Genomic DNA, 104,183 nt, shown 5'->3' with positions numbered 1-104,183 from the left:
CTTGGATTATTTAGTTAAGAGGCTTCTTAATATTTTGCTTATCAATTTGGGCGTGGAGCAGTGTGGTGGAACTTTATAAACGGCCCACTGTTTAGTTTACAGTAGTCAGATAGCCAGCTAGTTAAAAGTTCCCAGATTAGTCCTCCAGTCAGATTAGCCCCCCAAATTAGGCTACTCGTTTTAAAATATTTCTACACAAGGCTCCCACAAACTGCAGCTTTCTTGGGTTGGGGCCTTTACTTACTGTGTTTGGGGGCTGAGGGGTTCTTCTCTGGAAGGTGCTTTTTCTGGACCTGAGGAAAGAACAGCCCCATGGGAATGACCCTCCTGAGCAGGGTAACTGGGCTTTCTGAGCCTGAAGGGACAATCACAGCAAAGCCCAGACATCCCTTTTGAAAGCCCTCAAGCTTCATGTCTTCTCCCAGGGCTCTGGGCTTCTTGGCCCTCTCTGAGGCCTTTGGCATGAATAAGAATCTCCTCCTTCTCCTCAACCTCAGCTCCTTCACATTCTTTCTCCCATTCATGCTGCCTCAGGCCCAGTGTTTTCCCAAAGGCCTTTCCCCCTCCCCTGGGTTCTCTTTCTATAACCCACTAAGAGGCTGACAGCTCCTCCCCATGTCTCTTTGAATCTATTGCCCACCCCCTCTCCCTGTCCTGCCTGCTGCCTCTCCATTCTTTCCATCTCTGCCTGGACGTCATCTCTGTTGTTTGGGGGCTGGGAAAAGTCTAGGTCTTGTCTCTTTCCTCAAAAAATGAGGAAGTGAAGATTGTTTCCCATCCTCTTGTCTCCAGACCCAGCCTTCTATCAACCTAGCTGGGAAGTTGGGGGAGGGGTAGTAGAGTAAGGTGCCCTCTATCTGCTCCCACTGTCATCTGCACCATCCCACTTCACTTACTAATGGCTTCTTCCCCATAGAATATTAGCTCCATAATCGCAAAACTTTCTCATTCCTCCCTGTTACTCTAAAGGAATAAATGATTCCTATTCAAGTCATACTCAGTGCTTACTAAGTGAAGAATTTACTAATACATGGAAAAGTGCTCATTGTCCACAATGAGATTATGTTTAAATTGAGGGAGAGCCCACATATGGAGAAATGGTAGGCAGGCAGGGATATTTTGCTTTGGGAAATTACAGGGATGGCAAATGGAATCAGAAGTCAGGACAGAGTTGATTTGATGGTAGGTCCAGCAGTGGAAAGCAGGAGAGAAGGGGTGGGCGGGGGAGAATGCCCAGGCTGGGTGTTCCAGGAGTGAAAGGGTCATATCCTGGTGGGCTTGTTTTGTGGATCAGTCATGGCAGCTGGTGAGGAGTTATCAGGGAAGGAAGTGCCTCATGCCTAGAGCCCTGGGCTTGAGTGGTGGGCAGCTGCTGAAACAACAACTACTCAGAACAGAGAGGTTCTTATAGCAGGAGTTCCAGGCAGGAAAACAATAAGTCTTTCCAGGATTTTTGATCAAATGTCTGGCACATAGTAGGTGCTAAGTAAGTGCTTGGTGAATGAATGCAGGTGGAACAGGCTACCTGGAACATGGTGTTCTCCACACTGGGAGTCTCAAAAAAAGGTTGGAAGATCTCTTGTCACATGATTTGTAGAGGACATTGATGTTAGGGTATAAGTCATACTAGATGACCTTTTAAGTCTCTTCTAAAGCAGGGGATCTATGACTGTGAGGTAAGAGCCCCTTCTGATTGTCTCATGTTATGAGGTTCCTTCTTTATCAAGCATTCTCTGTCCTAAAGTCCTTTCCACCTCTGTCTTTTGGAGGTTCTTACTGGGTGTTGTTTCCCCTTCCACAGGGCCTGGGCTCCTCCCTTGCTTTTCATGAAGTCCCATCTAAGGGTCCCTATCACATATGTGCACAAGGGGAGGCCAGGCCTCCCTCAGGGATGAAGGCAAGAGTAAAAATACAGGTTGAGGATGTAAAAATATTTTGACTGACTTGGCTAATCCAGGGGCCCTAATCTGACTGGAGGACTAATCTGGGGACTTTTGGCTAACTGGCTATCTGACTGCTTTTAACTTAATATGGGCCTTTTAAAAAGTTCTCCACTCTGCTCCCAAAATTGATAAGCAAAAGATTAAGAAGCCTCTTAACTAAATAATCAAAGCAGAGTTTGTTTATGAGATACTATTTAAAATTAAGAATACAGGGAAATAAAATGTACAACCTGACTGCAATCCTCCACCTGCTGGTCTGGAACTTTTTTAATACAATAAGGGCTGTTGCAGCCTCTTGCCTCAGGGTATGTTCCACTTTCACTACTCAGGTCCTTTATTCTAACTCTGAGCCTCTTTCACTTTGTCTATCCCCCTGCTTCTAACTTTCCTCTCCTTACTGCCACTGACCTCTTCCTTCAGTTCTCCTAGTGCTCCAGTGTCCTTCCCTCTTCCGTTCCTCTTGTCAGCCCTGCTGCTGTCTCTAGTCTCCAGGGTCCTCCTTAATCTTGTCCTTCAGCCTCTGTCCTTTCTTGCTTTTAGCTTTTTCTCCTTCCCTGTCTCTTAGTGCTCCAGCCTTTCTGCTCTCTTAATCTCATCAGCTCCCTAATCTTTTCCACTGGCCTCCCTCCCTCTGTTTTAACTCCTAGGTCTATCTATATATCTTTATTCTCTTCACCCAAATCTTGGGGCTTTTTGCACCCCCACAGACCAAGCTAATCTGCCATCCAGGGCTGCAACTGGCGAGGGGGGCGCACTCGAGTCTCCCGTGCATACCACACCCAGGGCTCCAGGGGCCCCGGTCCCTGCTGTGCGCCTGGGACGTCGGCACGGGCTACTCCAGAGCCTAGCCTGGATGAGCCCAGGATCTCTCAGATAGATCCACTCAGGTCAGAGGGAGCCGGGGGGTTTTCCTCTCCAGCTGTCTGACCTGGTGTCTCAGCCCATGGGGCTTTTTGGCTCAGCTGAAGCTGAGGGGGAGGGGCACCAGCCTCTCACACAGAAAAGCCTTGAGGGCCTAAGGCTTTTTAATCTTAGCCCAAAGGTAGGGTCCCCAAATCAAAATAAATTTCCACAAGGATGAACTTTTTGTTGTTTATGGGAGAAAGAACAGGAACATTAAAACTATGACAACAGGGCAACCAAACTGTGCATATCTTTTTATCCAACAATACCCCTACTAGGTCTGTATCCCAAACAGATCATTTTTACAAAGGATTGGAAGGGGTTTCTGAATTGTCATTGATTTTTCTAATGTTGTCATAATGCTTTCTATGATAGAAAATGTGGAGTTCTCTAGCATCAGCTTTGTTTGTGCAACTGATTTTCAATAGGGGCTGATTCAACTGATGAACTATAACATTCAGCTGATACCGTCTAGCAAATGCTACAATCATATCATTTCCTCCCCACTTTCCAAGTTTCTTTAATTCGTCAACATATTCTTCAAAAGAAGAGTCATTTAGTCTAAAAGACTATGGTTAAGCATATAAGAAGCTGATTCTTGTCTGTGTCTGAGATGATTCCTACAGTGACCTTGTAGCTGATCACCTAAAGCCCTAAAAAGGCAACTTCCATCTCCCAATCATTTACAGAGACTGAGTCCCAAGGCATGTAACTGGTCAGTGGGACTATCAAATGGGAACTCTCTGTTGCCCCTGGGCTCTCCTTGCTCTTTAACAGTTGCTATTGTTAGGGATTTTTGCTCTTTAGTGTCTACTTGAGTTTTATCTGAAATCTCTTTACCTATGAATGTTGCAGGCTTTACATGAGAGCAATGAATCCAAGAGTCTTTTTCACCAATTTTAATGGCAGTAGGAGTTGTCAATAATACCTGCTGGGTTCCACTGATTCTCTGCAAATTCTTTACATATATTTTATCTCCTGGATTTAAATTATGCAATGAAAAGTCTAAAGGTCCCGCCTGGACCACAGCTCCTGCCTCATGGAGTTCACATAGCCTAGTCTGTAATTCCTGTATATAGGAGGCAACAGAAGTATCACCTCCCACCAGTGATGTATAAACTGGGGAAAAAGTTTTAGCTTGGAAAGGAGGATGACCAAAAAGCATTTCATAAGGAGATATGTGAAGTTCTCCTCTCGGTCTACTGCGTAGATAGAATAATGCCAATGGTAGAACATCAGGCCATTTCAAAGGGGTTTCAGTACATAATTTGCCAATCATGCTCTTAAGCTCTTTATTCTTACGTTCAACCTGGCATGGATTTTGTGGGTGATAGGGTGTGTGGAATTTTGGAGTTACTCCAAAGAAAGAGTAGATTTGGGATAAAATCGAATCAGTGAAATGTGTGCCTTTGTCAGAATCAATTCGGGCTGGTGGGCCAAAACGAGGGACTATCTGTTTAAGAGAAATTTTGGCAACAAAGGCAGCTGTGGCTTGGGGGCTGGGAAATGCCTCCACCCACCAAGTGAGCTGATCAACTATAACAAGGCAAAATTTATAATGTCCTGCTTTTGGCATTGTAATATCGTCAATTTGCAAGTGCTCAAAGGGTGTATATGCTAGAGGACATCCTCCATAAGCTTTGGCCTTGAAAGCATGCTGACTATAAGATTGACATGTGGAGCAGCCCGAGCAGATTCAAGATGCTGTATTAGTCAAACCTGTTGCTATCCAGGTTCTCTTAATAGAGTCTACAATGCCTTGTGTACCAAAATGGCCTTTTCTGTGAACAGAGAGGCATACCTGGTGGTAGAATTTCCGGGGAAGAAGTGGCTTACCTTCCGGAGACACCCAGATGCCATTGATCTGTTTTGCCCTAAATTTCTTTTTCCATTTTTCCACTTCTGACTCATGATAAGTTAGTTTAAGAGGATTGTCCTCAGAAGGTGAGAGGTTAAATATATGTTCAGGAGCTTCTAATGCAGCAAGCTTGGCTGCAGAATCAACTCGTGCATTCCCCTTTGAAACAGGATCATTATTCCCTGTGTGGACAGGGCAATGTACAACAGCTAGGGAAGAGGGCACTTTCAGGGCATCTAGGAGGTCCTTGATAAGGTCCCCATTTGCAATAACCTTGCCCAAGGATGTTAAAAAGCCTCGTTGTAACCAAATCATGCCAGTCAAGTGGCATATACCAAAGCCGTATTTCGAGTCACTAAAAATGGTGGCACTCTTCCCTTTGGCTATATTACAGGGTAGGAGCCACAAGTTCAGCAGCCTGCGCACTAAAATGGGAAGGCACAGAAGCTGCCCAGACAGTGTCATAATCAGAAACTACAGCAGCTCCAGTGAAACGGGCCCCCTCTCTCATAAATGAAGAACCGGCTGTATAGAGGACAAGATCAGGGTTTTCTAAAGGTGTATCAAAAAGATCATCATGGGGTTTCTCAGCCATATCAACTAAAGAAGCACAGTCATGCAATGGCTCCCCCAAAAGTGGTAAGTTAGGGAGTAGTGTTCCTGGGTTAAGGACTGTGCAGCATTTTAGAGTAATATTCTCATTGCCTAACAGGGTTACTTCATACTTAGCCAGCCTTTGATCTGAAAAGGCTTGTGTCCTGTGACGTAGTAAGAGAGCCTCTACTTCATGAGGGCATTGCACAATTAGAGTTTTACCTAGGACCAAATCAGAGGCTTTTTCTACCAAAAGGGCTGTGACTGCGACTGCCCTAAGGCAAGGTGGCACTCCAGCTGCTACAGGGTCCAGCTGGGTTGAATAGTAGGCTATGGGGCATTGGTTAGGCCCCAGTAATTGAGTCAGAGTTCCAGAAGCCACCCCACTTTGTTTATGCACAAAGAGAGTGAAGGGCTTACTGTAATGTGGGAGTCCTATGGCAGGTGCTGATAACAAGGCCCATTTTAATTCTGTTATGGCTGAGAGATGCTGGGGATCCAACTGTAAAGTGTCTGGGACAGATTTTTTTGTTAGAGCTATGAGAGGTTTAGTAATTTCACCAAAAGAGGGTATCCATTGTCTGCAGTACCCGGCTGCTCCTAGAATGGCTCTCAACTGCCTCTTAGTAGTGGGGGCAGAGAGTTGTTGAATGGCCTGAGCTCACTTAGAAGAGACAGAGGGAATTCCAGCAACCAGAATAAATCCAAAGAATTCTACCTGGGGCAAACACCATTGTACTTTTGACTTGGAAACCTTGTGGCCTCTCTTGTGCAGCTCTAGTAGTAAGTGACGGCTATCTTCCTGACAAATTTCAGCATTAGGAGAGGCCAAAAGTAAGTCATCAACATATTGTACTAGTGTGGAGCCTTTAAAGGTAATAGAGGCCAGATCCTGCTGTAAAATTTGGGAAAATAATGTGGGACTGTCTACAAATCCCTGTGGGAGTCTAGTCCAGGTCCACTGTGTACTTTTCCAGGTGAAAGCAAATAAATATTGGAAGTCCTCATGTACTGGTATGGAGAAAAAGGCAGAGCAGAGGTCTACCACTGTGAAGCATGTAGCCTCACAGGGAATGGATGACACTATTGTAGAGGGGTGCCTATACTACTATACTATACTATAGGGTGCCTAGGGATAACATGATTGTTAATCACTCTAAGATCTTGCACAAAATCATAAACAGGTTTACCATCTGGCCCAGGCTTGGGTTTTTTAACTGGCAAAATGAGAATATTGCATGGAAAGTGATGACATGGAATAATAATACCCTGGCTTTTCAAAGCCTCAATTATAGGGGTGACCCCTTCTGTTGCTTCCCTAGACAATGGATACTGTTGAATGGAGGGGGGGGTGGTCCCCCTTTAACCTTAAAGGTAACAGGCATGGCAGACTTAAGGAGCCCCACCTCAGTAGGGGATAAGGCCCATAATGACTTAGGAATGTCAGAGGGGATTTCGGATGTATCCCCTACTGTTCCTTGAGCTTCTGTAATCAAAAGTGACAATAAATGTACACTATCCCCTGGCAATTGTAGGGAGACAGCCCCATCTGGAGCACAAGATACGGTTGCTCTAAGCTTTCAAAGAAGGTCACGACCTAATAAATTTACAGGGGCATCAGGCATAAGTAAGAATGAATGTTCCATTGTTAAGGGCCCCATAAATACCATTCGAGGGCCTAATTTTGCCACTCTTTGGGCTTTTCCCGAGACTCCTACCACATTCAAAGATCCTACAGCTTTACATCCAGGGTCTGGTTTGCTTACTAATACTGATCTAGAAGCTCCTGTGTCTAGCAGACAATAATAATAAGTGTCTCCCACTTTTAGGGTCACATGACGTTCATTCCTCTGGGGAGGTGAATGGACAGGCACAAGGGCATTAAAAAAATCTGGATCTGGGAATCTGTAACTTTCAGTATCTATTTTCCATCCCTCCCCTTCATCTCATCCATCCTGTGCCCCCTTTTGAGGGTGTCCATGGTTACCCTGATTCTGGTTCTGTCCTTCTGTACCTCCCTGATAGGGTTATTCTGATTCTGTCTTTCTGTATCCCCCTGAAAAGATTTATATCCATTTTGATTCTGCCTGTAATAAGGCCCATAATTACCTCAGGTGTTTCCTTTCTGATGAAAGTTTCCAAAATTATTTCAATTTCCCCCAAAGAATTCCTCAAGGCTCTTGGTCACTGCCCTCTTACGTTCTTGTTTTCTAGTCCTACATTCCCTCAAGAAGTGTCCTTGTTTTCTGCAGTACTCGCAGAGTTTAGGGGGTTGATAGTGATTTTCAATTGTCCACTTTCGCTGCCCTGTTGTTTCCTGTACTGGAGCTAAAATGTCCTGTCTGTTCCTTTCTTCTCTCTCATTTCCTTTGCAAATATATGTTTCTATTTCTTTAAGTCTGTCAGGACTCAAATTATTCCAGCCAGGACATTGCTTTTTAAAATATTTCCGAATTTCTGGTAAGGACTGGTTTACAAAATGAGAGCAGATAATAGGGGCGTCTCTACCATCTAATGGATCTACTCCAGCATATTGCCAGGCATGCTTACACAGCCTGTCATAGAATCTATTAGGTCTCTTATCAGGTCCCTGAACTGTATCTATAAATTTTTGCTAGTTATCAGTCTTTCTAATACAGGATTCCATTGCCTTAAGCAATGTTTCTCTTGCATCTTTCAACCCTGGGGAAATATCCCTCTGCCACAATTTCCTCATCAATATATAGAAAGAGCTAGAGTAGTTGCCTCAGTAGTCCCTCCCACTTCCTTATATCTGCTTCTAAATCATTGCACAAATGCAAGATGACTTTTAAGCACAGGATCAAAGATATTCTGTATTGTTTTATTTTCACCATGGCTCGTTCTGGCCAAGAGGTCATTACTGAGGATGAGCCTCTCTATAATTAGTAATAGAAGCCTTTCCAGAACAGAGGAGCCTTGTAGGGCTACCAGAGCAGTGCAACAGCCTTTGAGGACTCTGGGTCACATCCTTGCCTTGATGAGTCACCAGAGCTAGGCATTGTGATGATGAGGACACATTCCTTGTCCTCCCTGAGCTCAGATTCTCCTGGAGCTTTTCTATTCATCAAGGCAGATGCAGAGATGAGTGGAAGTGATAAGATGGGACCATCTACAGCCAGACTCTAGAAGGCTGACTCTTGCAACTGTAAAAATATTTTAACTTACTAGGTCCTAATCTGTGGACTTTTGACTGGCTGGCTATCTGACTGCTATTAATTTCCTAAGCCAGTCTGTTAGGGCCATTTAAAAATTTCTCCATACTACTCCTCTCAAATTGATAAGAAAACAGCCTCTTTTATTTTTAGTAATCAAAGCAGGGTTTATTTATAAAAATAAATGTAAGAGATAAGGGTAAAGAAATGCAAAGTTATATGACCTTCTGGCACTGTCTCTCTCCTGCCTCCGCTTCCATTTACTCTTTTCCACGCCTGCAACTTTCTTAGCATCATTGGCTCTCTGTCCTGTCTCTCTAGCTTCTCACTAGCTCTTTCTCCATCCCCTCACTGCAGAAAGCCCCCTGCTTCACTCTTTAACTTCTCTCTCACCACCATAGCCTCAGTCTCCTTTGCAAACCCCCTTTCTGTATTGTCACAACAACCCACCAAGTGCTTCTTCTCTCACTGACCAACCCCTCTGCATCTCTACCTCCCAGGCTATATCTCCCTTCTCTCAGGTGAAACTTGGGCTGGCTGCCCCCAGGCCAGCCGAGACCCGTGTTGTACCTGCTGGGACCTGGGACTGGGTGAAACAAACCTCAGTATCCCTGAGGGTTTTCATGGGCCTTTCTGCTGTGTGCATGGGCCACACTGTGCCACACCTGTGGCTCAGGAATTTTTGTCTGCTCAGCTTAGCTGGGCTCAGAGACCCCCCACAGCTGAAATGGAGGGGGAGGGGCAGCTCTGCTTAGGGAGCCTGAGGCTAATTTTAATGCCTACAGTCCCCCCTTTGCTTCAACAAGAAACACAGTGTGTTTCCTTGATGAAGCAGCAAAACAAAATACCATAACCAATGCTAACAATATGATGATAACAACATAGGAAAAGAAAATTTTGTCCAGAGCGGCAAGCCATTCAAGTAGTTCAGGAAAACAGTGATAGAAGCCTGAAACAGAGTGATGTCTGTGGGAGTTGAGAAGAGATGATGAATACAGGAAATACTGTAGTGATTGAATGATGTTTGGCAATGAATTAGTCCTCGGGTTGGGGATGAGGGAGAGGGAAGTCTCAAGGCGGCCTCTGCAGAGACTAACTTGGGTGAATGGAAGGATGCTGTTTTCCTCAACAGAAATAGAGGAGTTTATACCATGGGTAGGTTTAGGGAGAAGAAGATGGCTTTGATTTTGAATGTGTTGAGTCTATAGAGTAGATAGATTGAGTTCAAATGGTAGTAGAATTTTCCATTGGTGGGGACATCAGAGATGATGGTGGATAAGTCAGACTTTGGATCATTCAGAATCAAAGATCCCTGACTCCATGGATTGTAAGTATCATAGGACCATGGAATCCAGGAATCTGAAAATCTTTGTTGGTGTTCATTTGTTTCAATCAAGTCTTACCCTTCATGGCCCCGTTTGGGGTTTTCTTGACAAAGATACTGAAGCAGTTTGCCATATTCTTCTCCAGCTCATTTTACAGATGCAGAGCTGAGGCAAACAGGGTTAACTGACTTGCCCAGGATAGCAGAACTAGTAAGTGTCTGAGGCCAGATTTGAACTCAAGAGGATGGGTCTTCCTGATTCCAAGTCCAGTCCTCTATACACTATGCCGCCTTGCTGCCCCTCTGATAATGTTAAAAATAGACTTTTCCCTCGGGAAGGAACCTTGGATAATATCTAAATAGTTTTTCTGAAGGAATGTGGGCAAAAGTTTTCAAAAAGAATTTTTGTTTGGAAATTTGGTGAGGGGAAGCCATTCACTATTGGTGAAACCATTTGGGGGAGCAATCTGAAATTATGCCCAAAAATTTATTAAACTCTCTATATCCCTTTTTATCCAACATTGCTACCCCTTATTCTATTTCAAAGATGAGAAGGGGGAAACGAAAATAATCTAAGTGTTCTAAAAGGTTTATAGCAGCTCTATTTGTGGTGACCAAGAACTAAAAATTGTAGGGATATCCATCAATTGGGAAATGGTGGAACAAGTTAGGATATAGGACTGTGATAGAGTACTACTGTGATATAAGAAATTAGGAGCTTGGGGCAGCTAGATGGCACAGTGGATAAAAGCACCAGCCCTGGATTCAGGAGGACCTGAGTTCAAATCTGGCCTCAGACACTTGATACTTACTAGCTGTGTGACCCTGGGCAAGTCACTTAACCCTCGTTGCCCTGAAAAAAATAAAAGAAAGAAATTAAGAACTCAATGATCTTGGAGAAACATGATAACACTTGCAAGAATAATGAAGAAGGAAACAAGCCAAGACAAGAGAACATTATGTTCCAATATTCTTTGTTTCTTTGTTTCTTTGTTTTTTAGCAGGGCAATGAGTTAAGTGACTTGTCCTGGGTCACACAGCTAGTAAATGGAAAATTTCTGAGACCAGATTTGAACTCAGGTCCTCCTCAATCCAGGGCCAGTGCTTTATCCACTGCGCCACCCAGCTGCCCCATCCAATATTATTTTAAAAAGCATTTTGAGCAAATGAGTTATTTGGTCCATTATAAATACTCAAATTAACTATAAAGGGCCTATGAAGAAAGATGCTTGCTGCAACCAGAGAAAGAACTGGAAATAGAGGTATGTATTCAATAATTTTATGTTTTGTTTGTGTGTGTCTGTGCGTCTGTGTGTCTGTTCACAATGGTAGCTATTGCTAAAATAGGGTGAGGAGGGAAAAGGTGGGGGAAGGAACTTAGATTGTGGAGTCATTGGATAACTGAAAGTAATAGCAAGATGTGCATAGTAGATTTAATCTTTCACATACACTCATCTTTTTTATTGTACTCTGTTAGGAAAATGGCCATTTTATTCCATACATTAAAAAAGAGAGGGAGAGTGTAATGAAGATAAGGATATATAAAGATATTGAAGCCCTTGGGTTCACAGAGCCTGGATCACAAATCCAGCCATAGGGTGGCCTGGATGCCAGCCAGCTCAGGCACACAGCACTGCTGCCTGTCCTTCCTCTCACTCCTGCCAAGCCTGACTCCTCTGGCTCCTGGCTGGTTTCTCCCTTTGATTTTAGCTTCTTCCCAAGAGAGGTGCCTATGAATATCAGCTTAAAGAAGGGAAGCAGCCAGGCTGGGACATCATCTCCAAGGTCTCCTTCCTTCATGAAATTCATTCCTTTTATAGGAAAAAACTTTCTCATAAACATCCATGAACAGTCTAGCATCTATGGATGAAGGAAGGAGATGTCACAGACATCCCAGAAGGGAAAGGAACCCCATGAGGGTCTCCTCTCCTCACCGCTTTTATCTCCTTCTCTCCTTCCTGGCTCAGTGTCTTGGCTTCATCAATGAAAAAAGTCCATCCCCAGCCTGCATTTCTTTCTTTCTTTCTTTCTTTCTTTCTTTCTTTCTTTCTTTCTTTCTTTCTTTCTTTCTTTCTTTCTTTCTCTTTCTTTCTTTCTTTCTTTCTCTCTCTCTCTCTCTCTTTCCTTCCTTCTTTCCTTCCTTCTTTCTTTCCTTCTTTCCTTCTTTCCTTCTTTCCTTCCTTCCTTCCTTCCTTCCTTCCTTCCTTCCTTCTTTCCTTCCTTCCTTCCTTCCTTCCTTCCTTTCTTTCTTTCTTTCGTGGGGCAATGAGGGTTAAGTGGTTTGCCCAGGGTCACACAGCTAATAAGTGTCAAGTGTCAAGTGTCTGAGGCTGGATTTGAACTCAGGTCCTCTCCTGACTCCAGGGCCAGTGCTCTATCCACTGTGCCACCTAGCTGCCCCCACCAAGCCTGCATTTCTGCATTTCCCTTAATCCCTTTCTGAGGGCTGGGCATCACAGGACCATGGATTTGAAGGTGGAAGGGACTTCTGAGGCAAGCTAATCTGGTAACCCCTCTTTACAGAAGAGGAAACTGAGGCATGAGGATGTATTCCCAAGGTCATGAAGGTATTCAGCACAGAGCAAGAATGGGGGCAGAATAGTGCAATAGGGAGTGGAGAGTGTTGAGAGTCACCTTCTCTAGGCCAGACACAAATAGTCACTTATTCTGGATCCTCTAGATGTGAGGGTCTGTGACAGTACCTATGAGTGTACAGACCCAGAAATACTGTTGAAACTGAGGGAAGTGGAAGACTACTGGAAGCACAGAATTGTATCAGTCTTGCTCATCTTCCTAATAAAGAAAATGTAAGGGCGTTGGTCCTCATTGGAAAAATAGCTCATCCCTTCTCCTTAAAGAGATTTAAAAAAAGGAATCTGTGGTTGGAGCCATATAATCGAAGGCCCCCACAAGCTGCATCTCTCTTGCGTTGGGAGCTTTACTTACTGTGCTTAGGCGAGGAATGGTCCTTCTCCTGAAGGTGGCTTTTTCTGGACCTTAAGAAAGAACAAACACATAGGAATGTCTCTCCCCAGTAGAGTAACAGAGCTGTCTGAGACTGAAGAGATAATTGCAGCAGAGCCAAGACTTCTTGTAATCCCTCAATCTTCTTGGCTTCTCCCAGTGCCCTAGGCTTCTTGGCCCTCTCTGAGGCCTTTGGTGTGAAGAAGAATCATCTCTATGTCCCCATCCTTGGATCCTTCACCTCTAGGTTCTTTCTTCCATTCATGCTATGCCTGAACCATTACCTTGTCCCAAAGACCTCTTTCCCCCTCACCTGGGTACCCTTTCTATAACCCACTAAGAGGCTGACAACTCTTTCTCCATCTCTCTTTGAAATCATTGCCAACCCCCTCTCCCTGTCCTCCTTGCTGCATCTCCATTCTTTCCATCTCTTCCCAGGTGTTGCCTCTTTTGTTTGGGGGTTGTAGGGCCTGTGAAATGTCTAGGTCTAGTCCCTCTCCCCCCAAAAAGGGGAAGTGAAGACTGTTGCCCATCTTCTTGTCTCCAAAATGAGATTTTTATCAACTGAGTCAGTTAGCTGGGACATTTTGTGTGGAGTCATACAGTATGATGCCCTCTATCTGCTACCTCATAGGGGAGTCAGCTCTAGTAGGCTTAATTCCCAATTTCCTCTTCCTGGTTGACCTTCCTAGAAGACACATTAACACCCTTGAGGGCACTCTCCCCTGGCCTGATAGGAAAGATATGCTAAGTAGGCTGCATCCTAGAAGCCCAGAATAGGTGTCAATGCCCATTGCCTCTGCCCACCATTCTCTGTGCTCAGTCTAGGGTCTAAACAGTCTCTATTCTGGGAGGCAAATAAGGAAGGTCAGGTTGAAATAGAAATCAATAGTAGGTAATGTGGAGTCACCCATGTTCCTCTTGGGGACAAAACTAACTTGTCCAGGGACAGTGGGAGGGATCTGTGCAGGGGAGGGGCACCCTGAGAGAGCCAGGAAACCACAGCAGCAGTTGCAAGGAGAAGAAAGAGAAGGAAAAGGGGAGGGAGGAGAAAGTCAGAGGAGGCAGAACAGACACAGCTCTAGGCTGCAGGCAGGGACAGCCTTGGTCTGGAGCCCAGCAGGGACACTTCCAAGGGCTGCTCTTGGGCTCTAGACAAGGAAGAAACATCTCAGGAGGGGAAGGCAGAGATTCCTGGCAAGGACAGAGGTGGTCACACACAGTGGGCAGCACAGACTGATGGACAGCCCCTGGAAGAGGCTCCTGATCACAGGTGAGACACCAGCTCTGCTGGAGCCCAGGGCAGGAGAGGGAGCCTGGGGGATTCTGGCCCAGAGACAAGTGAATCAAGACAAGGCCCAGGAGGAAGGAAAGCAGTCCCAGGGGGTCTGTCCTAGACACAGTCTCTGCTGCCCTGGCCAGGGCTGTTTGTGCTGAGTCAGGGGCAGAGGAGAAGTAGCAGCTCAAGGCTATTAGTCCACATCCCTGAGAGTCAGGGCAACATCCAGGCCTGGAGTTGTGCAACCTCTGAATAAGATGCAGCATCTTTACAGTCAGAGGAGACCTGGGTGTGGATCCCAGCTCTGATAGTTACTAGCTTGGGACCTTGGACTGGTCACTTCCCCCTCTTAGCTTATGTTTACCTGGAATACCACTTTCCCCAAGGACTGTTTTGAAGCCAAACTTTCAGCTTTAAAATGTATCCAGTGCTTAGTGAGACATCTTGATCTGGATTCAAATGCTGCTTTTGCCATTTCTTATTTAACATCCGGTACATGTGTTACCTTAATTGGGCCTCAGTTTCCTTAATTTTAAATTGGGGCATTTGGTTCAGGGATCTCGAAGTTTCTGCAGGACTAGGATCTGATTTCTATCCTCAACCACATTTTATTGATTCATTTCTCCCTTCAGTGTCTTGCCTTCCACATTGGCATCAAGACCATGAAGGAATAATCAAATGTGGCATGGACCAAACTCTCAGATGCTCTGCAGACACTGATGCACAAGCACATGAATCCCCTTCAAACATCCCCCTCTGAGCCCCCAGCAGACCCTGGGGCAGGCTTAGCAGCCCCCACACTTACCTTGGGCCTGTCAGGGGGTCAGGGGGATCCTGCTGACCTCTGCCTCCTTCCTCCCCTCTCAGCCTCCATCCTCAGCTGCTGGATCCAGGCATCGTCTGATCAAGGTGATCCTGTCACTGTTGTGGCAAGTCCTCCCTATGGGACAGTGGGTGGCAGAGTTATCTTGGACATCTGGAGGTTCTCAGGGGAGGCTCTCAGCTATAATTGGTACAGAAAGGCAACAAAGACCTCCAACTGGATTGCTCTCTACCGTATCTCTTCTGGAGAGCAGAGACCAGCAGATATCAGGGAGAAGGTGTTCTCCAATGGCTCCCTGCTCATCCCTGACCTCACCCTCAATGACACTGGCTTCTACATTGTAGCTATTGTTTCCAACAGTGGCACGGTATTAGCAGGAGGAGAACAATTCACAGTGTATGGTAAGTGCTGCCCTTCCCTTGGGCCATGCCTCACCCCACTACTCTCCCTCTGTCTAGGCTGAGAGCTCTGCCCTAAGCTCCTTACCCAGGGACCAGGTGAGTACAGAACAGGACCCACCCCCACAAAAAGTAGGCCAAGGAGGTGAGAACTCCCAAACCCAGAGCAGCCTGGTCTTGGGTCCCAGAGAACACAGGAGAACTCAGAGGCCCTGGGCATTGAGTCTGTGGGAGGTAACTTCCTTCTTCCTCTCAGCTTTCTCAGGCCACACTGTGAAAGTAGGAGGCCCCCCGGGAGCTCAGAATGGCAGCTGCCCCCTCAGTTGGGCCTGAAGAAGGCAGCCTGTTCCTGAAGTTCACTTGCCAAATGACATTGAAAATCCATGTGACAGGAGGTGCCTTGTTGGGAGAGGGCACAGTCACTGACCCTCCCTTGCCAGCTGGGCCCAGCAGAGCTCACACCCAAACTACACACTCCCCAAGAGTCAGAAGACTGGCTGCCCAGGTTTCCCAGGACCATGTGAATGCCTGTTCAGCCTGAGGTTTCCAGGGCTGGGAGAGGGACCCCAGAGGGAGAACACCTGTATTACCTCCATTTTTTAGAGAAAAGGCCAAGTCAGAGGGGCCCAGGCTTCCCTGAAGGACAGATTGGGACAGAGGGACCCAGCTCCTGCTGAGGTCTCAGCTGGATGAGGAGAAGACTAACACCATGTGGGGAGCAAAGGGGTCACTTGGGGCACTAGATAGGGACAACTTTCCCAACCGGGAGAGCTTTCCAACTGGGGAATGGGTTAACAAGACCTACAATTTATAGAGGGCCTGATGCTGGCCAAAGTGCTGTGTGGGGCATATTTCACATGATTCTTTCAAAGGCCCTGTGATGTAGGCACTATGTATTTGTAAAGGGAGAAAATAAAACTGAGAGAGAACACTTGGCTAGAGTCACCCAGCTGGTGAGTAGATGAGGCAGGATTCGAATTCAGGCCTTGCTGACCTCCATGTCCACCATTCCATGCTGCGGACACCCTATATGCCTCCTATCATGAAGTTCACCTCAGGAGACAGTGACCTCCTGACTTCTGGGAGTCTTCAAGCAGAGACTAGATGACCATTTGCCAGGAGTGTTTCAGTGCAGATCCCTCATCAGGCCTGGGTTGGACAAGGTGACCTCTGGGCCCCAGAAGCAAAGAATCCCAGAGGCCTCTGGAGATTTCAGGGTCTGAGGTTGGGATAGCTATGGGGGTGGGTGACAGCCTAGGACACCTGGCCTTTTTCCCATGGGTGTCATTCTGGAAATCATCCTGGGCATCTTTCTGTGGCCAGATGCTTTCAGTGGCTACAGGGTGAGAGGCAGGAGCCAGGGTTTAGGGAGGGCCCTGCCAGTCGTCCCCAGGGGTCTTTCTGTCCCTCAGCTCCTGGGCAGAGGATATTGTGGGAGGAAACACCAAGAATCATCCTTCTGTTATTCACAAGCATTTATTAGGCACCTACTATGTACAAAGTCACTGGGCTGGGTATGGGATGTAAAAAGCCAAAAATAGAAATCTCTGCTCTCAGGAAGTACACATTCTACTGAGGAAACATGTAAACATTTATGTGGAGTAAACATGAGGACAAAAGGGATCAGTTCAAGACTGGAGGTTTCCTGGGTAGAGGGAATCCCTGGGGGACCCAGGCACTGCACCAGTGCAGGTTGCCAACTTGTCTGCAAATCCTGGTCTTGCAGAACCAAGGTCAAGCTGCTTTCCCCTCTTAGGAAGCCGCCCCGGGCTCACACCTTCAGTGACCAGCCCCTTGGTACAGAAGGAGGCAGTGGCAGAGAATGGCCTTGATCTCACATCCCTCTGATCAAAGACAAGTCACAATGTGGGGCCTCAGTTTCCTCATCTAACAAGGAGGGCATTGCCCTGGATCAGGGGTTCTCAGAGCTTAAGGGGCCCAGAAACCTGGATGGGAACAATTACAATTGTATTTTCACTTTATTTTTCACTTTCCTTTGTAATCCTTTTTGTATTTCCTTTTGTGAGTTTAAAACCAGGACTCTGAGAAGCGTACAAACGCTTCCTCAGACTATCTGTCCAAGGGCCTCATAGACAAGGGAAGTGATGAGGCAGCAGGCCAAAGCATCTCTGAGGTCCTTGCCAGCTCTGAATCTGTTATAACCCTATGAACAGTCATCCAGGGTTTGAAGGGGCAGGGCATGGACCGGGTGGCAGAGTACATAAAAGGGGTGGAAAGGAGTGGGATGAGATAAGGCTGCAGAGGAAGGATAGCTAAGGGGGTAAAGGGAACTTTATATCAGTTAAAGGACTTTGGCTCTGAGGAAGGAGGTAATAGTGAGCCCCTGAAGATCCTCGAGGAGAGTAGAGACATTACCAAATATACCCCAATTCCCATTATTTTCACATTGGTTTGAGGGGGTATTGGAGGGGCACAAAGAAAGGTAGAGAAACCCAGTCATGCAGGGATGATGGAATCCTCCACTTAACCCTGGAATAGGACCTCAGATACGCTTTAGTGCAGTCCTCTCAGTTCACAGAGGAGACTGAGGCAGGGATTACTCAGGGTCACAGAGCTTTACTAGGGGCAAGGCTGACCTGCCAACTACAGAGAATGCAGGGATAAGGAAAAGCTGGTATCTGGGACCTCCACAGGCCATGGAGGCTCAGGGAAAGTCAGTCCTGCTTAGCTTTGCTTCATTGTGTAACAAGACATCTTGTGTTGTAGGAGAGGAAACCCCTAGCGAAAGGAGACAGCACAGACCAGGGAATTAAAAAACATTACGTAAATGGGTATGATCTACCCCATTGGCAAGACACAGGCCTAGGCACAGGAGATGCTCTTGTGGGTTAGTAACCCCTGGACTTCAACCAGGACTTCTGCACGCAGCTGCTAAGTGACCTATTCCCAATCTCTTGCTTTGCATGTTTTCCTTTGGACCTAAGGTAATGTTTCACTCTCTGAGCACCAGGTCCCCATGGCTTTTCCCTAGCCATTCCTCTCAAGCCTTCACCAATATCCCCATCAAGGTGTGGAGGTGACCCTGGCTGAGATCAAATGAAAATTATTTGAGATCAATGTCAGATCCTGCCATTGGGTACAAAAAGTCCAAGGCATAAATAAGCATGTGTACAAAAGGGGAAATTGCTAGTCACCAAGAAATAGGAAAACCATTAAAGAAAGTAGGGGTGGTTGGCTAAAAGAAGGGGAGATTGGGGTCAGGCAGGACACCTGACTTTTGGATGCAATGGTAAATTACCTAGAGACCTAGCTCCCATGAAAGATGAGATCATCATAAAAATCCAGAATCCACTGGTGAGAAAGCTGTTCATCTGACAAGACCTGGGGGGTCTGAATGGACTGCAAACTTAATACATGGGTCAAAGGGAGAAAAAGGCAGCCAACAAACCTAATGCAATTGAACCATGTTCACTTCCAAAGGTAAGGGGATAACAGTCCTTCAGGACTGTCCAATGGCACCCAGAGAATTGGATTGGTTTATAGAAGACAAAGTTTACAACAGACATGAGTATACTGGAGAGTGTCCAGAGTAAGGCAACCAGGTTGGTGAAGGGTCTGCTGTCCATATGATCTGTGGGTAAGCTGAGGGAACTGAGAACTTTACCCTGGAGAAGAGAAGGCTTGGGGGAGATATATGATAGCAATTTGCTGGACTGTTCCATGTGACCTCAGAGGGCAGAACCAAGAGCACAGAGGCAAACAGATATGGAGAATAGTGAATGGCCTATAATGTCCCATACAACTGTACATTCTGTGCTTCCATGGAAAACTCCCTAATAGCTAGAGCTGTCCTGCTTCAGTTTGCTAAACTGGAAAAATGAAAGAATTATACCCTCAACTTCCCAGGGTTGTTGAGAAGATAACATTGGATAACATATTATTTAAGATACTTCATGCCAATAACAACGATCATAACAATGAGGATAATAATAACATTTCTCTAGTACCAACCATGTGCCAGGCATGTAGTAAGCACTTCATAAATGCTTATTCCCTACTCCCATACCCACCTGACTCACTACACTGTGCATATCCCAGGAAATCTATAGAGGATGGGATAATCCAGGACCCCACTCCATCCCCTACATTTCCTGCTCACCTTACTTACCATCACAACCATAGAACCAGGGGACACATCCCTCCCCATGGTGACAGGGTCATTACTTTATGTCAGTAATGGAAGTATTTGCACTAGGATTTTGGTGTTTTTGCAGTGCAGGCATGACCTGGCAAAGTAACAATCCAGTCACTCTCACATATCTCTCTTCTTTTTCTCTCCTCAAAAACACCAGCCAAACCTAACATCACTGCCAGCAGTACCAACATCATAGAGAATGGCACTGTGGTGTTCACATGTAGCCCAGAAAATGAGGGGATGAACATTCTGTGTTCTTCAATAACCAGCGCCTGTCACTCAGTGAGAGGAGACATTTGTCTAAGAATAACCAGACCCTCACCATCAAGAGTGTGAAGAGGGAGGATGCTGGGTCCTATCAATGTGAAATCTGGAAGCTAATCTGTGCCCATACGAGTGACTCCCTCACCCTGACTGTGAACTGTGAGTGACTCTGAGTCTTCTCCCACTCTTACCCTTTTCCCAACAGTGACTCACAACTCATTTCCCTTCCTTCTTTACACAGATGGACCAGACCACATTGTGATTCTTCCAAGCCCTGAGAGTAGGGAGATTGAGATCAGATTCAAATATCCACTGATCTTAGCATATCATGTTGAGTCTTACCCACCTGCCCTGTATGAATGGCAAGGCAATAGCACCATGAACTCTGACTTCCTTGGTAACACCTATGTCATTAAAAGTGTATCTTGGGAAGATTCTGGAAAGTATGCCTGATTGGCAAAGAACGATGTGACCAACTTAACAATTTCTAAGGATGTCACAATCAGGGTGGTCGGTAAGTGGTCTCTCCCTCCTCCCTTCCCTCAGAGAAGTTGCTTGGTTTGGACAAGGATATGAAGCCAGGAGGAGGAAATCAGGTCCATGAAGGAGGGCAGTTTTTCATGGTGAATTGGGAGAGGACATGGAAAGAAATAACCTGATTCTAAGGACTGTAGTAAAATTTATAGTGAATGTCAGTCCATTTACTGCAATTTTCTAGTTGGTAAAAATGGAAAACAACCTTTCTGTCTCCTATAGTCATCTTAGAACCTGTCATGTACAGTAAAATTCATTGATCATTCAACAAACATGTAGGGGCAGACCCTGTGCAGAGCACTATACCAATCACTGAAGGAGAAACAAGGTTTAGCTAAGACTCCATTCTTAATTTCAAGGCCCTTACAATCTAGTAAAAGGATCAGAGCCCAACACAGGTAATTGGTACACAACATTACATGATATGCATACTTAAACTCTGGCTACAAAATAAAGTGCAATAGGAAACCTGGGGAGAAAGTCCATTCTCCTTGGTGCGGAGAGAGGGTGGGCAGAAATTAAGACTGATGTCATAGAAGAGCTAGCACTTGAGCTGTTTCTTAAAGGAATGGGAGGGGGAAACTATAACAGTCCTAGGGAGACAAGGGAGAATATTCTATTTCTTTGGAGAAATAACCTGAACCAAGATTCAGAGCTGGGAAAGTGCAATGCAAGACTCTAGAATATAGACCAGTGCAGCCTGAGCAGACAAGGCTGTCCAAGAGAAAGATTAGAAGCAGTAAGGCTGCCTCATTGTTCTTAAGGGTATTGAGTGAGTGCCTCAGAACACCAAAGATAATTAAGTAGATAAAAGGAGTCATTTGAAGCCTAATTAGCAGTAAGAAGAGGAAATGATCAGAATCATATCTGCTTGGTGTAAAATTCACCAATACTGGGCAGACCAGTAGGATTGAAACTGACTCTCAAGGCTCAGAGTTTTGTTTGATGTGGCCATTGTCACATCTCTCCTCCATTTGTGACTTGGTTCAAATAACATGGATGTGTAAAAATCTGGGAAACCTAAAGTTCATCAATGACAATACATAGAGCACATGACATACAAAGATCAAGGACATGGATTGGAATAAAGTTTAGAGGCAGAAAAAACAGAAAGGAGGCTGTCGAAAAAATCAGATGGATACAGATGAGGGCATAAGTCTGGCCAGTTTAGTGGGGATGGACATAAAGGTAAGATCACAGGATTTAAATCTGGGATGAGTTTGATCATCTAGCCTACAATGCATCATTTTATAGATTGGGAAATTGACATCCAGGGAAGAGAAGGAACTTGTCCAACATCCCAAAAGTAGCAAGAGACAGGGTCAGGATTCTAATCCAGGTCTCCAGGTTTCAAACTCAGAACTCTATCTGTTTCAGTGCACTGCATTTCAGGGATGATTTGAAGGTTTTCAAAGATAAAGTGACATAATTAGGATGGTATATGAGGAGAAGTAGAAGGGGACAGTGGTATGAAGGATGAATCAGAGAGGTAAGAGAACAGAAACAAGAATAATGGTTGGAAAACTACTGCCAAAATTTGGAAGAGTTAAGGGAGGGGGGTTGGAAGAGAAGCTGAGAGGACAGGTAGATGAGAGATATGCTCTCCCAATAGAATCAATGCAAATAACCATAACATTATGGATATTGATTTGTCAAATGTGAGGTTTGAAGGAGAAAAAAGGTCAAAGATATTTTCAGATTTGAACCTAGATGACTGAGAGGTGGATTCTGCCATCTGCTGAAATAGAGAATGGTAAGAAGAAAATCATGAATTAAGAGATTCGTATGTAGACTTTGATGCGTTTGCTCAATATTCAGGTGTCCCCAATTATTTGTCAGATATGCTACAATGTGACCTTGCCAAAGGGATGCCCAGGCCCTCAGGAACAAGGGCTAAGTCCACTTCATTGATTAGCAAGCATTTCTAGAATACACAAGGAATGCCAGGTTCTGTGCACCAGTGCCAGGCACTTCATGTTGGAGACCCCCAAAAAACACTCACGGTTCTTGTTCTCTTCTTGTCCACAACAGACACATCTCCAGGAAAAGGTTATGGCTCCTCACTCTCTGGAGGGGCCATTGCTGTCATTGTGATTGGAGTCCTGGCTGGACAGGCTCTCATCCAGACCCTCCTCTATTTCCTGCTCTTCAGGAAGACTGGAAGGTAAAATGTGGTTCCTGTGGTTGTCCTTCCTCCTAGTCCATCTCGCTAAATAGGGGAGAGGTTCCAGCAAGGTCTTCTGCACCCCCTACCCTCTTCTAAACTTAGTCTACCTCTGTTTCCCAAAGTCTTACCTTTCAGCAATAATTGCCTTGCATGGCCTCCTTCTCTGGGCTTTCACTCTCCCCCATCCCTCACCTTTGATTGCCTCTTAGTAACAGCTGTTCATTTACCCACTGCTTAAGTAACGAGAATTAACCATTTCTCTCAAACCCAAACCAAGGAAATGCAGGTCCAAGAAGGTACGGAAGGAATGGAGGGTAGGAGACACATGGTGAAAAAAGAGAGTTTGCTACTCACAACCTAGTGAGAAATCAAGTGGAGGAAGAGGCCACGGAGGCAGATCCAGACTCCACGGACAAGGGGAGTAGAAGACTAATGGTACCTAATGGTGAAGAAAGTAAAATGAGGAGGTTGTACTTAGGGTTAAGACATGAATCCTGAGGGTATTCAAAGACAAGCTTTAATTCTACTCCAATCATCCCTTCCAGCTTGGGGAACTCTATTACTTTGATTGGGAAACAGTTCCACATGTCTCTTCTTTCTTAAGGGCCAGCAAACACCACCTTTCAGAGAAGAACCATTCAGCACACAAACATGGTGAGTAAAAGCACCAAACAATGAAACTAGAACCTAATGGTGGTCTTCAGAGATTGGGTTCCAACCACCATCTTCCTTCTTTATTTTAAGGAGAACCTGGGTGCTGTCTTTCTAAGGATGGCAAATTCCATTGATTTTCTTTGCTAGGAAAACCATGAAGCCTCATACAATGTGACACTGAAAATCCTCCTCCATTCAATTCATTTTAAACAGTATTTATTAAAACATGTACTCACCAGGCACTGTCACAGCCCCAAAGACTTAGAGGACTAAGAGCTAAGTTACTATTTGTGCAGGGCCTGGGGATGGAGACTCTCAACATTCTCCACCCCCTTTTCTGCTCCTCTGCTCACATTCTGACTCTGTACTTAGCATGAGTGTCCCTGGGACAATACACTTATGTCACAATTCCCTCCTTAGTGTAGGGCTGGAGCAGCTGCCTCAATGGGCCCTTCCACCTCTATAGCTAGGCTCCAAGGCAAGATGGCTTTCAACACAACATCAGAAACATTGTGCATTTTTTCCCATCCCCCACGGGCTGCCAATCCCACAGGAGTCCTCCCCAAATGGCCTACCTGCTGAGGATGAGCCTCCCCATACTCAGGGACAGAAGCCCTTCCAGAATGGAGGAACCTCACAGAGTGGCCCTGCCCATGGCACAGCTTTCAGCACCTCTGGGTCACCTCCTGGCCTTGATCAGTCACCAGAGCCAGGGGTTGTGATTAAAAGGATACCTTCCTCTCCCTCACTGAGCCTCTGTTCTCTCCAGCAAGGCAGCTTCAGAGATGAGTGGGGATGACAACAAAGGGCCCAGGCAGAGCCAGACTCTAGAAGGTCAGGTCTTAGAACCAAAGACCTTGAAGTCTGATCAGATGTGACAATGCACATCCCATCATGACATCTTAAAGCCACAGAACCCCATAACCCTACATGACAAAGACCCAGGGGATTCTTCACTGGGCATTTTCTCTGCCTATTCCCAGTGCCTGGAACATTATCCATCCTCTTCACGTCCAGATTTCCTGGCTTCCTTTGAGTTCTAGCTAGTGTTTCCCCCTCAAGAAACCTTTCCTGATTCCACTTAACTCTGGTGCCTTCCCTCTATTGATTACCTCTTTGGTGTATCCTGTCTAGATCTTTTTTGTACACAGTGTGCAAGTGATCTCATCCTTTAGACTATAATCTCCTTGAGGGCAGGGATTGTCTTCTGCTTTTCTTTGTATGCCTTCTTGACTGAATCTGTGGGGAGGTGGGAGGAAGAAATTCTCCTGTGTCCTCTTCATCTGTTTGCTGAGTGAGTAGGGGTGGGAAGGAGGAGGAGTCAGTCCGACCTGGAATTCAGGCTTAAGATACACCAAGGAATTTCCTGTCTGAGTTTCTGTCTCTCCAGGTGAGGATGCCACCATGTATGAAAATAGTGTTTGTCCCAAAGGCTCAGCTCTGCCTGCACAGGTAAGGACAGAAGGTTTCCTTCTATCACTTCCAGGACTTTGTGGTGTCTGTCAGGGAAGGGGGACCCTTTGTGGAGATCTGGAATCCTGACCCTCCGGCCTAGTTCAGCTCAAGGGCCAGCCCCAACAGGAGCCTGCCCTGATCCTTCCTGTTGCCAGTGTCCCACCCATGCCCATCCTTCTGCAAATGTTTGGAATCTGATTGTCTATTTAGGAATGGCTTCCTCTGCCTAGAGTACAACCTCTATGAATTCAAGACCTTCTCATTCTTCTCTATTCATCCCATCAATTAAAGGAATGAAGGAGGAAAAGTCATTTGTGAAGTGAAAGATGCATATCCAAATCATATTCAATGCTTAATATGTGACAAGCACTTGATTATATTTAAATTCAGGGAAATTCCCCTTGTGTCATTTGAAATATTGGGGGGAAGCCTGTCCCTGTTCTAAGTTATTGGGGAACTTAATTGGGGTTTCCAATATATTGGTACTTATAAATTAAAGGCTATTGCACCAGTTTCAGCAGAAAACACTTAATAAATCATATTAAATGTTAATAAAGAGTTCACTGCATTTAACATTAGCTGAAAATCCCCAGCATCATAAAGACAGATAGAGAGAGAGAGAGAGAGAGAGAGAGAGCACATGGCTCCAAAGTAGAATTCAGAGGTCCTACATTACCTAGAAAGAGAGAGGGAAGAGAACCCATGGCTGGTTCACCCAGGGTTCCCATATGCAAAGGAGGGAAATTTCTTGGGGAGAAGATGTGGCTCTTTCACACGGCTCAAAGCAAAGTGCTTAGCATCATTCAATTCCATTGGTTGACTAGACCTGAGAGTGGTTCATATCAAAACGAGTGGTACCATGCTGATCCCAGGTTACAGTGAAAGATTGACCGTCTGAACTTTTCTGTTCAGAAAAAAGGCTTCCTGACAGGTGTGGTTTCTGTTGTTTCTACAGAGTTAGTCTGATCTTTAATGCACCTTTGGGGCTGGCTCTGAGAAACCAGCCAGAGTTACTGTGTGGGGGTAGGGTCACTCAGTGACCCCACAATCCCATTGGTAATAATTATTTTCTTTAGGAAACTACAAGGCTGGCAAAGGGAATCAGAAGTCAGGGCAGAGTTGATGATGGTTCTAGAACTAGAAAGCAGGAAGGAAGGGAATGTTAGGGTGAGCAACTCCAAGTTGGAAGTTCCAGGAGTAAAAGGGTCAAGTCCTGGTGGATTTGTTTTGTGGATCAATCCTGGCAACTGGCGACAAGCAGTCTGGGAAGGAAGTGACTCATGGTTACAGATCAAGGCTTGGGTAGTGGGTACCTGAAGAAGTAATCACCACTCAGGACAGAGAGACTCTTATAGCAGGAGTTCCAGGCAAGAATAGAGTAAGTCTTTCCAGAATTTATGGCACAATGTCTGGCACATAGTAGGTGCTAAGTTCTTGGTGAATGGATGCAATGTGGAATAGGCTACCTATGACATGGTGTCATGCTCCACACTGGGAGTCTGGATGACCACTTGTCATATTAGTCGTAGATGACATTTGTGTTAGAGTTTATCACACTAGATGTTCTTTTAAGTCCCTTCTAACTAGGAGGATATACAACTATGAGATCTCTAAGACCTTTGCTGATTGTCACATGTCATAGGCTTCCTTCTAGAACAAGCATTCTCTGTCATAAATTCCTTTCCAACTCTGTCTTTTGGAGGCTCTTACTAACTCTTGTTTCCCCTTCCACAGGGCCTGGGCTCCTCCCCTGCTTTTCCTGAACTCCCATCTGAGAGCCCTTATCAGGTATGTGCACAAGGGGAGACCAGGCCTCACTCAGGGACCAAGCCAAATGTAAAAACACTGGTTGAGGATGAACTTCTTATTTCTCATGAGGGAGGACACAGGAACCTGGCCAGGATGGAGGGACATGGGGATAGGGTTTGAAAAGGGAAGAGACCTCCTACTGCCAGCCACTATTCTAGATGCCAGTGAGGTCTCTTCTTTCTATCCCCAGGCACTGAATATCATCACAGCAGATGTTTATGACAAGATTGAGCCCTTGAAGAACCCTCAAGCCTAAGGAAGAGAAGAAAGTCCCTGGGGATGTTGGGACAGCCTTTCTATTCCCCTTTGTAAAGGAGGTTTCAGAGGCATCTCTCAGGGGAGAAAGTTGAGACATCTGGATCAATGTAAAAATACAGCTGGGGGAGAAATAAAAAGGCTGGATTTGGGAAGAGGGAATACTTCCAGGGCCCCAGGGACACCCAGATCTCTTAGAGAAAGTTAAGAGGAATGAAAGTAGCTAGAGCTCAGTGTGCCTGAGCTGCTTAGAAGCCAAGGCACCCTGTGGAATGTTTAGGTACATAATCTGTTTCTCCCCAAGTGCTTCAATATGTTGAATCTTCCATATTTTTCTGTCTTTCTTATCCAAGTTTAAGGGCCAAAGTTTGATATATAGAACATTCATTGGGTGACTCGCCTAAATATTGGGGTCCTGGAAATATGAGGCAACTTTAAGTTCACCCTCCCCTAGATATTTCTCCCAGGCCAATAAGAAAGGAGCCTTACAGCTATAATTCACAGAAGGATCAGATTTTATTACTTGGGAATTAATTAAACAACAAAGATGAAACTAATAAAAACCAAAGTCAAGGAAATAGGAAAAAGAAATACAGATAAATACTCTTAACTCTAAACTTAGCCCATACAATCCCCAGATCTTTTCCAATTAAGCTAATTCAAAGGAATTTAGGGTTCTCTGTGTTCACTCACCAAAACCTGGAAAGTGTGCAGTTGCTAGCACCACTGGAAGGGGAGAAGCCAGAGAGACAGAGTTTGCATTCTGGAAGAGCCTCTGCTTCCCTTCAGGGAGTGTTCAATCTTTCCTCCCCCAAAAGGGGAGGTCCTTTAAAAATTACCCATGGAGAGTTCTCCTTCTTACCTCAGTAGCATATGTAACTTCAGGGTGGGCCAGGTGTGGCCCCTCCCAAATGAGTCAGCTAAAACTCCAATAATAATTTTTACCACAAATAATTTTTTACCACATCCCCCCTTGATTTCTTTGGAAAACTTATGGTTTTCTTGATGAAACAGCCAAAAATAACAGAATGTAATACCCTTTGCTAGGAAACAATATGTTAAAAACAACATAGAAAATGGAAAGACCAACGTTTTGTTCAGAGGGATGGTCCCTCATGAACCGGAACTTTGACACTGGCCTGCAGAGGGGGGGGGCCTCTGCAGAGAGTACAATTTACAGATGGTGAACATAACAACAGAAGGTAAAAAAAAACCAACAAAACAAAACTCTTCATTTAAAGTCTCTGAGATCTTGTCTTCTTATAGTGGTCATCAGAAAAAACTAGACTCTGATCTGGACTCTGGTTGTCTCTGGACTCATTTCTTTAGCTGTTGAACTTCTGGATTTTTACTAACCCTTAGCATAACATTGTCAATGATCAAATCAAATACTGAGAGTTCTTCAAAATATAACTCATACTCAAACTATATATATCTATATCTATATCTATCTATCTATATATCACATTATATTACATTCCCCTCCTTTATATAATACGGGGTTGAGGTAGTTATGAAATCTATAACACTTCTTACCACAATGTGTCTGGATCAAGGCCAAATTTATTAATGTGGCCATGACACCTGAAAATGTTATGGAAAGGTTACCATACCACATTTCATGGTTCCGGGACATCTGGCAATTGTGCTAGGCCACAGGTGAATGGTTTCTGACCATGCCATCAGACTGAGTGAAAGAAAAAGAAAACAAAGTTAAACTAGGTGCATGTGTTGGAGAAACTGGACTATGTCCAGCAATTGTGGTCTATATAGTCACCATCATAAGCAAACCATGGAATTATTAAGTGTATCCATCTCTCCTCCTGTTGGACAAATATTCTCTCCAGGGCCTGCATCAAGCTCACTGTAAGAGAAGTTAGTCTCTAAAATGGTAAGTTTCCATAATTCATAAAACTCATATTAATTTCACCAAAGACAGTATGATGGTAAAAATGCATGTTATGCTGCATAACTGAGGATATACTGGTAATATATACAATAATTCCAAACCATACCCAGAGTATAATGACATATAAACGATAAATGAATATAAATAGCTGATAGTATTAGACATTATTACATAATCATCTTTGAGCAAGTAAACACATCATCTTGTACATGAATTCTCTTTCTAGTATGACAATAAGAGATACTTAAAGTGATAATCCATTTATCAAAAAGAAATAAAACTTCAATCAGCAAGACTCAACATTCAATATGTTCATTGATAAATCAAGCAATAGGTTTCAATAACCCTTTTAAAAAAAACATAATCCCATAAACAAACTCATCAAAACCATGATTCTTTAAAAAAAAATTGGGATAGCTTCTGAGGCCCAATGGCCCCACAGCATATACTTAAAATGTCTTTGAAAATTCACTTGGTTTACAAAATTGAGTTAAAAAGAAAGCAAAAGGAACAAAAGTCAAAAACAAAACAAGACCAAAAAAAACCCCATAAAACAAAAAGCAAAAACAAAAAAGCAAAAAGTTTGCTAAGCACCCTTTTGTGCTCATAAGGAAATTTAAGTATGTGGTGAAACTCCAGGCCTTTCCAATGCCTTTCAAAAACAAAACAAAAAGAGACTGTTTCAAGGAACAAAGATTAAGTAGGGGGAGGGGAAAGGGGTGGGGGAGATTGAGGTAGGCCAGAAAACAAGGCCATGTGCTTCAGTGGTTTACCTGCAGAATGAAAAACTTGTTAAAGTTAAATTACTATGCTGCAAGAGTTTGGGGTATAGCACATTGTTTTATTTGGTTCCCCAATTCTCTGCACACCAAAGTGACAGGGGTTTCTGAATTGTCATTGATTTTTCTAATGCTGTTATAATGTTCTCTATGGTAGAAAATGTGGAGTTCTTCAGCTTTGGCTTTCTTTGTACCACAGATTTGCCATAGAGGCTTATTCAACTGATGAATGATTAAATTCAGCTGGTTATATTTTGCAAAGGTTACAATCATATCATTATCACCCCATGTTAGCACTGCCATTAGCAACATATTCTTCAAAAGGAGGGTCATTCTTTCTAAAAAACTCAAAATCAGTCCTATGATTAAGCATATAAGTAGCAGTTTCTTGTCTGTGTCTGAGATAACTTCTAGAGTGGCCTTCTAACTGACCCCCCAGGGCCCTAAAAAGGCAATATCCATCTCCCAATACTTTATGAACACTGAGTCCCAGAGCATATAACTGATTCATAGGATTATCAAATGGGAACTGTCCATTATCCCTGGGCTCTGTTAGGGTCTTTGTTCTTTAACAGCTGCTATTGTTATTGTTGGGTTTTGCTCTTTAGCATCTGCTTGAGTTTTATTTGAAATTTCTTTACCTTTCAATAACATTTTCAGGTGTCATGGGCACATTACTAAATTTGGAGCTCTTCTATCTGCCAGGATGAGGTGGTCCCCACAGGGCAGGGACTTGGCCTCTGACTTTCACCTCCCTCCCCTTTCTTCCTCTTTCCTCCCCTCCCAGCTGCTGCTGTGGCTTCCTGGGTCTCCCAAGGCACTCCTCCCCATCACAGATCCCTCTCACTGTCCATAGAGAAGTAGTTTTGTCCCTAAGAGGAACATGGGTCCCTCAATATTACCTGACATTGATTTCTCCTACCTCCTGACCTTCTTCCTTATTTGCCTCCCAAAGTAGAGACTGTTTAGACCCCAGAATGAGCACAGAGAATGGTAGGCAGAGCCAATGTGTATGGATCCCTATTCCAGGCTTCTGAGGCCCAGAGTGCTCAGCATTCTCTCTGTTATCAGGCTAGGGAGGAGTGCCCTGGATTTTCTGAAGGCCTTCAGAAGGCCTCCTGGAAGGGTCCAACAGGGCTGGGAAGAAGGAATAGGGGATGATGCAGATTACAGTCTCCTCCCCTATAGTGGGAACAGATAGAGGGAGGTTTAGCAGGGATGAGAGGAAGGAGAGGCAGCAGTACTATGTGTGCTTGAGCTGGCTGGCAGCCAGGTCACCCTGTGGCTGGATTTGTGACCCAGGCTCTGTGAACCCAAGTGCTTCAGCATCTTAATATTTCCTTTTCTTCTTTGCCCTACCCTCTTTTTTAATTTATGGAATAAAATGACCAGTTTCATAAAACAGTACAATAAAAAGATGAGTATGCATGAACCTGCAAATCTACTATATATGTCTGGCTATTACTGTCACACATGCAACAAAATTAAAATGTAACTTCCTTTTCCCCCCTCCTTTTCTCTCCCCACTCCACCTTAAAAATGGCTACTGTTACACACACAGACACATACACACATATAAACATATTGAATACATATCTCTATTTATGAGTTTTTTCTTTAGATGCAGAAAGTATCTTTCTTCATATGCCCTTTATAGTTAATTTGAGTATTTATAATAGACAAAATAACTCATTAGCTCAAAGTCCTTCTTAAAATAATATTGCTGTTACTGTATACAATGTCCTCTTGGTTCTGCTCATTTCATTCTTCATTACTTCATACAAGTCTTTGCATGTTTTTCTAGGATCATCGTGTTCATCATTTCTTTTAGCATAGTAATATTCTATTACAATCATGTATTAATTACAGCTTGTTCCACCATTCCCCAATTGATGAACATCCCTATGATTTCCAGTCCTTTACCACTACAGAGAGCTGTTTAAAGTATGTTTGAAGATAGAGGTTCTTTTCCTTTTTCCCCAATCACCTTTGACACAGTGCAAGTAGTGGCACTGCTGCATCAAAGGGTACATAGATATAGGTTAGTAACTCTTTGGACCTAATTACAGATTGCTCTGCAAAGCTTTACAAAAAACAACTCAGATCACTGCAACTTTCACTAGAGTGAAAGAAGAAATGGAAGTAGGCTTTACATGAGAACAATGAATCCAAGATTCTTTTTCTCCAAGTGCTTCAATATGTTGAATCTTCCATATTTTTCTGTCTTCCTTATCCATGTAAAAGACCATTTAGAAACTTCCATGTTTATTCCTACTGAACATCCTATCAGAATGGTACTAATATGTTGAGACAAAATCTTCTCTCCTGAGGTTTCATGAAACCAGGAATCTTTGGCTCTAGACAACATGATCTCAAAGATGGAGAAGATCATCTGGATCCATCAGAGGCAGAAGAGGCTGATGGCAGTGGAAACCCCAACGATGTATGAAGAAACCATTCCCAGAAGGCCAATGGTGACTACAGGGAATAGGGCCACTCATGGCAGAAAGAAAGACCAGGAATGGGCTCTGATGAAAGGGACCCTTGGAGCCCAGTAGTTAGCCCTCCTCATGGAGTACTTCACAAAAAAAAAGAAGGTACTTCCAGGGCCAGGAGCTGGGTGGCAGCCCTTAGCTACAGAGACCCTCAACACAGGCATCTCACCACCATTTTGTTTGTACCCACTCCTTTCAGGGAAGCTTTATTTATCAGAGAATTCACCTCAAATTTTTGTTTTTAGAGGGTAGGTTTTGTCCCAATTGTTCTGACCATTTCTTTTCAGTAAGTGCCTTTGCAAACCATAATTACCTTGCTGTCTGGTTAGTAAGGGGGAGGGAGCACAGTGGTAGGAGCTCATGAGGAATAGTGCTAAAAGCTCTTCAGCTTTACTGCTGAGAGAGAATAGTCATCAGCTTCCTTCTGGGGCCCTAAAAATCAGGAGTGAGAGAAGGAGTTGGATGAGGTTCTACACTACCAGGTGGGTATACCAGAGGGGGCAAGGACATAAAAAAGGATCTGTCAGTACATGAATATTTATAACAGCAGCTGTTGCAGCAAAGAACTGGAAACAAACTGTGCATTCCTCCAAAGGGACAGGAATTAATGAACTGTGATGTATGAAAGTCATGGAATTTTATATTGTCATGAGAAATGTTAATTTGATGGATGCAGAGAAATATGGAGAGAATTATATCAACTGCATCAGAGTGAATAGAAAACAGGGAAACCAATTCAGAGTGACAACAATAATAACAGAGGTGAAGACATCCAGAAAGCCTCAGAACTTAGGCCATTGAGGGGCCAGTCATGACTTCAAAGATGATAGATGAAATGTAGCTCCCACCCTTTGGCCAGGGGGCAGTGGGCATAGCCCTTGGGAGATAGACCTCCACTTCCCTGGCAGATCAGGGGAGACACGGGCTTCTAGGCTTATCCTCACAGAGTAGAGGGAAGGGAAAGAGGGGTCAATCATAAATTTGTCTTTAATGACTCTGTAGCACATGGCCTCAAAACTTCTAGAACCAAAGGTCCTGTCCTTCCAAAGCATTCTATTGAAGCCTCTTAGGTAAATGGAGTAGGAAGCTGTGTCCTCTCTCACACACATACACTTCAAGAGTCCCATAGTTGAGCCTGGGTGGTACATGAGGCAGAAGAACATAGAACACCGGATTTTGGTGCAGAAGACCTACATTGGAATCCCAGCTTTTCTGATTCCTCCTTGTGGGCCCCTGGGCAAGTCACTACTGTCTTTGAACCCCTTTCTTCCATTGTCAGATGAGGTTGTGGGATCAGTTCATCTCTGTTTTGGCTGTTGCTCAGTTATGTCTGACTCTTCAAGATACCATGAACCATAGCACACCAGGTCTTTCTATCCTCCACTATCTCCCAGTCTTCCATGACACTATCCATCCATTTCATGCACTACTGTCCTTTTCTTCCTTTTGCCTTCAATGTTTCCAAAAATCAGGGTCTTTCCCAATGAGTACATTTTCTCCTTCTGTGACCAAAATATTCAAGCTTCAGCTTCAGCATTCAACCTCCCAGGGAATACCCTGAATTCATTTAAGGGTTGACTGATTTGATCTATTTGCTGTCTAAGGGACACTCACAATTCCTTCTCAGCCCAACAATTCAAAAGCATCACTTCTACCATGCTTAGTTTATCTTAGAATCCAACCCTCACAGCCATTTATCACTACTCAAAAAAAAAAATAAAAGGATAGATTTGAGTATATGGACGATTGTCAGCAAAGTAATGGTTCTGCATTTTAGTGTGCTGCCCAGATTTGTATGACTTTCATTTCAAGGAGCAAGTGTCTTTTAATTTAATAGCTATAGTCACCATCTTTAATAATCTTGGAGTGCAAGAATAGGAAATCTGAAACTGCTTCCATTTCTTCTTTCACTCTAGTGAAAGTTGCAGTGATCTGAGTTGTTTTTCGTAAAGCTTTGCAGAGCAATCTGTAATTAGGTCCAAAGAGTTACTAACCTATACCTATGTACCCTTTGATGCAGCAGTGCCACTACTTGCACTGTGTCAAAGGTGATTGGGGAAAAAGGAAAAGAACCTCTATCTTCAAACATACTTTAAACAGCTCTCTGTAGTGGTAAAGGACTGGAAATCATAGGGATGTTCATCAATTGGGGAATGGTGGAACAAGCTGTAATTAATACATGATTGTAATAGAATATTACTATGCTAAAAGAAATGATGAACACGATGATCCTAGGAAAACATGAAAAGACTTGTATGAAGTAATGAAAAATGAAATGAGCAGAACCAAGAGGACATTGTATACAGTAACAGCAATATTATTTTAAGGACTTTGAGCAAATAAGTTATTTTGTCTATTATAAATACTCAAATTAATTATAAAAGGCATATGAAGAAAGATACTATCTGCATCTAAAGAAAAAACTCATAAATAGAGATATGTATTCAATATGTTTATATGTGTGTATGTGTCTGTGTGTGTAACAGTAGCCATTTTTAAGGTGGAGTGGGGAGAGAAAAGGAGGGGGGAAAAGGAAGTTACATTTTAATTTTGTTGCATATGTGACAGTAATAGCCAGACATATATAATAGATTTGCAGGTTCATGCATACTCATCTTTTTATTGTACTATTTTATGAAACTGGTCATTTTATTCCATAAATTAAAAAAGAGGGTAGGGCAAAGAAGAAAAGGAAATATTAAGATGCTGAAGCACTTGGGTTCACAGAGCCTGGGTCACAAATCCAGCCACAGGGTGACCTGGCTGCCAGCCAGCTCAAGCACACATAGCACTGCTGCCTCTCCTTCCTCTCATCCCTGCCAAACCTCCTTCTATCTGTGCCCACTATAGGGGAGGAGACTGTAATCTGCATCATCCCCTATTCCTTCTTCCCAGCCCTGTTGGACCCTTCCAGGAGGCCTTCTGAAGGCCTTCAGAAAATCCAGGGCACTCCTCCCTAGCCTGATAAGAGAGAATGCTGAGCACTCTGGGCCCCAGAAGCCTGGAATAGGGATCCATACACATTGGCTCTGCCTACCATTCTCTGTGCTCATTCTGGGGTCTAAACAGTCTCTACTTTGGGAGGCAAATAAGGAAGAAGGTCAGGAGGAAGGAGAAATCAGTGACAGGTAATATTGAGGGACCCATGTTCCTCTTAGGGACAAAACTACTTCTCTATAGACAGTGAGAGGGATTTGTGATGGGGAGGAGTGCCTTGGGAGACCCAGGAAACCACAGCAGCAGCTGGGAGGGGAGGAAAGAGGAAGAAAGGGGAAGGAGGTGAAAGTCAGAGGCCAAGTCCCTGCCCTGTGGGGACCACCTCATCCTGGCAGATAAAAGAGCTCCAGCCCTGCAGACAGAGACCTCAGTGCCCTAGAGAAGGAGAAGGAGACAGAGAAAACACAGCTCTGGGCTGCAGGCAGGGGCAGACTTAGTCTGGAGTCCAGCAGGGACACCTCCAAGGGCTGTCCTTGTGTTCTGGACAGGTAGCATACAGCTCAGGAGGGGAAGGCAGAGATTCCTGGCAAGGAGAGAGGTGGTCACACACAGTGGGCAGCACAGACTGATGGAGAGAACCTTGGAACCTCCCCACAGTGTAGGCAACCCCTGGAAGGGGCTCCTGATCACAGGTGAGACACCAGCTTTGCTGGAACCCAGGGGAGGAGAGGGAGCCTGGGGGATTCTGGCCCAGACAAAGAAAAGATAATCAAGACAAGTACCAGGAGGAAGGAAACCAGTCCCAGGGGGTCTGTCCCAGAAACAGTCTCTGCTGCCCTGGCCAGGTGTGTCTATGCTGAGCCAGGGGCAGAGGGGAAGTAGCAGCACAGGGTTATCAGTCCCCATCCCTGAGACTCAGGGCAACATCCAGGCCCGGAGCTGAGCAACCTCTAAATATGATAGGGGCATCTTTACAGTCAGAGGAGACCTGGGTGTGGATCCCAGCTCTGATGGTTACTAGCTGTGGGACCTTGGACAGGTCACTTACCCCTCTTAGCTTGTGTTTTCCCGGAATACCATCTTCCCCTAGGACTGTTTTGAAGCCCAATTGTCAGCTTTAAAATGTATCCAGGGAAATGTTGTGAGAAATGTTGATCTGGATTCAAATGCTGCCTTTGCCATTTCCTATTTAACATCAGGTACATGTTTTACTTTAATTGGGCCTCAGTTTCCTTAATTTGAAATTGGGGTATTTGGTTCAGGGATCTCGAAGTTTCTGTCCAGCTGTAAGATCTGATTTCTATCCTCAAGAACAACATTTTATTTATTCATTTCTCCCTTCAGTGTCTTGCCTTCCACATTGGCATCAAGAAAATGAAGGGATATTCAAATGTGGCATGGACCAAACTCTCAGATGCTCTGCAGACACTGATGCACAGGCACATGAATCCCCTTCAAACATCCCCCTCTGAGCCCCCAGCAGACCCTGGGGCAGGCTTAGCAGCCCCCACACTTACCTTGGGGACAGCTCAGTGACCTGGGCCTGTCAGGGGGTCAGGGGACCCTGCTGACCTCTACCTCCTTCCTCCCCGCTCAGCCTCCATCCTCAGCTGCTGGATCCAGGCATCGTCTGCTCAAGGTTCTCCTGTCACTGTTGTGCCAAGTCCTCCCTATGGGACAGTGGGCAGCAGTGTTATCTTGGACATCTGGGGGGTTTCAGGTGAGGTTGTCGCCTATTCTTGGTACAGAAAGACAACAGAGAACTCCAACAGGATCACTAGATACCTTGTCTTTTCTGGAGTGCAGATAGCAGCAGACAACCGGGAGAAGGTCTTCTCCAATGGCTCCCTGCTCATCCCCAACCTCACCCTCAGTGACACTGACCTCTACATTGTAACCATTATTCATTCTGAAGACCTGATAACTACAAATGCTACAGGACTATTACTGGTGTATGGTAAGTGCTGAGCTTCCCATGGGCCATGCCTCAGCCTAGTGCTCTCCCTCTGGCTGGTCTGAGAGCTCACCCCTAAGCTCATTACCCGGGGACCAGGAGAGTCCAGAACAGGACTCATGCCCACATAAAGTAGAACAAGGAGCTGAGAACACCCCACACCCAGAGCAGCCTGGTCATGGGTCTCAGAGAGCACAGGAGAGCTCAGAGGTCCCAGCTGCTGAGGCCCTGGGCAGTCAGGATGTGGGAAGTAACTTCCTTCTTCCTCCCAGATGTCCCAGGCCACACTGTGAAATTAGGAGGGGCCCCTGAAGGCTTAGAATGGCACCTGCCCCCTCAGTTGGGCCTGAAGAAGGCAGCCTGTTCCTGAAGTTCACTTGCCAAAAGACATTAAAAATCCATGTGGCAGGGGGTGCCTTGGTGGGAGAGGGAATGGTCACTGACCTCCCTTGCCAGCTGTGCCCAGCAGAGCTCACACCCAAACTACACACTCCCCAAGAGCCTGGCTGCCCGGGTGTCCCAGGACCATGTGGTTGCCTGTTCAGCCTGAGGATCCCAGGGCTGGGAGAGGGACCCCAGAGGGAGAACACCTGTATTACCTTCATTTTCTAGAGGAAAGGCCAAGACAGAGGGGTCCAGGCTTCCCTGAAGGACAGACTGGGACAGAGGGGCCCAGCTCCTGCTGAGGTCTCAGCTGGATGAGGAGAAGAATAACACCATGTGGGGAGCAAAGGGGTCACTTGGGGCTCCAGACAGGGACAACTTTCTCAACCAGGAGAGCTTCCCAATTGGAGAATGGGTTAAAAAGACCTACAATTTATATAGGGCCTAATGCTGGCCAAAGTGCTCTATGGGGCATATTACACATGATTCTCTCAAAGGCCCTGTGATGTAGGTGCTATGTATTTGTTTAAGGCAAAAAAATGAAACTGAGAGAGATAACTTGGTCAGAGTCAAGAAGCTGGTCAATAGATGAGGTAGGATTTGAATTCAGGCCTTGCTGACCTCCATGTCCACCATTCCATGCTGTGGACACCCTATATGCCTCCTATCATGAAGGTCACCTCAGGAGACAGTGACCTCCTGACTTCTGGGAGTCTTCAAGCAGAGCCTAGATGCCCTTTTGCCAGGGGTGTTTCAGTGCAGATCCCTCATCAGTCCTGGGTTGGACAAGGTGACCTCTGAGCCCCAGAAGCAAAGAATCCCAGAGGTCTCTGGGGATTTCTGGGTCTGAGGTTGGGATATCTATGGGGGTGGGTGACAGCCTAGGACACCTGGGCTTTTTCCCATGGGTGTCTTTCTGGAAATCATCCTGGGCATCTTTCTGTGGCCAGATGCTTTCAGTGGCTACAGGGTGAGAGGCAGGAGCCAGGGTTTGGGGAGGACCCTGCCAGTCGTCCCCAGGGGCCTTTCTGTCCCTCAGCTCCTGGGAAGAGGATATTGTGGGAGGAAGGACCAAGAATCATCCTTCTGTTATCCACAAGCATTTATTAGGCACCTACTATGTACAAAGTCACTGGGCTGGGTATGGGATGCAAAAAGCAAAGATATAACTCTCTTATCTCTAGGAGTGGACATTCTACTGAGGAAACATGTAAACATTTATGTGGAGTGAACATGAGGACAATAGGGAGCAGTTCAAGACTGGAGGTTTCCTGGGTAGAGGGAATCCCTGGGGGACCCAACCCCTCCACCAGTGAAGGTTGCCAACTTGTCTGCAAATCCTGGTCTCCCGGAGTCCTCCAGGCACTGAGCGGGGCAGCAGCTTGCCCAGAATTAAGCAGCTGGTAGGGGTCTGAGGCAGACTTAGCACCCAGGTCAGGCCACTGGACTCTCTGAAGAGCCTGAGAAGAAAGAGGCCACAGAGGACCCAGTGATAGGAAGTGAGATGAATTGGGCTAGGATCAGGACTGCCTCAGTTTCCCTGCAGAGTGTTCTCAGTCCTGGAGGCACAAAGGATTGAGCCCTTCACCAGACACAAGGGGAGTCGGGCTCTCCAGAACTTCTAGCTTCTTCTAGAAGGGAGGGGACAAGTGAAGAGGAGAGTTCTGGCCTTGTCATCAGGAGGTCTAGATTCATTTCCCAGCTCCAACATTTACTGTGTGGCCTCAGGTGAGTCACCTCAGCTCTGTGACTCTCCATTGCCTCATCTGTAAAATGGGAATACTCATCCCAGCATTCCCTGCTTCTCCTGCTGTCCTGAGGAAAGACCCTCCAAGTGTGATAGAGATGGGAAGCATTACTCCTAGTAGGCTCCATTAGACCCACCAACAAATGAATCAGGCAGCTGGTGGCCCAGGGCTGGACCTGCAACAAAGGGGTCTAAGATCATTTGAGGAGGGGGCTGTCAGCTGGGCCAGGGGACATAAGGAAAGGCTTCTTGGGAGAGGTGGAAAGTGAGGGGAACCTGGCAAGAAGAGGCTTTCTGAAGGGATCCTCCAGTGTGAATGGATGAAGGGGGATGATGCAGGTCAAGAAGGAAGGAATGATACCTGGCTCTAGTAAATTCCCTATCAGCTATGGCTGGATCTGAATAATGTGGTGAGAGAAGCCAAGTGAGCTGGGACATTGAGAGGCTAAAGAGGAGTGGGGTCAGATCCAGCCAGGAGGAGGCTGTGCTAGCCTGAGCCATCCAGGTGGAGGCAGAGAGAACACCTGGGAGGAACCTGCTTCCCCCCAGTTTTCTGCACTGATGCTCAGACAAGAAGGGCTCATGTTGGGGCGTGGGCGTTGGAACAGCTGTATTGTCTATCTCAAGGACCACAAAGTTTCTAGGGTACTGTGATTCCCTCCCTGGTACTTCTGATCAGCTTCTCAGCCATGAGGAGTTGGCTCCTTGCTCTGGCCTCCTCCCTTCTGCTTGGCTGTCCCTTCTCATCCCTTCCTATAGCCTGTCCACTTTGTTGGCCCCACCCACTGCTCTGGGTCCACAGGCCAGGGAGTGTCCATGATGAGGGAGCTCCTGGGGAATCTCACACCATCACCTGCTGTTCCTCCCCTTCTCTGACATGAAGCTTCCCTTGGGCTGCTCAGAGCTGGGGCTTTGGCCAATGAGAACACCTAGAGCTAGAAAGAGCTTCTTGGACCATGTAGTTCAGCCCTGAGATAGAGGAGACTCTGCACTTTCTTCCTTGAAAGTCTTTGGGACTTTTGAAATGTGAATTTCTTTCATTCCATCATATGAAAGACAAAAAGCTGTGTTGGACAGTGACAGGACAACAGATTCAGGCACAGGGTGATGTGAGATCAAGGCCATTCTCTGCCACTGCCTCCTTCTGTACCAATGAGCTCATCACTGAAGGTCTGTGCCTGGAGCAGCTTCCTAAGAGGGGAAAGCAGGTTGACCTTGGGTTCAGAGGGCCTGGGTTCAAATCCAGCTCTGCTGCTTGCTCTCTGCTTGGTCAAAGACAAGTCACAATGAGGGGCCACAGTTTCCTCATCTAACAAGGAGGCCACTGACCTAGACCAGGGGTTCTCAGATGTCAGGGGGTCCAGAAACCTGGATGGGAAAAATTACAATTGTATTTTCATTTTATTTTTCACTTTCCTTTTAAATCCTTTTTGTATTTCCTTTTTGTGACTTTAAAACCAGGACTCTGAGAAGCGTACAAACACTTCCTCAGACCGACTGTCCAAGGGCCTCATAGACAAGGGAAGTGATGAGGCAGCAGGCCAAAGCATCTCTGAGGTTCATGCCAGCTCTGAATCTGTTACCTATAACACTATGAAATAACACTATATCCAGGGTTTGGGGGGGCAGGGCATGGACCAGGTGCCAGAGGACATAAAAGGGGTGGAAAGGAGTGGGATGAGATAAGGCTGCAGGGGAAGGATGGCTCAAGGGGCAAAAGGGAACTTTATATCAATTAAAGGACTATGGCTCTGAGGAAGGAGGTAATAGTGATCCCCTGAAGATCCTCGAGGAGAGTAGGGACATTACCAAATATGCCCCCATTCCCATTATTTTCACATTGGTTTGATGGGGGTATTGGAGGGGCACAAAGAAAGGTAGAGAAACCCAGTCATGTAGGGATGATGGAATCCTCCACTTAGCCCTGGAATAGGACATCAGATAGGCTTTAGTGCAGCCCTCTCAGTTCACAGAGGAGACTCAGGCCTTTGGAGGGGAAGAGACTTGGCCAACGTCACACACATAGGAAGGAGCAGAACCAGGATTTGAACCCAGGGCCCTCTAAATCTAAATCAAAAGCATTTCTACTATTCCCCTACTGTGTGAAGGTGGAATGTGTCCTTCTCCTCCCTCTCCATGATCCATCCTTCTTAGCTCATGTCATACATGCTCAGCGCCCCAGGAGAGAGCATGACCTCAAAGCCTGGCTATAGCCCTCTCTCCCTCTAGCCAAAGCCCAATTAGTGACCCCTGCCACCTTATAAAAACAAAACAGCTCATGTCTAAGCAACACCTTATGTTCTACAAAGAACTTTTCAGGGATGGCCTCATTTGATCCTCCCAATAACTGTGAGGTGGCCACTATTATCACCATTTTACAGGTGAAGGTCCTAAGGCACAGGCAGGTTAAATGGCTTGCTGGTAAATTATGTAACTGAGTTAGAATTTGAACTCAGATCTTTCTAAGTCCAACACTAGTCGCTCTGGCATGCCAGGCATAAGACTCTTCGGGGATGTCAAGGCATGTTTCATAAAAGTGTTACTGTGGCCTTCTTTCCCAGTAGGATGCTCACTGTCTAGCATGTCCTCACCACCCCTCAGGGATGGATAGTTGACCTCAGCCTTGTCAGTTTCTCGGCCAATCCCACTTGGCTTTACTGGATTCAAAGCTCCTTCACTATCTGTAAAAGATGAGTCACACTCTACCTCACACTAAACCTCTTATCATGAATGAAGGGAAAGACTGAGAACTCTATCAAAACAGGGAAGAAAGTGGGTCAGGAAAACTCAAATATATGTAATTTAGTCCTGTTTGGAAAGTCATCCCTAAATATCTGGGGAAGGATGACCCAAGAAAGGAGTCCTGTGAGCCTGCTGAATTACCAGGGATTACTGAGGGGCACACAGCTTTACTAGGGGCAAGGCTGACCTGCCAACTACAGAGAATGCAGGGATAAGGAAAAGCTGGTATCTGGGGCCTCCACAGGTCATGGATGCTCAGGGAAAGTCAGTCCTACTTGGCTCAGCTTCCTTGTGTAACAAGACATCTTGTGTTGTAGGAGAGGAAACCCCTAGCGAAAGGAGACAGCACAGACCAGGGAATTAAAAAACATTACGTAAATGGGTATGATCTACCCCATTGGCAAGACACAGGCCTAGGCACAGGAGATGCTCTTGTGGGTTAGTAACCCCTGGACTTCAACCAGGACTTCTGCACGCAGCTGCTAAGTGACCTATTCTCAATCTCTTGCTTTGCATGTTTTCCTTTGGACCTAAGGTAATGTTTCACTCTCTGAGCACCAGGTCCCCATGGCTTTTCCCTAGCCATTCCTCTCAGGCTTTCACCAATATCCCCATCAAGGTGTGGAGGTGACCCTGGCTGAGATCAAATGAAAATTATTTGGGATCAATGTCAGATCCTGCCATTGGGTACAAAAAGTCCAAGGCATAAATAAGCATGTGTACAAAAGGGGAAATTGCTAGTCACCAAGAAATAGGAAAACCATTAAAGAAAGTAGGGGTGGTTGGCTAAAAGAAGGGGAGATTGGGGTCAGGCAGGACACCTGACTTTTGGATGCAATGGTAAATTACCTAGAAACTAAACTCCCATGAAAGATGGGATCATTATAAAAATCCAGAATCCACTGGTGAGAAAGCTGTTCATCTGACAAGACCTGGGGGGTCTGAATGGACTGCAAGCTTAATACTTGGGTCAAAGGGAGAAAAAGGCAGCCAACAAACCTAATGCAATTGAACCATGTTCACTACCAAAGGTAAGGGGATAACAGTCCTTCAGGACTGTCCAATGGCACCCAGAGAATTGGATTGGTTTATAGAAGACAAAGTTTACAACAGACATGAGTATACTGGAGAGTGTCCAGAGTAAGGCAACCAGGTTGGTGAAGGGTCTGCTGTCCATATGATCTGTGGGTAAGCTGAGGGAACTGAGAACTTTACCCTGGAGAAGAGAAGGCTTGGGGGAGATATATGATAGCAATTTGCTGGACTGTTCCATGTGACCTCAGAGGGCAGAACCAAGAGCACAGAGGCAAACAGATATGGAGAATAGTGAATGGCCTATAATGTCCCATACAACTGTACGTTCTGTGCTTCCATGGAAAACTCCCTAATAGCTAGAGCTGTCCTGCTTCAGTTTGCTAAACTGGAAAATGGAAAGAATTATACCCTCTACTTCCCAGGGTTGTTGAGAAGATAACATTGGATCACATATTATTTAAGATACTTCATGCCAATAACAACGATCATAACAATGAGGATAATAATAGCATTTCTCTAGTACCAACCATGTGCCAGGCATGTAGTAAGCACTTCATAAATGCTTATTCCATACTCCCATACCCACCTGACGCACTACACTGTGCATATTCCAGGACCTCTATAGAGGATGGGATAATCCAGGACCCCACTCCATCCCCTGCATTTCCTGCTCACCTTACTTACCATCACAACCATAGAACCAGGGGACACATCCCTCCCCATGGTGACAGGGTCATTACTTTATGTCAGTAATGGAAGTATTTGCACTAGGATTTTGGTGTTTTTGCAGTGCAGACATGACCTGGTGAAGTAACAAGCCAGTCACTCTCACATTTCTCTCTTCTTTTTCTCTCCTCAAAAACACCAGCCAAACCTAACATCACTGCCAGCAGTACCAACACCATAGAGAATGGCACTGTGGTGTTCACATGTAGCCCAGAAAATGAGGGGATGAACATTCTGTGTTCTTCAATAACCAGCGCCTGTCACTCAGTGAGAGGAGACATTTGTCTGAGAATAACCAGACCCTCACCATCAAGAGTGTGAAGAGGGAGGATGCTGGGTCCTATCAATGTGAAATCTGGAAGCTAATCTGTGCCCATACGAGTGACTCCCTCACCCTGACTGTGAACTGTGAGTGACTCTGAGTCTTCTCCCACTCTTACCCTTTCCCCAACAGTGACTCACAACTCATTTCCCTTCCTTCTTTACACAGATGGACCAGACCACATTGTGATTCTTCCAAGCCCTGAGAGTAGGGAGATTGAGATCAGATTCAAATATCCACTGATCTTAGCATATCATGTTGAGTCTTACCCACCTGCCCTGTATGAATGGCAAGGCAATAGCACCATGAACTCTGACTTCCTTGGTAACACCTATGTCATTAAAAGTGTATCTTGGGAAGATTCTGGAAAGTATGCCTGATTGGCAAAGAACGATGTGACCAACTTAACAATTTCTAAGGATGTCACAATCAGGGTGGTCGGTAAGTGGTCTCTCCCTCCTCCCTTCCCTCAGAGAAGTTGCTTGGTTTGGACAAGGATATGAAGCCAGGAGGAGGAAATCAGGTCCATGAAGGAGGGCAGTTTTTCATGGTGAATTGGGAGAGGACATGGAAAGAAATAACCTGATTCTAAGGACTGTAGTAAAATTTATAGTGAATGTCAGTCCATTTACTGCAATTTTCTAGTTGGTAAAAATGGAAAACAACCTTTCTGTCTCCTATAATCATCTTAGAACCTGTCATGTACAGTAAAATTCATTGATCATTCAACAAACATGTAGGGGCAGACCCTGTGCAGAGCACTATACCAATCACTGAAGGAGAAACAAGGTTTAGCTAAGACTCCATTCTTAATTTCAAGGCCCTTACAATCTAGTAAAAGGATCAGAGCCCAACACAGGTAATTGGTACACAACATTACATGATATGCATACTTAAACTCTGGCTACAAAATAAAGTGCAATAGGAAACCTGGGGAGAAAGTCCATTCTCCTTGGTGCGGAGAGAGGGTGGGCAGAAATTAAGACTGATGTCATAGAAGAGCTAGCACTTGAGCTGTTTCTTAAAGGAATGGGAGGGGAAAACTATAACAGTCCTAGGGAGACAAGGAAGAATATTCTATTTCTTTGGAGAAATAACCTGAACCAAGATTCAGAGCTGGGAAAGTGCAATGCAAGACTCTAGAATATAGACCAGTGCAGCCTGAGCAGACAAGGCTGTCCAAGAGAAAGATTAGAAGCAGTAAGGCTGCCTCATTGTTCTTAAGGGTATTGAGTGAGTGCCTCAGAACACCAAAGATAATTAAGTAGATAAAAGGAGTCATTTGAAGCCTAATTAGCAGTAAGAAGAGGAAATGATCAGAATCATATCTGCTTGGTGTAAAATTCACCAATACTGGGCAGACCAGTAGGATTGAAACTGACTCTCAAGGCTCAGAGTTTTGTTTGATGTGGCCATTGTCACATCTCTACTCCATTTGTGACTTGGTTCAAATAACATGGATGTGTAAAAATCTGGGAAACCTAATGTTCATCAATGACAATAGATAGAGCACATGACATACAAAGATCAAGGACATGGACTGGAATAAAGATTAGATGCAGAAAAAACAGAAAGGAGGCTGTTGAAAAAATCAGATGGATACAGATGAGGGCATAAGTCTGGCCAGTTTAGTGGGAATGGACATAAAGGTAAGATCACAGGATTTAAATCTGGGATGAGTTTGATCATCTAGCCTACAATGCATCATTTTATAGATTGGGAAATTGACATCCAGGGAAGAGAAGGAACTTGTCCAACATCCCAAAAGTAGCAAGAGACAGGGTCACGATTCTAATCCAGGTCTCCAGGTTTCAAACTCAGAACTCTATCTGTTTCAGTGCACTGCATTTCAGGGATGGAATGATTTCAAGGTTTTCAAAGATAAAAGTGACATGATCAAGATGGTATATGAGGACAAGTCGATAGGAACAGTGGTATGAAGGATGAATCAGAGAGGTAAGAGAACAGAAGCAAGAACAATGGTTGGAAAACTACTGCCAAAATTTGGAAGAGTGTTTGGGGGTGGGGGGTTGGAAGAGAAGCCAAGAGGACAGGGTAGATAAGAGATATGCTCTCCAAAGAGAGCACCAAACAATGAAACTAGCACCTAATGGTGGTCTTCAGAGATTGGGCTCCAACCACCATCTTCTTTCTTTATTTTAAGGAGAACCTAGATGCTGTCCTCCTAAGGATGGCCAACTCCCTTTGATTTTCTGTGCTAGGATGACCATGAAGCCTCATACGATGTGACTCTGAAAATCCTCCTCCATTCAATTCATTTTAAACAGTATTTATTAAAACATGTACTCACCAGGCACTGTCACAACCCCAAAGACTTAGAGGACTAAGAGCTAAGTTACTATTTGTGCAGGGCCTGGGAATGGAGACTCTCAACACTCTCCACCCCCTTTTCTGCTCCTCTGCTCACATTCTGACTCTGTCCTTAGCATCAGTGGGTCCCTGGGGCAATACGCTTATGCCACAATTCCCTCCTTAGTGTAGGGCTGGAGCAGCTGCCTCATTGGGTCCTTCCACCTCTATAGCTAGGCTCCAAGGCAAGATGGCTTTCAACACAACATCAGAAACATTGTGCATTTTTCCCATCCCCCACGGGCTGCCGATCCCACAGGAGTCCTCCCCAAATGGATGATCTGCTGAGGATGAGCCTCCCTATACTCAGGGACAGAATCCCTTCCAGAATGGAAGAACCTCACAGAGTGGCCCTGTCAATGGCACAGCTTTCAGCACCTCTGGGTCACCTCCTGGGCTTGATGAGTCACAAGAGCCAGGGGTTGTGATTAAAAGGATACCTTCCTCTCCCTCATTGAGCCTCTGTTCTCTCCAGCAAGGCAGCTTCAGAGATGAGTGGGGATGACAACAGGGCCCAGGCAGAGCCAGACTCCAGAAGGTCAGGTCTTAGAACCAAAGACCTTGAAATCTGATCAGATGTGACAATGCACATCCCATCATGACATCTTAAAGCCACAGAACCCCAGAGAAAACTTTGGGAGGGCATGTTGTGGTAGGTGGGGACCTGATAATGATATTTGGAGCCATTCCATATGCGGGACAGAATAGATTTACCCTCCATGACCCCAAAGGGCATATTATGGAAAAAGGAATGGAATTTGTAGAGGTAAATTAAAGATTGGTTTCATGAAATCTTCCCAGTGATTAGATACCAAGTGTTCTCTGCCCATTACCCTCATCTCTCCTCTCAAACACAATACTCTAGATCAAGCCATCACAACCCAGCCCTGGACTGTTGCAACAGCTTCTTCATTGGTGTCCCAAGCTCCAGGGTCTCCCATCTCCTCCAAACAACTGGCAAACATATACCTGAGGCACATGTTTCAGCAATTTCTTTCCTGATTTAAGAAGGATCAGTGGCTCCCTATTGCCAGGAAAAGAAACTATAGCCATCCCTGGTTTGTTTGTTTGACTCCAGGTGATAATTTCATTGGTGTTCGGGAGTCCCATTCTCAAAAATGATAGGCAGAATATAGTCTTAGAGTTCTGCTGGCCACTGAAACCCTAAGGCACTTACCCAGCTTCTTAAGGCCAGTTTGTGTCAGGGGCCAGACCTGAAGTCTGCTCCTTCTGACTTCCAGGCCAAGTCTTCACCCAATAACCCCTGCTCCTTGTATGGCCCTTAGGTTAATGTCTCCAGGTTTATTATGATTTATTATACTTCCTGAAAGTCAAAGATTCAGCCTCAATAGCCCCTCTCTTATTTCAAAGAAGCCACTTTCCACCTGCCCTCTCTGGACCTCTGCACAGGTTGTCCTAAGCCTGGAAGGGGCTCCCTCCTCACCTCCATCTCATAGAATCCTGACCCTTCTGCCAGGTTCAGCTCAAGTGTCAGCCCCAACAGGAGCCTGCCCAGCTCCTTCCTGTTGCCAGTGCCCTCCCTCTGCTCATCCTTCCGTATATATTTGGAACCTGATTGTCACTTTACTAATGGCTTCCAAAGCAGAGAGTATTACTTCTGTGACTGCCAGGCTGTCTTATTCTTCTCTGTTCATCCCATGAGTAAAAGAATGAAGGAGTAAAAGTCATTTATGAAGTGAATGATTCGTATTCGAATCATATTCAGTGCCTACTGTAGGACAATCACCCTGCTAAGTGAAGAATTTACTAATACATGTAACAGTACTCATTTTCCTTGCTGACATAATGATGAAATTGAGGAAGAGTCCACAAATGGAGAAATGGTGCCCAAATATGAACATATTGCTTTGAGAAATTAGAGACCTGGCAAATGGAAACAGAAATCAGGGCAGAGTTGATGATGGTTCTAGAACTAGAAATCAGAAGAGGAAAGAGGGTTAGGGTGAGCAACTCCAGGTTGGGAGTTCCAGGAGTAAAAGGGTTAAGTCCTGGTGGGCTAATTTTGTGGATCAATCATGACAGCTGGTGACAAGCAGTCTAGGAAGGAAGTGACTCATGGTTACAGATCAAGGCTTGGGTGGTGGGTACCTGAAGAGGCAATCACCACTCAGGACAGAGAAATTCTCTTAGCAGGAGTTCCAGGTAGCAATAGAATAAGTCTTTCCAGGATTTATGGCACAATGTCTGGCACGTAGTAGGTGCTAAGTTCTTGGTGAATGAATACAATGTGGAATGGGCTACCTAGGACATGGTGTCCTGCTCCACACTGGGAGTCGCCAAGAAAGGCTGGATGGGGGGCAGCTAGGTGGTGCAGTGTATAAAGCACCGGCCCTGGATTCAGGAGGACCTGACTTCAAATCCGGCATCAAACACTTGACACTTACTAGCTGTGTGACCCTGGGCAAGTTACTTAAACCCCATTGCCCCGCCAAAAAAAAAGAACGCCTGGATGACCACTTATCACATGAGTTGTAGAGGACATTGGTATTAGGGTTTGTCACACTAGATGTTCTTTTAAGTCCCTTGTAACTCAGGGGATACATAACTACGACATCTCTAAGACATTTGCAGATTATCACTTGTCATAAGGTTCCTTCTTTATCAAGCACTCTCTGTCCTAAATTCCTTTCCAACTCTGATTTTTGGGGGGGTTTGACTAGGTGTTGTTTCCCCTCCCACAGGGCCTGGACTCCTCCCCTGCCTTTCCTGAAGTCCCATATGAGAGCACCTATCAGGTATGTGCACAAGGGGAGACCAGGCCTCATTCAGGGACCAAGGCAAATGTAAAAATAAAGGTGGAGGATGAACTTCTTATTTCTCATGAGAGAGGGAACAGGAACCAGGCCAGGATGGAGGGAAGTAGGGACAGGGTCTGAAGAGGGAAGAGTCCCCCTAGTGCCAGCCTCGACTCTGGATGCCAGTGACGTCTCTTCTCTCTATCTCCAGACACTGAATATCATCGCAGCAGATGTTTATGACAAGATTGAGCCCTTGAAGAACCCTCAAGCGTAAGGAAGAGAAGAAAGTCCCTAGGGATGTTGGGACAGCCTTTCTGTTTCCCTTCATAAAGGAGGGTTCAGAGGCATCTCTCAGGGCAGAAAGCTGAGACATCTGGATCAATGCAAAGATCCAGCTGGGGGTGGGATAAAAAGGCTGTATTGGGGAAGAGGGAATACTTGCAGGGTGCCAGGGACACCCAGATCTCTCAGACAAAATTAAGAGGAATGAAAGAAGCTAGAGCTCAGTATGCCTGGGCTGCTTAGAAGCCAAGGCACCTTGTGGAATATTTGGGTCCATAATCTGTTGCTCCCCAAGTGCTTCAATATTTTGAATCCTCCATATTTTTCTGTCTTCCTTATCCATGTAAAAGACCATTTAGAAACTTCCATGTTTATTCCTACTGAACTAAGCTGTAGATGACCCATCCTATCAGAATGGACCTAAGATATTGAGATTCTCAGAGTCAAAATCTTCTCTCCTGAGGTTTCATGAAACCAGGAATGTTTGGTTCTAGACAACATGATCTCAAATATGGAGAAGATCATCGGGGTCCACAAGAGGCAGAAGAGGCTGATGGCAGTGAAAACCCCAACAATGTATGAAGAAAACATTCCAGAAGGCCAATGCTGACTACAGGGAGCAGGGCCATTCATGGCAGAAAGAAAGGCCAGGAATGGGCCCTGATGAAAGGGATGCTTGGAGCCCAGTAGTGAGCCCTCCTCATGGAGTACTTCACTAAAGACAGAAGGGACTTCCATGGTCAGGAGCTGAGTGGCAGCCCTTAGCTACAGAGATCCTCAACACAGGAACCTCACCACCATTTTGTTTGTACCCAGTCCTTTCAGGGAAGCTTTATTTATCAGAGAATTCACCTTATATTGTTGTTTTTAGAGGGGATGATTTGTATCAATTGTTCTTATTATTTCTTATCAGTAAATGCCTTTGCTATCTTTCCGTCTGGTTACTAAGGGGGAGCACAATGGTAGGAGCTCATGAGAAAGAGTGTTAAAGACCCTTTACAGCTGTGAGAAAATAGTCATAAGCTTCCATCTGGGGCCTTAAAAGTCAGCAGTGAGAGAAGGAGTTGGGTGAGGTTCTACACTAACAGGTAGGTATACCAAGGGGAGCAAAGACAGAAAAAAGAGTTGTGAGTACATGAATGTTTATAACAACAGCTGTTATTGCAGCAAAGAACTGGAAAAATTTGCATCCCTCCAGTGGGACAAGGATTAATGAACTGTGATGTATGAAGATCATGGAATTTTGTTGTGTCATAAGAAATGTTAATTTGATGGATTCAAAGAAATATGGAGGGAATTATATCAACTGATCCAGTGAAGAGAGAACAGGGATACCAATTCCTAGACTAACAGCAAGAATAACAGAGGTGAAGGCATCCAGATAGCCTCAGAATGTAGGCCACTGAGGGGCCAATCATGACTTCAAAGATGACAGATGAAATGTGGCTCCCACCCTTTGGCCAGGGGGGCAGTGGGCATAGCCCTTGGCAGACTGAACTCAGCTTCCCTGGCAGATCAGGGGATACACAGGCTTCTAGGCTTATCCTCACAGAGCAGAGGGGGAAGGAGAATGAGGGGCCCATCATAAATTTGTCCTTATTGACCCTATAGCACATGGCCCCAAAACTTCTAGAACCAAAGGTCCTGTCCTTCCAAAGAACCTTATTGAAGCTTCTTAGGTAAATGGAGTAGGAAGCTGTGTCCTCTCTCACCCATATACATTTCAAAAGTACCATAGCTGATTCTTGGTGGTGGATGAGGCAGAAGAACATAGAACACTGGATTTGGGTCCAGAAGACCTAAATCTGAATCCCAGCTTTTCTCTTTCTCCCACTGGGCCCCAGCGCAAGTCACTATTGTCTTTGACTTCCTTTCTTCCATTGTCAAATGAGGTTGTAGGATCAGTTCATCTCTGTTGTGGCTGTTGCACAGTTATTTCTGAATCTTCATGACCCCATGGACCATAGCACAGCAGGCCTTTCTATCCTCCACTATCTCCCAAAGTCTTCCATGACACTATCCATCCATCTCATCCACTACTGTCCTTTTCTTCCTTTTGCCTTCAATGTTTCCCCAAATCAGGGGCATTCCCAATGAAACCCATCTTCTCCTTCTGTGGCCAAAGTATTCAAGCTACATCTTCAGCATTCAACCTCCAAGGGAATAGCCTGAATTCATTTCTTTAAGTGTTGACTGATTTGATTTTTTGCTGTCTAAGGGACACTCACAATTCCTTCTCAGCCCAACAATTCAAAAGTGTCACTTCTGCCATGCTCAGCTTATCTTAGAATCCCACCCTCACAGCCATATATCACTACTCAAAAAAAGGATAGATTTGAGTATATGGATGTTTGTCAGCAAAGTAACGGTTCTGCCTTGTAAGAATATTTTGACTTATTGGCCTAATTTGGGGGGCCTAATGTGACTGGAGGACTAATCTGGGGACTTTTGACTAACTGGCTATCTGACTGCTATTAATTTAATGTGGGCCATTTATAGAGTTCCACCACACTGCTCCACTCCCAAAATTGAGAAGCAAAAGAGTAAGAAGCCTCTTAACTAAATAATCAAAGCAGAGTTTATTTATGAGACGCTATTTAAAATTAAGAATACAGGGAAATAAAATGTACAACCTGACTGCAACCAGGTCTCTCTTTCCAACTGCTGGGCCTGGAACTTTTTTAATACAATAAGGGCCTTTGCTGCTTCTTGCCTTAGGGTATGTTCAACTTTCACTACTCAGGTCCTTTATTCTAATTCTGACCCCTTTTCACTTTGTCTATCCCTCTGCTTCTAACTTTCCTCTCCTTACTGCCACCGCTGAACCCCTGTGTTTCTCTCTCACCGACCTCTCCTGTTCTCCTAGTGCTCCAGTGTCCTTCCCTGTTCTGTTTGTCTCATCAGCCCCCTTGCTATCTCTAGTCTCTGGAGTCCTCCTTAATCTTGTCCTTCAGCCTCCTCTTGTCCTTTGGCCTCAGTCCCTTCTTGCTCTTAGCTTTTTCTCCTTCCCCTGTCTCTTAGTGCTCCAGCCTTTCTGCTCTCTTAATCTCATCTGCCATGTCCCCTGAGTCTAACACCCAGGTCTATATATATTTTCCTTTTCTCCACTCAAATCTTGGGGCTTCCTGTGCCCCCACACCCACCAAACTAACCCACCAGCCAGAGCTGTGGCTGGGGCTAGGGGGATGCTTGAGCATCACGTGCCTCAGCACAGGCTATGCCAGAGCCCGGTCTGGATGAGCCCAGGATCCCTCAGATAGCTCTGCTCTGGTCGGAGGGAGCTGGGGGCTTCTTTCCCCCAACTGTCTGAACTGACATCTTGTACAGCCCACAGGGCTTTTTGGCTCAGCTGAAGCAGAGGAGGAGGGGCACCAGCACCTCCCACACAGAAGAGACCCTGAGGGCCTAAGGCTTTCTAATCTCAGCCCAAAGGTAGGGTCCCCAAATCAAAAAAATTTCCACAGCCTTTTAGTGTGCTGTCCAGATTTGCATGACTTTCCTTTCAAGAAGCAAGTGTCTTTTTAATTTAAAGGCTATAGTCACCATCACTAATGATCTCTAAGGACTCCTTATTCCTTCATGAGGTTGGTTCACTTTGTAGGGGTCAATCTTATTATAAACATCCATACACAGCCGAGCATCTATGAAGGAAGGAAGGAGTTGACACAGACATCTCAGAAGGGCAGGGAACCCCATGAGGGTCTCTTGTCCTTATACCTTTTATCTCCTTCTCTCCTTCCTGGCTCAGTGTCTTGGCTCCATCAGTAACAAAAAGTCCATCCCCAGCCTGCATTTCTGCATCTTCCTTAATGCCTTTCTGAGGACTGGGTATCATAGAACCTTGGATTTGAAGGTGGAAGGGACTACCGAGGCAAGCTAATCTGGTGTCCTCTCTTCAAAGAAGAAGAAACTAAGATATAAGGCTGTTTTTCCAAGGCCATAGAGGTATTTAGCACAGAGGCAGAATGTGAACAGAATAGGAGAATATGGAGTGAACAGGGTTGAGAGTCACCATCCCCAGGCCAGGCCAGGCACAAAGAGTCACTTAATTCTGAGTCTTCTAAATATAAGGGTCTGTGACAGTGCCTATGAGTGTTCAGATCCATAAATACTGTTTAAATTGAACAGAGTGGAGGACTTCTGGAGGCACGGAATAGCATCAGTCTTGCTCATCTTCCTACTACAGAAAATAGAAGAGAGTTGGCCTTCATGGGAAAAATAGCTCCTACCTTCTCCTTTCACAGACATATGTTCCAAGGCTCCCACAAACTGCAGCTTTCTTGGGTTGGGGCCTTTACTTACTGTGTTTGGGGGCTGAGGGGTTCTTCTCTGGAAGGTGCTTTTTCTGGACCTGAGGAAAGAACAGCCCCATGGGAATGACCCTCCTGAGCAGGGTAACTGGGCTTTCTGAGCCTGAAGGGACAATCACAGCAAAGCCCAGACATCCCTTTTGAAAGCCCTCAAGCTTCATGTCTTCTCCCAGGGCTCTGGGCTTCTTGGCCCTCTCTGAGGCCTTTGGCATGAATAAGAATCTCCTCCTTCTCCTCATCCTCAGCTCCTTCACCTGCAGGTTCTTTCTCCCATTCATGCTGCCTCAGGCCCAGTGCTTTCCCAAAGCCCTTTCCCCTCCCCTGGGTTCTCTTTCTATAACCCACTAAGAGGCTGACAGCTCCTCCCCATGTCTCTTTGAATCTATTGCCCACCCCCTCTCCCTGTCCTGCCTGCTGCCTCTCCATTCTTCCCATCTCTGCCTGGATGTCATCTCTGTTGTTTGGGGGCTGGGAAAAGTCTAGGTCTTGTCTCTTTCCTCAAAAAATGAGGAAGTGAAGATTGTTTCCCATCCTCTTGTCTCCAGACCCAGCCTTCTATCAACCTAGCTGGGAAGTTGGGGGAGGGGTAGTAAAGTAAGATGCCCTCTATCTGCTCCCACTGTCATCTGCACCATCCCACTTCACTTACTAATGGCTTCTTCCCCATAGAATATTAGCTCCATAATCGCAAAACTTTCTCATTCCTCCCTGTTACTCTAAAGGAATAAATGATTCCTATTCAAGTCATACTCAGTGCTTACTAAGTGAAGAATTTACTAATACATGGAAAAGTGCTCATTGTCCACAATGAGATTATGTTTAAATTGAGGGAGAGCCCACATATGGAGAAATGGTAGGCAGGCAGGGATATTTTGCTTTGGGAAATTACAGGGATGGCAAATGGAATCAGAAGTCAGGACAGAGTTGATTTGATGGTAGGTCCAGCAGTGGAAAGCAGGAGAGAAGGGGTGGGCGGGGGAGAATGCCCAGGCTGGGTGTTCCAGGAGTGAAAAGGTCATATCCTGGTGGGCTTGTTTTGTGGACCAGTCATGGCAGCTGGTGAGGAGTTATCAGGGAAGGAAGTGCCTCATGCCTAGAGCCCTGGGCTTGAGTGGTGGGCAGCTGCTGAAACAACAACTACTCAGAACAGAGAGGTTCTTATAGCAGGAGTTCCAGGCAGGAAAACAATAAGTCTTTCCAGGATTTTTGATCAAATGTCTGGCACATAGTAGGTGCTAAGTAAGTGCTTGGTGAATGAATGCAGGTGGAACAGGCTACCTGGAACATGGTGTTCTCCACACTGGGAGTCTCAAAAAAAGGTTGGAAGATCTCTTGTCACATGATTTGTAGAGGACATTGATGTTAGGGTATAAGTCATACTAGATGACCTTTTAAGTCTCTTCTAAAGCAGGGGATCTATGACTGTGAGGTAAGAGCCCCTTCTGATTGTCTCATGTTATGAGGTTCCTTCTTTATCAAGCATTCTCTGTCCTAAAGTCCTTTCCACCTCTGTCTTTTGGAGGTTCTTACTAGCTGTTGTTTCCCCTTCCACAGGGCCTGGGCTCCTCCCTTGCTTTTCATGAAGTCCCATCTAAGGGTCCCTATCACATATGTGCACAAGGGGAGGCCAGGCCTCCCTCAGGGATGAAGGCAAGAGTAAAAATACAGGTTGAGGATGTAAAAATATTTTGACTGATTTGGCTAATCCAGGGGCCCTAATCTGACTGGAGGACTAATCTGGGGATTTTTGGCTAACTGGTTATCTGACTGCTTTTAACTTAATATGGGCCGTTTAAAAAGTTCTCAGCTCTGCTCCCAAAATTGATAAGCAAAAGATTAAGAAGTCTCTTAACTAAATAATCAAAGCAGAGTTTGTTTATGAGATACTATTTAAAATTGAGAATACAGGGAAATAAAATGTACAACCTGACTGCCTTAGGGAGTCTCTTTCCACCTGCTGGTCTGGAACTTTTTTAATACAATAAGGGCTGTTGCTGCCTCTTGCCTCAGGGTATGTTCCACTTTCACTACTCAGGTCCTTTATTCTAACTCTGAGCCCCTTTCACTTTGTCTATTCCCCTGCTTCTAACTTTCCTCTCTTTACTGCCACTGCCTCTCCTTCTTTTCTCCTAGTGCTCCAGTGTCCTTTCCTGTTCTGTTCTTCTTGTCAGCCCCATTGCTGTCTCTATTCTCCAGAGTCCTCCTTAATCTTGTCCTTCAGCCTCCGTCCCTTCTTGCTCTTAGCTTTTTCTCCTTCCCCCATCTCTTAGTGCTCCAGCCTTTCTGCTCTCTTAATTTCATCAGCCCCCTAATCTTGTCCACTGGCTTCCCTCCCTCTGTTCTAACTCCCAGGTCTATATATATCTTTCTTCTCTCCACTCAAATCTTGGGGCTTTTTGCACCCCCACAGACCAAGCTAATCTGCCAGCCATGGTTGCGGCTGGTGGGGGGCATGCTCGACCCTCCAGTGCATACCACACCCAGGGCTCCAGGGGCCCCTGTCCCTGATGCACGCCTGGGACCTCAGCATGAGCTACACCAGAGCCCGGCCTAGATGAGCCCAGGATCTCTCAGATAGATCTTCTCAGGGCAGAGGGAGCTGGGGGATTTTCCTCTCCAGCTGTCTGACCTGGTGTCTCAGCCCATGGGGCTTTTTGGCTCAGCTGAAGCTGAGGGGGAGGGGCACCAGCCTCCCAGACAGAAAAGCTTTGAAGGCCTAAGGCTTTTTAATCTTAGCCCAAAGGTAGGGTCCCCAAATCAAAATAAATTTCCACAAGGATGAACTTTTTGTTGTTTATGGGAGAAAGAACAGGAACCAGACCAGGATGGAGAGAATCAGGGAGAGAGTTTGAAGAGGGAAGAGTCCTCCTAGTCCCGACCTCTATGCTAATGACATCTCTTCTCTCTATCCCCAGGCATTGGCTATCTTCACAGTGGGTGTTTATGACAGGATTGAGCCCTTGAAGAAGGCTAAAGCCTAAAGAAGATAAGAAAGTCCCTTAGACTGTTGGGACAGCCTTTCTGTTTCCCTTCATAAAGGAGGGCTCAGAGGCATCTCTCGGGAGAAAACTGTAATGCAAATTGAAACAACTCTGAGGTACCACTTCATACCTATCAGATTGACTAATATGACAAAAAAGGAAAATGATAAATGTTGGAGAGGAGGTGGGAAAGTTGAAACACTAATGCCTTGATAGTGGAGTTGTGAAATGATCAAATCATTCTGGAGAGACATTAAAACTATGACAACAGGGCAACCAAACTGTGCATACCCTTTTATCCAACAATACCCCTACTAGGTCTGTATCCCAAATAGATCATTTTTTAAAAGGAGGAAAAACCTACATGCACAGTATCTATATATCTGTATACCTATCTATCTATCTATCTATCTATCTATCTATCTATCTATCTATCTATCTATCTATATGTATGTATATATAGAAATATATATATATATATCAGTCGTTTGGGGGCAAAATATTGGAAGTTGAGGAGATGGTCATCAGTTGGGGAAAGGCTGAACAACCTGTGGTACATGAGTACAATGGAATACTGTTGTGCTTTAAGAAATAATGAACATGGGGGCAGCTAGGTGGCCCAGTCATAGAACAACAGCCTTGGATTCAGGAGGACCTGAGTTCAAATGTGGCCTCAGACACTTGACACTTACTAACTGTGTTTTTGCCATGCAAAAACAAACAAACAAAAAACACAATGAGCCCCAGAAGACCCTGAGGCAGGATTAGGAGCTCCCACCCAAATCCTTGGACAACTCAGTGACCTGGGTCACCCAGGAGGACAAGGAGACCATGCTGACCTCTGCCTCCTTCCTCTCCTCTGAGCCTCCACCCCCAGCTTCTGGATGCAGCTGACATTGGCTCAAGGTACTCCTATGAGTGTTCTCCCATGCCCACCCTTTGGGACAATAGGTAGCAATATCATGACCACCTTGGAGTTATCAGAGGAACCTAATAGCTGTTTCTGGTGCAGAAATTCATTAGGCCCTTTAAACCTGGTTATCACACCTTGTTTAGGTTGTAGAAGAGACACCAGAAAGCAGTGGGGAGAAAGACGGATCTGAATTAATATCAAGAACATCCCAACATTCAAACCAAAATCTGGACTCTGACTTTGGGGACCATCAGTCTGATACTGTCCAATTTTCCCTTATATTGTTAAAGCACAAGTTCTAAAGAGAATCCTTGAATGATGATGTGAGATCCCTGGGCTGGTCCAACCCTGGACCAGACTAGAACCCCAGAATCCTTTCAAGAGAATGATGGTTGGGTCATGTCTGTCTGTGTGTGTAGACATATACTTATGTATGTACACACACATGCACTTTATAGCAATGTATAAACACACAAATGCAGGTAGAAAGAACATAAGAAAAATATGCATAAGCACTGGATATGGATATGGATAATATGGAAAATATGGATAAGCAGTGAACCAATAATTTCATTGGTAGGGGAACATCCTGGGGAACAAAATCCCCTCCTCCAATGCAGGCTGGCACCTCGTGTGCAATGGTTAGTCTTAGAGACTTCCCTGGGGCACTGAGGGGGTAAGAAATCCAAGCTATTAAGGGTTATACTAAAAGTGGTTTAAATTACTAATAATCGGGGCAGCTAGGTGGCACAGTGGATAAAGCACTGGTCCTGGATTCAGGAGTACCTGAGTTCAAATCCGGCCTCAGATACTTGATACTTACTAGCTGTGTGACCCTGGGCAAGTCACTTAACCCCCATTGCCCCGCAAAAAAAAAAAAAAAACTACTAATAATCAGAAAAATTGGAATTGATAAATTTTGGACTTTCCCTCTCACATCTCTATCTATTATTGTCAAAAAAACAAAGACAAAAGTTGGAGAGGCTACAGAATGACAGGTATATACTGTTGGGAGAGTTATGAACAGGATCAGAGATTATGGAAACAATTTAGAATTATGCCCCACCCCCAAACTATGCAACTGTGCTTAAATCCTGTTAATTCAAAAGCCAGCACAGGGGGCAGCTAGGTGGTGCAGTAGATAAAGCACTGGCCTTGGATTCAGGGGGACCTGAGTTCAAATCCAGCCTCAAACACTTGACACTTAACTAGCTGTATGACCTTGGGCAAGTCACTTAACCCTCATTGCCCTGCAAAAATTAAAAAAAGAAAAAGCCAGCACAGGTAGGAGGTTGAGTGTTATGTATTCAGGACAATCAGTCATCTAGTGGGCCTGGAAAATGCTGCATAAAAAAGAATGACTGTGAAAGGCTTTCATATCATTTTATTTTATTTTATTATTTAATGTGAAAGGTTTTCAATATCAAACAAAGGAGTCTCTCTTTTAGCCTAAAGCCAATAGGGAGGCACCTCTTGAGCAGAGGAATGATGTGATCAGTCCTGAGCTTTAGGAATATCAATTGGGCAGTTGTGTGGAGGATGGGGTGGAGAAGAGAGAGACTAGAGTCAGGAAGACCAATTTGGAGGCCATTCAAGTAGTTCAGGAAAACAGTGATAGAAGCCTGAAACAGAGTGATGTCTGGGGGAGTTGAGAAAAGGTGATGAATACCAGAAATACTTCAGTGATAGAAGGAATGAGGTTTGGGAATGAATTAGTCTTGGGGTTGGGGATGAGGGAGAGGGAAGACTCAAGGCTGCCTCTGCAGAGACAAACTTGAGTGAATGGAAGGATGCTGTTTAACTCAACAGAAATAGAGGAGTTTGTACCATGGGTAGGGTTAGGGAGAAGAAGATGGCTTTGATTTTGAATGTGTTGAGTCTACAGAGTAGATAGATTGAGTTCAAATGATAGTAGAATTTTCCATTGGCGGGGACATCAGAGATGATGGTGGATAAGTCAGACTTTGGATCATTCAGAATCAAAGATCCCTGACTCCATGGACTCTTAGTATCATAGAACCATGGAATCCAAGAATCTGAAAATCTTAGTAGTTGTTCACTTGTTTCAATCAAGTCTAGTAATTGTCTAAGGCCAGATTTGAATTGAAGAGGATGGGTCTTCCTGATTCTAAGCCCAGTCCTCTATACACTGTGCCACCTTGCTGCCCCTCTGATAATGTTAAAAACAGACTTTTCCCTCTGGAAGAAACCTTGGATAATATCTGAATAGTTGTTCTGAAGGAATGTGGACAAAAGTCTTCAAAAAGAATTTTTGTTGGGAAATTTGGTGAGGGGAAGCCATTCACTATTGGTGAAACGCTTTGGGGGAACAATCCAGAATTATGCTCAAAGATTTATTAAAGTATCTATATAACCCTTGATCCAACAATGTTACCACTTATTCTATTTCAAAGATGATAAGGGGGAAAATAAAATAATCTAAGCATTCTAAAATGTTTATAGCAGCTCTCTTTGAGGTGATCAAGAACTAGAAATTGTAGGGATATCCATCAATTGGGAAATGGTGAAACAAGCTGCAGTATAGGACTGTAATAGAGTTCTAATGTGCTATAAGAAATTAGGAGCTGAATGATCTTGGATAAACATGGACAGACTTGCATGAATAATGAAAAAGGAAACAAACAGAGCCAAGAGTACATTATGTTCCAATATTGTTTGTTTGGTTGGTTTTTGGTTTTTTGGAAGAGCAGGGCAATGAGGGTTAAGTGACTTACCCAGGGTCACACAGCTAGTGTCAAGTGTCTGAGGCTGGATTTGAACTCAGGTCTTCCTGAATCCAGGGCCAGTGTGGTATCCACTGCGCCAGCTAGCTGCCCCCTCCAATATTGTTTTAAGAAGGATTTTGAGCAAATAAGTTATTTTGTCCATTATGAATACTCAAATTAACCATAAAGGGCCTATGAAGAAAGATGCTTTCTGCATCCAGAGAAAGAACTGATAAAACAAAGTATGTATTCAATAATTTTACGTTGTGTGTGTGTGTGTGTGCGCGCGTGCATGCATACACGAGCACACACAATGGTAGCTATTGCTAGAACAGGGTGAGGAGGGAAAAGGTGGGGGAGTTACATTATGATGTCATTGTATAACTGAAAGTAATAGCAAGATGTGCAAAGTAGATTCGATGTTTCACATATGCTCATCTTTTTTATTGTACTCTGTTATGAAAATGGTCGTCTTATTCCATAAGTTAACAAAGAGAAGGAGAGGGCAAAGAAGATAAGGGTATATGAAGATCTTGAAGCATGTGGGTTCACAGAGCCTGTGTCACAAATCCAGCCACAGGGTGACCTGGCTGCCAGCCAGCTCAGGCACACAGAGCACTGCTGCCTGTACTTCCTCTCACCCCTGCCAAACCTGACTCCTCTGTCTCCTGGCTGGTTTCTCCCTTTGATTTTAGCTTCTTCCCAAGAGAGTTGCCTATGAATATCAGCTTAATAAAGGGAAGCTGCCAGGCTGGGACATCGTCTCCAAGGACTCCTTCTTCCTTCATGAAGTTGATTCATTGCATAGGAAGCAACTTTCTCATAAACATCCATAAACAGTCTAGCATCTATGGATGAAGGAAGATGTCACTGACATCCCAGAAGTTAAGGGAACCTCATGAGAGTCTCTTGTCCTTACCCCCTTCATCTGTTTCTCTCCATCCTGACTCAGTGTCTTGGCTCCATAAGTAACAAAAAGTCCATCCTCAGCCTGCATTTCTGCATCTCCCTTAATCCCTTTGTGAGGGCTGGGCTTCATAGGACCATGCATTTGAAGGTGGAAGGGACTTCTGAGGCAAGCTAATCTGGTAACCCCTCTTTACAGAAGAGGAAACTGAGGCATGAGGATGTATTCCCAAGGTCATGAAGGTATTCAGCACAGAGCAAGAATGGGGGCAGAATAGTGCAATAGGGAGTGGAGAGTGTTGGGAGTCACCTTCTCTAGGCCAGACACAAATAGTCACTTATTCTGAATCCTCTAGATGTGAGGGTCTGTGACAGTGCCTATGAGTGTACAGACCCAGAAATACTGTTGAAACTGACTGAAGTGGAAGACTACTGGAAGCACAGAATTGTATCAGTCTTGCTCATCTTCCTAATAAAGAAAATGTAAGGGCGTTGGCCCTCACTGGAAAAATAGCTCATACCTGCTCCTTTCAGAGATAAAAAAGGAATCTGTGGTTGGAGTCATATACTCTAAGGACCCCACAAGCTACATCTTTCTTCTGTTGGGACCTTTACTTACTGTGCTTAAGTGAGGAATGGTCCTTCTCCTGAAGGTGGCTTTTTCTGGACCTTAAGAAAGAACAGACACATAGGAATGACCCTCTCCAGTAGAGTAACAGAGCTGTCTCAGACTGAAGAGATAATTGCAGCAGAGCCAAGACTCATCTCTGTAAGCCCTCAATCTTCTTGGCTTCTCCCAGTGCTCTAGGATTCTTGGCCCTCTTTGAGGTCTTTAGTGTGAAGAAGGATCATCTCTATGTCCCCATCCTCAGATCCTTCACCTCTAGGTTCTTTCTTCCATTCATGCTATGCCTGAACCATTATCTTGTCCGAAAAACCTCTTTCCCCCTCACCTGGGTGCCCTTTCTATAACCCACTAAGAGGCTGACAACTCTTCCTCCATCTCTCTTTGAAATCATTGCCAACCCCCTCTCGCTGTCCTCCTTGCTGCATCTCCATTCTTTCCATCTCTTCCTAGATGTTGCCTCTTTAGTTTGGGGGTTGTGGGGCCTGTGAAATGTCTAGGTCCAGTCCCTCTCCCTCCAGAAATAGGAAGTGAAGACTGTTGCCCATCTTCTTGTCTCCAAAATGAGATTTTTATCAACTGAGTCAGTTAGCTGGGACATTTTGTGTGGAGTCATACAGTACGATGCCCTCTATCTGCTACCCCATAGGGGAGTCAGCTCTAGTAGGCTTAATTCCCAATTTCCTCTTCCTGTTTGACCCTCCTAGAAGGCACAGTAAAACCCTTGAGGGCACTCTCCCCTGGCCTGATAGGAAAGGATATGCTAAGCAGGCTGCATCCTAGAAGCCCAGAATAGGTGTCAATGCCCATTGCCTCTGCCCACCATTCTCTGTGCTCATTCTAGGGTCTAAACAGTCTCTCATCTGGGAGGCAAATAAGGAAGGTCGGGTTGAAATAGAAATCAATAGTAGGTAATGTGGAGTCACCCAATTTCCCCTTGGCGACAAAACTCACTTGTCCAGGGACAGTGGGAGGGATCTGTGCAGGGGAGGGGCTCCCTCGGAGAGCCAGGAACCCACAGCAGCAGCTGAGAGAGGAAGAAAGAGCAGGAAAAGGGGAGCGAGGAGAAAGTCAGAGACAAAGTCCCTGCCCCATGGGGCCCACGTGATCATGGGAGATAATAGAGCTCCAGCCCTGAAGACAGGGACCTCAGTGCTCTAGGGAAGGAGGAGACAAAAGAGACACAGCTCTAGGCTGCAGGCAGGGACAGCCTTGTTCTGGAGCCCAGCAGGGACACCTCCAGAGGCTGCTCTAGGACTCTAGACAGGGAAGAAACATCTCAGGAGGGGAAGGCAGAGATTCCTGGCAAGGACAGAGGTGGTCACACACAGTGGGGAGCACAGACTGATGGACAGCCCCTGGAATAGGCTCCTGATCACAGGTGAGACACCAGCTCTGCTGGAGCCCAGGGCAGGAGAGGGAGCCTGGGGGATTCTGGCCCAGACAAAGACAAGTGAATCAAGACAAGGCCCAGGAGGAAGGAAAGCAGTCCCAGGGGGTCTGTCCCAGACACAGTCTCTGCTGCCCTGGCCAGGGCGGTTTGTGCTGAGTCAGGGGCAGGGGAGAAGTAGCAGCTCAAGGGTATTAGTCCACATCCCTGAGAGTCAGGACAACATCCAGACCTGGAGTTGTGCAACCTCTGAATAAGATGCAGCATCTTTACAGTCAGAGGAGACCTGGGGTGGATGCCAGCTCTGATGGTTACTAGCTGTGGGCCCTTGGACTGGTCACTTACCCCTCTTAGCTTGTGTTTACCTGGAATACCACCTTCCCCAAGGACTGTTTTAAAGCCAAATTGTCAGCTTTAAAATGTATTCAGGGCTTAGTGAGACATGTTGATCTGGATTCAAATGCTGCCTTTGCCATTTCTTATTTCACATCAGGTACATGTGTTACTTTAATTGGGCCTCAATTTCCATAATTTTCAATTGGGGCATTTGGTTCAGGGATCTCGAAGTTTCTGCAGGACTAGGATCTGATTTCTATCTTCAACCACAACATTTTATTGATTCATTTCTCCCTTCAGTGTCTTGCCTTCCACATTGGCATCAAGACCATGAAAGAATAATCAAATGTGGCATGGACCAAACTCTCAGATCCTCTGCAGACACTGATGCACAAGCACATGAATCCCTTTCAAACATCACCCTCTGAGCTCCCAGCAGACCCTGGGGCAGGCTTAGCAGCCCCCACACTTACCTTGGGGACAGCTCAGTGACCTGTGCCTGTCAGGGGGACCCTGCTGACCTCTGCCTCCTTCCTCCCCTCTCAGCCTCCATCCTCAGCTGCTGGATCCAGGCCTCGTCTGCTCAAGGTGATCCTGTCACTGTTGTGCCAAGTCCTCCCTATGGGACAGTGGGTGGCAGTGTCACCTTGGACATCCAGGGCTTCTCAGGGCAGGTTTTCAGCTATAGTTGGTACAGAAAGTCATTAGACAGTTCCAAACTCATCGCTATCTACACCGTCTCCTCTGGAGTGCAGACACCAGCAGACATCCGGGAGAAGATCTTCTCCAATGGCTCCCTGCTCATCCCGGACCTCACTCTCACTGACTCTGCTGTCTACATGGCAAAAATTGTTGGTTCTGGAGTCCTGGTAGCTGCAATAGCACAAGGACAATTGACAGTGTATGGTAAGTGCTGCCCTTCCCTTGGGTCATGCCTCACCCCAGGGTTCTCCCTCTGACTGGGCTGAGAGCTCTCCATTAAACTCCCTACCCAGGGACCAGGAGAATCCAGAACAGGACCCACCCCCACATAAAGTATAACATGGAGGTGAGAAACCCCCAAACCCAGACCTTCCTGGTCATGGGTCCCAGAGAGCACAGGAGAGCTCAGAGGCTCCGGGCAGTCAGTCTGTGGGAGGTAACTTCCTTCTTCCTCCCAGCTCTCCCAGGCAATACTGTGAAACCAGGAGGGGCCCCTGAGGGCTCAGAATGGCACCTTCCCACTCCAGCTGGGCCTAAGGAAGGCAGCCTGTTCCTGAAATTCACTTGCCAAAAGACATTTAAAATACATGAAGCAGGGGGTGCCTTGTTGAAAGAAGAGACAGTCACTGACCCTCCCTTGCCAGCTGGGCCCAGAAGAGCTCACACCCAAACTACCCACTCCCCAAGAGCCAGAAGACTGGCTGCCCAGGTTTCCCAGGACCATGTGGATGCCTCATCATCTTGAGGCTCCCCGGGATAGGAGAGTGACCCCAGAGGATGAACACCTGTATTACTTCCATTTCCTAGAGGAAGGTCCAAGTCAGAGGGGCCCAGGCTTCCCTGAAGGACAGACTGGGACACAGGGGCCCAGCTCCTGCTGAGGTCTCAGCTGGATGAGGAGAAGACTAACACCATGTGGGGAGCAAAGGGGTCACTTGAGGCACAAGACAGAGACAACTTTCCCAACCAGGAGAGCTTTCCAATTGGGGAATGGATTAAGAAGACCTACAATTTACATAGGGCCTGATGCTGGGCAAAGTGCTCCATAGGGCATATTTCATTTGATTCTCTCAAAGGCCCTGTGACATGTATTTGTAAAGGGAGAAAATGAAACTGAGAGACATGACTTGGTCAGAGACATGCAGCTGGTCAATAGATGAGGTAGGATTTGAGTTCTGTCCTTGCTAACCTCTATGTCCACCATTCCATGCTGTGGACACCCTATATGCCTCCTATCATGAAGGTCACCTCAGGAAACAGTTACCTTCCGACTTCTGGGAGTCTTCAATCAGAGACTAGATGCCCTTTTGCCAGGGGGGTTTAAGTGCAGATCCCTCATCAGGCCTGGGTTGGACAAGTTGACCTTTGAGCCCCTGAAGCAAAGAATCCCAGAGGCCTCTGGGGGATTTCTGGGTCTGAGGTTGGGATATCTATGGGGGGGGGGTGACAGCCTAGGACACCTGGGCTTTTTCCCATGGGTGTCATTCTGGAAATAATCCTGGGCATCTTTCTGTGGCCGGATGCTTTCAGTGGCTACAGGGTGAGAGGCAGGAGCCACCATTTGGGGAGGGCCCTGCCAGTCATCCCCAGGGGTCTTTCTGTCCCTCAGCTCCTGGGGAGAGGATATTGTGGGAGGAAGGACCAATAATCATCCTTCTGTTATCCATAAGCATTTATTAGGCACCTACTATGTACAAAGTCACTGGGCTGGGTATGGGATGCAAAAAGCAAAGATATAACTCTCTTTTCTCTAGGAGTGGACATTCTACTGAGGAAACATGTAAACATTTATGTGGAGTGAACATGAGGACAATAGGGAGCAGTTCAAGACTGGAGGTTTCCTGGGTAGAGGGAATCCCTGGGGGACCCAACCCCTCCACCAGTGAAGGTTGCCAACTTGTCTGCAAATCCTGGTCTCCCGGAGTCCTCCAGGCACTGAGCGGGGCAGCAGCTTGCCCAGAATTAAGCAGCTGGTAGGGGTCTGAGGCAGACTTAGCACCCAGGTCAGGCCCCTGGACTCTCTGAAGAGCCCAAGAAGAAAGAGACCTCAGAGGACCCAGTGATAGGAAGTGAGATAAATTGAGCTAGGACCAGGACTGCCTCAGTTTCCCTGCAGAGTGTTATCAGTCCTGGAGGCACAAAGGATTGAGCCCTTCACCAGACACAAGGGGAGTCGGGCTCTCCAGGACTTCTAGCTTCTTCTAGAAGGGAGGGGACAAGTGAAGAGGAGAGTTCTGGCCTTGTCATCAGGAGGTCTAGATTCATTTCCCAGCTCCAACATTTACTGTGTGGCCTCAGGTGAGTCACCTCAGCTCTGTGACTCTCCATTGCCTCATCTGTAAAATGGGAATACTCATCCCAGCATTCCCTGCTTCTCCTGCTGTCCTAAGGAAAGACCCTCCAAGCGTGATAGAGATGGGAAGCATTACTCCTAGTAGGCTCCATTAGACCCACCAACAAATGAATCAGGCAGCTGGTGGCCCAGGGCTGGACCTGCAACAAAGGGTTCTAAGATCCTTTGAGGAGGGGGCTGTCAGTTGGGCCAGGAGACATGGGGAAAGGCTTCTTGGGAGAGGTGGAAAGTGAGGGGAGCCCGGTAAGGAGAGGCTTTCTGCAAGGATCCTCCAGTGTGAATGGATGAAGGGGTATGATGCAAGTCAAGAAGGAAGGAACAATACCTGGCTCTAGTAAATTCCCTATCAGGTATGGCTTGATCTGAATAATGTGGTGAGAGAAGCCAAGTGAGCTGGGACATTGAGAGGCTAAAGAGGAGTGGGGTCAGATCCAGCCAGGAGGAGGCTGTGCTAGCCTGAGCCATCCAGGGTGGAGGCAGAGAGAACACCTGGGAGGAACCTGCTTCCCCCCAGTTTTCTGCACTGATGCTCAGACAAAAAGGGCTCGTGTTGGGGCATTGGCATCTGAACAGCTGTGTTGTCTATCTCAAGGACCACAAGGTTTCTAGGGTACTGTGATTCCCTCCCTGGTACTTCTGATCAGCTTCTCAGCCATGAGGAGTTGGCTCCTTGCTCTGGCCTCCTCCCTTCTGCTTGGCTGTCCCTTCTTATCCCTTCCCATAGCCTGTCCACTGTTAAGGGCTAAAATTCTAGCTAGTCTGTCTAAAATATCTAATGAGTGGTCGCCAATAAATTATAAGCTTTAGCAAGAGTTAGACTTTTAAGCATTTATTAAGGAGAATAAGAATTTGGTAAAGAGAGAGAAAGGCCTAGATTCCTATCTATTAAAGGGAGAGCACATTTCTAGCTCCGCTCTCCACCAGAGTCCAGAGGAAAAGGCGCGAGACTGAGCGCGCCAGTCTCTTCCTTCCTCCTCCCACTCGCCCGCATCACTTCCTCATGCCAAAGAAAAGACTCCTGGTCTTGCCCTCAAAGACCTTCCCTTCATGGGCGGAACTCTTCTACAGTAAGTCTCCAGCAGGTGGTGTCATTCCAATCGTTACACCACTTTGTTGGCCCCACCCACTGCTCTGGGTCCACAGGCCAGGGAGTGTCCATGATGAGGGAGCTCCTGGGGAATCTCACACCATCACCTGCTGTTCCTCCCCTTCTCTGACATGAAGCTTCCCTTGGGCTGCTCAGAGCTGGGGCTTTGGCCAATGAGAACACCTAGAGCTAGAAAGAGCTTCTTGGACCATGTAGTTCAGCCCTGAGTCACAAGGGACTCTGCACTTTCTTCCTTGAATGTCTCTGGGACTTTTGAAATGTAAATTTCTTTCATTCCATCATATGAAAGACAAAAGGCTGTGTTGGACAGTGACAGGACAACAGATTCAGGCACAGGGTGATGTGAGATCAAGGCCATTCTCTGTCACTGCCTCCTTCTGTACCAACAGGCTGGTCACTGAAGGTCTGTGCCTACGGCAGCTTCCTAAGAGGGGAAAGCAGCTTGACCTTGGGTTTAGGGGGCCTGGGTTCAAATCCAGCTCTGCTGCTTGCTCTCTGCTTGGTCAAAGACAAGTCACAATGAGGGGCCACAGTTTCCTCATCTAACAAGGAGGCCACTGACCTAGATCAGGGGTTCTCAGATCTTAAGGGGCCCAGAAACCTGGATGAGAACAATTACAATTGTATTTTCACTTTATTTTTCACTTTCCTTTGTAATCCTTTTTGTATTTCCTTTTGTGAGTTTAAAACCAGGACTCTGAGAAGCGTACAAACGCTTCCTCAGACTGACTGTCCAAGGGCCTCATAGACAAGGGAAGTGATGAGGCAGCAGGCCAAAGCATCTCTGAGGTTCATGCCAGCTCTGAATCTGTTACCTATAACCCTATGAGCAGTCATCCAGGGTTTGGGGGGGCAGGGCATGGACCAGGTGCCAGAGTACATAAAAGGGGTGGAAAGGAATGGGATGAGATAAGGCTGCAGAGGAAGGATGGCTCAAGGGGGTAAAGGGAACTTTATATCAGTTAAAGGACTTTGGCTCTGAGGAAGAAGGTAATAGTGATCCCCTGAAGATCCTTGAGTAGAGTAGTGACATTACCAAATATACCCCAATTCCCATTATTTTCACATTGGTATGATGGAGGTATTGAAGGGGCACAAAGAAAGTTAGAGAAACCCAGTCATGCAGATTTAATGGAATCTTCCATTTAGCCCTGGAAAAGGACCTCCGATATGCTTTATTACAGTCCTCTCAGCTTCCAAAGGAGACTGAGGCCTTTGGAGGGGAAGAGACTTGGCCAAGGTCACACAGGTAGGAAGGGGCAGAACCACGATTTGAACCCAGGGCCCTCTAAGTCCAAATCAAAAGCTCTTTCTACTATACCCTGTACTATGTGAAGGTGCCCTGTGTCCTTCTCCTCCCTCTCCATGATCCATCCTTCTTAGCTCTTGTCATACATGCTCAGGGCCCTAGGAGAGAGCATGACCTCAAAGCCTGGCTATAGCCCTCTCTCCCTCCAGCCAAAGCCCACTTGGTGTCCCCTGCCTCCTTATGAAAACATAACAGCTCATGTCTAAGCAACACCTTATGTTCTACAAAGAACTTTTCAGGGATGGCCTCATTTGATCCTCCCAATAACTGTGAGGTGGCCACTATTATCACCATTTTACAGGTGAGGAGTCTAAGGCACAGGCAATTAAATGACTTGCTGGTAAGTCACATAGCTGAGTTAGAATTTGAACTCAGATCTTTCTATGTCCAACATTAGTCACTCTGGAATGCCAGGCATAAGACTCTTCGGGGATGCCCAGGCACATTCTTCCATAAAAGTGCTACTGTGGCCTTCTTTCCCAGGAGGATGCTTACTGTCTAGCATGTCCTCACCACCCCTCAGGGATGGATACTTGACCTCAGCCTTATCAGTTTCTTGGCCAATCCCACTTGGCCTTACTGGATTCAAACCTCCCTCAGTATCTGTGGAAAAGATGAGTCCCACTCTACCTCACACTAAACTTCTTATCATGAATGAAGGGAAAGACTGAGAACTCTAACAAAACAGGGAAGAAAGAAGGTCAGGAAAACTCAAACATATGTAATTTAGTCCTGTTGGGAAAGTTATCCTTAGTTATCTGGGGAAGGATGACCCAAGAAAGGAGTCCTGTGAGCCTGCTGAATTACCAGGGATTACTGAGGGGCACAAAGCTTTACTAGGGGCAAGGCTGACCTGCCAACTACAGAGAATGCAGGGATAAGGAAAAGCTGGTATCTGGGGCCTCCTTGGGCCTTGGAGGCTCAGGGAAAGTCAGTCCTACTTGGCTCAGCTTCCTTGTGTAACAAGACATCTTATGTAGTAGGAGAGGGAACCCCTAGGGAAAGGAGACAGACCAAAGCAGGGAATTCAAGAATATTCTATAAATGGGTATGATCTACCCCTGTGGACAAGACACAGGCCTGGGTACAGGAGATGCTCTTGTGGGTTAGAAACCCCTGGACTTCAACCAGGTCTTCTGAATGCACCTGCTAAGTGATCTATTCCCAATCTCTTGCTTTGCAAGGGTGGACTATGGGCTCCTGCAATGAAAACAGTGGAAAATGCCACCCAGCAGGTGCAGGAGCTGAACAAGTGGGAGGCATCTTGGGCACCAGCCATCTCCTTCCCCAGCCTTGCCCTTGCTCCTCCCCCAGAGGTTGCAAGAGCTAACAGTGTGGCTGAAGGGAGAGACCTCTCAGCTGTGGGCAGGGTGGAAATCATGTTCAGAGATTTGTATATAGACTTTGTTGTGCTTGCCCAACAATTTGCCCCAATTATTTGTCAGATACGCTAAATATGACCTTGCCAAAGGGATACCTAAGCCCTGAGGAACAAAGGCTAAGTCGGCTTCATTGATTAACAAGCATTTCTAGAATACATAAGGAATGCCGGTTTCTGTGCACAAGTGCCAGACACTTCATGTTGGAGACCCCTGAAAAATACTCAAGGTTCATGTTCTCTTCTTGTCCACAACAGACACATCTCCAGGAAAAGGTAATGGCTCCTCACTCTCTGGAGGAGCCATTGCTGGCATTGTGATTGGAGTCCTGGCTGGACAGGCTCTCATCCAGACCCTTCTCTATTCCCTGCTCTTCAGGAAGACTGGAAGGTAAAATGTGGTTCCTCTTAGTCCATCTCCCTAAATAGGGGAGAGGTTCTAGCAAGGTCTTCTGTACCCTCTACCCTCTTCTAAACCTAGTCTACCTCCCTTTCCCAAAGTCCTACTCCTCAGCAATAGTTGGCTTGAGTGGCCTCCTTCTCTGGACTTTTACTCTCCCCCATCCCTCACCTTTGATTGCCTCTTAGTAACAGCTGTTCACTTACCCACTGGTTAAGTAGCTAGAACTAATCATTTCTCTCAGACACAAGCCAAGGAAATGCAGGTCCAAGAAGGTACAGAGGGAATGGAGGGTGGGAGACACATGGAGAAAAAAGAGAGGTGAGTGAGAAACCAAGAGTGAGAAACAAGCTAGTGAGAAACCAAGTGGAGGAAGAGGCCATGGAGGCAGATCCAGACTCCATGTACAAGTGGAGTAGTAGACTAATAGTACCTATTGGTGAAGAAACTAACAGTGAGGAGGTTGTATTTAGGGTTAAGACATGAATCCTGAGGGTATGCAAAGACAAGCCTTGATTCTCCCCCAATCATCCCTTCTGGCTTGGGGAAATCTATTACTTTGGGAATGTCTGTCCCACATGTATCTTCTTTCTTCAGGGCCAGCAAACACCACCTTTCAGAGAAGAACCATTCAGCACACAAACGTGGTGAGTAAAAACACCAACCAATGAAACTAGCGCCTAATGGTGGCCTTGGGGGATTGGGCTACAACCACCATCTTCTTTCTTTATTTTAAGGAGAAGCTAGGTGCTGTCTTTCTAAGGATGGGCAACTCCCTTTGATTTTCTTTGCTAGGAAGACCATGAGGCCTCATACAATGTTACTCAGAAAATCCTCCTCCATTCAATGCATTTTAAACAGTATTTATTAAAACATGTACTCACCAGGCACTGTCACAGCCCCAAAGACTTAGAGGACTAAGAGCTAAGTTACTATTTGTGCAGGGCCTGGGGATAGAGACTCTCAACACTCTCCACCCCCTTTTCTGCTCCTCTGCTCACATTCTGACTCTGTCCTTAGCATCAGTGGGTCCCGGGGGAATATGCTTATGCCACAATTCCCTCCTTAGTGTATGGCTGGAGCACCTGCCTCAATGGGCCCTTCCACCTCTATAGCTAGGCTCCAAGGCAAGATGGCTTTCAACACAACATCAGAATCATTGTGCATTTTTTCCCATCCCCCATGGGCTGCCAATCCCACAGGAGTCCTCCCCAAATGGCCGATCTGCTGAGGATGAGCCTCCCTATACTCAGGGACAGAAGCCCTTCCAGAATGGAGGAACCTCACAGAGTGGCCCTGCCAATGGCACATCTTTCAGCACCTCTGGGTCACCTCCTGGCCTTGATGAGTCACCAGAGCCAGGGGTTGTGATTAAAAGGATACCTTCCTCTGCCTCATTGAGCCTCCGTTGTTCTCTCCAGCAAGGCAGCTTCAGAGATGAGTGGGGATGACAACAAAGGGCCCAGGCAGAGCCAGACTGTAGAAGGTCAGGTCTTAGAACCAAAGACCTAGAAGTCTGATCAGATGTGACAATGCACATCCCATCATGACATCTTAAAGCCACAGAACCCCATAACCCTACATAACAAAGACCCAGGGGTTTCTTCACTGGGCATTTTCTCTGCCTATTCCCAATGCCTGGAACACTCTCCCTCCTGTCCACCTCCTGACTTCCTGGCTTCCTTTGAGTTCTAGCGAATGTTTCCCTCTCAAGAAGTCTTTCCTGATTCCACTTAACTCTGGTGCCTTCCCTCTATTGATTACCTCTCTGATGTATCCTGTCCAGATCTTTTTTGTACACAATGTGCAAGTGATCTCATCCTTTAGACTATAATCTCCTTGAGGGCAGGGATTGTCTTCTGCTTTTCCTTGTATGCCCAATGCTTAGCACAGTGTCTGCCACATAATAGGGACTAAATGCAGGCTTATTGACTGAATCTGTGGGGAGGTGGGAGGAAGCAATTCTCCTGTGTCCTCTTCATCTGTTTGCTGAGTGAGTAGGGAAGGGAAGGAGGAGGAGTCAGTCTGACCTGGAATTCAGGCTCAAGATACATCAAGGAATTCTGTCTGAGTTTCTATCTTTCCAGGTGAGGATGCCACCATGTATGAAAATAGTGTTTGCCCCAAAGGCTCAGCTCTGCCTGCCCAGGTGAGGACAGAAGGTCTCCTTCTATCACTTCCAGGACTTTGTGGTGTCTGTCAGGGAAAGGGGAACTTTTGTGGAGATCTGGAATCCTGACCCTCCTGCCTAGTTCGGCTCAAGGACCAGCCCCAACAGGAGCCTGCCCTGCTCCTTCCTGTTGCCAGTGTCCTCCCTCTGCTCATCCTTCTGTATATGTTTGGAGTCCGATTCTCAACTTACTAATAGCCTCCTCTGCATAGAGTACAACCTCTATGAATTCAAGACCTTCTCATTCTTCTCTATTCATCCCATGAATAAAGGAATGAAGGAGGAAAAGTCATTCATGAAGTGAAAGATGCATATCCAAATTATATTCAATGCTTACTATGTGACAAGCACTCTGCTAAGTGAAGAATTTACCAATACATGGAAAAGTGCTTATTATCCTCAAGGAGATTATGTTTAAATTCAGGGAAATTCCACTTGTGTCATTTAAAATATTGGGGGGAAGCCTGTCCCTGTTCTAAGTTATTGGGGAACTTAATTGGGGTTTCTAATATATTGGTACTTATAAATTAAAGGCTATTGCACCAGTTTCAGCAGCAAACACTTAATAAATCATATTAAATGTTAGTAAAGAGTTGACTGCATTTAACACTAGCTGAAAACCCCCAGCATCATAAAGACAGAGAGAGAGAGAGAGAGAGAGAGAGAGAGAGAGAGAGAGAGAGAGCACATGGCTCCAAAGTAGAGTTCAGAGGTCCTACATTACCTAGAAAGAGAGAGGGAAGAGAACCCATGGCTACTTCACCCAGGGTTCCCATATGCAAGGGAGGGTAAGCTTCTTGGGGAGAAGATGAGAAGTGCCTTTTTCACACTGCTAAAAGCAAAGTGCTTAGCATCATTCAATTCCATTGGTTGACTAGACCTGAGAGTGGTTCATATCAAAGTGAGTGGTACCATGCTGATCCCAGGGTACAGTGAAAGACTGACCGTCTGAACTTTTCTGTTCAGAAAAAAAGGCTTCCTGACAGGTGTGGTTTCTATTGTTTCTACTGAGTTAGTCTGATCTTTAATGTACCTTTGGGGCTGGCTCTGAGAAACCAGCCAGAGTTACTGTGTGGGGGTAGTGTCACTCGGTGTCCCCACAATCCCATTGGTAATAATTATTTTCTCTCACACATATGGAGAAATGGTGCCCAGATAGGGACATTTTGCTTTGGGAAACTACAGAGCTGGCAAAGGGAATCAGAAGTCAGGGCAGAGTTGATGATGGTTCTAGAACTAGAAAGCAGGAGGGAAAGGAAGGTTAGGGTGAGCAACTCCAAGATGGAAGTACCAGGAGTAAAAGGCTCAAGTCCTGGTGGATTTATTTTGTGGATCAATCCTGGCAGCTGGTGACAAGCAGTCTGGGAAGGAAGTGACTTATGGTTACAGATCAAGGCTTGGGTGGTGGGCACCTGAAGAGTCAATCACCACTCAGGACAGAGAGATTCTTATAGTAGGAGTTCCAGGCAGGAATAGAATAAGTCTTTCCAGGATTTATGGCACAATGTCTGCTACATAGTAGGTGCTAAGCTCTTGGTGAATGGATGCAAGGTGGAATAGGCTACCTGTGACATGGTGTCATGCTCCACACTGGGAGTCTCCAAGAAAGGCTGGATGACCACTTTTCATATTAGTTGTAGAGGACATTTCTGTTAGAGTTTGTCATACTAGATGTTCTTTTAAGTCCCTTCTAACTTGGAGGATATACAACTATGAGATCTCTAAGACCTTTGCTGATTGTCACATGTCATAAGCTTCCTTCTAGAACAAGCATTCTCTGTCATAAATTCCTTTCCAACTCTGTCTTGTGGAGGCTCTTACTAACTCTTGTTTCCCCTTCCACAGGGCCTGGGCTCCTCCCCTGCCTTTCCTGAAGTCCCATCTGAGAGCCCTTATCAGGTATGTGCACAAGGGGAGACCAGGCCTCATTCAGGGACCAAGGCAAATGTAAAAACACTGGTTGAGGATGAACTTCTTATTTCTCTTGAGGGAGGACACAGGAACCAGGCCAGGATGGAGGGAAGTGGGGATAGGGTTTGAAAAGGGAAGAGACCTCCTACTGCCAGCCACTATTCTAGATGCCAGTGAGGTCTCTTCTTTCTATCCCCAGGCACTGAATATCATCACAGCAGATGTTTATGACAAGATTGAGCCCTTGAAGAACCCTCAAGCCTAAGGAAGAGAAGAAAGTCCCTAGGGATGTTGGGACAGCCTTTCTATTCCCCTTTGTAAAGGAGGTTTAAGAGGCATCTCTCAGGGGAGAAAGTTGAGGCATCTGGATCAATGTAAAAATACAGCTGGGGGAGAAATAAAAAGGCTGGATTTGGGAAGAGGGAATACTTCCAGGGCCTCAGGGACACCCAGATCTCTCAGAGAAAATTAAGAGGAATGAAAAAAGTCAGAGCTCAGTGTGCCTGAGCTGCTTAGAAACCAAGGCACCCTATGGAATGTTTAGGTACATAATCTGTTTCTCCCCAAGTGCTTCAATGTGTTGAATCTTCCATATTTTTCTGTCTTTCTTATCCATGTTTGAGGGCCAAAATTTGATATATAGAACATTCATTGGGTGACTCGCCTAAATATTGGGGTCCTGGAAATATGAGGCAACTTTAAGTTCACCCTCCCCTAGATATTTCTCCCAGGCCAATAAGAAAGGAGCCTTACAGCTATAATTCACAGAAGGATCAGATTTTATTACTTGGGAATTAATTAAACAACCAAGGTGAAACTAATAAAAACCAAAGTCAAGGAAATAGGAAAAAGAAATACAGATAAATACTCTTAACTCTAAACTTAGCCTATACAATCCCCAGATCTTTTCCAATTAAGCTAATTCAAAGGAATTTAGGGTTCTCTGTGTTCACTCACCAAAACCTGAAAAGTGTGCAGTTGCTAGCACCACTGGAAGGGGAGAAGCCAGAGAGACAGAGTTTGCATTCTGGAAGAGCCTCTGCTTCCCTTCAGGGAGTGTTCAATCTTTCCTCCCCCAAAAGGGGAGGTCCTTTAAAAATTACCCATGGAGAGTTCTCCTTCTTACCTCAGTAGCATATGTAACTTCAGGGTGGACCAGGTGTGGCCCCTCCCAAATGAGTCAGCTAAAACTCCATTAATAATTTTTACCATAAATAATTTTTATCACATCCCCTCCTTGGTTTCTTTGGAAAACTTATGGTTTTCTTGATGAAACAGCCAAAAATAACAGAATGTAATACCCTTTGCTAGAAAACAATATGTTAATAACAATATAGAAAAGGGAGAGACGAAAGTTTTGTCCAGAGGGGTGGTCCCTCATGAACCAGCACTTTGACACTGGCCTGCAAAGGGGGGGCACTCTGCAGAGAGTACGATTTACAAATGGTGTATATAACAACAGAAGGGGAAAAAAACAACAAAACAAAACTGTTCATTTAAACTCTCTGAGATCTTGTCTTCTTGTAGTGGTCCTCAGAAAAAAAACTAGACTCTGTTCTGCACTCTGGTTGTCTCTGGACTCACTTCTTTAGCTGTTGAACTTCTGGATTTTTACTAACCCTTAGCATAACATTGTCAATGATCAAATCAAACAGTGAGAGTTCTTCAAAATATAATTCATACTCAAACTATATATACATATCACATTACATTACATTCCCCTCCTTTATATAATACAGGGTTGAGGTAGTTATGAAATCTATAACACTTCTTACCACCATGTGTCTGGATCAAGGCCAAATTTATTAATGTGGCCGTGACACCTGAAAATGTTATGGAAAGGTTACCATACCACATTTCATGGTTCCGGGACATCTGGCAATTGTGCTAGGCCACAGGTGAATGGTTTCTGACCATGCCATCAGACTGAGTGAAAGAAAAAGAAAACAAATAAAGTTAAACTAGGTGCATGTGTTGGACCTTCCATGACACCAGGCTATTTTAGGAGGGAGAGAGGAAGAAACTGGACTATGTCCAGCAATTGTGGTCTACATAGTAACCATCATAAGCAAACCATGGACTTATATGTATCCATCTCTCCTCCTGTTGGACAAATATTCTCTCCAGGGCCTGCATCAAGCTCACAGTAAGAGAAGTTAGTCTCTAAAATGGTAAGTTTCCATAATTCATAAAACTCATATTAATTTCACCAAAGACAGTATGATGGTAAAAATGCATGTTATGCTGCATAACTGAGGATATACTGGTAATATATACAATAATTCCAAACCATACCCAGAGTATAATGACATATAAACGATAAATGAATATAAATAGCTGATAGTATTAGACATTATTACATAATCATCTTTGAGCAAGTAAACACATCATCTTGTACATGAATTCTCTTTCTAGTATGACAATAAGAGATACTTAAAGTGACAATCGATTTATCAAAAAGAAATACAACTTCAATCAGCAAGACACAATATTCAATATGTTCATTGATAAATCAAGCAATAGGTTTCAATAACCCTTTTTTTAAAAGAACATAATCCCATAAACAAACTCATCAAACCCACGATTCTTTAAAAAAAAAAATTGTGATAGCATCTGAGGCCCAATGGCCCCACAGCATATACTTAAAATGTTTGAAAATTCACTTAGTTTATAAAATTTAGTTAAAAAGAAAGCAAAAGAAACAAAAGCCAAAAACAAAACAAGATAAAAAAAAACAAAAAACAAAAACAAAAAAAGCAAAAAGTTTGCTAAGCACCCTTTTGTGCTCATAAGGAAATTTAAGCATGTGGTGAAACTCCAGGCCTTTCCAAAGCCTTTCAAAAACAAAACAAAAAAGAGACAGTTTCAAGGAGCAAAGGTTAAGTAGGGGAAGGGGAAAGGGGTGGGAGAGATTAAAGTAGGCCAGAAAACAAGGCCATGTGTTTCAGTGGTTTACCTGCAAAATGAACAGCTTGTTAAAGTTAAATTACTATGCTGCAAGAGTTTGGGGTATAGCACATTGTTTTATCTGGTTCCCTAATTCTCTGCACACCAAAGTGGCAGGGGTTTCTGAATTGTCATTGATTTTTCTAATGCTGTTATAATGTTCTCTCAGGTCTTCCTGAATCCAGGGCCAGTGCTTTATCCACTCCACCAGGTAGCTGCCCCCACCAATATTGTTTTAAGATGGATTTTGAGTCAATAAGCTATTTTATGCATTATAAATACTAAAATTAACTATAAAGGTCCTATGAAGAAGGATGCTTTCTGCATCCAAAGAAAGAACTGGTAAACAGAAATATGTATTCAATCATTTTATGTCCTCTGTGTGTGTGTGTGTGTGTGTGTGTGTCTGTGTTCACAATGGTAACTATCGCTAGAAAGGAGTGAGGAGGGAAAAGGTGGGGGATGGAAGTTACATTATGATGTCATTGTATAACTGAAAGTAATATCAAGATGTGCAAAGTAGATTTCATGTTTCACATACGCTCATCTTTTTTATTGTACACTGTTATGAAAATGGTCATTTTATTCCATAAATTAAAAAAAGAGAGGGGAGGGCAAAGAAGATAAGGGTATATGAAGATCTTGAAGCATGTGGGTTCACAGAGTCTGGGTCACATAGCCAGCCACAGGGTGACCTGGCTGCCAGCCAGCTCAGGCACACACAGCACTGCTGCCTGTCCTTCCTCACACCCCTGCCAAACCTGACTCCTCTGTCTCCTGGCTGGTTTCTCCCTTTGATTTTAGCTTCATCCCAAGAGAGTTGCCTATGAATATTAGCTTAATAAAGGGAAGCTGCCAGGCTGGGACATCATCTCCAAGGACTCCTTCTTCCTTCATTAAGTTGGTTCATTGTATAGGAAGCAACTTTGTCATAAACATCCATAAACAGTCTAGCATCTATGGATGAAGGAAGGAAATGTCACTGACATCCCAGAAGTGAAGGGAACCTCATGTGAGTCTCTTGTCCTTAACCCCTTCATCTGTTTCTCTCCATCCTGACTCAGTGTCTTGGCTCCATCCATAACAAAAAGTCCATCCTCAGCCTGCATTTCTGCATCTCCCTAAATCCCTTTGTGAGGGCTAGGCTTCATAGGACCATGTAATTGAAGGTGGAAGGGATTTCTGAGGCAAGCTAATCTAGTACCCCCTCTTTACAGAAGAGGAAACTGAGGCATAAGGATGTATTCCCAAGGTCATGAAGGTATTCAGCACAGAGTAAGAATGTGAGCAGCAGAATGCAACAGGGAGTGGAGAGTGTTAGGAAACACCTTCTCTAGGCCAGGCACAAATAGTCACTTATTCTGAATCCTCCAGATGTGAGGGTCTGTGGCAATGCCTAAGAGTGTACAGACTCAGAAATACTGTTGAAACCGAATGAAGTGGAAGACACCTATCAGATTGGCTAAAATGACCAAAAAAAGGAAAATAATAAATGTTGGAGAATCTGTGGAAAAATTGGAACACTAATGCATTGTTGGTGGAGCTGTGAACTGATCCAATCATTCTGGAGAGCAATTTGGAATTATGCCCAAAGGACTATAAAGCTGTGCATAACCTTTGACCCAGCAATACCGCTGTTGAGTCCTTTCCCCGAAGAGATCATGGAAAAAGGAAAAGGACCCACATGTACAAAAATATTTATAGTTGCTCTTTACGTGTTGGCAAGGAATTGGAAGTTGAGGGGATGCCCATCAATTGGGGAATGGCTGAACAAGTTGTGGTATATGAATAAGATGGAATACTATTGTGCTGTAAGAAACGATGAGCAGGAGGAGTTCAGAGAAACCTGGAGGGTCTTGCATGGGATGATGATGAGTGAGATGAGCAGAACCAGAAGAACATTGTACACAGTATCATCAACATTGTAGGTTGATCTACTGTGATGGACTAGATTCTTCTCACCAATGCAATGGTACATAAGAGTTCCAGGGGACTCATAATTGAAGAGGATCTCCAAATCCAGGGGAAACAAAAGAACTGTGGAGTATAGATGCTGATTGAAACACACTATTTCTTTTGTTTTTGGTGCTGTTGTTTTTCTATTTTGAGGTTTTTCCTCATTGCTCTGATTTTTCTCTTATAACATGACTAATGCAGAAATATGTTTAATGTTATATATATGAATATATATGTGTGTATATATACATACATACATACAGATAGAGAGATAGACAGACAGAGAGAGAGAGAGAGAGAGAGAGAGAGAGAGAGAGAGAGAGAGAGATAACACCTATATCAGATTATCTGCTATTTAGGGGAGGGGGGAGAGAGGGGAGGGAGGGAGAAAAATCTGAAATTGGAAAGCTTGTATAAACAAATGTTGAGAACTATCTTTACATGTAACTGGAAAAAAAATACTTTTATCAGAAAAAAAAGAAACTGAATGAAGTGGAAGATACTGGAAGCACAGAATTGTATCAGTCTTGCTCGTCTTCCTAATAAAGAAAATACAAGGGCGCTGGCCCTCATTGGAAAAATATTTCATACCTACTCCTTTCAGAAATAAAAAAAGGAATCTGTGGCTGGAGCCATATACTCTAAGGACCCCACAAGCTGCATCTTCCTTGCATTGGGAACTTTACTTACTGTGCTTAGATGAGGAATGGTCCTTCTCCAGAAGGTGGCTTTTTCTGAACCTTAAGAAAGAACAGACACATAGGAATGACCCCTCCTACCAGAGTAACAGAGCTGTCTGAGACTGAATAGATAATTGCAGCAGAGCCAAGACTTATCTTTGTAAACCCTCAAGCTTCTTGGCTTCTCCCAGTGTTCTAGGCTTCTTGGCCCTCTCTGAGGTCTTTGGTGTGAAGAAGGATCATCTCTATGTCCCCATCCTCAGATCCTTCACCTGTAGGTTCTTTCTTCCATTCATGATATGCCTGAACCATTACCTTGTCCCAAAGACCTCTTTCCCCCTCACCTGGGTGCTCTTTCTATAACCCAGTAAGAGGCTGACAGCTCTTCCTCCATCTCTCTTTGAAATTATTGCCAACCCCCTCTCCCTGTCCTCCTTGCTGCATCTCCATTCTTTCCATCTCTTCCTAGGTGCTGCCTCTTTTGTTTGGGGGGCCCATGAAATGTGTAGGTCTAGTTCCTCTCCCCACAAAGAGGGGAAGTGAAAACTGTTTCCTATCTTCTTGTCTCCAAAATGAGCCTTCTAAAAGCAGTGAGCCCTTGAACTCATGACACGATTGCTAAAAAAACAAACATCCAAATAATACCATAGGAAAATGCCTGGAGCAGCAAAACTCACAGAAGAATGTGCTGAAATCATCTTCTAACCAAGAATAGCTTGGAAGATCAGAAGGAGGGAGCTGCTGTGCTGATACAGGAGTCAAGCTCAACCCCACAGTCACCCTGACACAGATCCAATCCCAGGAAGGGCTCACCAGAAGAGCAGACCCCCAGAGCCTCTGAATCAGCTGATGCACCAGTGTCGTCTGGAACTAAACTCACAGTCTGTTGAGAGGGCTGAGTCCTTGGCAGAGGAGGAGACTACAGGGGTCAATGCTGGTGCTGAGGCAGAACATGGGTGTTTCACCCCTGCTGGTAACCAGGAGGTAGGCTTGAGTAGCACTGGCCCAGGTGGGAGAGGGGCACAGGCTCGTCAAAGCTAACAACCACAACACACAAAGCTGGTTGATTAGCAAGTTGGTCTGGGGTCATCTATGGACCAGGGATCAGGCCAGGTGAGTGAAGAACCTGATCCTCCTTAAATCATACCACCTGGGACTTCTTAAGCTTGGGATAATGCAGCCTGGAAACAGTGCCCCACTTTAAGGACCTAAAAGTCAAGCAAAAGAAAGGCAAGATTAGTAGATAGAGAAAGATGAGGACCATAGAAAGTTTCTTCCGTAACAAGGAAGAACAAGGGGCACCCTTAGAGGAAGATGTCAACATCAGGGCCCCTATATCTAAAGCTTCCAAGAAAAATATGAATTGGTCTCAGGCCATAGAGGTGCTGAAAAATGACTTTGAAGATAAAGTTAGAGAGGTAGAGGATAAAATGGAAAGATAAATAAGGGTGATGCACTAAAGACATGAGAACAAAGTCAACAGCTTGAAAAGTCAAATTAGCCAAATGGAAAAGGAGGTACAAAAGCTCTCTGATGAAAATAATTGCCTAAGAATGAGGATTGAACAAATGGAAGCCAGTGACTTTATGAGAAACCAAGAAACAATAAACCAAATTCAAATGAATAAAAATAGAGGGCAATGTGAAATATCTTCCGGGAAAAACTGCTGACCTGGAAAATAGGTCCAGGAGAGATAATTTGAAAATTATTGGTCTACCTGAAAACCATGATCAAGGAAAGTGCTTAGACACCATCTTCAAAGATATTCTCAGGGAAAATTGCCCTGAAATTCTAGAAGCAGAAGCTAAAATAGAAATTGAAAGAATCCACTGATCACCTCCAGAAAGAGATCACAAAAGGAAAACTCCTAGGAATATTATAGCCAAATTCCAGAGGTCTCAGGTCAAGGAGAAAATATTGCAAGCTGCCAAAAAGAAAGAATTAAAGTACTGTGGAGCCCCAGTCAGGAGAGCACAAGATCTAGCAGCTTCTACATTAAAGGACCAGAGGGCATGGAATATGATATTCCAGAGGGCAAAGGAAATGGGATTACAACCAAGAATCACCTACCCAGCAAAACTCAGCATAATCTTTCAGCGGAAAAAAATGGGACTTTAATGAAAAATAAGACTTTCAGATATTTGTGATGAAAAGACCTGAACTGAATGGCAAATTTGACTTTCCAATACAAGACCCTAGAAAACCATAAAAAATTGGAGCTGGAGGACATACCTGGGGACCTGCAGTGGGCAACTGTCTTGTGTCAGGCTGGGTTTTCGCTAGGATCCCCCTGGTTCCAGGGGTGATGCTTTGTCCACTGTGTCACCTAGCTAGGTGATGACATCTTTAGGGTTAAATTGAGGGGTGAGAGGAATTCACTGGGGGAGGGGGAAGAGCAGTGGTGAAATCCTACATGAAAGAAATAGGAAAAGGCTTAGGGAGTGGGGGAAGAGATGAGAGAGGAGCAGGGCAGTAAATGAATTTTACACTCTTCAGAAAAGGCTCAAAGACCTTAAACTCATCAGAGTTGCCTGAAGGACAGACTAACAAACACACCCAATTGGGTGGAGTAATCTATTTAATTTGGGCAGTAAATAAACCTAACACTCATCAGAATTGGCTCAAAGACCTCAATCTCATTAGAATTGGATCAAGGAGGAATAATGTACACACTCAATTGGGTGGAGTAATCTCCCTAACCCTGCAGGAAAATAGATGGGGAAGGGGATAAAGAGAGAGGGGCAAAAGAAGGAAGGGCAGAGTGGGGGAGGGGACAGACAGAAGCAAATCCCTTTTGAAGAGTGATAGGATGAAAGAAAATGGATAATAGAATAAATATCATGGGGAAGGGAAAAGGATGGAAGGGAAACAGTTAACAATAGTAATCATGAAAAATAGAAAAGGGGGAAACTTTTCCAAAAATATTTATAGCAACTCTTGGTGGAGGCTAAGAATTGAGACTCAAGGAAATGTCCATCAATTGAGGAATGATGGGAAAAGCTGTGTTATATGATTGTAGTGGAATGGTCTTGTGCTACAGGAAATGACAAACAGGATGATCCCTGAAAAACCTGGAAAGACTAATGAACATCGATGTATATTGAAGTGAGCAGAGCTGGGAGGACATTGTGTGTAGTGACAGCAGTATTGTTCAATGAGCAATTGTGAATGACTTAACTACTCTCAGCAGTGCAATGATCCAAGACAATTCCAAGGAACTAATGAGAAAGCTTACTATGCCCCCCCCCCATAGAAAGAACTGATAAAAAGAACACTTATGGATTGTACATATATAACCTGGTTGTGATCTTGTGGAGGGGGGAGGAAAGGGAGGGAGGGAAGGAGAAAAATATGGAACTCTAAATCTTATGAAAATGAATGTTGAAAACTACCCTTACATGTAACTGGAAAATAAAATAAATTAAAAATCAAAATGAGCCTTCTATCAACTGAGTCAGTTAGCTGGTACATTTTGTGAGGAGTCATAGAGTACGATGCCCTCTATCTGCTACCCCATAGGGGAGTCAGCTCTAGTAGGCTTGATTCCCAGTTTCCTCTTCCTGTTTGACCCTCCTAGAAGGCACAGTAAAACCCTTGAGGGCACTCTGCCCTGGCCTGATAGGAAAGTAAATGCTAAGTAGGCTGTATCCTAGAAGTCCAGAATAGGTATCGATGCCCATTGCCTCTGCCCACCATTCTCTGTGCTCATTCTAGGGTATAAACAGGCTCTATTATAGAAGGCAAATAAGGAAGGTCAGGTTGAAGTAGAAACCAATAGTAGGTAATGTAGAGTGACCCATGTTCCTCTTGGGGACAAAACTAACTTGTCCAGGGACAGTGGGAGGGACCTCTGCAGGGGAGGGGCTCCCTGGGGGACCCAGGAAACCACAGTAGCATCTGAGAGGTGAAGAAAGAAGAGGAAAAGAGGAGGGAGGAGAAAGTCAGAGGAGGTAGAATAGACACAGCTCTGGGCTGCAGGCAGGGACAGCCTTGGTCTGGAGCCCAGCAGAGACAATTCCAGGGCATGCGCTTGGGCTCTGGACAGGGAAGACACATCTCAGGAGGGGAAGGCAGAGATTCCTGGCAAGGACAGAGGTGGTCACACACATTGGGCAGCACAGATTGATGGACAGCCCCTGGAAGAGGCTCCTGATCACAGGTGAGACACCAGCTCTGCTGGAGCCCAGGGCAGGAGAGGGAGCCTGGGGGATTCTGGCCCAGACAAAGACAAGAGAATCAAGACAAGGCCCAGGAGGAAGGAAAGCAGTCCCAGGGGGTCTGTCCCAGACACAGTCTCTGCTGCCCTGGCCAGGGCGGTTTGTGCTGAGTCAGGGGCAGAGGAGAAGCAGCAGCTCAAGGCTATTAGTCCACATCCCTGAGAGTCAGGGCAACATCCAGGCCTGGAGTTGTGCAACCTCTGAATAAGATGCAGCATCTTTACAGTCAGAGGAGACCTGGGGTGGATCCCAGCTCTGATGGTTACTAGCTGTGGGACCTTGGACAGTTCACTTAACTCTCTTAGCTTGTGTTTGCCTGGAATATCACCTTCCCCAAGGACTGTTTTGAAGTCAAACTGTCAGCTTTAAAATGTATCCAGGCCTTAGTGAGACATGTTGATCTGGATTCAAATACTGCCTTTGCCATTTCTTATTTGACATCCAGTACATCTGTTACCTTAATTGGGCCTCAGTTCATTAATTTTAAATTGGGGCATTTGGTTCAGGGATCTCTAAGTTTCTGTCCAGCTGTAAGATCTGATTTCTATGCTCAACCACAACATTTTGTTGATTCATTTCTCCCTTCAGTGTCTTGCCTTCCACATTGGCATCAAGACCATGAAAGAATAATCAAATGTGGCATGGACCAAACTCTCAGATCCTCTGCAGACACTGATGCACAAGCACATGAATCCCTTTCAAACATCCCCCTCTGAGCCCCCAGCAGACCCTGGGGCAGGCTTAGCAGCCCCCACACTTACCTTGGGGACAGCTCAGTGACCTGGGCCTGTCAGGGAGTCAGGGGGACCCTGCTGACCTCTGCCTCCTTCCTCCCCTCTCAGCCTCCATCCTCAGCTGCTGGATCCAGGCATCATCTGCTCAAGGTGATCCTGTCACTGTTGAGCCAAGTCCTCCCTATGGGACAGTGGGCAGCAGAGTTATCTTGGACATCTGGGGGTTTTCAGGGGAGGCCTTCAGGTATGATTGGTACAGAAAGACAACAGAGAACTCCAACAGGATCGCTACCTACACTGTCTCTTCTGGAGAGCAGACACCAGCAGATATCCGGGAGAAGGTGTTCTCCAATGGCTCCCTGCTCATTCCTGACCTCACCCTCAGTGACACTGACCTCTACATTGTAACTATTTTTGATAACAAAAGTATCAGCCTAATAGCAAGACTAGTAGAATTAGCAGTGTATGGTAAGTGCTGCCCTTCCCTTTGGCCAAGCCTCACCCCAGTGCTCTCCCTCTGACTGGCCTGAGAGCACTCCCTTAAGCTCCTCACCCAGGGACCAGGAGAGTCCAGAACAGGACCACCCCCACATAAAGTAGACCAAGAAGGTGAGAACACCCCACACCCAGAGCAGCCTGGTCATGGGTCACAGAGAGCACAAGAGAGCTCAGAGGTCCCAGCTGCTGAGGCCCTGGGCAGTCAGGATGTGGGAGGTAACTTCCTTCTTCCAACCAGATGTCCCAGGCCACACTGCGAAATTAGGAGGGGCCCCTGAAGGCTTAGAATGGCACCTGCCCCCTCAGTTGGGCCTGAAGAAGGCAGCCTGTGCCTGAAGTTCACTTGCCAAAAGACATTTAAAATCCATGTGACAGGAGGTTCCTTGTTGGGAGAGGGCACAGTCACTGACCTCCCTTGCCAGCTGGGTACAGTAGAGCTCACACCCAAACTACCCACTCCCCAAGAGTGAGGGGCTTGGCTGCCCGGGTGTCCCAGGACCATGTGGATGCCTGTTCTGCCTGAGGATCCCAGGGCTGGGAGAGGGACCCCAGAGGGAGAACACCTGTATTACCTTCATTTTCTAGAGGAAAGGCCAAGACAGAGGGGCCCAGGCTTCCCTGAAGGACAGACTGGGACAGAGGGGCCCAGCTCCTGCTGAGGTCTCAGCTGGATGAGGAGAAGAATAACACCATGTGGGGAGCAAAGGGGTCACTTGGGGCTCCAGACAGGGACAACTTTCTCAACCAGGAGAGCTTCCCAATTGGAGAATGGGTTAAAAAGACCTACAATTTATAGAGGGCCTAATGCTGGCCAAAGTGCTCTATGGGGCATATTACACATGATTCTCTCAAAGGCCCTGTGATGTAGGTGCTATGTATTTGTTAAGGGGGAAAAATGAAACTGAGAGAGATAACTTGGTCAGAGTCAAGAAGCTGGTCAATAGATGAGGTAGGATTTGAATTCAGGCCTTGCTGACCTCCATGTCCACCATTCCATGCTGTGGACACCCTATATGCCTCCTATCATGAAGGTCACCTCAGGAGACAGTGACCTCCTGACTTCTGGGAGTCTTCAAGCAGAGACTAGATGCCCTTTTGCCAGGGGTGTTTCAGTGCAGATCCCTCATCAGGCCTGGATTGGACAAGGTGATCTCTGAGCCCCTGAAGCAAAGACTCCCAGAGGTCTCTGGGGGATTTCTGGGTCTGAGGTTGGGATAGCTATGGGGGTGGGTGACAGCCTAGGACACCTGGGCTTTTTCCCATGGGTGTCTTTCTGGAAATCATCCTGGGCATCTTTCTGTGGCCAGATGCTTTCAGTGGCTACAGGGTGAGAGGCAGGAGCCAGGGTTTGGGGAGGGCCCCGCCGGTCATCCCCAGGAGTCTTTCTGTCCCTCGGCTCCTGGGAAGAGGATATTGTGGGAGGAAGCACCAAGAATCATCCTTCTGTTATCCACAAGCATTTGTTAGGCACCTACTATGTACAAAGTCACTGGGCTGGGTATGGGATGCAAAAAGCCAAAGATATAACCCTCTTCTCTCTAGGAGTGGACATTCTACTGAGAAAACATGTAAACATTTATGTGGAGTGAGCATGAGGACAATAGGGATCAGTTCAAGACTGGAGGTTTCCTGGGTAGAGGGAATCCCTGGGGGACCCAACCCCTCCACCAGTGAAGGTTGCCAACTTGTCTGCAAATCCTGGTCTCCCGGAGTCCTCCAGGCACTGAGCGGGGCAGCAGCTTGCCCAGAATTAAGCAGCTGGTAGGGGTCTGAGGCAGACTTAGCACCCAGGTCAGGACCCTGGACTCTCTGAAGAGCCCAAGAAGAAAGAGACCCCAGAGGACCCAGTGATAGGAACTGAGATGAATTGAGCTAGGACCAGGACTGCCTCAGTTTCCCTGCAGAGTGTTATCAGTCCTGGAGGCACAAAGGATTGAGCCCTTCACCAGACACAAGGGGAGTCGGGCTCTCCAGGACTTCTAGCTTCTTCTAGAAGGGAGGGGACAAGTGAAGAGGAGAGTTCTGGCCTTGTCATCAGGAGGTCTAGATTCATTTCCCAGCTCCAACATTTACTGTGTGGCCTCAGGTGAGTCACCTCAGCTCTGTGACTCTCCATTGCCTCATCTGTAAAATGGGAATACTCATCCCAGCATTCCCTGCTTCTCCTGCTGTCCTGAGGAAAGACCCTCCAAGTGTGATAGAGATGGGAAGCATTACTCCTAGTAGGCTCCATTAGACCCACCAACAAATGAATCAGGCAGCTGGTGGCCCAGGGATGGACCTGCAACAAAGGGGTCTAAGATCATTTGAGGAGGGGGCTGTCAGTTGGGCCAGGAGACATGGGGAAAGGCTTCTTGGGAGAGGTGGAAAGTGAGGGGAGCCCGGTAAGGAGAGGCTTTCTGAAGGGATCCTCCAGTGTGAATGGATGAAGGGGAATGATGCAGGTCAAGAAGGAAGGAATGATACCTGGCTCTAGTAAATTCCCTATCAGGTATGGCTTGATCTGAATAATGTGGTGAGAGAAGCCAAGTGAGCTGGGACATTGAGAGGCTAAAGAGGAGTGGGGTCAGATCCAGCCAGGAGGAGGCTGTGCTAGCCTGAGCCATCCAGGTGGAGGCAGAGAGAACACCTGGGAGGAACCTGCTTCCCCCCAGTTTTCTGCACTGATGCTCAGACAAGAAGGGCTCATGTTGGGGCGTGGGCATTAGAACAGCTGTATTGTCTATCTCAAGGACCACAAGGTTTCTAGGGTACTGTGATTCCCTCCCTGGTACTTCTGATCAGCTTCTCAGCCATGAGGAGTTGGCTCCTTGCTCTGGCCTCCTCCCTTCTGCTTGGCTGTCCCTTCTCATCCCTTCCTATAGCCTGTCCACTTTGTTGGCCCCACCCACTGCTCTGGGTCCACAGGCCAGGGAGTGAGTGTCCATGATGAGGGAGCTCCTGGGGAATCTCACACCATCACCTGCTGTTCCTCCCCTTCTCTGACATGAAGCTTCCCTTGGGCTGCTCAGAGCTGGGGCTTTGGCCAATGAGAACACCTAGAGCTAGAAAGAGCTTCTTGGACCATGTAGTTCAGCCCTGAGATAGAGGAGACTCTGCACTTTCTTCCTTGAAAGTCTTTGGGACTTTTGAAATGTAAATTTCTTTCATTCCATCATATGAAAGACAAAAGGCTGTGTTGGACAGTGACAGGACAACAGATTCAGGCACAGGGTGATGTGAGATCAAGGCCATTCTCTGCCACTGCCTCCTTCTGTACCAATGAGCTCATCACTGAAGGTCTGTGCCTGGAGCAGCTTCCTAAGAGGGGAAAGCAGGTTGACCTTGGGTTCAGAGGGCCTGGGTTCAAATCCAGCTCTGCTGCTTGCTCTCTGCTTGGTCAAAGACAAGTCACAATGAGGGGCCACAGTTTCCTCATCTAACAAGGAGGCCACTGACCTAGACCAGGGGTTCTCAGATGTCAGGGGGTCCAGAAACCTGGATGGGAAAAATTACAATTGTATTTTCATTTTATTTTTCACTTTCCTTTTTAATCCTTTTTGTATTTCCTTTTTGTGACTTTAAAACCAGGACTCTGAGAAGCGTACAAACACTTCCTCAGACCGACTGTCCAAGGGCCTCATAGACAAGGGAAGTGATGAGGCAGCAGGCCAAAGCATCTCTGAGGTTCATGCCAGCTCTGAATCTGTTACCTATAACACTATGAAATAACACTATATCCAGGGTTTGGGGGGGGCAGGGCATGGACCAGGTGCCAGAGGACATAAAAGGGGTGGAAAGGAGTGGGATGAGATAAGGCTGCAGGGGAAGGATGGCTCAAGGGGCAAAAGGGAACTTTATATCAATTAAAGGACTATGGCTCTGAGGAAGGAGGTAATAGTGATCCCCTGAAGATCCTCGAGGAGAGTAGGGACATTACCAAATATGCCCCCATTCCCATTATTTTCACATTGGTTTGATGGGGGTATTGGAGGGGCACAAAGAAAGGTAGAGAAACCCAGTCATGTAGGGATGATGGAATCCTCCACTTAGCCCTGGAATAGGACATCAGATAGGCTTTAGTGCAGCCCTCTCAGTTCACAGAGGAGACTCAGGCCTTTGGAGGGGAAGAGACTTGGCCAACGTCACACACATAGGAAGGAGCAGAACCAGGATTTGAACCCAGGGCCCTCTAAATCTAAATCAAAAGCATTTCTACTATTCCCCTACTGTGTGAAGGTGGAATGTGTCCTTCTCCTCCCTCTCCATGATCCATCCTTCTTAGCTCGTGTCATACATGCTCAGTGCCCCAGGAGAGAGCATGACCTCAAAGCCTGGCTATAGCCCTCTCTCCCTCTAGCCAAAGCCCAATTAGTGACCCCTGCCACCTTATAAAAACAAAACAGCTCATGTCTAAGCAACACCTTATGTTCTACAAAGAACTTTTCAGGGATGGCCTCATTTGATCCTCCCAATAACTGTGAGGTGGGCACTATTAACACCATTTTACAGGTGAAGGTCCTAAGGCACAGGCAGGTTAAATGGCTTGCTGGTAAATTATGTAACTGAGTTAGAATTTGAACTCAGATCTTTCTAAGTCCAACACTAGTCACTCTGGCATGCCAGGCATAAGATTCTTCGGGGATGCCCAGGCACATTCTTCCATAAAAGTGTTACTGTGGCCTTCTTTCCCAGGAGGATGCTCACTGTCTAGCATGTCCTCACCACCCCTCAGGGATGGATAGTTGACTTCAGCCTTGTCAGTTTCTTGGCCAATCCCACTTGGCCTTACTGGATTCAAACCTCCCTCAGTATCTGTGGAAAAGATGAGTCTCACTCTACCTCACACTAAACCTCTTATCATGAATGAAGGGAAAGACTGAGAACTCTAACAAAACAGGGAAGAAAAAAGGTCAGGTAAACTCAAATATATATAATTTAGTCCTGTTTGAAAAGTCATCCTTAGATACCTGGGGAAGGATGACCCAAGAAGAGAGTCTTGTGAGCCTGCTGAATTACCAGGGATTACTGAGGGGCACACAGCTTTACTAGGGGCAAGGCTGACCTGCCAACTACAGAGAATGCAGGGATAAGGAAAAGCTGGTATCTGGGGCCTCCTTGGGCCTTGGAGGCTCAGGGAAAGTCAATCCCTCTTGGCTCATCTTCCTTGTGTAACAAGACATCTTACGTTGTAGGAGAGGAAACTCCTAAGGAAAGGAGACAGCCTAAAGCAGAGAATTCAAGAACATTCTGTAAATGGGTATTATCTGCCCCATGGACAAGACACAGGCCTAGGTAGAGGAGATGCTATTGTGGGTTAGAAACCCCTGAACTTCAACCAGGACTTCTGCATGCAGCTGCTAAGTGATCTATTCCCAATCTCTTCCTTTGTTTTTGTTTCCTTTGGAGCAAAGGTAATGTTTCTCTTTCTGAGCATCAAGTCTCCTTACCTTGTCCCTAGCCATTCCTCTCAGGCTTTCACCAATATCCCCATCAAGGTGTGGAGGTGTCCCTGGATTCTGGAAGCCCAGGCTAAGGGAGCACCTCAGCAAGCTGGTATGGAGAATGAAATGAGATCAAATGAAATTATTGGAGATCAATTTGAGGTTCTGCCCTTGGGTCTAAAACATCCAAGGCATAAATAAGCATGGGTCCAGATAATGAAATTGCTAGTCACCATAGGAAAATCAGTTAAATCAAGTACAGGTGGTTGATGTAGGGAAGGGGAGATTGGGGTCAGGCAGGACACCTGACTTTTGTTTGCAATGTGGGATTCCCTAAAGCGAGACTAGGCCCCCATGAAAGATGGGATCATCACAGAAATCCAGAATCCACTGGTGAGAAAGCTGTTCATCTGACAAGACCTGGGGGGTCTGAATGGACTGCAAGCCTTATAGTTGGATCAAAGGGAGGAAAAGGTAGCCAACAAACCTAATGCAATTGTTCACTTCCAAAGGTAAGGGGATAACAGTCCTTCAGAACTGTCCAATGGCACCCAGAGAATTGGATTGGTGTATAGAAGACAACATTTACAATAGACATTGGTATACTGGTGAGTGTCCAGAGTAAGGCAACTAGGTTGATGAAGGGTCTGGGGTCCATATGGGCTGTAGGTTAGCTGAGGGAATTTAGAACCTGGGGAAGATATATGATAGCAATTTTCTGGACTGTTCCAGGAAAGGTAAATTAGAGGTCTTCCGTGTGACCTCAGAGGGCAGAACCTGGAGCACAGAGGCAAATGGAGATGGAGAACAATGAATGGCCTGTAAGGCCCCATACAACTGTACGTTCTGTGCTTCCACGGAAAACTCTCTAATAGCTAGAGCTGCCTGCCTCAGTTTGCTAAACTGCAAAATGGAAAAAATTATAGCCTTTACTTCCCAGGGTTGTTGAGAACATGAAATTGGATCATATAATATGTAAGACACTGTATGACAATAACAAGGACCATAATAATGAGGATAATAATAGCATTTCTAGACTACCGACTATGTGCAAGGCATGTAGTAGGCACTTCATAAACGCTTATTCCCTACTCCCATCCCCACCTGACTCACGAGACTGTGCATGTCCTAGGACTTGTCTTGAGGAGGAGATAGACCAGGACTCCCACTCCATGCCCTGTATTTCCTGCTCACCTTACTAAGTAGCACAATTATAGAACCAGTGGCCATCTATCTCTCCTTGGTGTCATTACCTTATGTAGGTAATGAAAGTGTTTACACTAGGATTTTGGTGGTTTTGTAATGAAGACATGACCCACAGGCCAGTCATTCACACGTTTCTCTCTCCTTTTTCTCTCTACAGAAACACCAACCAAACCTAACATCACTGCCAACAGTACCAACATCATAAAGAATGGCACTGTGGTCTTCACATGTAGCCCAGAAAATGAGGGGACAAACATTCTGTGGTTCTGCAATAACCAGACCCTGTCACTCAATGAGAGAAGGAATATGTCTAAGAATAACCAGACCCTCACCATCAAGAGTGTGAAGAGGGAGGATGCTGGGTCTTATCAGTGTGAAGTCTGGAATCCAATTGGTGCCAATAGAAGTGACCCCCTCACCCTGACTGTGAACTGTGAGTGACTCTGAGTCTCTTCCTTCTCTAATCCTTTCCCCAACAGTGACTAGCAACTCATTTCTCTTCCTTCTTTGCCCAGATGGACCAGACCACATTGTGATTCGTCCAAGCCCTGAGAGTAGGGAGATTGAGATCAGATTCAAAGACCCACTGACCTTAGTGTGTCACATTGAGTCTTACCCACCTGCTCTATATGAATGGCAAGTCAATAGCACCATGAACTCCGACTTCTCTGGTAACACCATTGTCATCAAAAGTGTATCCTGGGAAGATTCTGGAAAGTATACCTGTTTGGCAAAGAATGATGTGACCAACTTAACAATTTCTAAGGATGTCACAGTCAGGGTGGTCGGTAAGTGGTCTCTCCCTTGCCTCAGAGAACTTTCTTGATTTGGACAAGGATGGGAAGCCAGGAGGAAGAGCTCAGGTCCATGAAGGAGGGCAGTTTTTCATGGTGAATTGGGAGAGGACAAAGAACCTGATTCTAGGGACTGTAGTCAGATTTGTAGTGAATGTCAGTCCATTTACTGCAATTTTCTAGTTGGTAAAAATGGAAAACAACCTTTCTGTCTCCTATAATAATCTTAGAAACTGTCATGTACAGTAAAATTCATTCAACAGTCAACACACATGTAGGGGCAGAGCACTATACCAGGCACTGAGGGTGAATCAAGGTTTATCTAAGCCTCCATTCTTAATTTCAAGGCCCTTACAATCTAGTAAAAGGATCAGAGACCAACACAGGTAATTGATACACAACATCACATGATAGGCATACTTAAACTGTGGCTACAAAATAAAGTGCTGTAGGAAACCTGAAGAGAAAGTCCATTCTTCTTGGTGGGGAAAGAGGGTGGGCAGAAATTAAGACTGATGTCATAGAAGAGCTAGCACTTGAGCTGTTTCTTAAAGGAATGGGAGGGGGGGAACTATAACAGTCCTAGGGAGACAAGGGAGAATATTCTATTTCTTTGGAGAAATAGCCTGAGCCAAGATTCAGAGCTGGGAAAGTACAATGTGAGCCTGTGGAATATAGACCAGTGCAGGCTCAGCAGACAAGGCATGGCCAGGAGAAGGATTAGAAGCATTAGGCTGCCTGAGTGTTCTTAAGGTTCTTGAGCGCCAGGCTCAGAACACCAAAGGTCACTGAGCAGGTAAAAGGGAGTCCCTTGAAAACTTATCATCAGAGAGAAGAGGAAATGATCACACCCATTTCTGCTTGGTCTTCCATTCACCAATACTGGTCAGACCAGTAGGATTGAAACTGGCACTCAAGACTAAGAGTTTTGTTTAATGTGGCCATTGTCACATCTCTACTCCATTTGTGACTTGGTCCAAACAAGGCGGATGTGTAAAAATCTGGGGATTCTAAAGTTCCTTTTTAGCCACTTAATTCCAGGCAAAATTGGCCTCAGCTCCAACCTAAGGTGATGAGAATATAGGAAATACAGCTGAGAGTGGTCAGGAGCCAGTAAAAAATGCTTTTAATAGGATGCTTTGTCACTGAGATACCAGGCAAGGTAGCAGAAGGGAAAGGAGAAAGAAATTCTTCTAGGCTGGGTCTCTGTCACAACCACTCCAAAAAAGGCCTTGAAAGAGCAAAAAACCAAGGGGAAAACTCAGTAAGTTATTTTTCCTGCCAAGGTCAGCATTGTTTCAAAAGCTAAAGTCTGGGCACATGGACTCACCAGGAAGGGACAAGAAAACTGGAGCCTAAATGAGAGCCTCAGGCTCTGTACTTGGGGAAGAAGTAGTGAGGGATCCAGCAGAGATGATTCTGGGACTGTGCAGGAAACAGGAAGAGGAGCCAATGGTAGTTCTTCAGTCTAGATACAGAGCTAGGCCTTAGAGTCAGTGCTGACTGAGAAGGGGACCTGTGCCCACAGGTGGGACCAGCCATGGCCAGAGGCTGTGTAGTGGACACTGAGCTGGACATTTATCTTCCATCTGGCTCTGAGATCTGCAGCCGAGTACCCAGGGCAGAGAGCTCAGAACAAGGGGAAGTCTGTTATTATATACATATAGAGCCTTGCAGTTAGTTGACAGGGGCTGGGGCTAGCAGCAGTCTACCAAAACTCCAACAAGGGACAAGTCTGCAGTTGTGTTGCCAAGACCCAAATCTAAGGCAAGAGCTTCTAAAAACTCAGACAAGAATGGCAATGATCAGAATTCTCCCAACATAAAACTGCTTTGGGCACACTAAAAGTTAGAAAGTCACCATCCTGAGCAACTCCTAAAATCCTTTAAAAAACATACAAAACAATGTAACTGAGAAAAATGGCTAGGGCAGTGGCACCAGCCTTCAGGGCTGCTGCTGTAGCCACTGCTACAGAGGCCTCATCAACCACGGTGTCGTTGTCTGCCCTGCATCTAACTTCTTCTTCTACATTTTCATCTACTACCACCATCCTGCCCCCAATATTGGTGTTGATGCCCCAGTTAGCCTGGAAACCCAGTTCCCCAATGAAGATGGACTTCGTGGGTGCAGGCCACATGACTGAAGCTATCATGATGGGCATCATTGAGTCAGGAAAAGTAGAAGTTCACAAAAGAAAAGCCAGGGCTCCATCAGAAAATAACCTGTGGCATTTTCAGAATTTGGGCTGTAGGACAATTCACTCCAACACCAAAGTACTTCACGAGTGCTCCATAGTTTGTTTGTTTGTTTGTTTGCCACCAAGCCCCACATCCTACCTATTGTATTGGCTAAAGTTTCTCCTGCTGTCCCCAGGAAGCATGACCTTGTCTCTATGGTTGCTGGTGTTTCTCTGCACAACCTGGAGAAGCTGCTGTTCTGTAGGTCAAGATAACACACAGTTTAACCACGATAACTATAAAGGTTTGGGAATGTTGGAATATGATATCAAGGATATTAGAATTTTTTAAAAGTTGGATTTGATGGACCTCTTACATTATTGTAGAGGAATAGAGAAGAGCAGGCATAGTTCTCAGATGTGTGTGGCACTTAAAAAAAAACCTGACCATGGATCAGGGCATAATATCTTTCCAAACAAATGCTAAAAAGAAAAATATTAAATACATCTTATACTGACCACAATGCAACAAAAATTAGATTCAATAAAGTGACTTTGAAGAAAATATTGAAATTAATACACCAAATAACTTAATTATAAAGAATTGGTGGGTCAAGTTCTGTTATGTCATTTCTTCTCTTTTCCAGAGCTAGTGATCCCATTTCCATGAGCAAACCTTAGCCCATCCTGTAGCAAATGGTACTCATTATCATCAATGACAATACATAGAGCACATTACATACAAAGATCATGGGCATGGATTGGAATAAAGATTAGAGGCAGAAAAAACAGAAAAGATGCTATTGAAAAAAATCAGATGGATATTGATGAGGGCTTACATTTGGCCGGGTTAGTGGGAAGGGACATAAAGGTAAATTCACAGGATTTAAATCTGGGATGAGATCAACCATCTAGCCTACAATGCATCATTTTATAGATTGGGAAATTGACATTCAGAGAAGAGAAGGAACTTTTCCAACATCCCAAAACTAGCAAGAAACAGGGTCATGATGCTAATCCAGGTCCCCAGAGCTCTTTCTGTTTCAGTGCACTGCATTTCAGGGAAGGATGGATTGGAAAGTTTTCAAAGATAAAAGTAACATAATCAGGATGGTATATGAGGACGAGTAGGTGGGGATAGTGGTATGAAGGATGAATCAGAGAGGTAAAAGAACAGAAGCAAGAACAATGGTTGGAAAAGTACTTCCAAAATTTGGAAGAGTGAAGGGGGTATGTAGGGCTGGGAAAAAAAGCTGAGAGGACAGGGTAGATGAGAGATATGCTCTCCAAATAGAATCAATGCAAATAACCATAACATTATGGTTATTGATTTGTTGAATGTGAGGTTTGAAGGAGAGAAAAGGTCGAAGATATTTTCCAGTTTGAACCTAGATGACTGAAAGGTGGATTCTGCCATCTGCTGAAATAGAGAATGGTAAGAAGGAAATCATGAGGTCAGAGATTTGTATATAGACTTTGATGTGCTTGCCCAATATTCAGGTGTCCCCAATTAGTTGTTAAATATGCTGTGTGACCTTGCCAAAGGGATACCCAAGACCCTGAGGAAAAAAGGCTAAGTTGGCTTCACTGATTAACAAGCATTTCTAGAATACATAAGGAATGCCAGTCTCTATGCATAAGTGCCAGGCATTTCATGTTGGAGATCCCTGAAAAACAATCAAGGCTCTTTTTCTCTTCTTGTCCAAAACAGACACATCTCCAGGAAAATGTAAAGGCTTCTCACTCTCTGGAGGGGCCATTGCTGGCATTGTCATTGGAGTCCTAGTTGGAGAGGCTCTCATCCAGACCCTCCTCTATTTCCTGTTCTTCAGAAAGAATGGAAGGTAAAATTTGGTTCCTGTGGTTGTCCTTCCTCCTAGTCCATTTCCCTGAATAGGGGAGAGATTCCAGCAAGGTCTTCTGCACCGTCTACCCTCTTCTAAACCTAGTCTACCTCCCTTTCTCAAAGTCCTACTCATCAGCAATAATTGGCTTGGGTGGCCTCCTTCTCTGGACTTTCACTCTCCCCCATCCCTCACCTTTGGTTGCTATCGAGTAAGAGCTGTTCACTTATCCACTGGTTAAGTAACTAGAATTAACCATTTCTCTCAGACACAAGCCAAGGAAATGCAGGTCCAAGAAGGTACAGAGGGAATGAAGGATCGGAGACATGGAGAAAAAAGAGAGGTTGCTACTCACAACCTACTAAGAAACCAAGTGGAGGAAGAGGCTACTGAGGCAGATCCAGATTCAATGGACAAGTGGAGTAGTAAACTAATGGTACCTATTGGTGAAGAAACTAACAGTGAGGAGGTGTTATTTAGGGTTCAGACACAAATCCTGAGGGTATGCAAAGACAAGCCTTGATTCTCCCCCAATCATCCCTTCTGGCTTGGGGAACCATATTACTTTGCTTGGAAATGTCAGTCCCACTTATCTCTTCTTTCTTAAGGGTCCGCAAACACCACCTTTCTGAGAAGAACCATTCAGCACACAAACATGGTAAGTAAAAGCCCAAAACAATGAAACTAGCACCTAATGGTGGCCTTGGGGGATTGGGCTACAACCACCATCTTCTTTCTATATTTTAAGGAGAAGCTAGGTGCTGTCCTTCTGAGGATGGCCAACTCCCTTTGATTTTCATTCCTAGGAAGACCATGAAGCCTCATACAATGTGACACTGAAAATCCTCCTCCATTCAATTCATTTTAAACAGTATTTGTTAAAACATGTACTCACCAGGCACTGTCACAGCCCCAAAGACTTAGAGAACTAAGAGCTAAGTTACTATTTCTGCAGGGCCTGGGGATGGAGACTCTCAACACTCTCCACCCCCTTTTCTGCTCCTCTGCTCACATTCTGACTCTGTCCTTAGCATCAGTGGGTCCCAGGGCAATACGCTTATGCCACAATTCCCTCCTTAGTGTAGGGCTGGAGCAGCTGCCTCATTGGGCCCTTCCACCTCTATAGCTAGGCTCCAAGGCAAGATGGCTTTCAACACAACATCAGAAACATTGTGCATTTTTCCCATCCCCCATGGGCTGCCAATCCCACAGGAGTCCTCCCCAAATGGCCTACCTGCTGAGGATGAGCCTCCCCATACTCAGGGACAGAAGCCCTTCCAGAATGGAGGAACCTCACAGAGTGGCCCTGCCCATGGCACAGCTTTCAGCACCTCTGGGTCACCTCCTGGCCTTGATGAGTCACCAGAGCCAGGGGTTGTGATTAAAAGGATACCTTCCTCTCCCTCATTGAGCCTCTGTTCTCTCCAGCAAGGCAGCTTCAGAGATGAGTGGGGATGACAACATAGGGCCCAGGCAGAGCCAGACTCTAGAAGGTCAGGACTTAGAACCAGAGACCTAGAAGTCTGATCAGATGTGACAATGCACATCCCATCATGACATCTTAAACCACAGAACCCCAGAACCCTACATGACAAAGACCCGGGGGTTTCTTCACTGGGCATTTTCTCTGCCTATTCCCAATACCTGGAACATTCTCCCTCCTCTCCACCTCCTGGATTCCTGGCCTCCTTTGAGTTCTAGCGAATGTTTCCCCCTCAAGAAACCTTTCCTGATTCCACTTAACTCTGGTGCCTTCCCTCTATTGATTACCTCTCTGATGTATCCTGTCTAGATCTTTTTTGTACACAGTGTACAAGTGATCTCATCCTTTAGACTATAATCTCCTTGAGGGCAGGGATTGTCTTCTGCATTTCCTTGTATGCCCAATGCTTAGCACAGTGTCTGCCACATAATAGGCACTAAATGTAGGTTTATTGACTGAATCTGTGGGGAGGTGGGAGGAAGAAATTATCCTGTGTCCTCTTCATCTGTTTGCTGAGTGAGTAGGGGAGGGAAGGAGGAAGAGTCAGTCCGACATGGAATTCAGGCTCAAGATACACCAAGGAATTCTCTGTCTGAGTTTCTCTCTCTCCAGGTGAGGATGCCAAGATGTATGAACATAGTGTTTGCCCCAAAGGCTCAGCTCTGCCTGCACAGGTAAGGACAGAAGGTCTCCTGCTGTCACTTCCAGGACTTTGTGGTGTCTGTCAGGGAAGGGGACCCTTTGTGCAGATCTGGAATCCTGACCCTCCTGCCTAGTTCAGCTCAAGGGCCAGCCCCAAAAGGAGCCTGCCCTGCTCCTTCCTGTTGCCAGTGTCCTACCTATGCCCATCCTTCTGTATATGTTTTATATCTGATTCTCTGCTTACAAATAGCCTCCTCTGCATAGAGTACTATCTCTATGAATTCAAGACCTTCTCATTCTTCTCTGTTCATCCCACGAATAAAGGAATGAAGGAGGAAAAGTCACTCATGAAGTGAATGATTCATATTCAGATCATATTCAGTGTTTACTGTCTGACAATCCCTCTTCTAAGTGAAGAATTTACCAATACATATAAAAGTGCTTATTATCCTCAAGGAGATTATGTTTAAATTCAGGGAAATTCCAAATGTGCTGTTTGAATTATAGGGGGGAAGCCTGTCCATGTTCTATGTTATTTAAGAATTTAGCTGGGGTTTCTAATATATTGCTACTTATAAATTAGAGGCTATTGCACCAGTTTCCACAGCAAACATTTATTAAATCATATTAAATGTTAGGAAAGAGTTGACCACATTTAACACAAGCTGAAAACCCCCAGCATCATAGAGAGAGAGGGAGCACATGGCTCCAAAGTAGAGTTCAGAGGTCCTACATTACCTAGAGAGAGAGAGGGAAGAGAACCCATGGCTGGTTCACCCAGGGTTCCCAGATTCAAGAGAGGGTAAGTTTCTTGGGGTAACAGATGAGAGGCAGCTTGTTCACACTGCTCAAAACACAGTGGCTAGCATCAATCAATTCCATTGGTTGATGGGACCTGAGGGTGGTTCATATCAAAATGAAGGGTACCATGCTAAGTACAGGGTAGAGTGAAAGACAGACCCTCTGAAGGGAAAAGGTTTCCTGACAGGTGTGGTTTCTATTGTCTCTACTGAGTTAGTCTGATCTCTAATGCACCTTTGGGGCTGGCTCTGAGAAACCAGCCAGAGTTCCTGAGTGGGGATATGTTGGGGTCCAGGGCCAATGCTCTAACTATGGGGGTTAAGGATCAGAAACGATTAATCATTGACACATCAGCACCACATTATGTGTGATAAACTGGGTGCACTTTATTATCCAGGTTAGCTCAGTATTTATAGTAGAAAACCACAAAGATAATCAAATAAAATCTCTGCAAGAATAATTCTAAGAGAATAGAAATAATCTTTCAACCTTTCAGCCTTGACATGTTAGTACCTGTTCTAGGCTTTAACAGAGCGAGGTTTGTAGAGCTGAGTCTTTGGACCCCTGGGAGACCAGCCAAGCATTGTCTCAGGAATGCAGGCCTTAACCACAAAGTTTCCTAGGAGACTTGCTGCCTCAGTGACCATGGCCCAAGCCTGGGGAGGGGGAACTCAGTCACAGGAGCAACAGAGAGCCTCCTGGGTTCCCCAACAGGGGTAGGCTCACTGGATATCCCCAAAATCTCATTATTAGTATTTATTTTCCCTCACACATGTGGAAAGATGGTGTCCAGATAGGGACATTTTTCTTTGGGAAACTACAGGGCTGGCAAAGGGAATCAGAAGTAACAGGATAGTTGTTGATGGTTCTAGAACTGGAAAGCAGGAGAAAAAGGAAGATTAGGGTCAGCAACTCCAAGTTGGAAGTTCCAGGAGTAAAAGTGTCAAGTCGTGGTAGACCTGTCTTGTGGATCAATCATAGCAGCTGGTGACAAGCAGTCTGGCAAGGAAGTGACTCATGGTTACAGATCAAGGCTTGGGTGGTGGGCACCTGAAGAGTCAATCACCACTCAGGACAGAAAGATTCTTATAGCAGGAGTTCCAGGTAGGAATAGAATAAATCTTTCCAGGATTTATGCACAATGTCTGGCACGTAGTAGGTGCGAAGTTCTTAGTGAATGGATGCAATGTGGAATGAGCTACCTAGGACATGGTGTCATGCTCCACAATGGGAGTCTCCAAGAAAGGCTGGAGGACCACTTATCACATGAGTTGTAGAGGACATTGGTGTTAGGGTTTATCACATTAGATGTTCTTTTAAGTCTCTTCTAACTCAGAGGACACACAACTATGAGATCTCTAAGACCTTTACTGATTGTCACATGTCACAAGGTTTCTTGTAAAACAAGCATTCTCTGTCATAAATTCTTTTCCATCTCTGTCTTTTGGAGCTCTTACTAGCTCTTGTTTCCCTTTCCACAGGTCATGGGCTCCTCCCCTGCTTTTCCTGAAGTCCCATCTGAGAGCCCCTATCAGGTATGTGCACAAGGGGAGACCAGGCCGCACTCAGGGACCAAGGCAAATGTAAAGATCCTGCTGGAGGATGAACTTCTTATTTCTCTTGAGAGAGGGAACAGAAACCAGGCCAGGATGGAGGGAAGTAGGGACAGGGTCTGAAGAGGGAAGAGTCCCCCTAGTGCCAGCCTCTATTCTGGATGCCAGTGACATCTCTTCTCTCTATCCCCAGGCACTGGATATCACCACAGCAGATGTTTATGACAAGATTGAGCCCTTAAAGAACCCTCAAGCCTAAAGAAGAGTAGAAAGTCCCTAGGGATGTTGGGACAGCCTTTCTGTTTCCCTTCATAAAGGAGGGTTCAGAGGCAACTCTCAGGGGAGAAAGCTGAGACATCTGGATCAATGCAAAGATCCAGCTGGGAGAGAAATAAAAAGGCTGAATTTGGGGAGAGGGAATACTTCCAGGGCCCCAGGGACACCCAGATCTCTCAGACAAAATTAAGAGGAATGAAAGTAGCTAGAGCTCAGTGTGCCTGAGTTGCTTAGAAGCCAAGGCCCCCTATGGAATATTTGGGTCCATAATCTGTTGCTCCCCAAGTGCTTCAATATTTTGAATCCTCCATATTTTTCTGTCTTCCTTATCCATGTAAAAGACCATTTAGAAACTTCCATATTTATTCCTACTTAACTAAGCTGTAGATGACCCATCCTATCAGAATGGGCCTAAGATGTTGAGATTCTCAGAGTCAAAATCTTCCCTCCTGAGTTTTCATGAAACCAGGACTCTTTGGCTCTAGACAACATGATCTCAAAGATGGATAAGATCATTGGGGTACACCAGAGGCAGAAGAATCTGATGGCAGTGGAAACTCCAACAATGTATGAAGAAACCAATCCCAGAAGGCCAATGGCGACTACAGGGAGCCGGGCCATTCATGGCAGAAGAAAGGCCAGGAATGGCCTCTGATGAAAGGGATGCTTGGAGCCCAGTAGTGAGCCCTCCTCATGGAGTACTTCACTAAAGAAAGAAGGGACTTCCAGGGTCAGGAGTGGGATCTTACCACCATTTTGTTTGTACCCACTCCTTTCGAGGAAGTTTTATTTATCAGAGAATTCACCTCAAATTTTTGTTTTTAGAGGTGATGTTTTGTACCAATTGTTCTTACTATTTCTTATCAGTAAATGCCTTTGCAAACAATAATTATCTTGCTCTATGATTACTAAGGGGGATGACAGTGGTAGGAGCTCAAGAGGAATAGTGCTAAAAACCCTTCAGTTTTACTGCTGAGAGAGAATAGTCATCAGCTGCCTTCTGGGGCCCTAAAAGTTAGGAGTAGGAGAAGGAGTTAGGTGAGGTTCAACACTACCAAGTGGCTATACCAAATGGAGCATGGACAGAAAAAAGGAGATTTGAGTACATGAATATTCATAACAACTGTTGCTGTTGCAGCAAAGAACTGGAAACAAACTGTGCATCCCTACAGTGAGACAGGGATTAATGAACTGTGATGTGTGAAGATCATGGAATTTTGTTGTGTCATAAGAAATGTTATTTTGATGGATTCAGAGAAATATGGAGGGAATTATATCAACTGATCCAGTGAAGAGAGAACAGGGAGACCAATTCATAGAGTGACAACAAGAATAACAGAGGTGAAGACATCCAGATAGCCTCAGAATTTAGGCCATTGAGGGGCCAATCATGAATTCAAAGGTGACAGATGAAATATAGCTCCCACCCTTTGGCCAGGGGGGCAGTGGGCATAGCCATTGGTAGACTGAACTCAGCTTCCCTGGAAGATCAGGGGATACACAAGCTTCTAGGCTTATCCTCACAGAGCAGAGGGAAGAGAAAGAAGGGCCCATCATAAATTTTTCCTTAATGTCCCTGCAACACATGCCCCCCAGACTTCTAGAACCAAAGGTCCAGTCCTTCCAAAGCACCCTTTGAAGCCTCTTAGGTAAATGGAGTAGGAAGCTGTGTCCTCTCGCACCCACATACACTTCAAGAGTCCCAAAGCTGAGCCTGGGTGGTGCATGAGGCAGAGGAACATAGAACACTGGATTTTCATGCAGAAGACCTACATTGGAATCCCAGCTTTTCTGTTTCTCCCACTGGGCCCCAGTACAAGTCACTACTGTCTTTGAGCCCCTTTCTTCCATTGTCAGATGAGGTTGTGGGATCAGTTCATCTCTGTTGTGGCTGTTGCACAGTTATTTCTGAATCTTCGTGAGCCCATGGACCATAGCACACCAGGCCTTTCTATCCTCCACTATCTCCCAAAGTCTTCTATGACACTATCCATCCATTTCATCCACTGCCCTCCTTTCCTTCCTTTTGCCTTCAATGTTTCCCAAAATCAGGGTCTTTCCCAATGAGTCCCATCTTCTCCTTCTGTGGCCAAAGTATTTAAGCTTCAGCTTCAGCATTCAACCTCCCAGGGAATACCATGTTGACTGATTTGATCTATTTGATATCACAATTCCTTCTCAGCCCAACAATTCAAAAGTATCACTTCTGCCATGCTCAGCTTAGAGAGTTGAACTCTCACAGACATTCATCACTACTCCAAAAAAAGGATAGATTTGAGTATATGGACATTTGTCAGCAAAGTAATAGTTCTGCATTTTAGTGTGCTGCCCAGATTCTCATGACTTTCCTTTCAAGGAGCAAGTGTCTTTTAATTTAAAGGCTATAGTCACCATCTCTAATGATCTTGGAGTCCAAGAATATGAAATCTGACACTACTTCCA

At 45.5% G+C, this 104,183-nt stretch overlaps 4 protein-coding genes across 4 annotated transcripts; all 4 read left to right on the top strand.

Annotated features, from left to right (window-relative positions):
- Positions 1 to 13,804: 13,804 nt before the first annotated feature.
- On the top strand, positions 13,805 to 27,129 carry LOC122748882 (putative pregnancy-specific beta-1-glycoprotein 7). Its single transcript, XM_043994915.1, has 7 exons — positions 13,805 to 14,032; positions 14,906 to 15,262; positions 22,245 to 22,377; positions 22,985 to 23,034; positions 24,425 to 24,486; positions 26,224 to 26,277; positions 26,489 to 27,129. Exons 1-7 carry the CDS (start codon positions 13,999 to 14,001, stop codon positions 26,552 to 26,554), a joined length of 756 nt encoding a protein of 251 aa, XP_043850850.1. The 5' UTR covers positions 13,805 to 13,998; the 3' UTR covers positions 26,555 to 27,129.
- Positions 27,130 to 35,301: 8,172 nt separating this feature from the next.
- Positions 35,302 to 55,858, top strand: LOC122748243 (carcinoembryonic antigen-related cell adhesion molecule 6-like). Its single transcript, XM_043993913.1, is given in 10 exon segments — positions 35,302 to 35,365; positions 36,271 to 36,630; positions 39,210 to 39,218; positions 43,404 to 43,496; positions 43,499 to 43,669; positions 43,752 to 44,020; positions 48,656 to 48,709; positions 48,921 to 48,982; positions 49,489 to 49,570; positions 55,715 to 55,858. Coding segments are annotated over 10 exon segments (1,308 nt in total).
- Positions 55,859 to 62,561: 6,703 nt separating this feature from the next.
- Positions 62,562 to 75,352, top strand: LOC122748881 (carcinoembryonic antigen-related cell adhesion molecule 3-like). The gene is made up of 7 exons (XM_043994914.1): positions 62,562 to 62,836; positions 63,728 to 64,087; positions 70,290 to 70,422; positions 71,029 to 71,078; positions 72,519 to 72,580; positions 74,447 to 74,500; positions 74,712 to 75,352. Exons 1-7 carry the CDS (start codon positions 62,803 to 62,805, stop codon positions 74,775 to 74,777), a joined length of 759 nt encoding a protein of 252 aa, XP_043850849.1. The 5' UTR covers positions 62,562 to 62,802; the 3' UTR covers positions 74,778 to 75,352.
- An 8,702-nt stretch (positions 75,353 to 84,054) lies between these two features.
- Positions 84,055 to 102,587, top strand: LOC122748879 (carcinoembryonic antigen-related cell adhesion molecule 1-like). The gene is made up of 8 exons (XM_043994912.1): positions 84,055 to 84,253; positions 92,330 to 92,605; positions 92,688 to 92,960; positions 96,854 to 96,986; positions 97,595 to 97,644; positions 99,082 to 99,143; positions 101,394 to 101,447; positions 101,659 to 102,587. Exons 1-8 carry the CDS (start codon positions 84,220 to 84,222, stop codon positions 101,722 to 101,724), a joined length of 948 nt encoding a protein of 315 aa, XP_043850847.1. The 5' UTR covers positions 84,055 to 84,219; the 3' UTR covers positions 101,725 to 102,587.
- The last annotated feature ends 1,596 nt before the right edge of the window (positions 102,588 to 104,183 follow it).

Source organism: Dromiciops gliroides, chromosome 3, assembly GCF_019393635.1.
Source record: "Dromiciops gliroides isolate mDroGli1 chromosome 3, mDroGli1.pri, whole genome shotgun sequence".
NCBI lineage: Eukaryota > Metazoa > Chordata > Mammalia > Microbiotheria > Microbiotheriidae > Dromiciops > Dromiciops gliroides.
The sequence above is the reverse complement of the archived record's forward strand: the minus strand, read 5'-3'. Positions and strand labels throughout refer to the sequence as shown.

Coding starts and splice junctions, on each gene's coding strand:
- LOC122748882 (XM_043994915.1), top strand. CDS start 13,999: ATGGACAGCCCCTGGAAGAGGCTCCTGATCACAG. Junction 15,263..22,244: donor AGAACAATTCACAGTGTATG/GTAAGTGCTGCC, acceptor TGTCCACAACAG/ACACATCTCCAGGAAAAGGT. Junction 23,035..24,424: donor CCATTCAGCACACAAACATG/GTGAGTAAAAGC, acceptor CTGTCTCTCCAG/GTGAGGATGCCACCATGTAT.
- LOC122748881 (XM_043994914.1), top strand. CDS start 62,803: ATGGACAGCCCCTGGAATAGGCTCCTGATCACAG. Junction 64,088..70,289: donor AGGACAATTGACAGTGTATG/GTAAGTGCTGCC, acceptor TGTCCACAACAG/ACACATCTCCAGGAAAAGGT. Junction 70,423..71,028: donor CTCTTCAGGAAGACTGGAAG/GTAAAATGTGGT, acceptor TTCTTTCTTCAG/GGCCAGCAAACACCACCTTT.
- LOC122748879 (XM_043994912.1), top strand. CDS start 84,220: ATGGACAGCCCCTGGAAGAGGCTCCTGATCACAG. Junction 99,144..101,393: donor GCTCAGCTCTGCCTGCACAG/GTAAGGACAGAA, acceptor CCCTTTCCACAG/GTCATGGGCTCCTCCCCTGC. Junction 101,448..101,658: donor CATCTGAGAGCCCCTATCAG/GTATGTGCACAA, acceptor CTCTATCCCCAG/GCACTGGATATCACCACAGC.